The 132,574-nt window shown below is 36.8% G+C and overlaps 1 protein-coding gene and 1 pseudogene across 1 annotated transcript; both read right to left on the reverse strand.

The window, feature by feature from the left end:
- Positions 1-29,325: 29,325 nt before the first annotated feature.
- LOC150095520 (protein argonaute-2 pseudogene) lies at positions 29,326-80,166 on the reverse strand (annotated as a pseudogene).
- Positions 80,167-84,597: 4,431 nt separating this feature from the next.
- On the reverse strand, positions 84,598-112,481 carry LOC150095521 (protein argonaute-2-like). The gene is made up of 2 exons (XM_090410182.1): positions 111,743-112,481; positions 84,598-88,686 (listed from the first exon to the last, which is right to left on the reverse strand). The coding sequence occupies exons 1-2, from the start codon at positions 111,792-111,794 to the stop codon at positions 85,634-85,636; spliced, it is 3,105 nt and encodes a 1,034-aa protein (XP_090266308.1). The 5' UTR covers positions 111,795-112,481; the 3' UTR covers positions 84,598-85,633.
- Between the last annotated feature and the right edge of the window lie 20,093 nt (positions 112,482-132,574).

Below are 132,574 nucleotides of genomic sequence, written 5' to 3' on the forward strand. Positions count from 1 at the left end.
TGTCACATGGTGTTAGTAATAACCAGTCCATGTCCTGAGCAGAAATCCAACAGATATTTGCCATTATTATTAGCTTTGTTCTTTTCTCCAAATTTTCCCAAAAATTGTTGTATGTCTCACAATCATTTCCTACTCTGCTATTTAGATCCCCAACAAGGACCAACTTTTCCTTTTTCATTGTGTCAGTTGCTTTTTCTAAAGCCTCAAAAAATTCCTCCACTTCTACCTTAGTAGAACCTTCTGTGGGACCATAGGCACAAATAAGTCTCATTGTCCAGTTACCCATTCTCATATTTGGCCACATTACTCTACTTGATACTGACTGCCATTCAAGAAGATTAGCCTTGTATTTTGTGTTGAATACTATGGCTACTCCTTCTTTTCCTTGATTGTCATTGCCTGAATATAACATTTTGTATTTATTGCTCAGAAAGATCTCACCAGTTTTTGTCTTTTTTGTTTCAGTCACCCCTATTATGTCGATCTGGTACTTATCTAATTCCTCAGCTAGCTCCATTTCTTTTCCATTCAGGCTTCTTATGTTGATAGTACCGATCTTTAACTCTGGTGATGTTGAGTTGGGGTTTGTTTTCAGATTTGTTCCAGTAGCTGACTTTTCGCTGTTTGCCCTGGTTCCCTGGCAAAAACAACAGGGGCTTTGTTTAACTGGGCGACACCCCAGCCGGCATGAAATTTTGTCATGTAATACCATCATTTTACATATAATTCATAATTCATACATAGTACACAGAACACCAGTGATTTTGTTAAAGATGTTAGGTTGAATTTCTCTCATTATGTCTCTTCAGTTATCTTCCAAAAGCTCTATTAAACAAATATAAAAATTAATTAAATACAAATAACAATTATTCCAGATATGATTTTTTGTGTGACTTTTTACTGGATAATGAGTTATCAACTGCTTGGTATAAAACTGACAATATAATTTTATATTATAATATTAAAATTTTTTCTTCTTCTTTGAGGGTAGTGTGTTATTCATTAACTGCTAAGTGTGAGAAATACAAGTAAACTACACCAAAAGCTTGATGAATTGTTAGTTATTAAAGTCTTAGTTATGAAATCAGTGTTTGACAACTAATTCCAATAAGTCCAAATAGATTTTTTTGTGTATGTGGCGGGGGGGGGGGGAGATGATATCTTTAAATCCTGATGGGAGCAAAACAAAAATAAATTAAATTACTTAAAAACAAAGAATAAAGAATATGTTAAAAGTATTTGGACACCTAGTTGTCAAAAAATGCATTTTAATTATATTTCTAGTACTGCGTGGGACCACCTTGGGCTTGTTGTGGTGTGCTTTCAAACAATTTCTGATATATTGCAACAGAAATATTCCATTCCTCACACAAAACTATCCCTATTGCTGATGATGGCCAGATCGGTTGGAGCAAATTCAACGTTTCTAATTCATCCCAAAGATGCTCATTATGGATAAGATCTGGACTCTGAGCCAGCCAATCCAACACTTCAACATTGATTTTTGGAAACCAGTCTGACATATTCCAAATATGTCAGAGACTGGTTTCCAAGTACGGAATGGAACATTGTCATGCTGAAACGTGCAAGGGTCACTGCCGAAATATTTCCATAGCGTTGGAAGAATAAAGTTGCACTTCCCTCTGGGATCGATTAAAAATTCCACAAATTATAATCGTAAAATTGATCGAGATATGTAATCTTACACCCTCGACCCTGCGAACGCTTTGTCTTTCTTAAAATTTTATTATGGGTTGGCCTGTTGCGGGGTAGCCATAGAACATGTGTTTTATTACTGCAATAAAATACGTGTTCCTGTTTTTGGTTCATCTTTTTGTGATTTGTGAACAGTGATCGGTTATTTTGTCCTGTCTAGTAAGTTACAGAGTGAAGTGTAAATTTATAGTGAAACAAAAAAATAAATAAATTTTTGAAAGGTAAGTGTATGTAATTAATATTATTTTACTTGTTAGTTTTATGATTTTTTTTGTTTTTAAACTGAAATAATTACATTTAGGATTAATTAGTTGATTTTTAATAAAATATGCCGGTCAATTTTTTAACCCCTTAACGTACCAATTAAAAATCAGAAAGCAGTCGTTTTTCTAGCAATTTGTTTGGTGAGGGTGATTTGCTGGATCAAATTTTGTGCAAACGCAAACGAAATAGCCCATACACACCGTTGGTAACTTTTCTCGGCTGAAAGGAAATAGGCACAAGATTGTCTAGCGCCTATATTCGGTTGTATTTATATGTGAAACCAAAGTCAAAATCAATTTCGGTGCAATAAACAAAAGACGTGTCACAGACGTCTTTGTATGTTAAGGAGTTAATATATGAAATTGTGCTAAAAACTATTAATTCTGAATACCGTTTTTTTTTTTTTTTTCAAGAATTAAAGATAATTAAAATCGATGCAAAATGAAAATGTATTTATAGTTGAGATCGACAAATAATTATATAAAAAAAAGCTAAAAGACATTTATTGATGTAATTATTTGTCTCCAAGCTTCCCCCTCCTCGAAAACATGACAGTACACCCAACTGAAATGATCACGCGATGCCACTGGTACATGTGTATGTGTGTGTGTGTGTGTATATATATATATATATATATATATATATATCTGAATATACTCGGAATACACACACACTGCTGGATTAAAAGTGCAGTGTTTTTCAAGAACAAATACAAAAAAAAATTTAGAGAAAAACTGCTTCATTAACATAGCCCAATCCATTAAGGAATAAGGTGACTACTTGATATCCATTGAAATTAAACTAAATATTTAAATATTAAAGAACGATGTTAATTCTTTAATTCTCATGACAGTTATGATACCACATAGCACACGTTTATTATAAAACTTGTGATAAACATACTAAAAATACTGACAAACTAATATTCCATGTCCTTTAGAAATTTTATCATTTTTATTTAAAAATTATTAAAAGGATTTATTAATATAAGTAAACGTTATTGTATTGTATTATGAAATAAAACGCATTTAAAAAAAAAATTACTTTATCACTTTTTTATTAATTAACAGCCTGTGTAGCTCATTGGATGTGGCGTTCACTGCATGAAGGAAGATTTCCAATCTAGTTGGCAACTAGAAGAAATTTCTTTAAGCCTTTTTACGACCGGTTCCTGAGTTAATCAATCTCCGGCACGGGCAAGCGGGTTTTTTTCTCTTGTAAACCCGAGAAAATCGATTGGAGAACCCACATTATTTCAAACATTAAATACGAGTGTTAGGATTAGTGACCACGAGATGGTGGCACTTGTTGAGCCATCTCTCTTCACTGTGTGCTGCTTAATTAGTGATAATAGCCTTGCGGAAGCTATCTCTGGGTACCAGTGGAGATTGAATTGCCTGCTCGGTCTCCAAAAGTGAGGGCTAAAATGGCCTCACCTACCCCCTATATACGAAAATAAAAAGGCAGCTGATTTTTTTTTTTAATTATTTCTGGGAAACTACGTGTGGGTGTATATATATCAGTAGCAAATGATATTTAGTTGTGTTAACGAAACAAAAATTAATATTTCGAGTGAAATTGTATCATGCATTCACAGACTGAGTCAAATCTGGATTTTGTCACTCAGCCTAAGATTTATTTCTTGCTTTTAAATTCTTTGTTTTTTTTTACAAAACTTTATTTGAACTAACAGTAATCATACCCAACATTTCAGAGAGACTTGACACCACTTTAGTTAGTTGTCCGTTTTTAGGTGCTTTCCAAACTATTTTCATCCTCTCAAAAACTATAGTCCATGTCACCCAATGGGGTTTTTCAATTAAAGGAGAGTTAGCTGATCTCCTATGGAGGTAGCAGTTTTTTGTTTTTTTTTTCCTGTCGGAAACTCAGGTTTTTCATCCTGCACACAGACAAATTGGCCTTCAGGACATGCAATTTACAGACAAAATATTAGTGGTGTGCACTAAATGGCATTGGTGTAGATGATGGAGACAGATGAAAAAGTGGTGACGATGGAGAGTAGATGCCTTCAATGAATGGATTCCTTGGATGTGTCACAAAATAATTGCTGTAAAGCACCTCACCTCATGCCATGTCAGCCTTAGAAAATCAGGGGGAGATGGCGTGATTTTCATGCCAGACCGTACCCATATCCACAGCACGTCTCCAAGATTAACAGCCTCTAGTTGATAGAGTAATGGTGGTAAAGGAAGTCGGCAGGATGGATCTGTAACCTCGGGACAATGATTTGCTCTGAGTCTGATGACGGCTGGGGTCTGAAGTACATATGGCCCTGCACCGGGACTGGACAAAACTGTCCAGTAATGAAATAGTTGAGTCCGGACCAGTGTTGGGGCCTTCTCGTAGAATGCCTCATCCGTGTGCTGTGCTGGATAGCCCATCTCGGCCAGCAACCAACAGCCAACTCAGAACTGACAAACCTGGGGAATCCGAATAATGCAGTGGTCTGAATGTTTCAGTGATAGAATAACATTCAAAATCGGGGGGGGGGAGTAAACGTGACTCACTAACGTGGACGATTCGGGAAGAGCTTTGTTCAATGAGCCTTTGGAAATCCTGATGGAATTGAGGGTTCTGCAGAGAATGATGAGTGATACTCTTAGAAACGTGGAGTTGGTTGCCCACATTGGCATACCTGTGTCTATCATGGGAAATTAAGACCTATTTTGAACATGTCACGCTAGACGGGAAGAGATGGGAGTGTCCATAAAGGCTTCCACCTTACCTCTATGCACGTAATCGCAGATTTACTTTCTGACTAGCAATGGTGAACTCGAACTGTATTGGTGGACTAGATGGGGTGAGCCCACCACAAATGAGTTACTCTCAGAATTATAAATTATATATATATATATATATATATACTGGTTCTGATTTGACGATACATTGTGGTTGGTTGGCGAATTTGGTGCTCCTGTGAAATTGGTGATTTTTGTCTGTTTTAATTGTTTCCCCTTAGAAAATTAGTGTTTTGTAGTATACTAGTGTCGACTTTAGTGTATTTAATATTTTATCACATATTTTTATTAGATATTTCAATATTTAGCATATGTTTGAATTTCAAATGTATACTAATATTAATATATACTAATAAACTAACAAAGATATTTCAAACTTTGAAATGCTGTCAAAAAGGGGCAAGAAATGTAATGCTAAACAAAGGACTGCAGGCGAGAACAAGATTATCCCTCTTTAACGGGGTTATTGGGGAGGTTAATGAAAATGAATTAACCTCCAAAATAGCGAACTTGAAGCAGATCATCAGAAAGACGACACCGGGATTGCAAAAAGTCGAGAGAACAGAGGGAGAAAAAGAAAATTAAACAGGAAAATAAGAAACAACAAAGCAAGGAAACAGGTAAGTCAGGAAATAACGGAAATCGGTTAAGTGACGTTAGTAAAAAGAAAGAAGTTATTTGATCTGGTGACTATAATGAAACATGCTATAGATGAGCGAGTTATAACACCAAGTTTTCCTGGGACGAAAATTAAGAATAGAAAGGAAGCAATTCAAAAGCAGAAAAGTAAACGAAATCGTAGTCTTAGCAGATACAATTTAATTTGCGATAAGTTCAGTATGAGGACATGAAAGGATTGTTGAAAGAGGTGAGAGTGAAGAATGAGAAAGTGAAAATCGTTAGTATTTTACCTCGCTATGATAAAAATGAATTAAGAAGGGCTATGATGGCAAAGCGATTCGATGTGTAGGCTATGCAGAAGGAATGGATGTGTGGAGTGAGCTTGAGGGAAGACTGGATTTGTATAAGAGGTATGGCCTACACGTGAATGCGTTTGGTATCAGAAGTTTAGAAAAACTAATAACAGGTATGAGACCTAACACAGAGAGTCATGGGAGGAATGGTGTGAATGTGGGTGTAAGAGCGACAATGTTATATAACTATATTAATGGCGGGAATGGGCTTTGTCATGGAAATGTTGACGAGGAGAGAACGATTTCGGATTTGTGTTCGTTCGATTCGGACCCGACATGTGTGTGCAAAGATATCTACATGTGTAAGGCATTAGAGAATTAACCGAGATCTGCAAGCTGTCTAACTGTGTCAGAAAGACAATACAAAAGAACAAACTGGTAGATTATTATGTCTGTACACGAATGCTAGGAGTATCAGAAACAAAAGAGTAGAGTTCTTGCCTTAGTCAATGTGTTGAGACCTCAGATTGTAGGAATTAGTGAGACCTGGCTATCAGAATCAGACCTACTAACTGGTATCGAGTGTCAAGGGTATTTTTATCAAGGACAGAGAGGATGGGGTGTGCTGCTAATGATATCGGATGACTTGAATCCAGTTGGAATTGAGACCTATCATTGTAGTACTACCAACAATATTTCATGCGGCAGTGAGTTTGGAGCCATCTGGTGCGAAGTGGAATCTAATAAGATCAATTACATAGTGGAGTGTTGTTACAGACCTAGTGGATCGGTTACTAGTGATGAAGATTTGCATCACCAAATAGAAAAGATGAGGTGAAAAGAGTAATCATAATGGCAGACTAACTATCGAAATATGATTGGGTAGCAGTAGAATCGAATGAGAAGAATGAAAATGCATTTATTGAGCTATTGCGAGACAACCTCCTCAAGCAGCATGTGTCAGAACGAACTCGAGGGCAAAGAGTGTTAGATTTGATTATAGTTTCAGAGTGCATTTCAGTTAAAGACATAACTATTCTGCTTCCGGTTAGTGACAGTGATGATGCAGTACTCACTTGGGAAATGACTAAGTTGATGAATGTTCCATTCAAAAAAGGTTACATGTTGAACGACAAAGTAGGGAGTATATTATCATGTACCGAATCATGTTTGGACTTCAGATCAAGGCACCACTTTATACTTCTATTTCTGGATTTTTTCTTGCAGACACAATGCAGAGATCTAACATGAGAAGACATCTTTATTAAAAACAATTATTCTGCATATTGGATGGTATACTGTAGCAGTTCCAATTACTATTGGAATATAATCCTTGGAGATTTTCTAAAATATAATTTTATTAATTTATTTAAATTCATTTAAATTTTGAATTTTGAAATTCCAAACCTAGACTATTCATCTGTTGACTCCATGTCCACGATTCACTCAAGGCAAGTGATCTCATCTGTTCTAAGCAATAAACTGATTGATTATTTGGGAGGAAGGATTACCTATATCAGGGCGAATGCTGGTCTAGAAATTCACGCTTGCTCTTGTTATCGTTCAGGGATTGAGAGGTGTGATTGAAATCTGATTATCGGAATAATGAATTACAGGTAACCCTCGTATAACGCGGATGTTAGGTTCCATAGAAATGCCGCGTTATGTGAGACTCAGATCACATACAAAAAGTAGGATTATGTTCCGAAATCGGTTTAAAAAAAAATTATATAAACAACAATGACATCCAACAAAAATATATTTTTATTTAATTCAGGTAATTCATGTAAGTTAAGAAAACATACAAACTATGACACAAATACATAGTATAAAATTATAAAAATTACAAATTGTAATTAAGCTTCATTGCACGTAATGCAAAAATGTTTTAGGAAAAATAAAAATAAGTGCATATTTTAATCTTTCATAGCACGAGGATTTGAGGATCAGTTAATAAACATTAGGTTTGTCATGTAATCACCTGATACATTACTACAAAACAGTAGAGTAATTCTGTCTTTGGAAACTTTGAATCCAGGAGCTGATCTTTCATTTTTCGAAATATAGTTGCGTTTTGGCATTTTTTCCCCAATATAACCCGGATTCATCAGCATTGAACACCTACTCTGCATTATAAATGTTTATAAACTTTGAGAGTTTTTTGTTTAATAAGATTTCCATCCAAAGGAATTTTCTTTTGAGTGCATCTTCTTTCCAAATCATCAGAGATTTCTTCATTTTTCTCATAGAAAATTGCGTACACGAGCAACGAGCTTTGCACTCACCGTTGATCCAGAAATAAACACTTTCTCGGATTTTATGTTCATTTTGTTTGATTGTTCGAATTGTTGATTCATTTAAATTCAAAGTCCTTACAACAACTAGTTCTTCTCCATTTTTTTATGATTTTAATTTTTTTTTTCTTCGAGAGAAATTTTCTTCGAGAGGAATATTCTTTCCAATATTCATTTTTTCCCTTTCAATGCAATCTGTGGCCATTACTATAAAAATAATTTTTTTACATAAAAAAGCATTACACATTAATTATGTATGTAACTCACCAGAAAATAAAGTGCTCAGCTTGAGATAACACACTTATGATTTTTAATGCGCTTTCTTGGCAGAAAACGAAGACAATTTTCAACAATAAACACTTTTATTATACAATTGACGTACATGCGTGCTAAAGGATATTTTCCCTAATATAAATTCGCTACTTATAATTACCTGCGCGATACGGGCAGACACAAATTTTACGAAGATAAAATTTGATTTTTAATTCTCCCGGTGAAAAATATATGAAAAGATAAAGGGTTACTACAATTTCTAGACTGTATTTTTGTCAAAACCGCGTTGTATAAGTACCGCGTTATACGAGGGTTACCTATGCTGACTATTTAAAACTATATATTTAGAAATTTATGTACATTTAATCATACAAATACAACATTTATTTTACAAATACAACATTTATTTTACAAATACAACATTTATTTTACAAATGATATTCTATCTTTTTCAATTTAGCTACTTTAATACAAATTCTACCCTACGGTTCTTCTTTATGAACTGGTCAATAACATCGTCATAAAAAGTTCGTTGTAACTTAATTTTCCCAAGCAACACGCACACTTGTAAAGGCTGCTGAAACTCACTGGCTAGAGCTACGTTGACTACGTATGGCCTGTGGTTTAAGCAACAGAGTGAGACGACGTGAAATGGATATGCCCGCTCATGAAATCACAGTGCTGCTGCGCAGACCTGTAATCTCCTACAACCGAGCAAGCCAAGGTAGCTTTTGACCAAACGAGCAAGCATCGGCCTTCGATGCACAACGCAAAGCTCAATTATTGCAGCGCAAGCTTAAGACGTCTTCTGTCTACAAAAATAAAAGCCTAAATAGAATGCTTATAAATGCATGTATTTATTAACAAATAAATATTACTTCTTTCTCAATTAAAGAATTCGCCACTAGTGAACTATATAACCTGATTTCTGTCTCTCTGAAAATTTTATAATAAACTGGAGACACATTTTTGATATAATTTTAAAATTTAAGTAGGAGACTAAAGTATTCTGTTTGCCCATCAAAACAAAGAATGTTTCTGTTGTGAAAAAAAAGAAAAAAAAAGTACTTTAAAAAATTCGAGAAGAAATCTGCGCAGGATGTAAAAATGATGTTTCGGTCCTATTTACGCCTGGTTTATATAAAAATCGCTAGAAATTGTCTTTCTTTTGAAATAAATGGTAGTAGATTTTAGGTAGTGGTCAATGAATTTCATCGGACTGTGCTTGACCATCACTTTGCTTATAACCAGAAAGCTTGAAAGAGTGCCATGTTTGGTCTCCAGATGAATTATGTAATCCTTGGACTTTATTAATGATAATGTACTAGGCTTGCAGCTTTTGGTGGGTGGAATTCACATAATTTAAAAAAAAAAAGTCTACGGCATTATTTTTTATAATTGTTTCTCCGAAGTGTCAAGAAAATAATATTAATATGTAATCTCCTCATGTACGTGCATAGAGATCAAAATGGTGACAATTTCCTTCTTAGAGTTGTATTTTTTCCTCATTATTAATTTTTACAAATGAAATGCTTTATGATCCAGAATTTCGTGTTATTTGGAAAAATATGGGGGGGAAGCAAAATGAGTTATTATTTATTTTTTTATTGATTTAAAAAGGAAATGAGAGCCTGTGTACCTCATGGAAGTGGTGTTTGCACTCCTCAGCGCTAAACCTCCCAAAGATAGACTTCGAGTTCAAGTGTAGTCACCGACTACAGGAACTTTTACTAAGCCATTTTTATCCAACACACCACACACACAACGCCATCTACTATCCACTGTAGTTTTGTCTAATGCGTGCATCTCTGGCCGATTTGCCTGTATGTGGATGGAAACTTCACATTTCCGGGACAACAACAGCAACAAAAAACTTCGCCCTCTCGATTTAGTCAATCTCTGACACGGGCAAGCGGAATTTTTTCTCGGGAAAACTCTGGTTTTTCGTCCTGTAAACTCAAGAAATTCGACCGTAGAACCCACACTATTTCAGACATTAAAGATATTGTGTTATGTTTAGGGACCAGTAGATGGCGGCACTTTTCGAGCCGTACCTTCACTGCGGGCTGATTAATCAGCCCGCAGTGAAGATACGGCTCAAAAGACACTGGTAGCCCATCAGAGATAGCTGGCTCAAGTGGAGATTGAACTGCCCACTCAGTCTACAAAAAAAAGCTAGATATGGCTAAAACGCCTCGCCTACTCCCTATACGAGAATAAAAAGACGTTAGCTGATTTGGATTTTTTTGATTAAGTAAATGACTTCCACTTTTCATTCACAATAGTCAGTTCAGATATATACTTTATATTATAATTCAAATAAAAAAAGAAGTGAATCCATATCGTAATTAGAAAGAGGAGGCATTGCGATCTTCTGTTGGGAAGTTAATTTAATTAACAGTTAAAAGGACTCAGGAAAGGTTTAAGTTTCATTGTTGTCAGTGAGAAAGGAATCCTTATATTGATTTTTTCCACTGAAAGCGAGTGAGTGATTTAATCCTACATATAGAGAGAGAGCAAGTTTTTTTGTTCTTTCTTGTTGTCCCTGAAATGTGAAGTTTCCATCTCACATACGGCCAGAGGTACACGCAGTAGACAAAAATACAGTGGATAGTGCATCGTTGTGTGTGTGTGTGTGTGTGTGTGTGTGTGTGTGTGTGTGTGTGTGTGTGTGTGTGTGTGTGTGTGTGTGTGTGTGCGCGTGCGCGTGCGTGCGTGCGTGCGCGCGTGTGCGTGCGTGCGTGCGTGGTGTGCGTGCGTGCGTTGGATAGTGGATTAGAGTAGTGACATAATAATAATAATAATAATTTGTGTTTTCTTTTTTATTTCTGTTATTAACCTTCCAATCCACACGTCCACCAAAATATGGATGTGAAGTATAGAGTCAAAGAAAGGTAGATAAGTGCAATCCATCAGTTATCTTCATTAGAGGTATAATCCTTCATACTAGGTATCTGTAACCCTGTGTGACATGACGTTTTTATCTATAGCGAAATGCCGTCCGGAGAAAGACAAATCTAAGTTCGATTCTAGTCGACGACGGTTCCCGAGTTCGTTGATCTCTGTGCAGCAAGTAGGGGCCGCATCCCCACCGGAAACTTGGGTTTTTCATCAAGGAAATTCAACAAAATGTTGCAGTTGTTTGCTGAACTCTCCTCACTGTATGCCAGTTGAAATCACTGAATAATCTAGGGGGGGGGGTACTTTCTGTGATGGCCATGGATTGAGTTTGGCTACCCACAAAAATTTAATTAACAATTAAAAGGACTCACCTACCCCTTTGAGGAATAAAGGGCGTTAGAGGATTTACTTTTTATTTATCCATCGCACTCAGTGGTACCTTAAAACAGCACTACTGAAAGGACGATATACGTGGGTGGTCTGAAAAGTTCTCGGTCTCACCCATAAATGGCAACACTATCGGCATTTTTTTTTTCTAAGTTGGTACATCTGTCATAAGCATCCATGAGAAATTGCAAATCATTCGATCAAGTAGTTTTTTTATACAGCTGTCGGAAGCCAAAGTGTTGTCTGTATCTCTTGAAATGGATAAAATTGATTCTTTGTAAAAGAAGGTTTAACGCCGAAAGAAATTCATTCGAAGTTCATAAAAGTTTGTGGGTGCTGTTCTCCTTCGTTTTCGACAATTAAGAAACGGGCTGCCAAGAGTTTAAACGCGGCCGTACCACCCTTGAAGATGGTCCGAAAAGTGTAACAACACCAGAAATCATTGATCAAGTGTACGATATGATATTGGATGACTGGCGAGTCAAAGTATGTGAAATTGCTGAGACTATAGGCATTTCAAAAGAACGTGTAGGATATATTTTGCATGAAGAATTGCAAATGATAAAGCTTTGCTCAAGATGGGTGCCATGCAGATCAAAAACGCACTCGCATGAAAATCTATGAACAGTGCTTGGAGCGTTTTAACAAGAATAAAACTGATTTTGTGGATCGATTTATTACTATGGATGAGACTTGGATTTACCATTACCCACCAGAATCCAAACAACAGTCAAAACAATGGACAGAATCCGGTTGTTCAGTGCCAAAAAAAAAAAAAAAAAGAAAAAAAAAAGACAAAGTCGGTTCCATCAGCAGGAAAGGTCATGGCATTGGTGTTTTGGGAAGCTAAAGGCATTTTGATTATTAATTGTCTTGAAAAGGGTAAAACAATAACCGGGGGATATTATTCCGATCTTTTAACCAGACTAGACAAAAAAATTCTTGAGAAAAGACTCGGTTTGCAGAAGAAAAAAATCATCTTTCATCAGGACAATGCACCTGCCCACAAAGGTGTTTTGGCAATGGAAAAATTAAGGGATCTGCACTATGAATTGTTGGAACATCCACCCTATTCCACAGATTTGGCTCCCTCTGACTTCTGTCTCTTCCGAAAACTAAATCTCTTCCTCGCTGGTCAGCATTTTCTTTCGAATCAAGAGGTGATTGCAGCTGTAGAGGAGTATTTTGCAGGTCTTATTGAGATAATGCCGCTGGAGCATCGCTGGAATAAATGTATTAGTCTTAAGGAAGATTATGTTATTTTGGTTCTCGAATAATTGCATATCCGATTATTTTAAAATACTCTGTTTTAGAGTTTCTTTATTGTTTATTCATAAGCTTAGAAATCAAAAGCACTTCACAGAATGAATGCATATTTTCAGCACTTATACCGTTTTTCTTTATAAAACACAAACCTTCACATGCCAATGACATTTATCATGTTATTTGAAGTACTCTGAATTATATCCCAGAATCGCGCAAAATGAACGGAAACAACTAATTATGAAACAAATTATAATCAGATGCCCAAGCTCTCTACGCAGTATTCAACTACAGCAATACTAATAAAGTGGTTCGTATAAATATTTCAATGTTCAGCTGGCGCATAAATAATCTTCCAGAATTAATTTTGAAAGAAAAAAAAAAATGTACGTTTAGGGTAAAATTTGGTCGTGAAAAGGTCAACGTTTTCCATTGTTATCCTGTAACATTTTTGAAGTATCTTTACTTTTACTTTTGTTAAACAACAACAAAGTATAGGTGCATTGCTCCTAAAGTGAACTACGCTGTTAATTTTCTTATGAACAGGTTCGAAAATAAAGTATAATTGCAATAAAATTGAAGCTATGAATTATAAATTAGAAGTTATGTGGTCTTTCAGGTGATTATGCAGAATTAATTTTGACAAAAATACTGTACCCGCCTACCAACAAACGTATAAGCATTTTTGAGTGAATCATCCAAGATGATAACAAAACAAGACATTTCTGAAATGTGCCTGGGGCTCTGTGTGTACGTTCCAGGAAATGTTCTGTGGTTTCTCAACAGTGATGAGTAATCTCAGCTTTTATCCTGGCAGTTACTAGAAAACAGGATTATTAGATAGCATATCTAAGGTAAAACTGATTTCAGAAATGAAAAAACAAAACAAAACAGTAAAATAGGAAATAAAAAAAAAAGTAAATCTATATGTAATTAGAATAATTTAAGTTGTTCGTTATATTCTAAACAAACTGATACTAGGCTAAAGAAATAGAAGGTAGCAACTGGAATAATGAAATTGCGAAGAAATAAGGATTTTAAAAGCACCTGCTTCAGTAGATATGGCCATATTATTATTTTATTTACTATGGATATGATTATGAGCAAGATGATTTCCCGTGTCCCTCCTTGCCTTTGTATATTTTTATGATTGTAGCCGTGTGTGTTCATGGGGCCTATTTCGAGGGATGAAAAACCCAAGCTACAGGGGAAAAACCCTCCATTCCGTATGAGACCGGTTAACTCACCTTTAGTCGAAAGAGAGCAGGTAAAAGTTCTTCCTGTCACTAACGTGAATCGAATCCAGGTCTATCCGACCTGGTCTTCGTCTCTACTGACTGAGCTACGGAGGCTCGAAATATGAAATATTCCCTCTGAAATATTTCAAATCAGGAAATTAAAAATTAGTTAATTCATTCTTGTCGTAGAGGAGAGGGGGCGGTGTTGGAATACTTCAAGTAAACATTCATTTTGAATTAATTTGAATATGATATGCGTCAGACGTTTTGACATCATATATTTACAGCAGAATTCGATACTGTCATTGAAATGTGCATTTTTGAAATAAAAATCTTTTGCATTTTAGGAAAGCAAGTAATATAAATTAACAAATTAACATCTGTACTTCATAAAAGCAAGCCATGCGCTCATGCCTAAAACTCTGGACATGATGACAATCATATAGCCATATTGCAAGACAATAAAAAATCATATTTATTTCAATAAATATTATTTGAAAACATAATTTTTTACAAATATTTTGATGATAATGAAAAAAAAACTGAATAAAATAACGGTTCGTTGCATTGATATATGAAAAGTAAAAAATTGCAAATATTTCCAATAATAAATTTATTGCTTAATAAATAAATAAAAGATTGTTTTATCGTCATATTTCGAAATAGAAGGAATTTATTTATCTTCTTTGACACATATTCAGTTTATTTTTATCTCTTGAAAACAAAATAAAACTGTTAACCAAAAACCTTAAAATATCTAAAGATAATTTCTGATACAGAAAATTCCAAGTTAAACAGTTCGCTTTAAGTCAAGCGGTGTCAAAGGTCGAACTCCTTTGTTACAATTAATCCTTTAATGCCTTGACAACAGTTTGTTCCTTACTGTTAAGGCATTAATGTAATAAATCACAAACACAAACTACACATTTGTAAAAATAATTGTCTACTGCTATGTTAAAATTGTAGACTCATCCATTAACTGTGGAGTAGAGTAATTACAAGATGGCACTACACATCCTTTCATCTTTGAAAATTCATAAGGTGATTCATGTACTGCATTTGATCCACTTCGGATTGTACGGAGATTAGTATAACAATTCGCAATAATTTTGCGCCCTGATTTTTTAATGAATGGATAACAAATGTGGCGTCTGTTGTTCTTCTGCTATACGAAACTCGATTTGGTTAACTCTGACAGACGGTATTTTAGAAATGAAAGCAACATTGACTTTCCTAAATATATCCTTTTGAAAAAAGAAAAAAAAATTGCACAGATCCATTTGCCCAATTCTATTCGTTTTTATGTTCTCGACAACAGCTCAAGTGGTGAAAATTCTACCAAAGTTAAATCATAAAAGAGATTTATCTGGAGATATAGAAAGCTGATACGGTTCAGTGTGTGTGTGTGTGTGTGTGTGGCATTATAACCTATGTGGTTATAATGCCACACACACACACGCACACACACTAGGCACTGTTCCCCACACTATGGTGGTAAAAACATTGTCACTTGCTATGTTAAAACTGTAGACGCATCTACCGAACTTACCAAGAATATTCTACAGTAGAGTATTATTATTATTATTATTATTATTATTATTATTATTATTATGTGACATCCAAGGGGACCAAGGATGTTACACACAACCTACCATCTCCACTACTTAATTTTCCAACTACACAACGGTATGTCCGCGCGGTTAGCCTAGTGGCTATGCGCTTCGCAATCATATGCCTGGGGAAGGAGTGTCCTAGGTTCGATCCTAGGTAAGGATCTTCTTCAGCCATAACCAAGTGAGCTGGTCTTGGGCGTGGACAGCAGGGTTTTTCCCTCTAGTTTATCTGAGTTTTTCATCCCGCAAGCAGGCAAACTGACCCCGTGAACACACATGGATTACAGTCATAAATATCCCAGAGCCTGGATAAAATTGGGGGGTCGGGGAAAGCAATGGTGAAATACCCTGTAAAAATTCTCACCAAGAACACTTTGTGAGCAATGCCTACAAAGTGACCTAGGGTCAGAGAAACGACTGAAATGGAAAAAAGCCAAAACCACACAACACTATATACCGCCGCCACCAATAGTTTTTTTGTCTGTAAATTGCGAGCGTTCTCATGGCCGATTTGACTATGAGGGACGAAAGACCCTAGTTTCCTGGGAAAGGGGGGAAAAAACTGCTATAACTTATAATATATGTAAGATATGCTATAATATATAAGATATGTAAATAATGTTATTTCTTCTCTTTGTAAGCACGTATTTATTCAAATATAGACTAACAAATAGTTCAAGTTATTTATAATAATACTATATTTTTAAATTTCCAAGTTCAACGTTGTACTGTGATCGGCACGACAGGAATAATTGTTTATGCTCTGGCTTTTAGGTAAATAAATCCGCTTTGTAAACAACGACCACAAATGATGGCCGTTGTTTGTTAACTAGTCTAACCTGTGATTGTGTTTTTGTGAAATAAATCATAACGATTTACTTCGTCTATGCGTTTGTGTTGTTAGCCTCAAAATTAATACCAAACATTAAAACTGTTATCTCGCTTAATATACTGCAAGCTTTTCACGACCTTCGACTAATTGATGTAATTCATGTGAAAGAAGCTTTAGTAAATTAAAATTAATGAAAAATCATTTAAAATCGGCTGTCGGACAGAAATGATTAGCCAATCTTTTCCATGAAATGCTGAGTCATGAATTTGCTGAAATGAAAGCAAGGAAAGTGCTAATAAAATAATTATTTTCGTTTAAAAATATTACATATCTTCAATATTAATAAATATATAAAATATTAAAACATATTAATAAACTTCACTGTTATGCCGTATTTATTTTTATTGCTTATTTCCATAAAAAAAATTAAGGGTTCTATCAGTACTATGAGATCCATCAGGCTGACTTTTATCTTTTATTTGTTTATTTATTTATTTATTTTTATGATGGCTGAAGTGACTTAGGTTTGCTTAGATGATCTAAATTTTACCAAGTAGAGGGGGGGGGGCTCTTTAAAGTTATTGCCTAGGGTCAAAAAAACCTTAAATCCAGTCCCGATTCCATGTACTCGCTATGAAAAGAAATGCCCCTTACTCCTCTTTTGTAAAACTCTTTTCCATGAGTGATGGTTCTTTTCCCCCCTTATGCCGTATACTAATAAATCTGTCCTATATCTATTCTATAAATTCCCCTTATCTTTAGCTTTATAAAAGTAAACTATGGAGAAAGTAATGTGAAACAGGGGGAAAAATTGGTGATATAGAGACGAAAGTGCTAACATGAGTAATTCAGTGTAGTTTTTTCTAAATATAAAGTGTGAAGATCCAACAAATTTTTCCTCACATAGCATCGATTTCCTGTAGACTTTTTTTTGGGGGGAGGGGCGTCTATTATGTGGTCACAATTGGAGGCACATTCACCTCCAACCACTGTTGTGTGGTCCTCGCCTTGTGTGCAAGGGCTGAGTCCTGTAGGAAGGTCAATTGCCTACCATGAAGCAAAGTGTTGTTCAAGGGCTGTACCACAGGTTCCCGGACGGTGTCTTGATACACTATGACGGAGGTTTTTATCCCTTTCTCACAGAAATGCAACTTCGATACCCCCCCCCGATACTTCACCCACCCCACCAAACCATCACCGAAATGGGATGGCGATTTCTCTGAATCCAGGGTCAGGGTTCTATGGCACGTGTTGCGCGATCATCCTGACCATATATCCGATTGTTTTAGCGGGTAAACAACTCTTCAGTGGTAAAAATCTCATCTGTGAAGAAGATATCTCTGTGTCTGTTTATCGCGTACCGCCGGTGGGATCTTCCATATAAAATCGAGGTGTGCCAAACCAGATTCCAACATACAGTGGAGGCTATGGCATAAGAACTTGCCAACTCCTCCACAAATTTCAGCTAAGGCAATCGGATCAGTGTCTATTCTGTGAAGTTTCAGGCACCTTGGAACACACACACACACACACACACACACACACACACACACACACACACACACACACACACACACATCTAACCTGTCCTGCAAAACAAAGCGATGATCACCTACGCCCTGAATACAGACTCTAACACCTGTAACTACGCACACAGCCAAGAAGACTACTGGAATTTAGTCCATACAGAAGAGAACAAACACAAAATATGCAATGTCATCTTCATCTGCCAAAGCCGTCATTTACAGTTTCTACCTTAAGCACATAAGAAATAACCAGCACCCATCCATCACTGAATTGGAACAAATCCTCATGTGTAGCCTACGGTGGAAACTACAAAGCAGGCTTTCACTGGAACTTGATTACTACAAAGAAACAGGAACTGTCACAAAATTCATAGAGGAATGGAATCCAACTGGTACCCTTTTCTGGATTGCCAACGACAATACACTTCAGCTGAAGAATAACTAAAAGTAATTCTGAACTGTAATATTGACTCTTACTGAAAAGACACATCCTGCCTAACACTAATGTACTTTTTTTCCTTCATTTCTATTGTATATCTAAAAAGAAAATCCTTTTTTCCTGCAATATACATTCTTATAATATGTAAATAGTCCGTTTTTGTTATCTATCTTCCAATGTATGTTTCATGAAGTTCAATAAAATAAAAAAAATAATATATATATATATCGCGTACCGCCGGGGAAGTGCCTTTGATTTTACACCCTTTTCCGCATAAGTTGTGATGTTAGGAAGTGTCCAGCAGAACGACAATAGTCCAGCCTCTCACTCCTAGATCATCAGTTAGTACACGTGACATCGTTCTCTGCGAAATGTTCATCTGTCGCGACATCACTTTCTGTGCAGCCCTCACAAGCTGTTGCGCAAGTGTTGTTTCACAAGCTGTTGCGATAGTGTTGTTTCACAAGCTGTTGCGCAAGTGTTGTTTCACAAGCAGCTTGCGAGAATTGACCTGTTCTTTGGCATCAGATACATCTTCCGTATCGTTATAATGGTTAATAGTCTGATAACTGTAACCATCCTACTGATCATGAATGTTTTTAACGTGTTGAATAACAGGTGGCTGCATTCCAGCCTCGTGAAATGTTATTACAGCTACACCGTTCTCACAATCTCTCCACTGCATGTTAACCAGCACAGTTAGACAACTCGCTCTCTCTACTGATAAATACGCGAATGTTGACTGCAGCCACTAACGGAACCGGTCTCGCGCAATTCTATGGGTATCGCTGGGGTGTGCTGAAATTGTAATAGTATTTATCGCAAGACTGTGTGTGTATCAGTGGCGGCCCGTACATAAGCACTGCGATGTTTTGACATTGATTTTATGTTTTGACATTGATTGAATAGTTAATAATTGGAATTGTTCGATTAATGCTTTAGATTACGAAACAAATGCACTGCGATCTGACGCCGATATTCGTTTGCTCTTGTCATTGCACGTTACGTCATTCCCAACTGTAACTGTTCAAAGGGCAGTGTATTTTTAGTAACCTTACGCGCCTTATTTCTGTGAGATTTGAAACATTTATTATTGGTGCGTGGTGATTTTTTGTCAATCTTATTTTATTTTGTTAAAATAACATATAATTATTTATTTATTATAGATACAAGGCTGAATTATGACGAGTGTCACTGTTAAAAATATGAAAAGAAATATATTTTTTCAATTATCGTTACACGAAACAAATGCACTGTGATCTAACGCCGATATTCATTTGCACTTGTCATTGCTATTGATATGAATCTTTATTGGTGTTTGTTCGTGGTGAGGATGAAATATTTTTAATAAAGCAATTTTTAATATGTAAATTTATTTATTAATAAATTCGTTACTTGATTAGGGTTTTTTTTTTTTTTTTTTTTTTTTTTTTGTATATGCAGCACCCCCACTTAAAACTTTCACCGACCGCCAATGGTGTGTGTATATATAGTGGAAGATGATTCAGTATATATATTATTTATTTATTTATTTATCTTTCTTCACTACCCAAATATCTTTCAGCGGCTTAAGGCATTATCCACGAAAACTGTTTTAAGCATCTGATAAGTTTCTGTTGCTCTCATGCATAGATTGTTCATTAATTCCACACATCAGGACACTCAAAAAAAAAAAAAAAAAAAAAAAAATTTTTTTTTCATCAAAATGCTGCGGGTAACTGAGGTGGCGCAATGACTTCCGACTTGTTTGGTCATGTTACAACATGTCTGCATACATATCTGCTTACAAAACTATACGTTAGCGTGCTCAATTTCTTCATAATAATCTTAACTAACTTTATAATAACAATTGTCCAGAAGGTTTTTAAACAAATCTCGTATATGAGAGTTTACAAGGCAGTAAATCAGAACTTTTATATTAATTTTAATTAAAAAATAAAAGTAGATTTGCAGTCAAAGGACACGTTCTGATCTATGGTACTCCATATATCATGAATGCTTTGCTTATCTCTTTATATTAATCTTATTAACTGATTTAATCATAAGTTGAGAGAACCACTTCGCTGGATTCGCTAATGCGATTAGAGAATCGCCTTTTTTTTTCGATGTCCCTTTTTCTTTCTTTTTTTTTTTTTTAATATAAAAATGAGTTGTTCCGGTCTCACAGAGGTAGCTGGGTTTTTTATCTCGACAAACAGAACGAACCGAACAGCAGAATGAATGCAATTTAGAGATATAATACACGAGCCTCATAGCTTTAGCTGCTTCAGTCCTAATTCCAACCAACCAACCAATCACGGCAAAAGCCTAACATAGAGTCAGAGAGAAATTTTGAGATAAGAAAAAACGAACACTTAGCGATGTTGTCCATAATAGGAAATAAACGGACCAACCTCACACATTCCTTCCCCTAATCTCAACAGGAAGTGGAATACAGCTGCTATGATCTACTCAGAAGTGAATTTTTATTGCGACATATTAAAGAATCGACCGAAGTGATCCGTTCTCGTTGCCCTCCAGAGAGAAATTTTGCGCAATACATGGAAGTTCTTGACTCATTCTATAAATACCCTGGATGTTAATTATGTCAACTGTTGAATGCGCTATGATAGAACAGATTTTTTTTCTCCAAAAAAAAAAAACACTCAGCTTGCAAAATGTGTCTCCTTCCATATTTTTATAGTGTTAAAGTTTAGCTTAGTTTGGGCTACATTCTTGGTATTGTTTCATAATTCGAAATTCCCTCAAGAAGCTTTTGCTATTCGGTAGCAAAACTCGTCGGTCATCTGGTTATTTTTAATGTTGTGTAGTTTTCTTTTACTGATATGTTCTATGATAAAAACAAATCTTTCACATTGGATCTTTGCGCCTTTTAACTTATTACTAAAGTTTAACCAGAGCACTACTGATACATAGTTGGAAATTAGAAATAAATTGCATTAAAATAAAAAAAAATGTAAAAAATGGTGAAGAACTCAGTTATCGCTTCGTGTTTTTTTTATTATTATTTTTTTTAAAGCTACATAAACAAAACAAACGGAAAGGTATTTGTTACGATGTTCCGAACATTTCTCACGAATCACATAAATAAGTTGCTTTGAACATCATACATAATTCTGTTATTATGAAGTAAATTAATATTTAATTGCATTTTGTATCGATTAGATAACTGTTTTTCAAAAAAAAAAAAAGAGCATATTTCTTTAGTTTTTACTTTTCACTTACGTAATACAGTACAATGTGTCATTATTGTAAGTGCCTCATGTAAAAAAAAAAAAGTGTCGTTCTTTGTGTTGTAAAGCAGCAGCGTGTAGCCTCCAATCAACTGCAGTTAATTTATGTTTGTTTGTTTTTTACTTTTCCTTTTTTTTTTTTAGAGATCAAAAGCAAAAGACCGTCAGTCATTTTCACACGGAGAATGTTTTCGTTTCAATGGCGCACACTGATAGATGAAAATTTTGGAATAACGTACGTAGACACAAGAATAAAATAACTCAATTAAGTATTAAAACTGGACGTTTCGCAAGCTTAAGCAAACATTATCAAAGAAATTTTTAAGATACATTGTTATGCTTCCAGGGCATAACAATGTTTCCAAGGACAGTCATATGCATTGAAAGCGACAGTGGCGTTTTCTACAGTGATGCTTCTTTGTGATTAATGACGGCTGATAGGGCAGTCACCAAAATGCAGAATTACACCATAATTTCTGTTATAGTTAGGTTTTGTAGCAGATGAGCCACTTCTAGGAACAATCTCTATGATTTAAACCAAGATCTATAGAGTATTTTTGCCTTTTTTTCCACCTGATGAAAATGGTCTTCATCTAAGGCTTGTTGGGTTAGTACACTTTTTGATTTCATACCTAATATATTTTTTAATGTTCTTTTCTTCTGTTCGTCGGGACCCCACATTGACAGGAGATACTATAGACATCTGGGAAGGAGAGGGAGAGAGAGATGATCCTGGTTGTCCTTAATTTGTGTGAAGAAACTGGAGACTTTGTGCAGAGGTTTGTAAACTGTTCTGATTTTATGTAGTTTAACGAGTGAGCCCAACTTATCTATCGTATCTTTGATACAAGGTAAGGATAAGGTATATATATATATATATATATATAATATTATAAAATATTATATATTAAAAATATATATATGTTAAAAATACCAAGCAATTTTAAACCTGGTTTTACTCCATTTCCCAAGTAAGCAAACAGACAAATAAGTCAAGTTTGCGCCTGCAAGTGATGCAAGTCTAGCTGATCCTACAGGTAGTGCAAGACCAAGGCAACTCGTGGTAAAGGTGGCATAAGCTCTGATCACTAATCTTAATATTTTCCCTTAATGCCAAAACACATCTCCAAGAAGGGGATGCATGATGTTTTGTATTAAAGGCAAGGGGCCACTACCCAGACCGGACCTCAATAAAGGTCGAAACCGGTCGACCGGTTTCGACCTTTATTGAGCGAAGGCTTGCAGCGAGGCGGTGCTGCTCCTCGTGAGCGGCATCTCTCGGGCCAGATTCTTCCCCCAAATCTTGCTCTTCCCGTGGTTGGCCAGTTCTTTTACTGTTTATATATATATATATATAAAATAAAAATTAAATGAAGTTTTAAAAGAAACTTAGGCATTCTTATTTTCCGAAAAAAAAAAAGAAAAAAAAAATCCGGATTAAGTTTTATACTAAAACAGGTGTTAGAAGATGACCTCCAAAGACACCTGGTCAGTTAAATTGTTAATTTAAAAGTATTTTACGAGCGCATATAAGAAAAGTTTATTTCAAAGTTTATTTTTAGAACAGGTGTAAGGAGATGATGTTTTACAGACCTTTTAGCCACAACCTCTGGGTTATACAGCTAAACGGTTTGACTGAGGCCTCTTTTTACCTACTACTATCCTACTCTACCTTTCTTTAATTTCCCCTATTACTACCTGCTGACCCTCAGCAATCTTTATACTCCAAAGGCCGATGATGAAAGACATTAACTCCCATTCTAGCTCCCACTGACGAGACATCAATCTCCTTACTTGTACTCTGATTCACAGGATCATTTCTGTAGTATGGTTAGCTTAGATAAAGTGTATAGTTTCTGTTCTTAACCGTTAATATCGGTACGAGTCCCTTCGGGTTTCACGATATTTAACTGGAAATTTACAGAACTTCGTAAACCCCGGACTGGGGAAATATCAAACACTTGGTGGTGGGAATAGTTAGGCTCCCCCCATCTGATCATGCCCTCCATTCTGCCGCGTGTGCGTACCCTCGGAATTGAGGTTGACGCCACAATACCGGCAAGGGCGATGGCGAAAGCCATCATAGACTGCGTCGGCGCAGAGAACATTTTTGGATTTACCCCTTATGGGGGAGGAAGATACCAGGTAGTGACTAAAAATATGGAGACCAGAGAAAAGCTTCTCCAAGGGTTTGACTGTGGTAAAGTAAAAGTATCTCCCTTCATGGTTGGGAGCATCCTGAGAACCCTTAAGATACCACGATTTCCCCTAGAATATGCAGAAAAACAACGATATAATTCATAGCGTATTCTCTAAGTGGGGAGTTGTACGGGAAATCCAGGTTCACAATGACGCCGACAATCCTGAGTGGAAGTCAGGGGAGGTAACCATCTCTCTTGAAATGAGGACCGAAGTTCCTAACTTTGTCCTCATAGGATCTGCCCTGGTAATGGTAAATTACCCAGGCGTCAAAAAGCAATGCTTTAGATGTGGTGCCTTCAATCATCTTGGGGCAGACTGCCCTCGCATAAAATGCAAGAACTGCCTAAAAATTGGCCACAACCAAGAAAAATGTGAGGCAGCTTGTTTGAAATGTGCGGTCACTGACCACAGAGTCGACACCTGCCCATCCAGAACCCTCGCAGAGAGGATGGGTGATGCAATCACATCAGCAACAAAACCAGGTAATGAAAAGCTCACAACACATGAAGAGTTTCCACCTCTTGAGGCCACTCCTGATCATGCCGCCATGTCTAAGACAACGAAAAGGTCCCGTAAGGGAGGGAAACCTACCAGAATTGCAAAGACTAGCAATACGATCCCAACAGAAGAGACTGACAATGCAGAAACCATCATGGTAACTCCCACGGACGAAAGTGGAGCTATCACTGTCAATATAGACATCGCCAATTCAGATACAGTAGAAGAAACTGAAGTAGAGATGGAGACGAACACCAAAACTTCTAAACGGCCATTAAGTCCGCAGGAAGAAGAGCTGATAAATCTCAAAACAGCAAAAGTATCTGAAACCGAACACCCAGAAGTCCCTCATGCAAAAGCAGGGGAGACTCTAAAACATCTCCTTAGAGGTATGCCCGGGGTAGCAGAAAAGTTTAAAGAGGCAATAGATAAAGTAGGAGAACCTGAACTCCTCCTCACAGGGAAATATGGACCCGACATCGTCAGTGCAAAATGGGGTGACCTCTTCGTTGATGACATCAGCAAAATCACCCCTGAGCAAGTAGAGGTAGCCCTGGATATAGACGAGGAGGCAACTTCGGCGTTCTACATAGCTCTCTGCAAACTAGACATGGCCAAGGGAAGTGAGGTGGCCAAAAGAATAATAACAGCCCACAACAAAAGAAAGACACAGTAACCACCTTGTGGATTTCTGTACCCAGCTTCACTGGTTTTTAGTTCCCACAGGTGGGGGAGGACCTGAGAACCCGAGCAGCGAAGGCTTACAGAGAGGCGGTGCAGTTCCTTGTGAGCTGCATCACTCGGGCCAGATCCTTCCTCCACCTCTTAGTTTACTTTCCATTCCTTCTCTAGATTTATTCTCTCTTTGTTTTGTTACATGTTTCCTTTTTAGGATTTTTCCTTTTTTTTAAAGTGAAAGATCAACGACCGTTTTAGAAGCGCCCCTGGGGGGCAAACAGCTAAAACAGGTCAACTGAGGCCTCTTTTACCTACCCTACCACTATGCACTCTATCTTTATTTCCTCTCCTACTATCTGCTGACTCTCAGCCTATCTTACTCTACAGGCCAATGATGAAGTTTGTTGAACTCACAAAATATATATAAAGGTCGAAACCGGTCTGGGTAGTCGCCCCTTGCCTTTAATACAAAACATTATGCATCCCCTTCTTGGAGATGTGTTTTGGCATTAAGGGCAAATATTAAGATTAGTGATCAGAGCTTATGCCACTTTTACCACGAGTTGCCTTGGTCTTGCACTATCTGTAGGATCAGCTAGACTTGGATAACTTGCAGGCGCAAACTTGACTTATTTGTCTGTTTGCTTACTTGGGAAATGGAGTAAAACCAGGTTTAAAATTGCTTGGTATTTTTAACATTTATACTACCCAAGGTAAAATACCTTCTATATATATATATATATATATATATATATATAGTCAGGTTGATGTATATGTAATCGTTTTCAGAAGTTTAGTGAGGGCTTTTGTTGTTGCAACGATTCAGTTCAAAATAAAAGCGTAAGTAGAGCCTTTTGTTCCAGGTACATTGTCTGTCCTGAGGACGAAATCGGCCTGGAGACTAAAGTTTTGAATATTCCAATTTTTTGGGAAGGATAGTGATGTGAAGTGCCACGTAAATAGATGCCTATGTGTGAGCTTCCGATAGACAATACGTGAGACACCATCCAAGAATGCTAGAGCTCATTTTTCCTCTTCAACAATAAAAGTGATTCGAAGGTATCTGTTCTTGAGAATTGTAAAAATACTAAATATTTCAGTTTTGTTTTTGCGTAAAATACATAATCTAAAAATAATTTTTGGATAATAATGAATATGGGTAGCGTTGTTTGCATAGATTTAGCTAATACCTGTAATTTAATTAATCTTGTGACATCCTTTCTTGGATTAGGTGTTTCAAGCTTACCGCCTTGCTAAGGTTAAATTAAATGTGCATTAAAGTGAAAAAATAAAGTGAATAAAGAAGAGTTACAACTCCATGTATGCATTCCTTCTTTAGTTTTGTCAATGTTTGTTTGACCTTCCACACCTCAGTTTCGAGCGATTTTTTATTCTCCCTACATATTTTTCTTTGAATTTAATTTCATCAATCAGCAATGAGTTCCGCAATGTCTCTCTAATGTACTTTCTACAGAGTTGCAAGGTAAAAAAAAAAAAAAAAAAAAAAAACGAAAAACAAAAACGGGCAGTTCTGTAGAAGGTACGTTAGAATTAGACAGAGCAGAATGGTAAAATTCTTGGGAACAACACCTCTTGCACCAAATATCGATATGAACCGGCTGAAGTAAGGCCTAGGCCTCTAGTCAGCAACTAGAATCAAATTCTTTAAATCTTTATTCTGTACATCTAGTATTAAGAGAGTTACCACAAGCCTACTACGCAGGTTCGAGATAACTTAAAATATTTCTACTCTTCCTGTTTTACGCTTATGAAGATCCACACCGTACCATACAGGCTCTTTCAAAACCACATCCTAGTGAATATTGGTGATTATTCCTTATTTCCACAGTCTTCTGTGTCTATATATTGCGTGTGTTTCTGGCCGGTTTGCTTGTTTTGCGGAATGAAAAACCCTTGAAAATTCGTGTGAAATGCGCCAATTAAGGTTTTTCGCGTCCTAGACAGAATTCGAGCTCGGGTCCCTTCAAATTAAAGACATTGTTGAAGCTGACTAAGCTACAGAGGCTCCAAAATATTTATATAATGAATTGTAATTTTAGATAATATATTACGTATTTCTTGAAAAACGTAATTATATGATATGTTTGCAAAAAAATATGTAAAGTACAGAATATTGTAACTGTACTTTGAGTAGTATTACCCACTTTCCAAGATCCTATATATATATATATATATATATATATATATGTCTCGTGCCTATTTCTATTACGTGTTCTGTCGTGTGGCTTATGTAACCACGCTACAAGATTTACGTCAATTTGACTGTATGATTGCATTTTTATCGATATATGAAAATAATTAATTAGTCCAATGCGATTAATTGTAGAATAACTTTGAATACTTTAATTTATCAATTCATTGTAACCAAATCTGCGTATAGTGGGGGCAATGTATTAAACACGAATTGTGAAATAGAGAAGTGTCTCATGTACTCAGTTTTTGCATCTTTGTGCCTTTCTCAGTGAATTTGGAAGAGGAGGACGAGGCTTACCTGCCTCCATTGACTAAAATCATACAATCCGCAAAAGCTCTGGCAGAAAACGAGACATTCAGTATATCGTCAACATTGTTTCCCATTGTAAACATGGACAAGAAAGTTATAAATTATTTATAGAAAAGTATATATTAAAAGCTTGTCTATATCGGTGTCGTAAACTTAGAAAACAAAAATAGCAACCCATGACAAATGACAACGTTCATTTGAATTGATTGACACAATAACCAATCACAGCCACTGATTTCTGGATACTATTGTCTCAGCGCACACCCTGCCTCGCCTTCTGGGTGGTTTACCACTGGAACGCTAAGAATTTGACCCGCTGCGTCATTTGTACTTCTGTTCAAAGGGCTCAAAGATGTCCGTATTTATGACCGCAGACCCTGGCTATTAACGCGAATTTGATGAATGTATATTTTTTTCCATTGAAAACTTTTTTTTCAGGGATTATATTTAGATCGAGTTGCGGTGAGTGAAATGTTTAGAATTATCTCGAGAAACAAAGCATGGAACTTTTTCAATCGTCTATCAGTCTATCAAGTAAGATGATACCCTCATGTTTTATTAGTTTTCGATTACTTTATACACGAGAATTTTGGACTAGTACGCAGCAGAAAAGAATTTCTCCACCTTCCCTCTCTGCAATTACCGTTTCGGAAAGGATGAAATGACTGATTGTTCAAGAGATAAAGAAAGTGGGGAAAATATATGATTTTTTAAAAAGTTATTAACTAAATTCAACAGGGACTGTAGTTATGTATATTTGAAAAGATTCACACAAAAAAAAAGAGTGTTATACAAATAGTTTTAGATTTGAAAGTTCGCATCTCGATTAAGCATTCATAGCAGTCTTATTTATTATTGGGGATAATGCATTGCATTGCATGCTTGCAATAGTCAAAGGGAGAATAATATTTATATAATATCCATGGAAACAATGCTTGTGTTTTGATGTGCAAATTATTGCAAACAACGTGTATTCTTTCTTTAATCAGTTGTTGCATTCAAAGATTGCACCGTTCTGTTCATCTCTTTGATTTCACATTGTTAATTATGTGATTTTCCCCTGTAGTAATTCCATACGTTAAAGTTGTTCATTTGCATATTTTTATTTATTTATCATACAGTCATTGTGAGGTACACACAAACAAGTATGGGGATGAAAGGAAGAGGACTTCATAATCACCTGAAGTCCTCCTTATAGTCAGACGAAAATAAAATACCAGAAAACCAGCTAGTAGTCCCTTTACAGAAGTCAGAATATAGACCGTAATATGGTGCCTTTGTTATTGCGCCTTTGTGTCAAAGAGATAATCAAATACCTTATAGATATCAATAACAGTTCACTCGATAATCGCCACATTTTCCATGGCATTTGTGTCGATGTGGGTTTGACTAGATTTGGTTCATTTACTAATATTCTTAACTCTAAGATCAGGAAGGAATGCTGACTTGGATTATACTTCCTTCACAAAGTGCTTTTACACACACACACACGATCTCTTCTTCCCTTTCATGTTAGGATCAATAGCCTGGCTCTTGACATTAAATTTAAGTTTGAAGTGTGTTGAAATCAAATTTTATTCTTCGAGCATAGCTCTTCACAAAGATCTGAAAACACAGCATTCTTTAAAAAATAACATATAATTCGAAAATATTCAAAACTGCAGAAATTATATATAAATTGTAAATCATTAATTCATACAAAGCAAGACATCATAAAAATTACTAAAATAGGAAAACATTATTTTCCTAGACATTTTTACGCATTTTTTTCTTATACAAAAAACATTTTTGTTTCAAAACCAGACACTACTTTTACCAAATTTTCATAATACGATAAGGATCGGGATAATTTAAAAGAATCAGCTGCTAAATACTGCTTGGCTCGAAAGGCTGCAAGATGGGCATAATAAACAGGAACGGGAATAGAAACACTGCGTGCGCATCGCGCGTATGTGAAACACAATGCGTAGCTAAGTTTCTGTAACTGATCGGCAGTGAAATTATTGTCATCGTAAAGCACCATATAATGAGCTGGTCGACTGGTACCTTGAGTTCCCTTATGACTACAGAGGAAGAAATCGAAATACACTGGACTTGTAATGTCTCGATCCACTATTGTTCCTGGTGGTATGTTTTTGGCGTCCCTCAGTCCACCCGAAGAATGCCGTGGAGCAAATCTAGTGTGATGACGTTTTTGTACAGAAATAAAAGTCAGTTGAGGAAGGTAATCGGATTCTATTTCTCGGCATGCTCTTTGAATTTGAACAACTTCCCAATTCCTTACTTGAAGAAACTGTCCTTCACTAATACCATCTCGGTAAAAAATAATTCTTTCTGGTTTCTTATGGGTGTTATGATAAAATGCTATCAAGAGTTCTTTGACCATCCCTTTTATATCTTCGATAATTTCCACTGTTTTGCGAGTTTCGTAACTCGATGGTTGAATTCTCAAGGACACCGCATATCTTGCTGGGTAGCCATCAATGCTTCCAACTGCTGCTGCAATGGATGGCTTCTCTCGCTCTGTGGATGAAGGATGATTCACATCAGCTCCAATAATAATCACAGGTTTCACAAAAATAGGGGGTTTGTCGGGCTTATATAGAACACAGTTCACACCACCCATTTTCATGTTTATCTTTAGACAGAGATTCACTAAATATGAAAAATTACATTTAGAATTCCCAATCATGTCGGCATCTACACATTGTGTTACTAATCCAATTTGCGTTTCTGCAATAAGTTTTATCTTATCATGAAGAGTTTTACAGCATTTCTTTGAAACTACAATTAATGCAAATTTCACGTTTTGTACGTTTTTGATATGTGTTAATATATTAGCGACTTCATTTGAAGAACATTCCTGTTTTGTATAAGAATCAGTGAATTTCAAGCCGATATTTTTACCAGTTTCAATTAGTTTTATGATAAATTTATCCAACGTGCCTGATTTACAGATTGAAGAAGAAAAATTCAACACTATCCAGTTGTTTATTGTAGCACCTCTACATAATGATTTGTTTTGTATATCCCAAGACCCATTCATAGGCATTACTACTGTGGCATTCCCATATGTGATCTTTGGAGGTTTAATGATTCGTCCCTGAACTTCTATAGGATTGACATTTAGCTGAAGCCCAAAAGTTTCTAATGTAGAGGAACAATTTTCACTTACTGCTTTAGCTGATTCGTAAATCTTTTGAAATCTTTCTGCTGGAGTTTTAGCAGCATCCCGAATCATTTTGGCTTTCTGCACATCACTCAAAGCATTCATTGGTTGGCCTTCAACAATTTCGCACACTTCAAAGGGCAAAAACACTTCTCTGTCCCCAGAGCCGGCTTTAATGCAAGGTAAATAGCTGTACTTCAACTTTCTGTATGTCTCCTCAAAATAATCTGCAACTTTTTTCTCTTCAATTATCTGATCTTTTTCTATGAAGAATGTAATTTCGTTGGCTGCCTTTTCAGTTATTCCTACCACACGATAGGTTCTTGCATACGATAGATGAGTCACTCGAACCTTTAATCCATACATTTTTGAAGAAAGCTTGGTAGTTTGCCACTTACATAAACCTGTGCACGCTTTTCTTATATCTGTGCGGAAAATTTCATTAACGAATTGGATAACAGGTCCACTGCGAAAGAAAGCTTTTGCGGTCATATCCACGTTCAGCATGACACCTCTCTGGCAAACGCGTACACTCTGGAAATAACCATACCATATTTCACTAGTGCCATCTAGTGGATGGAGTGCTTGTTCACAAAATGGAAAAAAAGATCTTTTGTACACAGCCTCTGTAACTGGTAATTTCCTTTGCCTGAACAAAACATCCAAAACTGTTATAGTCTCCTGAATAACAGAGACATTGTTTTCATTTGAATTCTTCAGGGATCCAAAGTTAATTATATTACTTGATGATCCCTTGCTAACTGATTTTATTTTTACATTATAATTTTCAGTTTTATATTTTGTAGTTAAACTAACGATAAATAGCGTTCCGCTTTGCAAAGGGAGCGGTTCTGCAGTAAATATGTTGTTCTGGCCATCAAAAGCAAAATTAAGTCCATTGAAGAATTCTGTGTTCAGTTTGTTTACTATTTCATGCTTCTTGTTAGAAGTAACGGTTCTGTAAGGGTTCTTTTCCTCCTTGATTTCGACATTATAATGATAAGCTTGTGCAGCATCAAGAGTAAGCTGGAAATAATTACATATCAAATTGATGCTTTTTCCTTGGTTACCAGAGTCAGGTCTGCTGGGAAAATTTGATTTCTTTCTGTTCCTATTATGTGAATCATTACCAGCGTATGTTATATCTAATTTTCTTTCTTGGCTGTTATTATTTAGTTGGTCATGCATTTCACACGTTCTTGTCGCTGTTTGACATTCAACAGGAGACGAGTGGACATCAATTGAACATGCATCATTATAATTCCTATCATCTATAGCGTTGCTTCTGTCAACATCATTAGACAATCCTCTGAATGATTCTTGCTTCATGTCTGCATTTTCTAAAAATATTAATAAAATACTATATTTGAAAGATAAAATAATTGTGAAGTGTCAGGTTATAGAACTTTACAGAATATTTAAATATAATATTTTTATATTCATATGATATACTGAATGGTCAGTTTATTAAGTTCACCTGCCTAATAGTAAGGAGCTCTCTCTCTCTCTCTCTCTCTCTCTCTCTCTCTCTCTCTCTCTATATATATATATATATATATATAGAGAGAGAGAGAGAGAGAGAGAGAGCTCCTTACTATTAGGCAGGTGGACTTAATAAACTGACCCTGATCTATATATATATATAGATAGATAAAATATATATATATATATATATATATATATATATATATATATATATATATATATATATATATATATATATATATATATATATATATATATATATAGATATAGATTTTTTTTTTTTTATTTAACTTGTTAAAATAAACATTACACGATAGGCAACAATGACTATTTACATATTATAAGTATATATTTACAGAGAAAGAAAAAAACATTTTCCTTTCGGGTGTACAATAGAGATATAAATGAATATTCAAAATTAACAGTTCAGTATCATTCTGAGTTATCATTCAGATGGAGCACATTGTCGTCGTCAATCCAGAAGAGGGTACCAGTTGGATTCCACTCCTCTAGGAATTTCGCGACAGTTCTTGTTTCTTTGAAGTGCTCAAGTTCCAATAGAAGCCTGCTTTTTAGTTTCCGACGGAGGATGTGCATGAGGGTTTGTGCAGCTTCAGTGATCGATGGGTGCTGGTTACTTCTTGTCTGTTTTAGGTAAAAGCTGTAGATGACGGCCTTAGCGCAGATGAAGATGAAATTGCATGTTCTGTGTCTGTTTTCTTCTGTGTGGACTAAATTCCAGTAGTCTTCTTGGCTGTGTGTGTAGTTACAGGTGCTAGAGGCGGTATTCAGGGCATAGGTGATTATCACTTTGTTTGCAGGGCAGGTCAGATATGTGTGTTCCAGGGTGCCTGAAACGTCACAGAATGGACACAGATCCGTTTCTCTTAGCTTAAATTTGTAGAGCTTTGAAGGAGTTGGTAAGATGTTATGCCATAATCTCCACTGTATTTCGGAATCTGGTTTGGCACATTTTGATTTATATGGCAGATCCCACTGAAAACTGTGTGGTATATGCAGCCTTGTAGATGAGAGTGTTAAGGCTGAATATAAGAATGGTGAGGATGGGGACACTGACATGAGGAAGTGGTATATTTTCTTGTAGTTGGAGGGATGAATTGGAAGTGAGGCTTCAGATTGTACAAGATGAAATACTGGCCCCGAGCAGTTTCTAGAAGGAATACGGATTTCCTGAGGTGTAGTGATATCTGGATAGGCTTTTATAATGGAGGCTTGCAACTGTTGATATTGTTTTTCAGTTTTGGGGTTATTCATTGGTAGGCTTGTGAATGCTTTCCACTTTAGGGTGTGGGTTAGGAGGTCTCCTATGACTCTTATTCCTGCCCAGTTCCATGTAGGGAAAAGAAAAGGCTGGCCAGTTGTGAGACTTGTGATGTTTTTGTTTGAAAATAGTGGTTCTGTAAGTACAGCTGACTCTGTTGATCCTGTGAGTGTGTGATGGAGTCCTGTGTTTTTCCATCGCTGTAGAGCATCTTTGTAAAAGGTAGGTAGTTTAGGAGGAGATGGTGCAGGACTGGCCATTCGGAGGATTGTGGAAAGTGTAAGTCCTCTGGTGGATGCTTTCGTGATGTAATCGAAGGTGGTTACATAAGTGTGATTGCATTGAAGTGTCTTTAGGAGGAGGATTATCCTGAAGGATCGAATCTTGTTTTCAAGGGAAATCAGGCCTTGACCTCCCTTGCTGAGTGGCTTGCAGAGTTGAGGGTGTGTTGTCCAGTTAGTTTTGTTCCAGAGGAAACGTTTGATTTCCTTTTGGATGTGGTGGAGAAATTCTTCAGGAGGTGTGAGTACTTTGAGGGTATGCCATAAGACACTAGCAGCCATCTGGTTAACTATTAGTACTCTTCCTCTAAGTGAAGACATGGAACGAACGCTGTTCCATTTACCTAGCACCTGTTTAAAACGATTGTGCAGCTGCGTCCAGTTCAGTGTGTTATATATTTTGGTGTTGCCAAGGTGCACACCTAAGTATCTTTGTCCTTCGCTTGACCAGGTACATTCGATCGGAGAATCATTTCTAGACTTCCATCTGCCTGACCACAAGCCTGTGGTTTTGGCAGAATTTAATTTGGCCCCTGAGGCTTGTGCATATAGTCTGTGTGCTTCCTCGGTTACTGTCATTTCTTCTTCATTTCGTACTATTACAGTGACGTCATCGGCATATGCTGATAAGGTAATTTTTTGATGTGGTTCTATTATTCTGGTTCGTTTGCAGATGATGGTGTCGTGTATTCTTTTTAAGAAGGGTTCTATGGCCAGTGTGTATAATTGACCAGAGAGGGGACATCCTTGCTTGATCCCTCGAGAGTATGACAAACTGCGAGTGAGCCTGTTGTTGATTTTTAAACAGAAGTGTGCATCTCTGTAAAGCAATTGCACTGTTTCAATGATGAGAGGACCATAGCCAAATGCCTTTAGAACTTCATAAAGGTATTCGTGCTCTACCCTGTCAAAAGCCTTCTCCTGATCAAGGCTGACGAGTGCTAGGTCTTCATGTTGGCTATTTGCGATGTGGATGAGGTCTCTTATTAAATGGAGGTTATCATGTATTGATCTTCCTGGGACAGAGTACGTTTGATGTTGGCCAATAACTTCAGGCAGTGTTGGCTTTATTCGGTTTGCTATAACTTTGGAAATTATTTTGCAATCGGTATTAATTAGGGAGAGTGGACGCCAGTTTCGGATATCCGTGTGGTCTCCCTTCTTTGGTATCAATCGTGCTACTGAGGTCGTGACGGATTGTGGGAGGCCATTGATGTAGGCTTCTTGCAGTGTTTCGAGGAGAAGTGGTCCGAGTTGATTCCAGAAGGCTTGGAAAAACTCTGACGTGAGACCATCAAGGCCAGGAGATTTGTTCTTTGGCAAGGACGTGCATGCGGTTTTCAGTTCATGTAGAGTGATTTTCATTTCTAAGTGGTTCCGATCTGTTGCAGAGATTTTTTTTGTTTCTTTCAGTATTTCGTGAATGGCATGATGGGATGTTCCTGCAGTGCTGTATGCTTTCTTGTAGTATTGTAGGATTTCAGAGGTGATTTTTCTTGGATCTTCTGTGATGCTGTCATCTTGAAGTCTGATAGCAGAGATGGAGTTTGCTGCCTGGCATTTTTTTTCCAAAGAGAAAAAATATTTTGTGGGGGCGTCTGAAAGATTTATTTGTGTATGCCGCGATCTAAGTAGGGCACCTTTTGCCGATAATTCTGCCTGTCTTTGCATGGCTTGCAAGGCAGAATGATGTTCAGGGCTTTCTTCTGGGAGATACTTGAGCTGTTCTTCAAGTTGTCTGATTCTAATGTTCTTCTGTTGATTTTTCTGGTGGCTGTAGATCTGCGTAAAGGATTTTATTCGTGATTTTAGGTGGGGCCACCATGTTTTCATTGGTTCTGTATCCACTTTCGAGTGAGTGAGGTTGGTTATTAAAGCCTGAGTGTTTATTATATAATCTGGATCTTTCAGAAGAGTATTGTTGAAGATCCAGTAGGCACTTCCTGATTTGGATGCTTCCAAGGATAATGAAAGTTGCAGCTTGACAAAACAATGATCTGAAATGTAGGAAGGGATGTGTGAGATGTTTCTGACTAGAGGCAAGGTATGTTTGGAAATGTAGTATCTGTCCAGTCGTGCTTGGTAGAGTGGCCTATTTGTCGCTGTGATTGCTGACCTCCATGTGTAGGATTTCTTATCAGGATGTTGATGCCGGAAGACGTCGATGAGTTCATTATCGTTTACCAATGTTTGAAGTTTGTTTATTAATTGGCTACGATGTTCAGCACACTGAAGTCTGTCTTTTTCTTGGTCAAGAGTGCAATTAAAGTCTCCCGCTATTATAACATGTTCTTGGTCTATACTAGACAGATGGTTTTGAACGAAATCCAGGATTTGTGATGCCAGAGCATCCTGCTGTGGTATGTAGATGTTGAACACATGCAGGGTATTATGGTTGGGTGCTATTATGTGAGCATACAAGGCATATCCTGGTATATCAGCAATCACTTTTAGTTTGTAAGGAGATCTATGATGTACACCTAAGCTAACTCCTGCTCCATGATGTTGTTGGGTTGCAGAGTGCTGTAAGTCATATGGCCACTCTGCCCATCTTCTGGATAAATTGGATGAGGAGTTGATGTTTGTTTCTTGCATTAGTATTAGGTCTATATGATATTTTTGTACCTGGTCAAAGACTATTCTGTTGCGTAGAGCAGAGGCACATCCTCTTGCATTGAGAGAGAAAAGGCTTATAGACATTATGATTTATGAAAGTTTGATTGTAAGTTTAATCTAATATTGGTCCTGGTACTGTGTTTGTAGACCATTAATTAGGTAGTAGATTCGCTTACTCCTGTTAACCTCTGCTCTGCTCTTTTTACATTTCAGTTTCGAGTGTAGGTCCTGAAGTTGAGATATTAGTTCTGGGATTCTTGTGGTGTATTTAAGGGCTATAGTTAGTTTGTGAGGAGACCCTCGCACTTTCTGTATGAAGGATGACAGCTGCTTCATGGTTAGGGTACCCTCAGTGTGAGGAAGTTCGCCCTCAGCTTCCTCTTCTTCTAGGTCGTCATGTGGAAATACAGTTTCCTCATCGTCTGGGAACTCTGTTTCTCCTTGGCTGGCTGCAGGTGAAGAAAGGCCATTTTGAGTAGTTTCTTCTATAGGGTGAGGTTTTGAATTAGTGGGAGGCTGAGTTAGTGATTCTGGTTGCTGGGTCTGGGGATTGCTTTTAATTAGTTCGTCCTTGTCATCTCTGTTGGGAGGATCCGTGTTTTCGTGTTGTGAGACTTCGTTTTCTGAGCCTTGGATCTCATTACTTGGCAGGCGTTCAAGAGCTACGTGAGCGTTGTCTTTTTCAGTTCGGGATTTTCTTTCCTCTGAAGTTTGTAATGAGGAGAGGATTTTTGGTTTACTTTTTCCTATGCTTTGATTTTCTTCATGTGCGATGTTATTCTGTTCAACTGGTTTACTATTCTGGGCTGGGATGTTTGTTGATGAACTGTTGGTAATATAGGGGCATTGTTTCCTAATGTGACCATCTTCATGACAGAAGATGCACTGTGATGAGGAAGATAAGTAGAAAGTATAGGTTATTCCGTTTATGTCCGTGTTGATTAATTTTGGGAGGTCGTGCAGTGCGTCGTTGTTTGGAAAATGCATTAATGCCTGCCTTCGAAAGCTTTTGACATGGGCAAATTCGGGCTTCTTCGTGGCTGCTGACAATGTGCGTATTTTTCCTGTGACTGAACCGTATCTTGATAACATGGATCTGATGAGTTGATGAGGAATTTCAGGGGGAACATTTGATACTGTTACTTTTGTTGGGGCCAGTGCTATTGGGGCTGCTTCGAAGTGATAATCGCCAATATCGACTCCTTTTTGCAGTACCGTTTGTGCCCATGAGATATGGCTAAAATATACCTGCACAGTTCCAGCTACGCGGGAAGCGTCAGTAATGTTTTTTGCGGGCACAATTTTGGCGATCGCCGTCAGATAATCTTCTAATGGGATGTTTTCTTTGGTGGCGAAAATAACAATCCCATTTTCTCGGGAAATGACGTTCGTAACAGTGGTAGTTATTTTTGCGTTAATCGGTTTATTGCTGGCTGATGAGGCGTTCGTGTGTGAGATCAGTGTTTTGGGAGACGATAGGATATTTCCATTAGATACAACATTAGCATAAGATTTTGAATTGACTGACCTGTTTTCTGTGTACATAGCTCCGGTGACCTTTGCTCTTCCTTCCGGGTCCGAAGTCGTAGGGGGTCTTTGAATTGCTAAATCCTTGGTAGTACATGAATGTGCCGTTGCCATGGCGGTTAATCCTTCGCCGGCTATAGCCTCAGGTGAGGGGTGCAGGTGTCCGAGAAGGAATTATGGCGTCCAAATTGAAGATATATACGAACTCGTACAGCAGTAGAAGAGAACTGTCATAAATCACTTATCACTACACTTACGCGTACACGACTAGTATGAGTAGATAGCTCTCGGCTTGGAGAATATACCTATATAAAAAAATAAGTCCTTCCTTTCGGATAAACGTATAAAAGGTGGGGGAAGGCAGGAGCGGTATGAACGCACGTGCAACACCTTGGCCAGATAGATAGATAGATAGAGAGAGAGAGTATCGAATACTTGCGACCATCATCTCGGTTAGAGAAATAGTTCGCGACGTCGAAGAAATGTTTCACAGTGATATTACACTACACCATCATGACTCAGTAACTAATGTTTATTCGGTTGGAGGTGTGTCAGTAAAGTAAACAGGCCATTGAAGCATTGTAACGTCACCTCCATCAGCTAAAATCTTCCTTGAATGATTTGTGACTTGCGACATAGTTTATTATCTTGCTATTGCACGATGAACAAAATGTGAACATGAAGAAATGCTCCTGATCGATATCAGTGTTTAAGAAGACTGTGATATTCAGACATCGTTCTAAGAGGATCAGGGCATCTAAGAAGTGCTAATAAAACATTCCACACCAGCACATTGCTGTCACCCAACCAGCAGTGTTGCTCTTTGATAGAATGGAGCTCATGGATTCATGCTTCTTTCACCACAGTGATCCATGCTGATAGCATGCATCATGCCATCTGATAGAAGGGCCACAATTTGATACAACAGCGGTGTGCCAAGGAGCATTATTTGAGACAACTTCACGAAAGGGATATAACGGCAACAGCAGCAGTAAAGGACTTCACTGCGTTGTATCCCTTTCGCGAAGTTGTCTCAACATGCTAATATACTAGTATTAGAACGTAGTGTCTAACATGACAACGAAAAACAGCACTGCAGCATCTAGATGTTCGCTTCACAATATTTCCTTTCCATCGTCTAATTTCAATGCTTCAGGTTTTATATCCGATCCCTGGTTTTAGCATTTTTAAAAACAAAGAATTGTGATTAGTTTTAAAATATCCCTCAACTTTTTTTTCTTACGCTTTTTTGTTCTATTTAATCCCCCCTTCTTGTTCCACAGATCTCGTGTGGCACTTTCGTCAGATGACATGATTTTTGCAACATTTTGTAGCCTCTTCACAACAACGACCCTTCTCTAGTCACATAACCAACAACATCCACTGGCTGGATGTTATTGGTTGGGGAATCATTTATTTCGTTACGAGGGCTAATCTAAAGATTAGCGGTTCCCAAAGAAACGCTGGCACGAAAATTTTGCCATCACTAGTAAAGGAGTGCTGTAAAACCAAAAAGACTCACTCAGACAAAACTACTGGAAGGGATTGTGCAAAAATAAAAACACAAATCTACTTTTTCTGGACCTTGCGAGGCGCTGGTGAATGATGCATTTCACATGATCGCACAAATGCTCGATGGGATTGAGATCAGAATCTGGCGGCCAAGAGAGCCTATGAAATGCTTGGATATCCTCTTCGAACCATGCTTGCACAATGTGGGCCTTATGACATGGGATATTGTCTTGCTGATTCTGATCCATTGGATCATATGTAGGATAATACTTGTTTCAAAACAATCCCCAGATAAGAATTAGCGGTCAAGATATGTTCAGTGGGGATGAGAGGATCCAATGATATCTACGAAAACGATCCCCATACCAGGATACCTCTGCCATCATCCTATTTCCGTCCAACCGTGCAGTCTGGTTGACCACGGCAAGTGGTTGCGTGGTCATAATGTTGTGGCTTATTAAGGTATGTAAATAATTTCTGCAGCAAAATGGCATCATCCACTGCAAAACATCGAATTTACCGTTTCCAATAAATGGGAACAAACAAAAAAGCGTAAGAAAAAGAAGTTGAGGGATATTTTAAAAATAACCACTTTTTTTTTTTTTGTTTGTTTTTGTTTTTGTTTAAGAAATGTTGAAACCAGGGATCGGGTATAAAATCTGAAGCACTGAAATTCGACGATGGAAAGAAAATATTGTGAAGCGACGTCTAGCTGCTGCAGTACTGCGTCGCGTACATTTTATTATTATTATTTTTTTTCTTTTTTTTTAAATTCTAATGAAATTAGAATACAAGTAACAAACATTGAGCCGATCGTCTCTTACGGGAATACGTTGTTCATAAATTATTGTAAAGAAATACCCGAGGAGATTGTATTCATACATTATATTAAAATAACAGTAATGTGTAAGAAGATGCCAGTGGTAAGTGTAAAATTTGTAGTCTTCTTATACGGCGAGTATACCACAATATAAACATTAGGAAGAAAATTTTGGGGGTTCTATAAGCGCTCGCCTTATTCGCCAGCATATACGGTATTTTCTTTCTGATGAAGGTTGATTGCTATAATTCGAACTTTACCAGAAATATAATCATATACCAGAGACGACTCCTAATTTTACGACCTAAATTGATTCCTGGAAAACGAAACAATTCAGAGAGAGAGCAACCGTAATAGAACTCTTATTTATCATAGGCTCACTGTCATGAAATGAAGATAGGTTTCTGAGAATAGTTTGAATCGTATAATGCAATATAATTTTACTGTTTTGTTTGTTTGATTGGTTGGCTGGCTTTAAACGAAATGTGTTCCATTGGCGCAACACAGATGTCAAGTGTGGATTTTTTTTAATTGCTTTAATTTATGTAATAACAAGAAAGTAGCCATTCAAAGCTAAAAATATAAACTCATTAAAAAAAAAGTTATTTTTTTAAGTGAAAAGCTGTTAGCCTGCATGTAGTACCTTAATATAATAAACACCATAGGTGGATGAGCTAAGGATTAGACTATCCAGAAACTTTACTCTAGACACCAAACATTGAACTTTTTCAAGCCATTTTGGATCTTCAATAGCTGGTCTCACACGTTCATGATCTTCACATATATCTAACGTTCAAATTAAGATATTAATAAAAATATGTGAGCATAACTTCTTTTTATATAAACGTTTCCATATTTAACATAGACACAATATTGCTTTATTATTTCAGTAAGGAAATACTATGCCAGTCAGTGTTGTGATGAATAATGCTTTGTGTGTGTGTGTGTGTGTGTGTGTGTGTGTGTGTGTGTGTGTGTGTGTGTGTGTGTGTGTGTGTGTGTGTGTGTGTGTGTGTGTGTGTGTGTGTGTGCGCGCGCGAGCGTGCGAGAGAGAGAGAGAGAGGAATTGTTTCAATAGGGAGAAAAATGATATTATAACATAGAAAGATGGAATGAAGCTGCAATTAGAAAAAAAAAGAAGAAACGAAGTGTACATTTTTAGACTAACATTACTCCCGACCAGAGGCTTGTGTATATGCAAACTAGGAAAAATAGCAATGTATACTTTCTATGTAACGTCTTTTGCTTTCAGGATTGGATGAATCACCACCCTGTAAAATTTCTGATAATGAAAACCCACAGTAATCAAGTAATGCATTGTCAAATGTGCTGACCGCAAGATCCAAGACTATACTGTAGCTATGTCAGATGGCAAGAGCGTGGATAAGGGAAAGGCCTTCGGGAACTTTTGAAACAGATGAGAATCGATATTTTGTCTTTCCTTTCGAGCATGGTACTAACATTCCAAATTATTAGAGAAATAAGGCAAGCAGGTTTTAGAAAAGTAACAACTGTAGATGGACATCAAATGCACTATTCCCAATCTCATGAAAAACATGAAAGAGGAGTGGCACATATACTGAGTGCAGATATAAGTAAAGGCGTCATGTGATTGAAGTCCTGTAAATAATCTGCTAATAATGGCTAGATTAATGAAGAATTTAGTAGACGATGAGAACTTTGTCTATACTATATTTTTCATTTTGAAGCTTGCTTTATTCGTCTGGATCAGTCAATTCGGTATAATGTGAAAATGCGAATGAGTGGGAAATAACGCCAGCTTACTATGTAGGCATTCCTTAACATGTTTAGGGACTGTTGAGTCTCCTCCAGTAATGAAACTTTGATTTTAGGATCTTAAAGGTCTGATTAAATTTAAACTACTTAAATTTAAACTTAGCTTTTTTTAATCACTATATTTTATTATTATGCATTCATTCTTTCCCCCCTCCTCTGGCTCTCTCTCTCTCTCTCTTTCTCTCTCTCTCTCTCTCTCTCTCTCTCTCTCTCTCTCTCTCTCTCTCTCTCTCTCTCTCTCGCGATGGTTCTTTGATCCCAGGAGAGTTAATGTAATAACAATAATAATAATACATTCAAAGACGCAACATTGCATCAAAAGCGGATGGTAGCAAATTTCCGCGGTATTACTACGGAATTTTGATCGGGATAGCGTCGATGCATTGCTTGTTAACATAAAAATCCAAGTTTTCAGGAGTAAAAAACCCTCTCCTACCTTGAATCAAATGAGTTGGGCTATGTTCATAAAGAAAGCTGATTGCGTACATTGCATATTATTATTGTTCTTGTTGTATATATGTTTTGCTATCCCTGATACTTTACTAATGTTCCCATAAATAAGCCGTTTCGTTTTCTTCCTAACCCGTGTTATATGTTATATCTCGTGAGTTTTATTATTATGTAACATATTACTGCATTGATTTTTACACTTGTACTATGTACATTAAAATGTCTATATTTTAATATAAACCAAAAAAGAAAAATAAATTATACATTAGTCAACTAGGCTTCCAGACTGGTTGAAAAAAAAAAAAAAAGTTCCATATTTCGTCTGTAGGGTAGGTTTCTGGACTATGTAAAAAAATAAATAAATAAATAATAATAATAATAATTTAAAAAAGAGGGAAAAAAAAAACTTTGCCTTTGGTTTTAATGACACCATGATATGATATCGCCGTGAATCATAACCGGTGCGCAGTTTTCTGGACTCATGTTTACGACGTCGTTACTTGCTACATCTCTCTCTCTCTCTCTCTTTCTCATTCTTTGTGTGTGTGTGTGTGTGTGTGTGTGTGTGTGTGTGTGTGTGTGTGTGTGTGTGTGTGTGTGTGTTTTAGTGTTTCGCTGTGAATAATACATTTTAGAACTTTCATTTTGTTTTATTGTTGTTAATAATAGCAGATAAAATTCGAAATAATTTTATCTGCTATGATTAAAATTATTAAATTTAGTGATAATGGTGTATCGAACACTGAGATTACCTCGCACTACCGTTGTCATAAACAAAGATAAAGTTTTTAATAAAAGCCGCTCTGGGCATGGATGTTTGTGATTGTCTTACTTAATTTGTGTCACTGCACCACTTATTTTATATTCATCAGTAAACGTGTCAATCTTATTGCCTACATGAAAAAGGCAATTCGGCAAAAAATATTGCGCTGTCATGCAAATACTTGTATAAACAAATATTGCATAACTCGGTATACGACGTTGATCTGTAATCTAACGCGTCCTATGACTCGGTACGTTTGTTTATATATCACGGAACGTTTCAACATGCATTAAACACATATATATCCCCCCTCCCCACCTTTTTTTTTTTCCTTTCGCAATGTTTCTCCTTAACAACAGTGACACTGACATATCTTCAGTTTTCTAAACGGCTGCATATCGTTATGATTAATTCGCAATAGTTGAAAGTCTTGAATGGCATCATTAAAGTCAATTGTAAAATGTTTTTCACATTAAAATCAGCACGTGTGCTAATAGAGTGTTCAGCTGAACTGGCCATTCCTTTGACCAGGCTGTTTAATATGATGCAGGAATGGAAAGAAACTATGGTAATTCCATTGCACAAGGGTGGTGCAAAGACCGATGTATCCAACTATCGACCAATTAGTATCTCAGGAGTGGTGGTGAAGATTTTGGAAAAATTGGTTAGGGCTCGCATTCAGAAATGGGTTGACAGTGAATCTCTGCTTTGCAATGAACAGCATGGGTTTACTAAGGGAAGTTCATGTTTTATCAACTTGCTCACATTCTATAACAATGTTACTATTGAACTAGACAAGGGGAATGGATACACCATTATACTTTTGGATTTTGCTAAGGATTTTGACAGAATACAGCATGGTAGACTGTTGCATAAATTGGAGAAAATGAGTTTGAGTTATACAATATTTACAATATTAGCATGGATAAGAGGATGGCTGACTGACAGATATCAAAAAGAGGTGTACCGGGGATATGAATCTGCAAGATTTAAGGTAACAAGCGTGGCGTACCACAAGGATCAGTGCTTGGTCCACTGTTATTCAATTTGTACATTATTGATATTGGGAAGGATTTGACAAGCGACATACAGCTATTTGCTGATGATGCAAAGATAGGTAGGGTAATCAGGAATGCTGCTGATATGCAGTACTTGCAGAATAATTTGAATAGGCTGCAATTGTGAGCATAGGAAAATAGGTGTCAGTTCAATGTCAGTAAATGTAAAATCATTCACTTCGGCATGATTAGATATCCAATGTTCGTATTATATTGGTAGGATTAGGCTAGAAGAAACTGATGAGGCTGGGGATCTTGGAGTGGAAGTTAGATAGGAAGCTGAAGTTCAGCGGTCATCTGGCAAAATTTGCAAATACAACTCTAAAGATAATTGCAATACTGAAACGAACGGTCACATGTGAAGATAAGGATGTCATTTTGCCTTTTTACAAGGCTTTGATAAGACCTCACTTGGACTATTGTGGGCAGGTCTGGTTTCTGTTGTGATTCTGATATATTGGAGAGAGTACACAGGACAGCAGTGGCGACTCGTGGCTTGAAATCGTGGGGGAGCTGCAACTTTCGAAACATACATACACACTGTAAGTACAGTGTATACGTGTTTGGATAATATATCAAAATTATGGTAAAAATTAAACATGAAAAAATATTCTTTATTATCTATAAAATGATACAGTTTGGTATAATTCAAAATTACTTAAAAATAAAATATATTCTTCTTGTTTTGTTTCATAAAAAAAATATTGTTTATTATCGATAAAATTACACAGTTTAGTATAATTCAAAATTACTTAAAAATAAAATCCATTATCTTATGATAATGGGTAACCCCAATAATATTCTAAAATAAAAACTATAACAAATGTTTTGTCTTTAATTGTAATGTCCAAATATTTAAAGAGACGGAGTAAACACGATAAGCACTACGAACAGTCTACTACTGGCGCAAACTGCATATAAACAACAGTTGAACTGCGCGACGGACAGTGCCGCATTACGCTAATACCTCACATCTCACTGTAAATTGCATATGCTTGAGCGCATAGCAATATGGCACTGTAGTAAACACAGTGCTGCTAGCGTCCTTCGCCCTCCTAAGTGCTACGAGATAGATTTTATTATTTTTTATACAAAATAAGAGAACTGTATAGGATTGTTGATGATAAAATTAAATATTACAAGCAAATATAAATAAATTAATAAATATATTTATGTATCGAGAAAAATTGGGGATGCTGCTGTTCCGCAGTGCCAATGCACGAGCCGCCCCTGAAGGAGAATGTTAAAAATGATATCAGGATTGTGGAATACTGATTATGAAGACACATTTAGAATTTGTAGACTGCAGACACTAGCAAACAGGAGAAAGAGGGGTGATATGATTGAGAAGGTCATACAGGATTTCAGTTGATGGAATTTTTCAATTTATGGAGGGTGGGGCAAGGACGAGAAGGCATCCTTGGAAGCCGAGAATGAAGGCCGCTAAAAAGGGAGTGAGAGCTAGATTTTTCTTTCAGAGGGTGGTGCGTATTGGAATGGATTGCCATTGGATTGTGAGTGCAAGCAGTGTGAATGAATTTAAGAATAAGTATGATAGCTGGTGTGTGTGGTATGGTGTCTTCCTGGAGGTCTCTCTTAATAATAATAATAATTTTTATTTTTTATTTTTTTAAATATATTTTATTGATTGCTAAAATATTTATACATACAATAAACATCTTGTGTGATATTGCACCTTAAAATTTTACAGAGTTCAGCACTAAGTGCTGAAAAATTCCTCTGTAAAATTCCTACATTGGATTTCAATTAAAATTTTTAATAATACTTTTTTGCCTTTATATTATGTATTTACAACACATGTTCTTCTAATATTAACAATGAAGATTATACAGAATTTTTTGTATAATTTTTAATTTTTTTATTTTATTTTTATTTTTTATTTTTTAAGTTTGAGAAAGAGTGATTATACATACAAATTTCTGCATTTACTTATAAGGATTACTTGTAGATGAGTGAGGCAAATAATAATAATAATAATAAAATTTTTGTACCATTTTAGACTCAAACTTATATTAAATTTTATTATATTAAAACTTATGTTAAATGAATAATTTTTTATTCATTTAATATAAGTCGAAAAAACGAGCATTTAGCGTAAACAACGCAGTACTAATCCCTAAGAATGAAGAGGATCTTCAAAATATATTTAATAAACTAACAGAGAGCTGTGATAAGCAGAAAACAAAAACAATGACAATCATAGATAAAGCGATGCATGAAAACCTAAACATAACCTTCAAGGACAGACCACCTCCTTCAGAACTGGTAGTAATAAAAGCCAAAACAGCTTTTCGCAACATGAAAAAAATACTTACCAGTAGAAAACAATAAAAATACAGGAATACGACTGTTGACTTCTCATATATATTTTTCATTATTGCACCTCAGATATGGACTATCCGAAAAAGAAATGGGAAAACAACGATGCCTTTGGAGATGGGGTTATTAAGAATAATGTTTGGGATTAGCTAGATAGAAAAATTACAAGAAACGAGCATTGAAAGAGCAAACGAAAAGATACTGAAATGAAATCAGGAAGTGGAAAATGAAATTCTTAGGGTATGTGCTAAGAGGACTGACCGATATCATCACAGGAAAATTACAGGGTAAAAGAAGAGCGGCCAAGACATCACAGTATGGGCATTGACACTGGAGCTGCAAAAGTATCATTTCGATCTTTAGAGATGTACAAGACAAAAATAAGTGCAGGGCAATGGCTCTCGGGGAAGCATTTGAATGAATGAACCTCTCTTCTGTGGGACTGAGGCAAGAAAAAAAAAAAAATAGCACGGATATTCCTTACACCAGTGCTTCCCAAACTTATGGATGCCTAGGCCCCCCCTTTGGAAAAATAAAATACTTCACGGCCCCCATCGAAAAAAAAAATCGTAATATAGACATATATTATTATAATATTTATTGTATTTATATTCAATAGAATTTATATTCAATATTTTGCGTATGTAATCTTTTTTGTGTAATCTTCTTATCAATACCTTTGAAATGAAACTTATATGAATAAGCATATATTTACTAATATTCATTAATCGCCGAAATACGCAGGAAGCAAAATTTGTGAACCAACACCAATATATGAATCTTTCTATTAAAATATAAAAGACCAAAAAAGAAATAATAAAAATTAAATACGTTTCTTTTAAGATAAAAATAAAATCTACTTAGTCTTAAAGCATTTTAAATTTGTCTTCATTATTTCACGGCCCCCCTCAACAAAACGTACGGCCCCCTTGGTGGGCGCAGCCCAGTGTTTGGGAAGCGCTGCCTTACACGATTCTTACTCAGAATTAAACGCAAATTGTAATTGTAACTTTAATCTGTTCTCTTGTATGGTATCTTAAGAGGTGAAACCGATCATACTGTTCTGGCACCGCAGATTTTCTTATTAATTAATTAACACACACTTTAACAGTCAACAGGTACAAAGTATTTCAGTGAGTAATAATAATAATAATATATATATATATATATATATATATATATATATATATATATATATATATATATATATATATATATATATATATATATATATATATATATATATATATATATACACCTTATTAATTAAAAAAAAAAAAGAATTACTTTCTGTTGCTTTTCCTTAAGTGTGATAGTGATTTAAACAAGATGTAAAACTCTTACATTCAAATAGCGACTGAAGGAAGAAGCCTAATCAGATACTTCCATACTCATCAAGTAAACGAACTGAATACTAAATAACTGACTAATTACCGTTAGTTCTGATTTCGGAGAGAATGGTTAATGTCACTTTCCTCAATCGACATTATAGCACTAAGTGTTTTAAAACTATGCCACAATAAAAATGAATTAATTATATAAATATTTCTTCTTATTTATCAGAACACATCAGCAATACAAACAACGAACAACAATAAGGAATTGAACAAGAAAATAGTAGAGCGCATGCTTAAATACATTCGCGTGTTTATGGATTATTGCTTTTATTATTATTATGTGATACCGCCAGGGAGTCCAAGGACTCCCGAAGGGCACTCTCCGGCAATCGCCGGAGGGCACTCTACTTCGCTAAATGCATTTCATCCTCTCCACTACTACTTAATTCTGCGACTACTACACTATTACCATCTACCGTCCATCATCACCCACAACAGTATTTTTGTTTGTAAATTGCATGTATTCTGAAGGCCGATTTGTCTGTACGCGGGATGAAAAACAAGAGTTTCCGGGAGAATAAACCTGCTACCTCTCGGATTGGCTAACTTACCTTCAATTGAAAAAGCCCATACAAGGATACACCTACTACTAGAATCGCACCTAGGTCTTTTCGAAGGGTGCAATGTTCTGGTGTTCTTCCAATTGCGCTGCGAGATACATTACAATTATTGGGCTGAAAATAATTAAAATTAGTTAATATTTATATGAGATACAATTTATTCAATACAATTTGAGGATACCAATTTCCCACACTTTTGGAATAGTGAGGCAGTCGACACGATTGAGATTAGGTCGATGAGGTGGGGCTTCAGCACCTTCTTTGTATAAACGATGTTTATATATGGATCTATGCAGCAGCTTAGTGTTTTGCAATTGGATCCGGTGGTTAGTGTTTTCAATTCCATTTTTTTTTTTCAATTCCATGTGATTTTGATGTTCAGAGATACGTTTATTTACAGATCTTGTTTGTCCATAGTAAGACAAGTTGCACGGACCTAGTACTTGGTATACGCCAGGTAGCATCCGTGGTGAGAGTTTGTCTTTTGGAGAAGGTAGCAAATTATAAATTTGGTTGGTGGGTTTATAGGTAGCAATGAATTCATATTTTTTCATAATTTTTGCACAACGTTCTAAGATGCTTTTAATATATGATATAGGAGTCCTTTGAGCTTCTTGTCTAAGTTGCTTTATAGGAGAGTGGTTAATTATTTTTGGAGGTTATTATTGGATTATATCCATTTATTAAGGCTGTTTCTTTGAAAACTTCCAATTCTTGTTTTAGAGATTCTTCAGAAGAATAAATCTCCTGTGCTCTGGATACTAGGATTTTATTATGCAATTTTTTGAGATGGATAGGGAGCTGATGTTTACTGGATATAACGACCTGAAAAAAAAAATGGTTTCGGTAGACAGAAGTGGAAATGGATTCATCTTGCGTGCATGCTCTGGATGTGTACATCTAGAAACGAATTGATTTTTGATGATTCTTTTCCTAGTTTGAACTTGATACGAGGATGAAGAGTGTTGATTTTTTGTAGAAATCAGTGGAGTTCTGATTCTGTTCTTCAAACTTCAAAATCGTGAATCCAAGAAGTCATCAATGTACCTCAGCCGAATTGTTAGTTTGCAGTCAAAAGAGAACATTCTTGCTTCGAGATGTTCAAGATAAAAGTTGGCTAAGTTAGGTGATAAGGATCAGCTAATTGCAATTCCTTCCTCTTGTTTATATATTTTATCTTTCCATATGAAGTAACCTGATGTAATTGCAAATTTGAATAATTCCACTATATCCGATGGAAATTTTTCGATAAAAATTGTATAGTCTCTTTGTGAGGGATATTTGTAAAGAAAGAGAGACAAAGTCAAAGTCAAAGCTTACCAACATGTTTGAATTTGCCAGTTTCATATCATTTATACTTGTATGAAATTCTGTGGAATTTTTTATCAAAGCTGCCTGGATATTTTATGCGTGAGACTGCCTATGAAATCCAAAATATATCTAAGTGGAGAGTTACTTTTAAGTAATTTTGGTAAACCATGTATTCTAGGGTCTCGCTGATGTGTTCTGAGTCTTTTGATGGTTCTTGATCTATGGATGTTTTGTCTAATAACTTGTTGAGTTTTTTAGTTGATTTTTGATGGGATCAGTATTGAGCTGGACTTGTGATCAAGAAGAAGTAAATTCATTTTTCGATCGCATGATTTGGCATTTATGACTACAGTAGTATAACCTCTGGTAATAACTGTTATTATTTCGCTTTAAAGTCTTCAGGGCTTTAAATTCTGAACTGAATACCCCACCATTAGAATATCAGAATGGAATATCCCACCATCAGAATTAAAAGCCTTGAATCCTTAAAACGAAATAATAACATAATTATAAGGGCTCGCCATTATCACTAAACTTAGCGAACTTTTATCTTAAACACCTAGAAGAAAAAATTTTCTCTCTTGACCCCAAACCAACAATTTGGCAATGGTACATTGAAGACTATTTTGTAGCTTGGAGTCACACAGAACCAGAACTCCACTGATTTCTACAAAAAAATCAGCACCCTACATCCTCGTATCAAGTTCGAACTAGAAAAAGAATAATAAAAAATAAATTCTTTTCTAGATGTACATATCCAGAGCAAGCAAGATGAACCCATTTCCACTTCTGTCTACCGAAACCAACTTTTTCAAGTCGTTATATCCACAAAACATCAATTCACGATCCATCTCAAAAATATGGTAATAAAATCCCTTGTATCCAGAGCAAACAAGAATTGTTCTTCTGAAGAATCTCTAAAATAAGAATTGGAAATTGTCAAAGAAACAGTCTTAATAAATGGATATAATCCAATAATAACCCCAAAAATAATTAACCACTCTCCTATAAAGCAACATAGACAAGAAGCCCACAGAACTCCTATACCATATATTAAAAGCATCTTAGAACGTGTGGCAAAAATTATGAAAAAATATGAACTCATTGCTACCTATAAACCCACCAACCAAATTTATAATTTGCTACCTTCTCCAAGAGAAACTCTTACCACGGATGCTACCTGGCGTATACCAAGTACTAGGTCCGTGCAACTTGTCTTACTATGGACAAGCAAGATCTGTAAATAAACGTATCTCTGAACATCAAAATCACATCCGTCCTATCTAACCTCATAAATATGGCCTGACAAAAAAAAATGGAATTGAAAACATTAACCACCGGATCCAATTGCAAAACACTAAGCTGCTGCATAGATCCATATATAAACATGAACGTTTATGCAAAGAAAGTGCTGAAGCCCCACTTCATTCACTTAATCTCAATCCTTACGAGAAATCACTATTCCAAAAGTGTAGAAAATTGTTATCCTCAAATTGTATTACATAAATTATATTTCATATATATTAACTAATTTTAATTATTTTCAGCCCAATAGATTTAATCCATGAACACGCGACTTTGTACCTAGAGGGATTCCAATTTAAGCATGCGCTGTACTGTTTTCTTATTTAATTCTTTATTGTTGTTCGCTGTTTATATTGATGCTATTTTATGATAAGCAGGAAGAAAAATATTTACATAATAAATGCGTTTTTATTGTCGCATACGTGTTATTCTATAGTTATGGATACCCCATAGTTTTCACTATACAAGAAAATTAAGTGTTTAAGTATTTCTTGTAGACTTTAAAGAACTCTGAACTGATAAAATTATGAAAGTTAGAGCTGCAATGTTCAAAGCTTGTTTACAAAAGGTAAGGAATAGATCGTTTTTCAAATAATGCAAGAATTGTTTTTTTAATTTGACAACAAAATGAGACTCAACAGTAATAACTGATGTCACTTTGTTTCTGTTTGGGCTCCGAACTTTTTTTTCTTTTTAGAGTGATTTTTGGGTAGCTATTGGGAATTCATTATTAATAGTCATAGATAGTATCTGTGGGTACCATAGGTATGTGGGTATCTGCGAGTATCGACTGTTTATTACATGAAACAAATAGCTTTTGATGTGATCTTTCTCTCTTTTTATTTTCAAACATTAGAGACATTAAAAACACTGCACCACAATTATTAGCGTTTTTTTTATGTATTAACAGGCTCAGAATTAGAATTTGTGGGGGTTCAAGCCAACAGATGGCAAATTGCGTGCGCATAAGTACACACACACACACACAATATGTGTGTGTGTGTGCGTATATATATATATATATATATATATGATGAAATAAAAATGATGAAAAACAAACTTTCGTTTCATAACTACATGTAACCTACACAACTACAACTGACGATTGTGAAGTAGTATTTTCAGGTTTGCTTCAAATTAAAACAAACACAGAAATTGGGTAAATGTGGAAGATGATCTTCGATGCGAACTTACTTCAATAGTTCCCAGGATCAAACGACTAGCCACAGAAAACAAGCTCAGCCTTTCCAATAAATAAGTTCTAAGCAATGAATGAAAACGGAAATGATTCGAAGTCCACTTCGTATTCTTAAAAATATACCTTTGCATTATGGAATACCAAGGCAAATGATGTGAAGTCATCAGCCTGTATATAAAAGTGTGCATGCGCATACTTATACTTGGATGATATATATATATATATATATATATATATATATATATATATATATATATATATATATATATATATATATATATATATATATATATATATATATATATATATATATATATATATATATATATATATATATATATATATATATATATATATATATATATATATATATATATATATATATAGGATGAAACAAGAATGTAATTTTTTCGCAATTAAATTTTTTAAATGTTTTTGATAATGTTTAAAATATACGTTCAAAGTTTTTGTTATTGGACATAACAGATAAACATAATGGCAAGGCCTTGTTCCATAATTCAGTGGAAATTCAATATGAAAAGGAGCAGAAAGTAAAGTCAGAAATTGAAATGACTATTGTTTACTGTTGAGTAACTTATTTGAAGAAAATAAGAAAGAAAGAAACAACCAAACAACAACAAAAAAAGAATCAACGTATTATCCTATTTTTAACTTTAATTTTTATGTATTTAGCTTTATTAATTTTGCTCACTTTAATTTTAGTTGCTTTCTTAATCCTTTCTAATGAAAGAAGGGGCGGGTGCATAGTTGCCCTCTATTTTCTTTCATTATGTAACGCGGAAAGATTTCAAATAGGCAGCCATTCTATCTATTCGAATATTAACATTACGATTTATTTTATTAATTGTAAGTAAATATTGTTAAGTAACTTGAATGTAAAAAAAAATTATGAAAAACAAACTTTCGTTTCATAACTACATGTAACCTACACAACTACAACTGACGATTGTGAAGTAGCATTTTCAGGTTTGCTTCAAATTAAAACAAACACAGAAATTGGGTAAATGTGGAGGATGATCTTCGATGTGAACTTACTTCAATAGTTCCCAGTTCAGCCTTTCCAATAGGTAAGTTCTAAGCAATGAATGAAAACGGAAATGATTCGAAGTTCACTTCGTATTCTTAAAAATAAAATGAGTGTTTCTCAGGTTCTTTGACTTATTAGTAATTCCTTGAATTTCAACAACTACAGTAGAAGAAGACTAAATTTCAATATTGAATATGATTAAAAACTTGTGTTTCAATTATCGAACAATATACTTAAATTTTTACTTTGTGTTTATTACATAAAATCTGAATGCAATCGTGGTGTGTAAATTAAATTCTTTCGTTAAATACGAAGCGGCTAAAATCTCGCTAGTGAATGAGTTTAATCGTTCACTAGGTCATTCACTTTAAAAAATCAATAAGGAACAAAAACGAAAAGCAATTAGTGAACAAACGTTCGGAATGGACTGCTGTCTTTCATTCGTCTGTCATTCGACAAATGATTATGACTGTAGTCAAAGTAAACATTGTCTCTTCGATCCATATCCTTTCGGTTACCTAATTGATCTGTTAGTTCGCAGATCGCAGACAATGGATACATTAATGCTTCACGAAAATAATAATAATAAAGTAATTTTAATTTTTCTCAGTTTTTAGACTATTCTGCTTTCACTTGTTCCAGCTAAATGTCATTTTTTAAATCATTTCTAAACAAATTTAATGAAACACTTCATACTGTTTCATTGAATTTATTGAGAAACAATTTCTTTCTAAACCCTTACTCATGAAGTTCGGAAAGCACTTGCTTTTTCCCCTCCTTATTTTTTGTATTATCTAAAATATGCGCTACAATATTATTAACTGTCATTAACACTGGTAAAAAAAACTTCGTAACCCACGATCTTACTTGCATACTGCTGCAGATTTTGTGTCCTGTAGATATAGATACGTGATTGTTTGCAGCTATTTACTCTACCGATGAACTCGAACTATTTATTTTGCTTGAGCATAATTAGCATTTTGCAAAAGCGATAGGCTATTCTTTATAATAACCTTATAAACACATCCGTTGCTAATTTCCTCCCTTTTTTTTCCTTTTTTAAATTGTTCTTATTGAAACATTCTGAACTAATTTTCTGTTTCTTTCTTTACTAAAATATCCGCAACTGCAGTTAATTTTCGCCCTTTTTCCTTCCCCCCCCCCTCATCCCGTATGTTTTGGTAAAGCATCCGGTAAGAACTCTCTCTCTATTTAAAGCTGATTTCTTTTTAATTATAAAGCAAAACACAAAAAATCAAAAAGTATACATTCACTAATGCACAGGCAAATTGGCTAGAGAACATACTTAATTTACAGACAAAAAATACTATTACTGGTGTAATTGTGAATAGATAGTGCTTTAATGTAATATGGAGGATTAAGTAATGTAGATATTTTGTGTAGAGTAGCGTGCTCTCCAGCGATCAGTTCCTTGGACTCATTCGAGGTGTCATGTAATAATAACAATAATGTACTGCTAAACTAATAATAGTTCATGGACTCTTAACTTTTGCATTATTTCTTTCCAATAATTAGCAACTCATAACAGTAAGGAATAGCTTTCATAAGGATGAGTCGAACAAAAACAAAACAAATCTATTGTATTTTATTTTATTATTTATTTATTTATTTTATTATTATTTTTTTTTTTTGCGTCAACATGTCTTCTATTTAGTCATCTAGAAAATATTTTGGTGGACACTGTAACAGCTTTGTGAAATACCAGAAAACAAGAACGTATAAGTGATGAAAACCCAATGGTTTCATCACTATTTTCTTCACATTTATATTATTAAATTTATTTCATAAAATGAGCTGTCTCATCCGTTAGAAAAGGGTAATTATAGCTGAAAATCATAATTCTGTAAAACTAAACATGATGTGTTAGTTGCGCTTAGGTACATTTCTATGACAGATTGGCCAAATTTATTATTATTATTATTATTATTATTATTATTATTATAACCTGAACAACTTTTAAAAACATAGTATCAACATATTTTTTTGTATTTTAACTCATTTTTATAGTGGAGTTGAAAGGATGGTCTTTTTGCGTGAAATAAGAAAGGATTGTGTTTTGGTTGCATTACAGTTGAGAAGGTTATCCTCACTTCATAAAATATGGCAAGGAAATGAGTAGTGACCAAACATGGAACTTTTTCAAGCTACAATGAACGAGGCGGTGGTTTCTCTCTTCACATCGGACACATCATAACATTTTAACTGCAGGCTATAATATAATAGAGTTTTGGCACACGGTACTACTTATATTGAACATCCCTTAAAATTTAGTGTGGAACCTCCCGCCATTACATTCGAGGGAGATGCCAGGTTAATTATATATATATATATATATTACAATAATTTACGTGCATAAAATTTAGACAACAGTACTGCCTAAAAAATGGATTGTTGTCTAAATTTTATGTATGTAACTATTGTGAGATAAACTTTAAAATAAATAAAAAAATGATTAATTAACCCCATCTTGTCCGCGCGGTTAGCCTGGTGACTGGGCGCTTCGCAACCATATACCTGGGGAAGGAGTGTCCTAGGTTCGATTCCCGTTGGTGAGGTGAGGAGCTGAAGGATCTTCCTCAGCCATAGCTACGTTAGCCGGGCGTGGACAGTAGAGTTTTTTCCCCAGTTTATTCTGGGGGTTTTCATCCCGCAAAGCAGGCAAGCCGGCCTTGAGAACTCAATACTACAGGGCATAGGATACACCGAGGCGTAGGACTGACCACCTTATCCTGCGAACGGTTTGAGGTCCGATGATTATTTAACACTCGACACCGCAAGGTAAAAGAGGGTATAAAGAAAATGAGATGAGAACCCGGCATCCCCTTGAAATGTAATGGCGGGAAGTCCCACACTTTATGGGATGTTCAGTATAAGCAGTACCGTATGCCGACACTTCATTAACGCATGAAGTTAAAATATTATGATACTTCATATCTTATACCAAACCATCATTTACATACTTGAAGAGTTCAGCAATTCATAACTGAAATATTGTTTTACATTTTTGGAGGCAATGCTAATATTATACTTCTAGGACTACTTGTAATACTAAACCCACTAATCCATGGTTAATTTAAAGTGATATCGCTAATAAAAATAAGTAAATAAATAATAAATTTCAGATACGTAAATATTTTCTGTAACGTAATATAATGAATAGTTTTTCATACCTCCATTGTTTGCCTGGTTCATCTTTTTAAAAAAAGGAGGAAATGGATTCTTCTAAGTAGTTTTGAAGGAGTTCAGACTAGAAACTGAATGCACTCTTTTATCAAAACTAAAAGCTTTCAGTCAGGCAAGCCTTCCTTGATTATATATGATTCGGTGTTTACTTTTGTTTTCTCTTGGGTTTGCATTTCGTTTAAAATCAGGCATTTTTAATTGGGTCAGGCAAAGCAGTTCCTTTCAGAAGAATATCACTCAACGAAAGTTAAATGAATAATATATATATATTGGGATAAACTGTTACTAACTAAAAAACTTGTAATAAACAGCAGACAACAAGGCAGAACATTAAATTACTATATATGTTACACGATCGCCAAAAAAGAAGAAAAAGAAATTTCTTGTATTTATTGAAGAATTTTAAATTTAATTACACAAATTAATTTGGTTATCACAAAATTCATCATTTGGAGATTGTTTCAGACTCTTTTAAATTCATCAGGAGTTTGAAATAAAAAATTGTTCCCGTCTTTTATTCCTCATAGGATGTAGACGATGCCATTTAGCACTAACTTTTGGAAATGTGAGGGAAGTAAAAGCTAGCCCCCACTGGTATCTGACGCAAGACTATCGATGATTTTAATATACATCCTTAGGAGAGAGTACGACGCATAAATGACGCCATTCATGTGGTCCCTAATTAGTTAGGGACCTACCTTTAATTCCATCAACCAAATTCGCCAGCTGTTATCCTCTCCAAAAGACACACATCAGTGATGCTACCTCTTTCATACCGGGTACCATATTCTCCACACCAAGTTATTTTACTACGGATAAACTAGAGGATCAGTTGAAAAACGTATTTCTAACATCATTGGGACAACATCAAAGTGTTACACAGATGTATGTATAAATACGGACCTTTATTGAAAATGTGCTGAAGTCCTACTTCATCGATTAACCTTAATCCATAATACTTGCCTTTCAATCCCTAAATCTGGGAAACTGGAACCTTAGCTGTATTTTAGGTTGTTTAGATTGTATTTTAATTCAATTTCAGGTAATTTTACATTTAAACTACTTCATTAATTTAAATGTTAAATTTTCAGTCCAGTAATGTTATCCTAATTAACACTTGACTGCATGTATAGAGGAACTTTAATGTACTGCATGCGCTCTACTGTCTGGTCGAATTCCTCACTGTCGTTCATTGTTCGATACATAAGATGAAATATGCAATTCAAGTGACAATATTATTATTGTCATTGTCACTTGAATTGCACTTGTGCAACCCTTGTGGATCTCAAGGCATGATGCAATACTAACGAATAGAGACTACACAATATGCACATATTTGAATGCACATATTTGAAAACAGTTGAACTCCTCTTTGTACGAGGAAATATTGGAAACACAAAGCTCAGCCTATTGGAATTTTCACTTGCACTCAGGTGTCTTTTAATCTTTTATGTCGTATATCACATTTAAAATTTCGAGGTTGTAGAACAATCACTGATGCTTTTAGTTATGTATGTAGTTCGTTTAGATAGTTCGTTTAGAAGTGTGAAGCGGTGTCACAACAAGCTTGGGCCTCATATCATTACAGGGCCTCCGATAAACTATTCAGTTGACCTAAAATTTACTAATAGAGGTGACCTCTCAGGGAAAATACCAGTTGGAACTTTTGGAATACCCATGATTTGGAAAGAACCAAATGATCGTGTAACTGGTGGTTATTTTTATTTACCTGGATTTTCTGTATATATAATACATAATACATAATACATAATACAAAAATGAAATCTCGTAGCCAAACTTCGAATCTGGTATAAGACCAGTGTTTCATTTTAAAGACTAAGACCTGGTATTACAGTTTTACAGCTTGAGGTCTTTGCACTTTTTCTGTCATCACAAGAACAGCACTGATGGATTATGACTGCTGCTTCCTGTAAATCGAAAGCCACCAGATCATTAAATACCAAGAAATAAACCAACTACAAGGGTGGTCTGAAAAGTTCTCGGCCTCGACCATAGATGGCAACACTATCGGCAAAATTTCTTTTTTATAGGTTGGTACATCTGTCGTAAGCATCCATGTGAAATTGCAAGTCATTCTATCAAGTAGTTTGTTTTATACAGCTGTCTGAAGCAAAAGTGTTGTCTGCATCCATTGAAATGGATAAAATTGAGTATCGTCCGGTTATAAAATTCTTTGTAAAAGAAGGTTTAACGCCAAATAAATTCATTCGAAGTTCATAAAAAAGTTTATGGGCACTCTTCTCCTTCGTTTCGACAATTAGGAAATTTACTGCCGAGTTTAAGCGTGGCCGTTCCAGTCTTGAAGATGATCTACGTTAAGGACGTCCAAAAAGTGTAACAACACCAGAAATCATTGATCAAGTGCACGATATGGTATTGAATGACGATATGGTATTGCATTTCATGCACTTTGACTCACGATATGGTGAGTCAAAGTGCATGAAATTTCTGAGACTATATGCATTTCAAAAGAACGTGTAGGATATATTTTGCATGAAGAATTGCAAATAAAAAAGCTTTGCACAAGATGGGTGCGGTACTTGCTCACAGGATCAAAAACGCACTTGCTTGAAAATCTCTGAACAGTGCTTGGAGCGTTTTAACAACAATAAAACTGATTTTGTGCGTCGATTTATTACTGTGGATGAGACTTGGATTCACACACCAGTTATACACCAGAATCTAAACATCTAAACAGCAGTCAAAAAAGTGGACAGACGCTGATTGTTCGGCGCCAAAGAAGACAAAGTCGGTTTCATCAGCAGGAAAGGTCATGGCAGTGTTTTGGGATGCTAAAGGCATTTTGTTTATTAATTATCTTGAAAAGGGTAAAACAATAACTCGGGAATATTATTCTGATCTTTTAACCAGAATAGACGAAAAAATCATCTTTCATCAGGACAATGCACCTGCCAACAAAAGGTGTTTTGGCAATTTGAAAAATTAAAGGATCTGCACTATGAATTGTTGGAACATCCACCCTATTCCCCAGATTTAGCTCCCTCTGACTTCTATCGCTTCCCAAAACTACAACTCTCCCTCCCTGGTCAGCGTTTTTCTTTGAATAAAGTGATTGCAGCTGTAGAGGGGTATTTTGCAGATCTTACTGAGAACCACTACAGGGTCGGGAAAATGGTGCTGGAGCATTGCTGGAATAAATGCATTAGTCTTAAAGGAGATTATGTTGAAAAATAAAAATAATTTTGAAATTATGAATTCGTTTTTTTCATTGTTAGGCCGAGAATTTTTCAGACCACCCTCGTAATTAAAGATCTGAATGCATCTAAACAACACTCGTATTACCTTCGCGGATGAAACTACCATTTAGAACAGCGCTTCCCAAATTGTGAGCCGCGGCCCGCTTGGGGGCCGTAGGGTTTGTTGAGGGGGCCGTGAAATAATGAAAACAAATTTAAAATCTTTTAAGACTAAGTAGAATTTTTTTTTATCTTAAAAGAAACGTATTTAATTTTTATTATTTATTATTTCTTTTGTTATTTTTTATATTTTAATGGGAAAAAATCACATATTGGTGGGGGAGAGTCACAAATTTTGCTTCCTACGTATTTCGGCAATTAGTGAATATTAGTAAATATATGCTTATTCATATGTTTCATTTCAAAGCAGAAATCTAAGAATTGCAGCAGTTTCAAATATTTCACCTGATATTGGTGTAGCAGTATTGAAACACATCCATCACATTAAATTGTTATTTTCTTTTATGTTTTTAATTCTTTCTTTCTTTATTACTAAACGTTTTACGTTTCATGTGCTTGTACTGCAAATCTACAATAACAATATATCTATCTATATAGATATATTGTATAGATATATTGTTATTGTATATATAATGTGCCATGTCAAATGTATATGTAAGATGCTAAAAATGTAATATTTGCATAATATGTCTATATTACGATTTTTTGAGGGGGGGCGTGAAATATTTTAATTTTTCAAAAGGGGGGCCCTGACATCCAGAAGTTTGGGAAGTACTGATTTAGAACATGAAACGAAATCAGAATTATAAGATTTCTTAATATTTGCGTGCCGAAAAGTAATAGATTCATTTGGAAGAAAAAAACGGTTGACGAGATATTAGTAATTATGTAAAGTTAATCAACTAGTGCTATCATAATATCCTGTACATCTCTTTGAAGGATCATATCAGAAAATTGATTACGATGAACAACAGAAACAAAATTATAGTTTCATGTTTTCAGAGACAGAATAGAAATTGTGACCTTTCATAGAGACATGAGAGAATGAAGTTCATGAATTGATAAATGCACGTCAGTTTGTGGACTTTTCCAAAACAACCCTTAAAGTAGTTTTGCTACGTAAATACACTCAATGGAGACAAAACATTAGAAATAGGTGTGATGGGAAGTTGACACTGGCATCCCCCGCGCAGAGTGAAACGTACCCAATACCCAAGCCGAACGCAGACGGTAAATATGCAATATCGCAATCGACGAACATGGTTAAATGTGACGATCTTATTGACTTTGATCGTGGACGTATCGGCGCAAGACAGATGGGTCAGGTATCTGTGACCAATTCTAAGGCGCAGTTGTGGACAATGCTGCAAGAAACATGGCTGGAAACACCTTCGGGATCAGGTGGGGTCAGTGCCTCAGAGTACTGGTTGTAATTTGCGCTAGAGGAGGACCAATACGCTATTAGGTACTATATCTAATGTTTTCTCCATTGAGTGTATAACGAGAAGTCTTCTGTATACGTAGTATACGTAGTAAGCTATGAATCACAATTGAAAAAATTTACGCAAACGTAAGTTTCTGTGGTTTAGCAGTTCTGTGGGAAGTTTTCGGTATTGAGGCCACATTATGATGTAAATAAAAAGTTTAACAAAAATAAGCAATTAAAACTTAACAAGTCGTAAGACTTACATCATCGGGGATACTGGTTTTAATTGCTTATTTTTATTAAACTCTTTATTTACATCATAATGTGGTCTCAATACCTAAAACTTCCCATAGAATTGAAAATATTGTCAAGATCAAGATAATATTTTGAATGTTTTCCTGTTTTGAGACATTGATGGATACAAGATATGAGGCCTATCCATGGGATACATGTGAGGATTTAAAAGCAACTCAAAATTCCAAAAGAGAGAGAGAAAGAGAGATTGTTTCGGGTCATATAGAAACTACTATACTGTATTCTGTTTGATATACTGTATTCTGTTTGATAATTGACTGTATTTTCCGGCTGAATTGTATGTTTTGAAGAAGGAATAATCCTACTGTTCCGTGTGAGATTAATCACTTCCCATTCACTTGAAAAGTCCTTATAAATACTCCTAGACGGGTTTCAGACACATTCATTTTTAACTAAATATTGTCCTTCTAATTGTGCTGTGGAAGAGACCATTGAAGAAGGGTGATAAAAGTTAATTAAAATTGCTTTCAGTATCCTTACTTTAATGAGTCACTAATTTGTAGAATGCCTGTGATTCAGAAAATTGTTATGGGAAGTTACTATAGATAGAACGTGATCGTGATCATGATTGTTCGAATTGATAATTGTTGAAGATGATTTTAATTTTAATTGCTCCTTTCTCCCCCTATGTTGTAGGGGTTATAATATGGAAGGCCGAAGTTTCACGATGCTTTTTTGACAGAGTGGGGAAGGGTTAAATAAAAAAATAAAGAAGGCAGTGTTATACAGCTTCATAAATCTTATAAAACGGGACAAAAGAAAGAGGATGGAATATATTCATTATGTTTTCTTTCAGGCATCAATCGGAATGGATATTAAAATTGTGTGCATACATAACATACGATGACGGCTCCGAAAATAATAAATCCAAAAAACTGTTCGGTGAATCCGAATCATCAGTTTCACTCCATATGACTAGGGCTAGATATTTTCATCCGACGCAATATCAGATCAGGCAGACAAGTATAAAGTGCTGCTTCTCCTAGCTGCACAGGCTACCGTGTAAGACAACAAGAAAAATAGGATTGTTAAGTTATTCGAAGGCATTGTTATTATTATTATTATTTTACACTGACACCTCCATAGAGCAGGACTCATCGTGGGAGGCCTACTCTCTTTCATGTTTCATCAGATGGAAGAAAGCCGGACTACTTCACAAATCCGGTTTAAATCGGAAAGACTCTTCCTAGAAGCGACCCAAGTTTTACATAAGCCTGGTTAACTGTAACAGAACCGATAGTACGATCTTACGTAGAGTTTGGCGCACCGCTCTCTACGTGTCATTATCAATAACAGAAATCACAAGGGAGGAACACTGCGCCCTCGCTCAGCTTATTTATGTCATAATCAAATGATGACCAAGCTCTCATTCAAATTCTGTGAATGAACTCTGGTCCTTTTCTTCCTACGATGTATTGAAAAATCTGTCCTTAATATCTTATAAAACCCCTTTCGAGCTTTTAATGTCCCTCCGCCTATCTGAAAAACTTGGCAACCCACAATCAGGTTGTTATTATCCTCATATGTGAAGTGAGAGAAAATAATTTATTTAAATGTTGTAAAGCTAACGACCGAATAAAATATATGACAAGCATTACTCTTGAGGTTCTTACACTTAATTCTATGTGAGAAGTTTATAATCTGAGAATAGTTCGAATTTCTTATAGTGAAGAAAATTAATTGCACCAAAACGAAATTTTCTACTAAGACGTGATTGCGCTTTTCCTTTAAGTGTTGCGCAATAAATGCTTAAACATAAAGAAGTGGTTGATTAATTGCTTAGAAGTAAAGCAATATCTTCCTAGATAGGAAGAAATTGATAAATAGTGCTGTTTATATACTTGAATGTTGAATTATTACTATATAAGTTTTTATTTTTAAGTTTGGTTTCATATTGGAATTCCAGTGCGAGGCCTATTTATTAAATTAAGTATGACCCTGAAACTTCAGAGCAAAGAACGAAGTTTCGAGATCCGTATGAATGTTGGCTATGGTTATTATAGCGATAAAGGTCTTCCTGCGCGCGCTATCAAGTCGGCTGCCAGTTACATGGTACCTTGCGAGGCACTACCTTACTCTGTCAGGATAACGAGAGTTTAGGATTCACAATTCAAGGATCTCGAATTTTCACATCTTCCAAATCCAGATCATACTTCCCCATCCCCTCGACTTAGATCACCGATCCCTTAAATAGATCTTAACCAGTACACTGCAGTGAAACCTCTTCATAAGCAACACTTGACTTCGTTGTTCAAAACTAAATTGAACTCTCCGTTTTCAGACATTTTGTCTGTATGCTGAATGAAAATTGCTCATACAGACAAGCCTCGGAGGGAAAATTCTGCGACCAACACCGCATCAGACCGAATCATCACGAATTCACCCGGAATCACTAAGAAGAGCGCCACTGTCCAGGATGGAGAGATGACTCTCGACAAGAGAGGACTATAGACAACATATATAACCCAAAAATGATTCTGACATATCAAGAAATCGTAATTTTTTATTTCTTTTATAATCAGTTATTCATATTTATAAATATCCATATTTATTACTATGATCTGAAATACGACTTAATTAAAATAAGATTTTAATTAAGTTCTATTCCCAAAATAAAAAAAAATAAGTAGATGTGCAGTAATTGTTTTTATCCAAAACTTTAAAAAATCTATTAGTGGCGAATCTTTATTCTTCGTCATTGGCTTTTGAGTTCATTTCCATCGGGCGTTTTAGACATAAGACGAATGACAACAGTTGTCTTAGATATCGTAACATATTTTAGATATTTTAGATATTTTAACATTATTATAATAATGATTCTAAAGGGAAAGGTTTTTTTTTTTGAAGATTCCTTAATAGTAAGTTTGCAATTTGTTATCCTTTAATTTTATCTCATGATTCAAAAGTGTCACATCTATCTGTAATTTCTGTATAATCCAATATCCTTCAGGTCTTTGCAAGAGATCGTTTGCTGATTCACGGAAAATGCATTTAACGTTCTATGTAGCTTCGCCATAAGTGTCATTATACCTGACAGAAATGTATTGCATTATGTGTTGACGAACGACCTTTGTCTTGCTCTGAATTTCAGAGCAAGACAAAGAGTCTAATGTCACTGTTACAAAAACGGATTCAGAGTCTGAATCCTTTTTTGTAACAGTGCCACAGCATTGCCATACAATACGCAAAGGATTCAGGATCTTCTGTGTTAGTGGACCGCCATTCTATTGGCTCTGCAGAACTGTGCATCTGCACTTTGTTATCCAGTTTCTGTATTTTGTATTGGGCGGATGTCGCATACTGTACAGTCGGAATATGGCTCCCGATTCTTTCCATTATTTTTTTTTTTTTTCATGTAGAGAGAGAGAGAGAGATTGGATATGGGATGGTGGTTTTTTGTGTTCTTGTTTTCACTTTCACAAATTTGAGTAATGACAGTTGTTTTTAATTGAAATGGGGAAAATATTTCGAATATTGCATTGATTAAATTGTGAAGAAAGATTTCTTTAGAAAGCCAAAGATGTATCTGATTCCGTCAAATCATGGACACGCTTTTTTTTTTAATTCCTTTTCCTTTGGGGCATTTGAGTTACAGCTATTTTTTATGTGACTAAAGGAAAAGCCATAAAATATTTCTCGATGTGGGAAACAATCTTGCTCAGACTGAAAGGAAAAGATGCGCACAAATCCCGAAGATCATATGTGCGAAATTTATGATATGAGATGAGATCTTACAGTTTTTGTGGATGTTTCACCCACAAAAATTGTAAATAAATAGTGTAATTCAGTAACAAGTGGGACATGAAGACAGTGGTCAAAATGAGATTGTCAAAGGTGGGGGACACATTCCTCAATAAGGAATGTTGTCCCCCCCCCCTAACTCACAGTATTATAGTATTATTATATAGTCAAAACGATGTTTTGTACTGTTTATAATAGCATCTAGGCGCTCTGTTAGTAATAAGAGTCATTGCTCCTGCAAAACTCTCCTAAGTCCTTCAAGGGTTTGTGGGGAAGATTTTCAGAGCGGCAACACGTCTACCTAGTGTACCCTAGACATGCTCAAGGAAATAATATTTCCTATAAGAATATTAGAATTTATTTTCTGTTTTGGTTAAGCATCATTTCAATATTTGATTACCACTCGTTTTATTCTCCAGAGGCCCTAGAGAATGACGGAATAGTTGGAAATGAAGATATCAGCAGTAACAACAAGGAATGGAAAACCGATGGAAATATCATTCATACTTTCGATCAGTTTTCGCTGGTTTCAGAATAGGTTTACGTGGAAATTGAAGTTTCATCTTCAATTTGTCATTTACAGAAAATATTTTTATAGAGTTGCGATGTTAGACCATCCAATCCTTGAGAGTGTTGTTTCATCATCACACTGCCAAACTAAACTCGAGTTCCTAGCTGATGGTGTGTCATCAGTACCGGGCCCTTCGTACAGCTGGTTATCAGTAACAGGCGGGACACTGGCAGTTGACTTCATGCTAATTTCATGCCAGCCAGGCTGGCGGAGTGGTTAGCGTATCCGCTCTCCAGCCAAAGCGTTGCGGGTTCGAATCCCGCCGTGGGCATGGATGTTTGTGATTGTCTGTGGAAACAGTAGTGGTGGTGTAGTTGCAGTCAGTTGGTGGACTGAGTGGTGGAGACAGAGTTGTAGAGCAGGTTCCCTCTCTCGATGAGTCTTTGGACTCCCTGGAGGTGTCTAATAATAAAAATTTTATATAAATAAATAATAAAACAATAAATCAGCTAACGCCTTTTCATTCCCTTATAGGGAGAAGGCGAGGCCTTTATAACCTATCTAGCTTTTAGAGACTGAGTGGGCGTTTCAGTCTCCACCAGTAGCCAATCAGAGATAGCTGGCCCATGTCTATCACTAATTGTAGGCAGTCACTGATGAAGAGACCGGTAAACAAGTACTGCCATCTCTTGGTATCTAACCCTAACAGGATCTGTTACTGTCTGAAATAATGTGGGTACTAAGGTCGATTTTCTTGAGTTTACGGGACGAAAAACCCGAGTTTTCTGAAGGAAAAACGACTTTCCCGTGCCAGAGAGGGACTAACTTAGGAACCAGTCAAAGACAGACAAAAAAAAAGTTCCTTCAGTCGGCGACTAGACTTGAACCTAAGTCTAACTTCGAGTGACCAAGCGCTTCTTTCACTAAGCTACACAGGCCTGTGCATGGGTTGGATATATGTTAGTTTCATAACTAATATATATATCCTTAATTATCTCCCCTGAGAAAATAGCTAATCAAATCGTTAATATGTCAAGGGCACCCAGGGACCATGAACATACCAAGAAAGTTAAGAAAGAACTTACAGCTTTAAAAACAAATGTCCCAGCTTTCTCACAATATGCCTGAATCTTCACTATAGATGAAGTAAAAGCCGTCATAAAAGATATCAAAGCAGGCAAGGCCCCAGGCTTCGACGATGTCCATCCTGAATTTCTGATTAATAGCGGCCCAAATACTATAAAATGGCTCTCTGAATTCTTTTCTGATATATTATTCACTGGCCGACTACCTAGTCAGTTTAGGAAGTCAAAAATAGTTGCTGTTCTTAAACCTGGAAAACCGCCCCAGGAGGCAAAAAGTTATAGACCTAATGCTTTATTGCCTTGCACCTATAAAATGTTAGAACGCCTTCTGTACAACAGATTGTCCATATCGGTCATGCAGCATGTCCCGATTGAATGAGCTGGTTTTTAGAGAAAACGTGGTTACTGTGATCAAGTGCTCACTTTAATATCATACATAGAAGCTGGATTCCAGAAGCAAGAAAAAACATCAGCTGTCTTCTTGGACCTAACAGCAACCTCTGATACAGTATGGCGTGAAGGTCTTATATACCAATTTCTTAGCATTGTCCCATGTAAACGGACAATGTTTACATGGGACAATGCTAAGAAATGTCCCTCTATGCTCACAGAACGTTTCTTTCAAGTTCTATTAGGAAATAAAATAAAATGTCCTGACAACGTAAACTTAATAATGGTCTTCCACAAGGGTCAGTATTGGCGCCCTTATTTTATAACATATACTCATATGACTTTCCCGCTACCATCTCACGCAAATTCTGTTATGCTGATGACACTAATTGCCATTCGACACAAAAACATGAGTCAGGTTGAAGAGGTACTTACAAAAGATCTGAAAGCAATAGGTGAATATTACAAAAAAATGGAGGCTCCAGCTCAATCCAGACAAAACAGAAGTATCAAACTTTCACCTTAATAATCACATGGCAGATCTCACTTTGCATATCTACTTTGAAGGATGTTTACTACGACACAATAAGTTTCCAAAGTAGTTGGGCGTGACCCAGGACCGCACGCTCTCTTACAAGCAACAGCCAACAAACGTTTCTGCTAAGTTAAGAACCATAACATAATATAATACAAAAACTAATAAGCACGTTTTTAAAACTAGTTAAAAGAAGATCTTTCTCTGTTGCCGAATATTGCTCACCAGCGTGGCTAAGTAGCACAGATGTTAGTTGTTGATAACCAACTAAACAATACAATGAAACTGATTTCTGGCACAGCTAAATTAACGCCCACACACTGGCTTCCAGCTCTTATGAACATTATTTCACGAAGTTAAGAACCATAACATAATACAAAAACTAATAAGCATGTTTAAAACTAGTTAAAAGAAGATCTTTCTCTGTTGCCGAATATTGCTCACCAGTGTGGCTAAGTAGCACAGATGTTAAATGTTAAAGTTGTTGATAACCAACTAAACAATACAATGAGACTGATTTCTGGCACATTTGGCACAGCTAAATTAACGCCCACACACTGGCTTCCAGCTCTTATGAACATTATTTCACGAAGTTAAGAACCATAACATAATACAAAAACTAATAAGCACGTTTAAAACTAGTTAAAAGAAGATCTTTCTCTGTTGCCGAATATTGCTCACCAGTGTGGCTAAGTAGCACAGATGTTAAAGTTGTTGATAACCAACTAAACAATACAGTGAGACTGATTTCTGGCACAGCTAAATCAACGCCCACACACTGGCTTCCAGCTCTTATGAACATTATTTCACGAAGTCTGCGCAGGACTAAAGCTCTCTTACAGTTGTTGATAACCAACAGCTCTTATGAACATTATTTCACGAAGTCTGCGCAGGACTAAAGCTCTCTTAAGTTGTTGATAACCAACTAAACAATACAATGAGACTGATTTCTGGCACAGCTAAATCAACGCCCACACACTGGCTTCCAGCTCTTATGAACATTATTTCACGAAGTCTGCGCAGGACTAAAGCTCTCTTACAGTTGTTGATAACCGACCTTAAGAAAATCTTGGAGAACACAGCCCTACCAATACACTTAGATTTCCCAGACTTAAGTGTACGATGACTGAGATTGAGACATCCACCACTACAATTAGCCCAACTACTACTACAATCTAACTTCGACCTGAAGCAAAAATGGAAAGAACAGTGGGAGAGCCAGACAGATGATATCACAAAATTTTCTCTCACCACATTACAAGAAAGTTTTGATGCTTGCTCACACCTCTCACTAAAATCCTGGACTCAGATTAACATTAACAGAATACGAACTGGTCAGGATGTATGTGCGGATATGCTTTCTAAATGGGGTATACGACCATACGACCATCCCCACATTGTGATTGTGGAGCTCAAAGACAAACTGTGTACCATACTGTGACCCAATGTTATCTTAGAGCATATTCAGTATTCAGTAGACAAATTTCTTAGAGCATATTCAGTAGACAAATTGGACTTTTTAAATACTACACCTGAAGCTATGAACTATTTGGCCAATATGGATGTAACCTTTTAATTTTATTGGTTTTTAAAATGAATTTTGATTTTATATGTTTTTAAAATAACAGTGTATTGTGCTGCTTGTTTTGTTATTCATGCCATACGAATAAATAAATAACTATAACTAAATGTTAGTTTCAATGAGATGGGATAATTCCAACTGAGTACGAGTATTGAAGAGATGATAGAGGACATTGAAGAGATGATAGAGGACAGTTAGCTCTGGAACACAACGTTTGAGTACAATAGAAGAGAATAGTACAATAGGTATTCAGTTTGTCTAATATTCTTCTTATGTCTTTCTGCTGAAAGGCCATGAGAACCAACTGACCATCATATGTCATATGTATGTGTCATATGTATGAAGGCATATGATGCTCAGTTGCTGGTATGTTGGAGGTGAATTGCCTTCATTATCTATGCAGGAGTTAGAGGGAAAGAGTGACAAGAGATGCTAAGAGGTCAGCTTTTTCTTTAGATGCTGTAACAGTGGTACCATCTGGATGGGAGAGAGGTGGGAGTGCAGGTGAGAGCAGAAGTTGTGTCCAATGGCTTTTGCGAGGGACCAGAAGGTATGGCTACCGTTTGGACAAGAGAAAAGTTCTCTGCTATTGTCGTTTATGAAGTTGGATTTGCTCATAGCTGATGTACATTTATTGCGTACTTCTGCATAGTCTGAGTATGAAGCTTGGCTCTTGATGCAAGCTACCTGCGGTAAGCTTTTTTTTTTTTTTTTTCAACTGCTTTCATACACTCGAACCAAGGCTTGGAAAGTGGATGTGAATTTTGGATGGAATGAGGAATGAATGTCTTCATGCCACTAAGGATGATTTCTTTGACTTGCTCCATCCATGCGTCTGGGTCAGATGAGCGGAAGTAATAGTCATGTCATGGGAATCATGGGAAAGAAGAATAGTAGTTCCTTAGATCATCCCACTTTGTAATGTTAGAGGACAGGAGGTTGGGTATGGTCAGAGGAGGAACGTTCTGTCAGGCTGGAAACTTCCACTAAATTGTGATCTGAGTTGCTGAGAGGAGAGATAATTTCTACAGTGTGTGTGGAAGGAGAACTAGTTAAAATCTACAGTGTGTGTGGAAGGAGAACTAGTTAAAAGAAGATCAGGGGTATTGAGAGAGGAGGCAGTTATCTTTAATTCGAAAGGTAGCTGCACGATTTGTGTTAATATAGTTGTATATATAGTTGTATATATATATAGTTGTATAGCTAAAAAACTTCCACATCACATCCAATTTAATCTGTAGTGTTGGAGAAGGGGAGCCAGCTTGAGTTGTGGACATTCATGTTGCCTAGGATGATAACTTGGCTGATTGGACAGCTGGATTGTACATGGTCGAGTTTCATGGAGAGGATGGTGAAGAAGTATTTGTGGTTTTCAGAGATTGAAGTGCTGGTAAATGCAGCAGATGAATGTTACTAAGTGGGGAAAGGAAACCTTCAGCCAGGAAGAAGTCAAAAGCAGAGGATTCTAAATTTGTTTGGCATTCTCTGGCAGGCAATGTTAGAACGTACAAAGGCACAGGACGAAATGAGTTATCAAGAGTATAACTTGGGCACTGAAGGTAAAATGTGTGTTAATTTAGCTGTAATTTGGATTTCGGTTAAGAGAAGGTCGGGTTTGGATGTCTGTAAGTGGTGATGAACGTCATTTATGTTGGAATTTATGCCGCGGATGTTTGTGAAGTGGACGTGGAATTTTTTTTCTTTGGTAGGAATCCTGGTAAGTTTAGAATATTGTGTTTGATTTGAATTGTTTTGATGAAATGGTTGACAGTGCCTCCCACATACCACTGCTCGGGTCCCTCACTAGGCCTGGCAGAGTATGTGGGCGCGAATAATGCGCCATTTGACTAGGAAGCATCCTGCCTCATTACCGACCGATTGGGGCCCATAAACCATCTGGCGGCCGCTCTATTTTATCACAGTTTTTCACAGTTTTAACTGCTGCTCTCGAAATGGAGGAAGGGGATCTGGAGTTCAAATATGTTAGTCATGCCCTTGAAGGGTATCGCTCACACTTTTTGGAGACGAGAAGGTGGAGATGATTATAACGTTTTTTAGCAGTCATATATGTGTATGTGCATAAATGAAACATTTAGAATAATTTTCGCAAACGAAAAACTTATTATGGATAGTACGCTATTCAGAGAACATGCCAACCAGTTCGGTCATCACCTACACCATTAAACGTTTTCCCATTTCGGCAATACAATTGCCACGTTCACATATAACCCTGGTAATTACTAGTGTGACACTTTTCACTTTATCTTTTTTTTTTTTAACAACGGTAACAACAGTAATGCGAGGTAAGTGTAGCCTGCGACCTATCTCACATCTCATCACTCGATTTAATCATTTTAACATCTAATGTAATAGATTTATAATAGATAATAGATTTACGCATCTTCTTATTTTCACTGGAAGCAACAGCATCTTTACTTTGGAAATCATCTCCCATTATTAACAACAATAACATAAATAATATAATAATATAATAATATAACATAAATAATAAGTGGTTTATAATTCACATAGAAACATCAAAACACACACCACAGAGAGAGCTAGAGAGAGAGAGAGATGAAGCGAGCAACGACGCCATAAACAAACAGGAAAAGTGAGCATCGGCTGATTCAATGCAGCATCGTATAAGTCATAACTGCATTAAAGTCATGCATTAGTCATAACTGGGAGCCTCCGAAGCGAGGAACCTTTTTCTGATTGCTTTCGACTAAAGGTGACGGAGGGTTTTCCTCCCAGTAATTTGGGTTTTTCATCCCTCAAAACAGACAAATCGGTCCCATGAACACACAGCTACAGTCATAAAATATATACTATACTATACTACAGCAAGGAAGGCAACACGAAACCATCTTGTTCATAATCATCTCCCTAGTATATAGTAGCATACAGCTACCCCCACCAGCCGTATTGCTGAGGGAATAGGATAGGATATAGGATAGGATAGTCGTAACTGGAAAACGTCGTATTAACAGATTCTCCTAAAACTGGGTATTACTGTATTTTGCTCGATCAATTGTACCTGGATAATCCGTTTATCCGTTTAAGTGGTCAGTATTAAATATTAAATAACGCAAATCCTACAGTTGATTGCCGACAATATTTATGTGCATGAAATATAACAATAACCACCGACCAGACTATCTGACATCAACTGAAATACTATAACAATAACCACCGACCAGACTATCTGACATCAACTGAAATACTAGCACCACGATCGGAATGTGAGAGAGCTGGGTTTTTCATCCCTCAAAACAGACAAATCGGTCCCATGAACACAGCTACAGTCATAAAATATACTACAGCAAGGAAGGCAACACGAAACCATCTTGTTCATAATCATCTCCCTAGTATATAGTAGCATACAGCTACCCCCACCAGCCGTATTGCTGAGGGAATAGGATAGGATAGTCGTAACTGGAAAACGTCGTATTAACAGATTCTCCTAAAAGTGGGTATTACTGTATTTTGCTCGATCAATTGTACCTGGATAATCCGTTTAAGTGGTCAGTATTAAATATTAAATAACGCAAATCCTACAGTTGATTGCCGACAATATTTATGTGCATGAAATATAACAATAATCACCGACCAGACTATCTGACATCAACTGAAATACTAGCACCACGATCGGAATGTGAGAGAGCTGGAAATATGCTTGAATAGACTAGCATTCTAGTCTCTCTATCTCTCCCCCATGTGTGTGGGAGATCAAGTACAATAATTTGCGAGTTTTTTTTTTTTTAATTTTTATGCTTATATTTCAACATGGCCTATTGACGTATAAGCTAGACAAGGCACACCTGAAAACCCTTCTTTATAATTTATTAACATTAACATTAACATTTCTGGCTAGATGGGTGAAGCAAAATTGCTTTTCATATTCCCCTTTGTCTTTTAATGGTAGGACTTTAAATGGAATGTTTGTGAGCTTTATGCTCGCCCATTGAGGGCAGTGAAGTTAGTTGTGTTCAGCTGAACTTAAGATAGACTTTGGTCTTTTATATTTGTTGATTTCTTCTTCATTATATTCCGAGGCTTCCTTGATTAAAGGGTTTGGGTGGTTAATTGTCTTGGTAAAGAACTTCTCAGCTAGATTTTTGAGAAGGGAAGAGATATAAGGGATATTAACTTCTCTATGGATCTGGGTGTTTCTTATGTACCAGGGGGCATCCAGAATCATCCTCAGGCTCTTATTCTGTAATCTCTGAAGTTTTAGAATGTTTGAATTTGCGGTGTGGCTCCAAGCTGGGGATGCGTAAGTGATAACCGGTCTAATTGCCATCTTGTAGATTGTTAATTTTGTTTGCATATCCAGTTTACTTTTTCTGTTGATCATAGGGAAGAGCTGTGCTAAGACGTTGGATGTCTTAGAGGTAATGTAACTAATATGTTTGCTGAATAGGAGTTTACTATCAAGAATCACTCCAAGATATTTAACTTCAGTCTGCCATGGAATCTTTACTCCCAATAAATAAATATCCTCCATGGTGTGAATTTTCTTTCTAGTGAACAGTATGGCTGAGCTTTTCTGGGGGTTAACTTGGATCCTCCAGTCTGCCATCCATTTTTCTAAGGTGTGTATGCTATTTTGTAATCTTTTAGTTGCCAGTTTTGGGCTCAGTGATCTTGCCATCAGTGCAGTATCATCTGCATATAATGCAGTGAATGTTGTTCTTGGGTTCAGAGGGATGTCTGCTACATATATTGAAAACAGTAGAGGTGCCAGAAGAGATCCTTGAGGTACGCCTGCCGAGATCCTGCGTCTGGTCGAAACCGTTTCGCCTACCCTGACCTGCATGTATCTGTCTTTCAGGAAAGAATGTATTACCTTTATTAGCCTGACTGGAAAATTAAATTTTATCAGTTTGTAGAGAAGTTTGCAGAGAAGACCTTGATGCCATACTTTATCAAACGCCTTCTCTGCGTCGATGAAGATGGCAACTGTATTGAGTTTCCAGTTGAAACCTTTAGTAATAATTTCTACCAGCCGGTGCACTTGTTGGGATGTACTATGGGCCCTACGGAAGCCGAACTGTTCATTAGGCAAAATTCCTAACTTATCTGTTTCTGCTTGGAATCTTGAGAGGATCACTTTCTCTGTTATCTTTCCGAGGCAGGATAATAGGCTTATGGGTCTGTAGCTTTCAGGTAGGTGAGCATTTTTTCCTGGCTTCTTCAGTGGCATGATTGTGGCTGTTTTCCATGTAGAAGGGAAATGCTGGAATCTAAAGATGGCATTTGTAATGTTAACGAGATGGACTATGGCCTTTCTTGGAAGTAGTTTTATTATTCTATTAGTTATGCCATCCGGTCCTGGGGCTTTTTTATTGTTTAGATGGGAGATGATATTTATCATTTCTGTTGGATTAGTAGGAGTGATAAGTTCTGAGTTGACATTGTTCTGTCTTAAGGTTGACCTAAAATGACGATGAATCTTGTATATAAGGTTGATATTTAAATTAGTATACGATGGGTTGCACTGAGATTCTAGATTATCTACTATTGCCTCGGCTTTCTCTTCAGCTTTGTGAACTGTTCCTTTCTTGGTTTGGATAGGGGGTATGAGTTGTTTTTTGGTGCGGATTGCTTTTAAGAATTTCCATACAGAATGATCATCAATGTTAATGTTGGTCAATTTGGTTTCCCATTGTTGGTTTCTGTGTTTTTGAAGAGCTTCTCGGACCTGCCTGTTTAGATTGTTCAATACTTTTTTATCTTGTGGGGCTCTGGTATTGTGGTATCTCTTCCTTGCTCTATTTTTTGCTCTGATTAGATCCATGATTTCTTCAGGGATTCGGTTAGTTGGGTTGAAGGCAGTGGATTGTCTGACTGATTCAATTGCTTTCTGAATTTGTGTAGTTAAGTTATTTGTTGCTGTGTCAATCTCTTCCTTTTTACTGATATTGGGTACCGGACCAATATGATCAGGAAGAACCTTGGCTAACTTGTCCCATGGTATGAATGTGTGCAGAGGAGAGAATTGATCTGATGAACCTAGATTAAGCACTATTGGACTGTGGTCAGAAGATAATTCGTTGACTGATTCCAATTTGTATTGGTATCTTAAATTTTTAAAGATGACAATGTCCAGCACATCCGAGCCACCCGAAGGGCTGAAATGGGTGGGCTCAGTAGGGCCGGTCACTACAATAGAGTTGAGCATTGCATAGTTGAAAAGTGTGTGACCTTTGGTATTAGTAGATGAGCTGTACCAAGATGTGTTTTGAGTTGAAATCTCCTGCTATTATTATGGAGTCATTTGGACTAAGTATGGAGTCCAGATCTGTTGTCAGCAGAGGAATGCTTGGAGGGTTATATGCAGCGTAGATCTTGAGACTCCCGGCATTGAAGGTATGCACCTCCACACCAGTCACCTCCAGGTTTACTGTTTTGGGCTTGTCTATTGTGTTATGATTTAAATAACTCTTAATATATATGGCTGTGCCTCCGCCTCTTGTGCCAATTCTGTCGTTTCTGTACATAGTATATCCACGGATTTTTGGGTTATTAGTTGGTCTTAGGTGTGTTTCACCAATCAAGATGATATCTGCACTGAGACGAGTTGAAAATTCTTTTAGTTCCAATATCTTGTTCATTAGTCCATTAGCGTTCCATGCTATTATCTTAAGAGCTTTTGGTTTGAATTTATTATTCATGACAGATGGCTGTTATAATATTTTGAGTGCTTTGCAGGAATCTTTTTCTGGAAGATGTTGATGGGCATGTCTTGCTGAATTCTTGCAGCATAGTGGCAAGTGAGGCTGTTAAGACAGATGTTATGTTGGAGCATTCTAGCTCGGGAGATGAAGGAGGCTTAGTTCTTGCAGCTTCAGCATATGTTTTGTCCCTGGTTGTTCCTTCTTGTGAGGTAGAAGGCAAGGTGTTTCGGACTGGAAGACCATTTGTTTGGATGCTTGAAACATTGTTACGTGGCGGAGAAAGATTGACTTTTATTGTTCCTCGGTTTTTTGGATTGGAAAGGCATCCCTTATAGTTGGCGGGGTGAGGTCCTCTGCAGTTTGCACAGCATGCTGGAGTTGTGCGAGGTTTGGTGCAAGAGATGGTCTGGTGTCCCTCGCCGCACTTCAAGCACCTGTAGGCTGCCTTACATAATTTTTGAGCATGTCCAAATCTTTGGCATCTATGACACTGACCTGCAGATGCTCTTTTCCTTAGAGGCTCAGTTGTAATTTTGAGACCGCATACTACAGTCAGTTCATAGATCTGCTTTTGTGTGTTGTTTATTTCTACCAGCACCAAAGGCATTGGTCTTTTGTCTGCTCTGAGCATTCTGCTCACTTTAACTGGGGACAGGCCCTGTCTGGAGAGATCAGTGGACACTTCTTCAGGAGTGATACCTTCAGCTATCCCACGTAGAACAACTTTCAGGTTCTTTTCGCTAGGTAAAGTGAAGGTGTGGTATGGGACGCTAGCATTGTCCATAAATCTGGTCATCTGTCTGTAATCCGAGACAGTAGAGGGTTGTATTTTAACTCCTTCATCTGTATTTTTAGCCCATGAGAATGAGATATTTTGTTCTCTTAGGGCTGATGTGAAAGGGATCCATTTTTCTTTATCCCTTAATATGACTGGTGGTATCTTTTCTTTAGGACCATTGATTACTTCTATCCCTGTTGTTTTGGGTTCTTCCACACTGGTAGAGATTTTCCTCTTCTTTTTCACCAGTTGGAACTCTGTATCAGTTTCCAAGGAATGATAATTACTGTCTTGGGATGTAGCATCTTCCACACTTGGGGAGTGTGCTAAATCTGATTGCGTCTGAGTTGTGGGCTCTTCAGTCATGTCAACCATATTATCCTCTGTGACAGCTGTGGGGGGGAATGTGTCAAAGAGCTTGACTTTTCCTGGCCAATTTTCACTCAGCAGCTTTCCCAGTCTGAGGAATTCAAAATAAACTTCTTCGAATTTGGCCTCATTCAGAAGTTTTGCCATGACAATATTTGGAAATGTGTTAAGTCAAAGATGGAGAAAGAGTAGAGATTGCTCTGGTGTTCCGAGCAGGTAAAAGTAATCCTGTGGACTTTTGAGGGTCCACTAGCAAATCCCGTAGACACCCTAAGGTGTCTACCAGCAATAAGATGTCGCGATATAAAATACAGCAATGGCGATACTAACGGCAGTAGGCCTAGCGTATCGCCCTTATAACTTCAATTGACTTACCTGGATGGAAAATAAATAAAGTGCCTGTTTATGGCAGTAAGCAATTAACTGAAATTACTGATGAATACGCATAAATCACTAAATCATAACCGTCAAATTCACAATTCACCATCAATAATACACGATACTAAACACTACCACGCGAGCCGCCATCTTGAAGTTCTCTCAATTCTCTCAATCCCCTTTATAATTTATAAATATAATTTATAAATATATATAATTTATAAATATATATAATTTATAAATATAATATAATTTATAAATAAATATAATATAATTTATAAATAATGAACACAAAAGAATGAAAATCATTGCTATTACAAACCATTTTTTCCCGTTATTTTTACTTTTCCTTATCTTATCTTAAAAACAATTTATCGCAATAGGCTTTCCCAAATGAAGGTTAGTTAGCCAATCTCATACAGAGATAGCAGGAGTTATGAGAACACACATTTTACAGACAATATATACTAGTACTAGTGATGGTGATAATCAGTAGATGACGCTGTGTGTTGATGATTTTTACTTTTCCTTATCTTATCTTAAATCTTAATCTTAAAAACAATTTATTTATCGCAATAGGCTTTCCCAAATGAAGGTTAGTTAGCCAATCTCATACAGAGGTAGCAGGAGTTATGAGAACACACATTTTACAGACAATATATACTATATACTATACTAGTACTATACTATATATATACTATACTAGTACTAGTGATGGTGATAATCAGTAGATGTCAGTAGATGACGCTGTGTGTTGATGATAGTACTGTAGTGTCGTGTAGTCGAAAGATTAAGTAAGGGAGATAGTTCTGGTGTGCCCTGCCATGTAATAATAATATACTTTTTGATTGCTTTCAAAATAATGTACGAATGTGCCAACGTTAAGAGTCAAATCGGAGATTGTTAATTATAGGAGAAAGCAGGACAAAATTAGGCAGTTAATCTTTTGTTTAGTGCAAGTTTCATGGTTTAGACTCTAAACCAGTGTTTCTCAACCTTCTTTCATGTGTGCCCCATTTTTCAATATTAGTTTTTGTGGCACCCCACCCACCTTTCCCCCTCGCAATTCTTGTGTTGAGACACTGACAAAATTAAAAATTTTAAATATTCATACAAATTTAAATACTTCATCAAATCTTTCGAAAATTGTATAGATCTGGCAACGGGAAGTCTCGAATGTTCTGGAAATGTTTCTGCGAGTATAAATATATATATATATATATATATATATATATATATATATATATATATATATATATATATATATATATATATATATATATATATATATATATATATATATATATTTATTTATTTATTTATTTATTTATTTAGAGATAAAATAAAATTACTGCAGTGCATGGATGCTCATCAGCCAACATATATATATATAACCATCTGTCCAGTATCTGTCCAGTAGCGTGTTGGACCTCTTTCGGCAGATAACCACTTGCCCCCATTTTGGCATTGACTCCACTAGAATGCGGAAGGTATTCCCAGGTATTCTGGAACAACTAGACAGAACAATGCACTGCAGATCAGCAACCTAGAAAGGCCCTGGCAAACGCTGCATTCCACATGATACTACAAATGTTCAATGGGATTCAAATCAGAATAGGATGGCCAGGGGAGAATAGGGATAGGGAATGCTTGAATATACTCTTCAAACCACACGAGCCTTATGACACAGGGTGTTGCTTGCTGGAAGAGTCCAGATTCATCTGGTCACATTGGCATACCTGGTTTGAAACAATCCTCTGGTAAGATTTGATTTGACAGTGAAAGTGTGTTCAATGAGAATGACAGGACTCAGTGATGTTCATGAAAACAATCCTCATACCAAGACACCTCTACCACCATTACCTTGTTACTCGCTAACTGTAGTTGGCCAAAAAACAGGTTAGATGGTTATGTTTTGGCTCATGAGTGTACTCTTGTGGAAACTACTTTCATAATGTAATGCTGAATCATATAATGCTGAATCATAAATAATGCTGAATCATAAAAAGAAAGACCCATAGGTTTATATATATATATATATATATATATATATATATATATATATATATATATATATATATATATATATATATATATATATATATATATATATATATATATTCAGCATTATATGATTCATAAATAATCATAATAATCATAATAATCATAATATAATCATAATAATAATAAAGAATCATAAATAATGCTGAATCATAAAAAGAAAGACCCATAGGTTTATATATATATATATATATATATATATATATATATATATTCAGCATTATATGATTCAGCATTACATTATGAAAGTAGTTTCCACAAGAGTACACTCATGAGCCAAAACATGACCATCTAACCTGTTTTTTGGCCAACTACAGTTAGCGAGTAACAAGGTAATGGTGGTAGAGGTGTCTTGGTATGAGGATTGTTTTCATGAACATCACTGAGTCCTGTCATTCTCATTGAACACACTTTCACTGTCAAATGTGTATATATATATATATATATACAGTCACTGATTAGAGGAATTTTGTCTATGCCTTTTTCAACCAATTTCTGAGTTAGTCAATCATTGCACAGTAATTTGAGCTCTGCATTTCATAGAAATCAACTAACTATAGAACACAAATTTTTTAATGGGAATTCCACCTATAAGTTTGTTCAACTCATCATATATTTAATCTCATAGTTAGCCAAAGGTTAGATAATCTGAAAATCCTACAATAGAGACAAAATATCTGCTGTCTGCTGCCCTGGTTGGTCAAGTGAATAGCATATCAGTTCTTTAATCAACTGGTTATGGGTTTGAATCTGGTATTTGCATGGATGTTTGCAAAAGGCTTTTTTGGGTGGGAGATAGATGTTATCTCCCGGAATAAGACCACTCCAATGCCTACGTATTGGAGGCCATCTTGAAAAAAGTTCCATTTTCTAATTATTTGAATAATCCATCTTTTTGGATTATGTAAAAAATTAATTAGAAATATTTGTAAACGGCAACTGTTAGCCACCCATAGTGCTATGCATTTAGGTTTCGTGGATCATATATTATATTATTAAAAAAATAATAATAAAGAAAGAAATAATGTTTTCAAATAGCTTCATGCCTCCAATAAGAAAGATAGTGGTCTAAAACCAGACATTGAAAATCGCTTGAGGATTCGAACTTATAGTATTTTAGGCAGAGAGTGGAATTCTGTTCACTATACCAACCAGGAAAACATGCTGTGTGTGTGTGTACTTTTTTTTAAATAATTTATATGACTACATATATATACATATACATATACACCCTCTGTCCAAAAAGAAACCGAACTTGTCGAAAATAGAAGAAACTACTGGCGCCACCTGTTGTATCTTTTTGTCGAAAGCGGCAACCTTCATTAGTGTTTTGTCAACTGTTTATGACATTTGTTTCATTAGAAATTGAGTTATTGTGCCAAGAGTGACAGTGTGTTTTAACGAACGATCGGGAAATGAGTTTCAAACAGAGGGCTGCGATTGACTTTTGTTTTAAACTTGGTAAAAGTTTTACTGAAACGCATCAAATGCTTCAAAAAGCTTACGGTGATGAACGCTTATCCTGTACTCAAGTTTACGAGTGGTTTAAGCAATTTCAAAGTGGTCGTGAGACTCTTCAGGACAATGAAAAGCCGGGCCTTCCAAAAACTGGACTGAAGTGAAGTTAACATTCAAAAAGTGCGTGATTTCTTCAAAGAAAACCCGAAATCGTCCGTGAGATTGATTGAAGAAATTGGGAATTCCAAAATCAACTGTGCACAACATTTTGACCCTTCGTAAATTGAATTCGCGATTTGTTCCCCACAAGTTGACTGACGACCAAAAAATGTATCGAATTGAACACCGCAAGGACCTCATTAAAACCGCGCGTAAGAACTCAAAGTTCCTTGAAACGATTGTTACTGTTGACGAAACGTGTTTTAGGTATGAGCCCGAAACAAAGCTCCAGAGTGGTAAGTGGAGACCACCAAAAGAGGGGCATCCGAAAAAAAGTCAATTGGAGAAGTAAAAAGTAAAGACTGCTTATTTGTTTCTACGATTCCAAGGGCATTATCCACAAATAATTCGTTCCGCTGGGCCAAACGTCAATGGTGAGTTTTATCTCGAAGTTTTGAAGCGATATATATATAGCTTCAAAACTTCGAGATATGAAGTTTTGAAGCGATTGATAGCGAAAATTCGTCGGGCACGGCATGAATATCGTGACCACCGACCGTTCATCAAAACACAGTCACTTTTGGCACTATAAACTGGGCTTCTAATGAAACAATTGTCATAAACAGTTGACACAACACCAATGAAGGTCGCCGCTTTGGACAACAAAAAGATACAACAGGTGGCGCCACTAGTTTCTATTTTCGAAACGTTCGGTTTCTTTTTGGACAGAGGGTATATATACAGGGTGTTTGGGATAAATTTGACGTATTTATAATTAATTATATTTTTCCGTAAGTGACATATATTAACACACACTTCTCTTCATTTAAAAGTTTGGACCCTTCTTCATTCATATACAAGATGTCAGAAAGGATGGATAGCTGGAACCCACCTGAATCATGGAAGAGAATAACTTGTATCATGATGATTCGTGCCCGCCATCAAAATAAGGATATTACGACTGCTGCCCAATGCTCCCTGAATACAGTAAAAACAATCAGGCATGAACTAGAGACTTGCAATGGTGACTACGAGGATGTAGCAAGAAGAAAGATCCCTAGCAGACGATCTGATTGCGTTCGTACAGCAGAATTCCTCGCAAATCTGCAGGAACAGGTGTTGAAGAACCCTGGCATTGGAATTCGGGCTTTGTTCGTGGAGTTGCTAACTGTAGTCAAGCCCTGGATAACAAGGGTAGTCAATGGTAGGCCGTATGTATGGCAGCAGGATTCGGCCCCTTGCCACACCTCTGGGAAAAGTCAAAAATGGTTGTCTGAAAATTTCTACGACTTCACCAGTCCAAATGTTTGGCCTCCAAACTCCCCAGACCTTAACCCCATGGATTATTTTGTATGGGGCGCAGTTCAAAAAGACACCAATCGCACTTCCAGTAATACAAAAGCCCAGTTAATGGATAAAATTAAAACAGTTTTTGCGGCCCTTCCCAGGGAGACTGTAGCATCAGCTTGTTCGAGGTTCCGAAGCAGAATTGAAGCTGTGATCGATGCTAATGGTGGTTATTTTGAGTAAATCTTGTTGATAGTATTGTAATTAACTCTGCCGGTAATGTTTTTTTGTCAATTCATTAAATTTAATAGATACAAAGAAGATTTTCTTTTTCCTTACGAAACTGTCAAATTTATCCCGAACACCCTGTATATATATATATATATATATATATATATTCTTTTTTTAAATAACTTGTATGATGACTATATAGCTGTGTGAGAAAATAGAAAAAAAAATATTTATTTCTTCATAATACACAGAAGAGAGAGGGGAAAAAAGGAATGCATGAAAACATTACTTAAATACAACTGCCATATTAAACTACAAAATTGCTGACATTTGAATGAATTCTCGGACTGTCTGATTTGTTGTGTTCGTGAAAGAGGACATGGTTGCACATATATCCCACAGTTGAATAACAAAGAAGTAACAATCAGAATGGTTGCAGCTAAGGTTGACAGGGTTCGGTGCAATTTCTGTTGATTACAAGATTTTTCTTTCGAGTTTATCTATCTCAGTTTACTGAATGTGTAGTGGATTGGACACTGACAGGATCAAAAGAATTAAGAACATGATTGGATAAAGCTGATGTCCTGGTAAGTAAGAACACAAAATGATGGCAGCTGCCTAATTCTCATTATCTGTCACCTATCATAATGTAGGTAAACGAATGTGCACCAATTTTTTTGGGGAAAAAAAAAAGCAGGCTAAAAATGTGAATCCTATCCTGTCAGCTGGACACTTCCTTTTTAGTGAATAAAAAAGAAGTATGTTTTATTTATTTATGAAATTAGTATTTATGAAATTAGTACCATGGCATTTCTTTGAATAGGCAATGCTGCCAGTGTCAGCAGCAGATTACATGACAGGAGTCAGCACATGCATATATATTTATGAGAGCACCCTGAGTGAATCTGTGGGAGAGCTGTTTCAAACAATCACAGAAATGAGTACAGGGAAGGAAGCAGTGGTCTATGGATTTTAGATCGATTTATTATTACTTAAATAACACAATAAAACTTTAAAACATGATACTGACAAACAATATACAATAAGTCACTTAGAGTGAAGGAGGTTGTTTCAAAGAGCAGAGGAAGACAAAAATGAAAGGAGAGAAGTGAAAGACTAGATGAAAAATCGTAATAAAATGGATATGTGTATTCAGAAGTAATTCAGCCCTTGGCATCAATCATTATATATATGGGGTACTTGCAACTGCTAAATCATTGTTATCTTCAATAAATATGTATTGATGATATCTCATTCTACATTTTTATTAAATATTTGTTTTTTGTTTTCCAGCAGTTATAGACTGACCAAGCTTTTCAGTTAATACCCAATCACATATAGTCAATCAAGCAAGAGTATTTCTAGAATAAAACAGCTGGAGATAAGGTATGCCACATGAGAAAGAGAGAACTGTTTTCATGGTTACTACAGATTACACCTCTTAGTTTGAGAAACACTGCAATAGAGGATTATGGCTTATAGATAACACAACCAATATGTAAATAGATCATTTTTTTAAATGTCTGACCCACCCAAGTCTCAAAGAGCTACAGAACACTAGTATGTGTGTGTGTGTGATTAAGAGGATAAGAAAAAAGAATCTGCTGATGCGCTTCTTGAACAGTTGTTCAAGAAGTTTATCATAGGATATCATTTATTTTAGGCATACCACAGGATGATAAATTGAAAGAATGACCAAAACTTATATCATTTTTATTACTTATTTGCATTTAATCTACAATACAAGCATTTTAACAGAAAACATGGTGCTCTGCAATCCTTCTTTAATCAGGCCAACATTATAAAACATACAGTATATGGTAAATGTGCTATTGTATGTACACCAACAATATATATAAACCAAAAGGTGTATTATTTTTATTCATTTTTACATAGTCCAGCTGTAGAACCAATATATATATATACTCTTCATAGAGACTACACATCATCCATTTAAGAACAATCATAAACCTCCATGCCCCTTTCATTTAAAAATATAAAATAGACTATAAAAAAGTTAATTACACATAACAGATGTTATCAGAACTTCATAATTAGCACATACTAGTGAACTGAAAAAAAAAACATTATATTAATTACTCTATACACACTGGAACAATGCTAATTGTTGCTATCACGTTCTGTGGCATGATGAGTGTCATATCCTATGTATGCAGTTGTTAGTTTTTGATGAAAGCATCAAATTTGATGTAGGATTAAAACCATGGTTTTTATTATATTATGTGGGAATATGGAGCATTTCAGAGGCTGCTTTAATCTTGTCATGCCTAACTTTTGTAATTGATGGAGATGTAAAGTGACGTGTAACAATCTTCCAATTGCAGTATACTGAAAGGTACAGTTTTTTGTATACTGAAAAGATCAATTCATTTTCTTCTTTGTTTAATTCTTGAAATAAATGAAAATTAACTGAAAAACTGCTAAAACCACAGAAACCTTCATATTTAAGCTATAGATAATTTTCTTAATAAATAATTTTTTATTGAATCAAGAGTTGAAATTTTTTTCAGAAAAAATCTTGATTGATGAAAAAATATTAAAACTTCATTTAAAGGGAGCATTTCAGAGTTTCAGAAACTCCTTTTTTTTTTAATTCAAAACATTTAAAAATTAGTATGCTCTCAGATGAAAATAATTTCATAAACATACAAGTACGTCATAAAGTATGAACTGTTATGATAGCCTTTTCTACTCCACTGAAGATTAGTTATATGAAAAACATTTCTTTTTCAAAGCCCTCTCTTATCTTTATCAGTTCCTGAAAATATGATAAAGCAGGTGAAATTCTCGTGTTGGAAGGAACTGCCAAATACTCTTTTGCTCGAAAAGCTGCTAGATGAGCATAATAAGTGGGTACTGGAATAGAAACACTACGTGCACATCGTGCATATGCGAAACATAATGCATAAGTAAGTTTGTGCAAGTTATCAGCTGTAAAATTATTGTCATCATAGAGTACTACATAATATGCAGGTCGACTTGTCCCTTGAATTCCTTCATGACTACAGAGAAAGAAATCAAAGAGTACTGGATTAGTTACATCTCTGTCTACTGTTGTTCCAGCTGGTATGTTGTTATTCTTCCCTATTCCTATAGAAGGAGGTCTTGGAGCAAATCTAGTGTGATGACGTTTTTGCACAGAAATAAAAGTTATCTGAGGAAGATAATCACTTTGCATTTCCTTGCAAGCTTGTTGAATTTGAGGTACCTCAATATTCCGTACCTGCATAAATTGACCTTCACTAACCCCATCCCGGTAAAAAATAATTCTTTCTGGCTTTTTTCTTCCAGTTTTACAATAGAATGCCTTTAAAAGTTCCTTCACCATCCCTTTTAAATCTTCTATTATCTCCACCCTTTTACCTGTTTCATAACTTGACTTCTGAACTCTTAAGGATACTGCATACCTGGCTGGAAAACTATCTAGACTTCCTACTGCTGCTGCAATGGATGGCTTGTCTTTTTCATTTGCAGCAGGATGATTCACATCAGCCCCAATAATAATTATAGGTTTTGTTAAAATAGGAGGTTTATCACATGTTTCTAGTATGCAATTCACACCACCCATTTTCATATTTATTTTCTGACACAAATTAACAAAATACTGTAACCCACACTTTTTGGTATTAATAATTCCAGTGTCAACACACTGTGTTATCAAACCAAGTTTAGTTTCTGAAATAAATTTTATTTCATCATGAAGATTTTTGTTACATTTTTTAGAAACTACAATCAGTGCAAACATTGCTTGATCTGTATTTTTAACGTTCTGCAGTATGTTAAAAACATCTTTATCTACACAATTATTTTTAATATGGAGAGGATGGGACAGTTCTAATCCAATATTTTTGCCAGTTCTGATAAGATCACCAACAAATTTCTGTAAACTGTCAGGTTGACAGTGTGAGGGATAAAAATTCAACACTACCCACTTTTCAATTGTTACCGCCCTAAAAAACATTTGATTACTCATATCCCATGCACCATTTGTTGGCATTAAATTTTTATTCCGATATCCAATCTTTGGTGGACTGATTACTCTCACTTGTAACTCCAGTAGATTTATATTTATTTGCAGTCCAAAACTATCCAGTATATGTTTATTGTTATTTATCTCTTTAGTAGAGTTCATGATTTTTTGAAATCTTATCTCTGGTTTTTTAGCTGTTTCCCGAATCATTTTAGCTTTTGAAAATTCATCTAAATTTGGAACTGCTTGTCCTTCCATAATTTTACAAACTTCAAAAGGTAAGAAAATATTTTTACTTTTGGAACCAACTTGAAGACAAGGTAAAAAGTTGTACCTCAGTTTCAAATTATATGTTGTCATGAAATACTCTTCAACAGTCTTTTGTACAGTTCTGTGACCATCTTGCAGTGGAAATGTGAGTTGGGTTGCTGATTTGTTTGATATACCTACAACACGGTACTTTCTTGGATAGGTCATATGGGTTACTTGAACCATTAACCCAGTAATCTTTTCAGACAGTTTATTAATTTGCCATGTTTTCATACCACGTTTATCTCTAGTTATATCAGTTCTCAGAATTTCATTTGCAAATTCAATAACTGGTCCACTCGAATAGAAAGCTTTTGCTGTCATATCAACATTCAGTATTATACCTCTTTGACAGACACGTACACTTTGATAATATCCATACCATATTTCGCTTATTCCATCTAGAGGATGGAGAGTCTGTTCACTATAAGGGAAAAATGATCTTTTGCAAATGACTTCTTGAAATGGCTGTTTCTTCTGTCTCAAGATAACATCAAGAGCTGCAACAGCCTGTGGAACATCTTGTGTAAAAGAAGAATTTTGGCCATTAACATAATTATGCAAAGGCTGAAAATCAATAACATTATCTCCGTGCTCTTTTCTAACTGGCTGTATTTCCACAGTGTAATTTAATATTTTATTATTCTTATTCAAACTAACTGTATATTGTGTTTGTAGAATTATAAGTGGTTCTGCTGTGTAGATATTTTTTTGCCCATCAAAAGCAAATTCAAAATTTCTGAAATCCTTTTTATTAAATATATCTATTATTTGTCGCCTTGTTTGGAGACTAATCCTCTGATCCGATCCATTTTTCTCTTTAATGGTAACATCATAGTGAAATATTTTTTTATTCTTAACAGAAAGCTTGAAGTAATTACATATTAGATGAATAGGTTGACCACATGAGCCAAAATCTGGTCTGTGAGGGAATGAGTTCTTTTCGGAGGAAGTATGTTTTGTGTCAAACGAATGATCGGCAGTCTGTTTACTGCGGACAACATGTTCATTACCTCCATTTTTCATAGAACAGTTTCCTTTATTATTGTGTAAGTGAGATTGTCTTGCACTTAGTTCAGCAGTATAATTATCTTCTGAAAATCGCATATGATGTAAAGGTGAACTTGCATTTTCTTCCTGAGTGTTTTGAGCAATATCAAAATCTCGTCTGGGAGGGAATTTTTGTTTTAGAGGAGTATGTTTTGTATTTATTGGAATATCTGTAGTCTCTTTACTGCAGATGACATGTTCATTACATCCTTTTTTCATATAACCATTTGTTTTTTGATTATTTAGCTGAGACCATCTTGCACTTGGTTCAGCAGCATAATTATCATTCAAAAATCGATTCTGATGGGAATTAGGTGAACATGCATTTTCCTCTTGAATGTTTTGAGCAATATCAAGTCTTGCTTCCTGGTATTTAGTCTGTTTACCATGTGATATATACTTGATGTTTTCACATTCCAGAAATCCACTCCCTATCAAAATACAAACGAAAAAGTTAAAAACCTCACAATAATTACTACATCAATGACATTAAATGAAAAGTGCAAGTGTATATTTGTGTATAATTCAGAACTGTGATAGAGTAATAATAGATGTTTTTATGATATCAAATTCATCCAACGCATTAACTATTGACAGTATTTTTTATGTGAAAATTTTGAAGCAGTATATGATAGCATTGATTCATACGAAATACATTATTATTATTATTATCATCATTATTATTATTGTGACACCTCGGAGTCCAAAAACTCATTGTGGAAGGGCATCCCTGACAAATATCCTTTATCTAACATGCAAAGATAAATGTACTTTATTTATCTCCTATCTAACACTGGAAATTTCTTGTTAACTTCTGATAGAAAACACCACACAACACAAATATATTATATAACAGATATGATGATTTATTATGCTTTCATATTTTACTGGATTTCACATCAGGGGACTTCAGGGTAAAAAACACTTGTCAGAGAACACAAGGAACTATAATCAAGTTCTTCATGTTCTCTGACAATTCTTTTTTTCAATAATTGGAGAAACAGTTAAAAGCATAATGGGAGAAAAGCATTATTACTATTATTAACATTATTATTATTGCCTATGTCATAATAATAATAATTATTATGATGTGGGCTCCATCGAGTGAGGCCCCAACATTATGCCAAGTGCTAAAAAACATTTGCACAATAGCTGTTATACTCTGCTTTGAACTTATTCACTAATATGACAACCTATTCTACTCATTCCACTGTCTAAGCAAACAATCTGGCTCTCACACCTTGCTAATCTTTGCTCAATTTCAGTTCATGAATGAATTGCTCCCACCAGACCTGTACTGCAAAAATTCAGTATCAATCTTCTTCTTCTTCTGTATCAATCCTATACCAAATTACCTTTCCATCCTATACCATATCCTATACCAAATACAAATTACCTTTCAGTAATTTGTATTTTTCTATTATATCATTCCTTTTCCATCTATAAACCAATTTCTGTAACCCACAAATTCTCAACATATCTTCAAAGGAGCATTCCATAGATGCCACGGATCTTGGTCGACCTATGGATTCTCTCCACCTATTCTTCATTCCCAAGAAGATCTGTACAAAATAGTCCAGATGGGTCTATTATAAAGAGATATATAGTAGCTTATCTCTGCTTATCAAAGTGTTCTTCAATAACCAGGTTTTCTATGAGCTGTTTAGCCCCTTCTGTAATAAGCCTTATGAACTTCAAATTCCTATCCACTAACACCACAAAATTCCAGGCTTCATTAATTTCCTTGAGTACATTTTCATCAATATAGTACACACTTGGTGATCTTTCACCCTAAAATGCATCACCTTAAACTTTGTCGAAATAAACTGACGTCCAGTCTCTTTTGCCATTACTGAATCTATTTAAATCATCCTGCAAAATTTCAACATCATCTTTATTATTATTATTATTATTATTATTATTATTATTATTATTAACACTGAGTCTCTGACCTCCATTGAGTCAGAGACTCATTGTGGGAAGTACACACACTATTGCACACAATGCTCATCCAACTGTGCCTTAAACCACTTCAACTTGTTTACATTCACAACATAGTCCTGAGGGGGTGGAAAGAGGGGGAAAATAGTTCCACTGCATAAAGGAGGTTCCAAGACTGCTGTTGTAAATTACTGATCGATCAGCATATCAGGAATCGTTGTCAAGGTCTTGGAGAAAATAGTCAAGGGGAAAATACAGGATTGGATAGATGAAAATGGAATACTGTATGGGGGATAGCATGGTTTTGTGAAGGGTAGATCATGCCTCAGTAACTTTCTCATGTTTTATAACACAGTAACGGCTGAACTGGATAAGGGTAATGGGTTTACATTGATTCTATTGGACCTTGCTAAGGCCTTTGACAGAATACCACATGGAATTCTAATCAGTAAACTGCAGCATATGGGGATAGATATAGGGTTGGTGACATGGATAGGAGGATGGTTGATGGAGAGATATCAGAGAGCGGTTTATTCAGGAGTAGAGTCCAAAAGACGGCCTGTTACTAGTGGTGTGCCGCAGGGGAGGTCTGTTCTTGGACCACTACTGGTCAATTTGTTCGTTAACGATATAGGAAAGGATCTGAGAGGAAGTGTTCATTTGTTTGCAGATGATGGAACGTTGAGTAGAGAAATAGTGAATGCTCAGGATGTCAAAATTTTGCAGGATAGTTTGGAGGACTGGGCTAAGGAGAATGGATGTCAATTTAATGTGGAAAAATGTAAGGTTTTGCATTTTGGGGTGAAAAGATTAGCAGCAGTATATCACATTGGTGGAACTGTACTCCAGGAGATTGACGAGGCCTGGGATTTGAGAGTGTTGGTGGATAGGGAGTTGAAGTTTAGGGGACACATCGCAAAAGTGGCAAAATTGCTCATCTAATCACTCACTTGGTTGCTGAAAAACACTTTAACGAGCAGAGACAAACAGGTTATTGTTCTCTATATCGAGTCTTGATAAGACTCCATCTATACTACTGTGCCCAGATATGGGCGCCAGGGGTTTCTTCTTGATGGGAAGGAGGTGGAGAGGATCCAGAAATGCGTGACCAAGATAAGAGTAGGTCTATGGAATGAGAACAGGTTGAAGATTTGTAGGTGGTAGAAAGTGGTTGATAGGTGGAAAAGGGGTGATATGATTGAGACATTCAAATTACTGAATGGTTTCTATAAGATTAATTCAGAAGATATTTTTGAGAATAGGACTGGTGGTGGGAAGACAAGGGACCATACATGGAAACTAGGCAAGAGTGTTTTTAGAAAGGGTGTTAGAGCTAGTTTTTTTACTTGGAGAGAGTGGTGAATGAGTGGAATAAGCTGCCAGAATCTGTTGTGGGTGCCATGACTGTGAATGAGTTCAAGGCAAGGTATGATAGATACTGTGTGAATGTCAAATAGTTGTTCTTGACATGATGTTATGGCTTCCCTCGATGTGTCTATCAACTCCTTGGAGTTTCCCGTAATAATAATAATAATAATACTCAGGCAATGCATTCCACTAACCACCTACTTAGCATGCAAAGAACCTGCTCCTCACTCCTCTGCTCACACCCTCCTTATACAGTTCTAGCAATGGCACCTTGTTTTTCTATCCCCTCTCCCATTCTATAAAAAATCTCCTCCACATCCTAACCCCTGACTAGCTTATTATATGTCTCAATCATATCCCCCCCCCTTCTATTCAATGGCTTTGCAATTTACAATTTCTCAATTTGTACTCATACTCCACATTCCAAAGACCACTGTTCACCTTAGTGAATCTTCTCTGGGCCCTTTCTAACATATCCTCATCACATGAAAACCCAGTGACCAAATCTGTACATAATATCCATATGAGGCCTGATCAAGGTCTTATACAATGGCATTATAACCTCTTTATTTCTGTATGTCAGGGACCTCTGCAGCATTTCCATTATCCAATGTGACATCTTCACAACTAGTGCAATCAATGTGGCGCTTGAATTTCAGGTCTTTGTCCATCACCACCACTCTCAGATCTCTCATCTCCTCTACCTCCTTTAAAGTTTCCCCAACAAGCGTCTACTTTGCATCCTATTGTTGTTTACCAAATTTCAAAACTTTCCACTTTGCAACATTGAACTGAAAATTTCACTTACCTCCCATTCATGCAATCTATTCAAGTTCTCCTGTAAAGCCATATCTGTTTGTCTCCATTGCTTTTCCCAATCTTACATCATCCAAACAGCTGCATATCACTAGTTAAACCCTTCCAATATCATTAATGTATAAATTGAACAACAATGGTCCCAAAACTGATCTTCCTCTTTCGTGATACTGCACCCCCATAATACAACTTTCTGATACCTGTCTGACAGCCAGTCACTGATCCCATTCAGAACTCTGTTATCCAGTCCCATCCATTTTAGTTTATTTAACTTGTCATGTGGCAGTCTATCAAAAGCTTTTGCAAAATCTAAGGACACCACTGTATATGCATCTTCCCTGTCCAAGCATTTATCACCTTGTTATAGTACATATGTTAGTAGAACATGATCTCCCTTCAACAAACCCATGCTGATAACCATAGAGAATACTGCTGTATACCCATTTCTGTATCCCACTTCTCGCCAATCTCTCTCTCTAGTACCTTCACCACAACTCCTGATTATACAGATTGGCATATAATTTGTAGCCACAGTTTTATGACCACCTTTATGCAGTGGGACAATTTTACCTTCTTTCCACTCCCTTGGAACCTGTGCTGTTGTAAGACTCTTATTAAACAGTCATTGAGATAAAGGATTACACCAAGTATATAATTTCTTGGTATCTTTAATTTATCTTATTAAACAGGCATGTCAATGCTACTGCCAATTCCCTGGAACATTCCCCTTAAGACACGATGTGATATGTCATCGAATCCTATTGTCTTATCTAGGTCAAATACTTATGCCCTTTACACTTAAGTTCCTCATAATTCCACTCTGATGAGAATGAAACATCCTTATAAATTGATCACTGAATACCTCAACAATGTCTTCTGCAGTTACATTTCTTGGTGATGAGGAGGTGGAGAGGATCCAGAGGTGAGTAACCAAGATGGTAGCAGGTCTATAGAATGAACTTAATGAGAATAGGTTGAAGATTTGTGGGTTACAGAAACTGGTTGATAGGCAAAAAAGGGATGATATGATTGAGTCATACAAATTACTGAGGGGGTTGTTTACATGATTAATTCAGAGGAAATTTTTCAGAACAGGTCTGGTGGTGAGAGAACTAGGGGCCATTCATGGAAACTGAGTAAGAGTGTAGTTAGCAAGGGTGTTAGAACTAGGTTTTTTGCTTTGAGAGTAGTAAATGAGTGGAAGAGGTTGCCAGAGTCTGTTGTGAGTACCATGACTGTGAATTAGTTCAAAGCAAAGTATAATAGATACTGTGCAAATGTTGGATAGTTCTTGGCATGATGTTTAGGGCCTCCCTCGATGATTCTAATCTAATGATTCCTTTGAGTAGCCCATAATAATAATAATAATTCTGTGAATATTTTCATCTCATGTGATTGAGTCTTTGGACTTCAATAATAATAATAATAACTGTTTTGCTCACTGATGGTTGAAGCATTCAGTTATCAATATGCCTGATAGTGAAAATGACATCCCATTAGACATGAACCACATTAGAAATTATGAAGTTTGCATCAACTGATGATCTTCAATTTCATTAGAAAAAAAAATGATATGAGGACGACATTCCTGTGCTTGAACAAGCTGGCTACCCATGATGCTAGAAAATTTATTACAATTACAGTTCTATTTCATGCAGGAGGTCAGTATTATACCTACACTGATTTTGTTTAATTGCAGTCAGTCAAAAAAAAAAAAAAAACACTTGATAATTCCTACAATGTAATTAATTGCTAAGAATTGCATGCATGTTTAATACATATACAAATGAAATTATTTTATGGTAAATATGTTACTAAATTTTTATTTTGTCATACATACTGTACATACATCTTTTAAACTTTTGAAGTGCAACTTTGTTTAATTGGGACAGCTGCTTAATTGGGTCAATGTATACTATTCCCCATGTGGCCCGATTAACTGGAATCCACTTGTATCTCTATGTTGATATGAGCTGTACTGCAGTAGAGAAATTCAAGTTGAATAACGTCACTGAACAAGAACTGTTATGTTTAATTTTCTTCCATGAAACAGTACAATCACTTCTGAGTGGACACACATCTCCACATTGCATTCACACTGCAAAAGGGTTTGCAATTGAAAGTTGTGGAAACAGTGCCTCTAGTTTGATGTCATTCTTCAGAAGAATGCTATCAGGACCAGGACATTTTTTGGAAGTTGAATATATATACTGGACAACATTCTTCTTTTTTTTTTTTTTTTTGGTGAAAAGCCCAATTATTGTGAGTCTGGAATATGCTACTTTTGCTGACTTAAGGTTAGAATAGCTTTTGAGGATAGTATATATATATATATATACTGGTGGTTCTTGATACCAGCATTTGTAATGCTTACAAGTTTTTTTTTTATTATTATTATTTTTCATGCCTGAAGCAGTAATATGTTGGTTCTACTGACTTTAAAAAAAGTTAGTTTAGCTTTTGAGGGCCAGAAGTGTTTGATATGTGTATTGTGTTTTTTGATACTAGCATCTTTGGTGGCATGAGTTTTTTCATATCATGAGAATATTACAAAATATAAAAACAGTCACATACATTCCTCTTGATTTTCTAATAGTAGCACATTATTTTCATCCTACAATGTGCTTCTCATTATCGCAACTTTACCTCTGACAAAAAATACCACAAATGAACATTCGCATAACGGTACTAATTCCAAGGGCGAAGCTAATGCTTTTTGTGTTCCCTGATATCTGATAAGGATACAGTGAGGGAAAAAATGTATGAGCTGTTTGCTCGCCCTGAAGGGGCATGGAGATTATGCCTTATTACAGGAAATTAATATGGCTTTGGGCCTTTTGTGTTTGAATAGATCCGTTTCGTCTTAGTTCACAGCTTGCTGAACCAGTTCACTGGGGGGGGGGGTAGACATCTTTAGGAAGAACTTTGTTGCTAGAGATTGAAGAAAAGAGTAGATATAAGGGATATTTTGTTTCGATGAAGTTGAATGTCTCTGACAAACCATTGAGCATTTAGAATCATCCGTAAACATTTGTTTTGCACACGTTGCAGTTTGAGAATATTAGCATTGGAGGTGTGGCTCCAGGCTGGAGAAGCGTAAGTGATTATAGGACGAATCATCAGCTGGTATAGAAGCAGTTTAATTCTGATACCTAACTTGCTGTTCCTGTTAATTAGGGGGTAGAGCTGGGCGATGGCTTTAGATGCCTTTGCACATGAGGTCTTGATATGATGGTTAAAAATCTTTTGTCCAATATTACACTGAGATATTTTGTTTGTCTGCCAAGGACTTTTGGTATTAAACAGGAAGATGTCCCCTGGTGGAGATACCGATCCTCTAGTGAAGAGCATGGCTGTGCTCTATTGGGAGTTTACTTGTAATCTCAATTTGGAGAACCATTTTTCTAGCTTTAGAAGGTTTTCTTGAATTTTTTTGGTAACAAGGTGTGGCTGAAGAGATCTGTCTGGTATTGCTGTGTCGTCTGTGTAGAGGGCCATGATGGATGACATTGGGTTGTGGAATATCTGACATATATATTGAGAATAGGGTCAGAGCTAGTAAGGACCCTTGTGGAACTCCAGCCAAAATACGGTGCTGGGTTGAAGTTGCCCCATTTATCTTGACTTGCATGCATCTATCATGAAGATATGATTTAGCTGAGTGTACCATTTCCAATGATATGCCAGCTGAAATAAGTTTGTGCAGCAATCCAAAGTGCCATATCTTGTCAAATGCTTTTGCTATGTCGAGGAAAACAGCTCTGGTGTATTGATGCCAATTATAGCCAGTGATGATGTACTCGACTAATCTGTGAATTTGTTGGGTAGTGCTATGGGATTGCCGAAAACCAAACTGTTCTTTAGGAAGAATGTTTAGGTTATTTACTGAGGCTTGAAGTCTGGAGAGGATGACTTTCTCCCAATTTTACCCAAGTTAGAGATCAGGATGATGGGATGATAATTTTGAGGTAGGTGTGGGTCTTTTCCTAATTTATGTATTGGGATTATATCTATGAATTTCCACAAGGAAGGAAAATATAGGAACCTGAAGATTTCATTTATTATGCTGGTAAGGTGCACAACAGCTTTGCAGGCCAACAACTTCATGACTGTTTGTGATGCCATCAGGCCCAGGAGCTTTTATGTTCTTTATGATATTGTATATTTCCAGTACCATCCACAGGGTGTAGCATAGAGGCAGCCTGCCTCACAGCGTGGTTAATAAGGGCGCTCGTTCAACCATATTGTGATAGGCATCGTCACTACACTAATAATTCCTATTAGTGTAGCAAGTGCAGAAAGAAGTTTTTCCAAGCTTAAACTGATTAAAAATTATTTGCAAACAGTAATGATCCAAGAAAGATTGGTTGATATAACAGCTATATCCATAGAGACGGACATAGCCTATAATTTAAATTTCAAAGAGCTTATAAACAGTTTTATTGTGCAATATCCCAGTAGAGCAAATGTTTAATTAATATTATCATGTAATTGTTTTGCATTAATGTTTCTCTTGTAATAAAAACAAAACAGCAATTGGAGATTTTCTTATATTTTTGTTTTATAATCCAGGAGCGATATTTAATCGTTTGCCTGAGGACTTGATCTAATCTGGCGATGGCCCTGTGTATTTCTGCCAGTGAAGTAGGTGGGATTTGATTAGTACAGGTATCAGGGAATTTTAACGAGTATCTGACACATCGATGAATTTTGTACAAGTAGTTGAAGTCTAAGTTTTTGTATGCAGGCTTACATTGCCTTTCTAGACCTGATTCTAGTAGTAAGACTTATTACCAGTTAGACATAACTGGTAATTAATTTACGGAATTAACAACGCATATGAAGTATATTAATTAAAGATAACTTTAATGAATCACTTCTATATTTCGGCAATGTCACATTGCCATCTTCAGGAACATAAAGATATGGTATGTGCACTAAGGAACTAACAAAGCAAATGAGGAAGAAAGTAAGAAACTAATTTTGTTCCTAAAGTCCTAATGGTGCCCTCTTGCGGGCTAATTTGGTAGTCTTGGCAGTTGGGCTGAAGTTCTCATAATGAAAGTCTCCCAAATTTGGGGCAGTTTCATGCACCCAAATTTGTTGAGGTTAGGAACGTTTTTTAGAGCTGCTGAAGATTCTTTGAATAATCTTTCGTATTTAAACTTGCTGCGATGGATTGAAGATGGCAATGTGACATTGCCGAAATATAGAAGTGATTCATTAAAGTTATCTTTAATTAATATACTTCATATGCGTTGTTAATTCCGTAAATTAATTACCAGTTATTTCTAGACCTTTTTGCTATGGCTTCCACCTTTTCTGCATCTGTTTGTATGTACAAGGCCCAGGTCTGATTGTAGAGGAGGAAGAGTTTTGCTTCTGTTTCTGATATTCCTCAGTAGTTTCCATATAGAGTGATCAGCAGGTGAGATAGAGGCTAACTTTTCTTCCCACAGTTGATCCCTGTGAGCTTTGAGAGCATCTCTCACCTCACCATTTAGTTTGTTAAGAATTCTTTTGTCTTGTGGTTGCGAGTGTTGTAGTATCTTTTTCTTGCTTTATGTTTTACTCTAATCAAGTTCATAATGTCTTCTGGTAAACGACCAGGCTTGGGGACAGTTGTGGATGAGGTGCCTGCCATTATAGCTGAATTAATTTGTTGGGTGAGACTTTTGACTACTGTTTCAACATCTTCTTTTGATCTTATATGAGGAACAGGGCCAATGTAGTCTGGGAGTGCTTTTGATAATTTTTCCCAGGATATGAAGGAGTGAGAGGGAGGAGACAGATGTTCTTGTTTTCCCAGCTGGAACAGAATTGGGTTATGATCGAATGGCAACTCATTTAATGATTTTAGGCTGCATTGAAATTTAATATTTCGCAGCACTGCTGATATCCAGGATGTCAGCAGTGCTGAACATACTGTGATGAGTTGGTTCAGTGGGGCCTTCCACAACTGCGTAGGTGGAACCTTGAGTAGCTGAAGAGGATATGGTTGTTCTTATTGGTGGTTCTACTGTTCCATGCAGGATGCTTCGAATTTAAGTCCCGAGCTATAATGATTTGTTCTCTAGTGCCCAGGATGGCATTCAGATCTGAATGTAGGAGTTTTTAATGGTGGGTTGTAGACCGCTTAGATTTTTAGTTTTCCGGCTGAAGTTCTGAGTACTTCTATTCCTGTGAGCTCAGGAATAGTGGTTGTAGGGTTGGTTAAAGAATGGTGATTAAAGTAATTTTTAATGAAGATGGTGATGCCACCACCTCTGTAGTTGAGTCTCATTTCTGTAGAAGAGGTATCCTCTAAGTTTGGGGTTATCTGCGGGTCTCAAGTTCGATTCATTTATTAAGATATCTGGATTGTATCTCACAGTGAATTCCTGAAGTTCCAGTACTTTGTTTTTAAGGCCATTCGCGTTCCACGCGATAATCTGTAGAGAATCTGCGGTGAGTTTGTTTCTATGCATTTGTGAGTGCAGCTAAAATGGACTGAGTTTCATGTAAAAATCTTTTTGTGAAGTCCGATGAAGGGTTAGATTTGCTGAAATATTTGTAGCATATTTGTAAGAGAAGCCATGATGGTAGCTGCTAGATTTGCATGTGATTTTGGATGATTCTGATCATGTGTAGCCTTTGTTTAATGGGCCACATCTGCATAAATCCTCGTCTGCCATTGGTAATTTGTTCTGTTAAAGGCCTCAGGCTGTGACAGTTTATTTCTGTCATGTTTTGTTGAACTCTGAGAGACTGTGGAGCTGAAGCTACTGGTATTTGGATACTAGAAGAGGAGGCAGATTGTTTGTTTGACTCCAACCGTCTGTTTTTTGGATGTTGAATACATCCTCTGTAATTTTCTGGGTGTAGGCAGCCACAGTTGGCACATTTAGTCGGGGTGGTTTTCAGCTTTGTGCAGGTGTTAGTTGGGTGGCTCTGCCCCCATTTTAGGCATTTACAGTCTGCCTTACACAATCTCTGAGCATGTCTGAACTTCTGACAATGGTGGCACTGCCCTGATGATGCCCTCTACCTCAAAGGTTCGGGGTCAATTTTGAGCCTGAAAATCGATGTTAGATCATAAATATTTTTATATAATGGATTTCTACCAAGACTAGAGTCATCAGGGTCTTCTTGGCTCTGATCATTCTGCTGAACTTGATAGGTGGCAGGTCCTGAGAGCAGAGATCAGTTGGAATTTCCTCATTGGTAATGTCTCCTCGGAGCACCAACTTCAGATTCTTCTCTGAGACGAGGGAGAAAGTGTTATTGTATACTACTAGAGTCCAATCATTTCGTCAGTATACAATAGTCCATGACAGTGGCAGGGTGGATTTTGATACCCTCATCCACATTCTTAGTTGCTTTGTACTATATCTGAAGTTTGGTCATGGTAGACCTTAAAGATATCCATCTTTGTTTATCTCTGAGAATGATCGGGGCCACCCTCTCTTTGAGGGAGGCAGAGGAGTCAGAAATGGGACCATCTTCTTCCATTCCAGTGTCATTGGGTGGCAGTTGTTTTCTGCTTTTTGCTCGCATGGACTTCTTCGAAGTCTAAGGGAGTGGAGACCACCAAATCCAGCTTCTCTTCTACAGGGTGTCCCAAAATTCATGCAAGATTTAAATTTAACGCCATTTATGAGGTAAAGTGTTGCCAATGAGGAAAAAAAGACAGCATGACAGCTGACAGTTCAGGGTTATTAAAAATGACCACACACAGCGAAGAGAGTTCGTTGAATGGATTCATGAGTTCGTGAGAGTGTTGCCGAGAGTCCAGGAACAACAATTCAGCACCGTGGTCTTGAATTGGGCATTTCGAGAAGCTTTCTACAGCGTATTCTCACGAAAGATTTGCATCTTTATGCTTACAAAGTTCAATTGACTCAAGAACTGAAGCCTACTGACCACACACAGCGAAGAGAGTTCGTTGAATGGATTATGGAACAACAAGTGGATGCTTATTTTTTGAAAAAAATCATCTTCAGCTATGAGGCTCATTTTCATCTTGATGGCTTCGTTAATCGACAAAATTGTCGCATTTGGGGTTCAGAAAATCCACGAGTGATTGTTGAGAAACAAATGCATCCACAACGTGTCACTGTTTGGTGCGGATTTTGGGCTGGAGGCATCATCGGTCCATTCTTCTTCGAAAATGCGGTTGGTAAGCAATAACAGTTAATGGTGCTCGCTATCGCGACATGATAATCCAGTTTTTTGTGCCTAAATTGCAAGATATGGATGTGGACGACATGTGGTTTCAACAAGACGGTGCCGCATGCCATACAGCCTGAGAAACAATTCAATTACGGCATGAATCATTTCCTGGGCGTGTAATTTCCCGTTTTCGTGATCAGAATTGGCCACCCAGATCATGTGACTTAACGCCGTTGGACATTTTTCTTTGGGGTTTTTTGAACTCTGAGGTTTATGCCAACGAGCCCACGCCTTGACAGAGGAAATTGAGCGCTGTATCAACGAAATTCAGCCACATTTATGCAAAACGGTCATGGAAAATTTCGACAAAAGAGTGCGTATGTGCCAGCAAAGCTGTGGAGGCCATTTACCCGATATGCTGTTCCATGCATAACCCTATACTGTATACTTTATGATTCAATAAGAAATTACATTTTTTAATTAAAAACCTGTGTTTTCTATCAAAATTACTTCTTGCGTGAATTTTGGGACACCCTGTATATGGGCATGTCTTCGCCCTCATCATCTTCTCTGGACAAAGAGTATAATAGGAAGCCAGACCACTTGTATTCAAATTTTTTCGAAAGCTTTTTTAAAATGCTGAGTGCCAGCCCTCTGTGGAGCAATTCTATGTAGGTGTCTTCTTCAATCCTGCTCATGGTGGTGGCGGCGTTATTTGTCGCAACTGAAAATCCCACAACTCCAGGGATCAGCCAGCAAAATCCTGTAGACTGGGGGAGTCTACTGGCAGAAGAAAGTGTTGTGCGGGGGGGAGATGATTCCGTGATTTTCACTGGCCCTCAACTCGAGACTTCCACCTCCCTTGAAACCATAAATCCACCAATAGTCCTCGTCACGGGTGGGCCTACACGGCCATTGACCATGCAGAGGGGCGAAAGTAGAAACTCGAGTTGGGATAGACCCTGTACAATGTGAGAACCACGGAACGCCACTGAAATTAAAGGAAACTCGACAAAGATTGATAAAGAATGTCTCGTCTTGAAATTTCAAAATTAGCATGTCATGCAATTTATTACCTTTTAGTGGGAATGGCACAACTTACTAAAATACCGGCTCATTTCAGGTTTGGGAATTAATCCATTTCGAAAATCGGACTCCTTCCCTTCAAACGGTTGGTTCTTTAACATGGTAGCCTATGAGAGACCGCAGCGGACGCACTAATGCGTGAGCGGGTACCTCGTCTTCGTTCGCTACCAGAAGGGGTTACGATACGGTCGCTTGCGTGAATATGCGGTCGAGCAGATGCGGCCTGTTTACCAAGGCTCCGTATCTTGCTTTTTACGGTATGTTCACACGCGGTCCGCGTCTTGTTTAGCGAGTTAGCTACGGTATGGCGGGCGAGGCAGGGGTGTAGTCGGGCTAGGGCGATGCCCAGCTTTCGGTCAAAAAAAGTGATTTTTTTTTTAACTGAAAAAAATTGTGATTTTCGTTTCAGAAAAACGACGTATAGGGAAATAAATTAAAGCATTATATCAATTTCAATTTAGAAAAACTCCGCTCACAACTAACAACACTTACAGCAATTGTGAGGAAAATTCGCAGTACCATTACAATATTTCGAAATGAGTTCACGAGGTTGTATTTTAGAAATAACTGCAAAAAAAATTCAAAGTGCTGCCCCTCCCTAGCTACGCCTCTGCAATGTCCTGAGTCTATGTTCGGTTTCGAAGTTTCAAAACCAAAGAAAATTGACAGTATTGCATCCCCACCCAATGCTGCATCGAGTTGGTCGTTTGTCATCCCTACACCCTTAACAAGTTCAATGGACCTGATAAGTAAAAACGTGTAGTGTGCTCTGTGAAACTGTCCTCGCTGTACTTTGCTATATGGTGTTGGAGAAAGTATTTTAAGAAGAAAAGTGTAATAGTGCATCAGCGATATGAAGAGAACCATTGAAAACAAATTAACCAATTACTTCTCAAAACTTAAAAAGAATGAAAATTCTAGTACGAGTTAGGAATACGATGCCAAATTTCTGCCGCACTTCTTGCTCTGGATTTTTTCCAAGCCCTGGCACTATTTCTTTTAGGACTACACTCCCTGGGCCGAGGTACAAACAAATTGCTTGTATCGATTGGATAATCCAGCAAATGTTGACGAGATTCAGCGAATATTATTCGAGTCCGATGATGAGAATGATAAGAGTCGAATGTGAATTAGAAGATGATGATTATGTGAAAGTTCGTTCAGAAGATTCGGATACCGAACAAGATATGAATTAGACACAAACGAAGAGTATTTTCTTAGAAAGGATAAAGAATCAAAATGGAGGAAAAATCCTATAAGAAGCCAGAATATTTTGTGTCAACTTCCGTTAGTTCAGCCAAACGCAAAAAATGCCAAGGCAGAACCGAATTGCTTTTTCACAGATGATATTTTTGATCTAATCTTATTATATACAAATACATACATTGATTCCATTTCGAAACGGTATTCAAGAGAAAGAGATGTTAAACGAATAGACAACACAAATTTGAAAGCATTTTAGGCCTCTTATATGTAGCTAGTTTACCCCGCAACAATTGGCTAAATTTTTATTCTTATATTGTAAATGAAAATAAATAAACCCTTCTTCTTTTCCTCTTCTTCTGCAGCTTGTCCCACTTAAGTGGGGTCGCTGTTAATGATGAGTCTCCTCCACATCCTCCAGTCTTGGGCTGTCACCACATCCAAGTTCTTCATCCTCAAGTCCTCTTCTACCAGCTCCCTCCATCTCTTCTTCGACCGCCCACGCTTCCTCCTCCCTTGCACATCCATCTGCATGACCTTTCCTCCTAAATATTCGTCCTCCTTCCTCATCACATGACCAAACCATTCAACCTTGTTTCCTGTATCTCCGCTCCTAAGTTCGTAACTTTCACTGTTCCCCTCACATAGTCATTTTTCAGACGAACCTTTCTGGTCACACAGCACATCCACCTAAGCATTCTCATCTCTGCTACTTCGATCCTGCTGATGTTATTTTTCCTCAGGGCCACAGTTTCCATAGCATATGTCATAGCTGGCCTCACTACTGTCCTATAGATTTTGCCTTTCAGATTGATCGACACCCTCTTATCGCATAACACTCCAGCCATCTCTCTCTCTCTCTCTCTCTCTCTCTCCAGTTCCTCCAACCCGCTTGTATCCTGCATCCCACTTCATTCTCAGCCCTTCCATCTTCTTCCACTGTTGAACCTAAGTATCTAAAGTCCCTAACCTTCCTGATGACATTTCCTTCCAGCTCCAGATTTGTCTCCAGGCCGCCGTCCACTTTGCAACACTTATACTCTGTCTTACTTCTGCTCAGTCTCATACCTCTCTCTTCCAGTACTTTTCTCCATCTTTCCAGTTTAGCTGCCACTTCTTCTCTTGAATCTGCACACAACAAGATGTCATCTGCATACAACATTGTCCAAGGCATGTCTTCTCTCACCTCCTTCGTCACCACCTCCATCACAATAATAAACAAAAACGGACTTCATCCCAAGACTTCTAGAGGTTCTTATCTTCGATCTTATTTTAAAGTCTGCGCACAGCAGTCGGTGTTGCTGTGGCACTTGATCTGTTGGAATTACCTTTTCACAACCTTTTCACATTTGTCACAACCTTAAGATATTTTCTTCTAATCAAAATGTAGTCAATTTGTGAACTGTTGTTACCATTTCTAAATGTTCTTCCCTCTTGTAGAAAACGAGTTCACAATTGACAGATCAAACGCTACTGCAAAGTCCACAATCCTCTCTCCTTCCTGGTTCACCATTCCTACTCCATGGCCACCATGCACCCTTTCACAGTCTGTATTCTGTCTCCCTATGTCTCCGTTCAAGTCTCCTCCGACAATCACCATCTCGTTTTCTTCCAGTTCCCTCATTTCTTCATCTAACACGTTCCAGAACTCATCTTTCTCCTCTGCTGTACAGCCGACTTGCGGGGCGTACACCCACACACCCACACACACACACACACACACACACACACACACACACACACACACACACACACACACACATATATATATATATAGAAAGTATTTTACCTTGGGTCACAGACATATTTAATGCGCGAATTCACAATTTCAAATGCAACTGTTAATTAAGCACTTCATAGATTAATTGTATATGTATATAAACCATTATCAGCAGTACCATTATTTGGAGTAGTGGGGAGTCTTCATTTCAGAATTAGAATTAAAAGTATATAAAAATCATGGATTGCAATTTCCAGAAGACGAATAAGTTTCTGCTGAATTATCACCGCATATACACTTTTTATATAAAAGCAAGGCGTACAATCGTAACTTTATTTCCTGTTCATAAAAGTAGAAACACTCGTTTCTAAAACTGAAGCATGACGATCCATATAATGGCATTTTCAAAGGAAGGTAAACAAAAGCTTATACTGTATGTATTATAATGTATTATAATCTGACGATTTTCCAAACAAGTATTTGAAAATTCTGCAGTTATATCTCCAGTAAATGAAAGAAGATAAATGTTTTGTTCTTTTGTACGGATTCGAATAATAAAAGACAACAAATTTAATACTACATTAAATAATTTCATTACGAAGAATAATCTGTTGTCATAACATCGACTGTTTATTTACCAACACATCCAAAATCGTAAAACATACAAAAATGCATATAGACTAGAATTACAAATACATAAGTTGCCGATTACTGGCTATCATAACTAAAGATGCACACACACACTAGAAAAATTGCACAATAACAAGAAACGTTTATTTTGTAATGGAAAAAGAAATGTATGAAAAATTAAATCATTTAACATTTAATTTTTCTTGATTTTTGCTGATTCAAGTATAACATTAAGATTTTCAAATTTCCGATCTCAATTGTTTAGTAGAGTGGATTACATTGTTTAATGCGTTTTGTGATTCAGTTAAATTTCTGTTTGGATTCTGAAGCATTTCACTCACTACATTGATCCTGCATAAAAGATTATAAGTGAACACAAACGTCCACAATCTTTAATTTTCGAAGCTAATGCTTTTGCTTCATATTTTGTATTATTGTCAATTTGAATATTATCATAAATTTCAACAAAAGAATCTAAAACTTCTCCATTTTAATTACAGAGAGACATCTTTTGTACGAACGCAACTGTTAATTACTTCGTAGATAGATGAATGGGGATGTCAGTGGGACAGCGCTAACACACACATTCATCTGCCTGCTCATGGCACTGATATCCCCATTCATCTGCTTATAAAACTAACAATGTTCTAATGTTCCTGAGAACTAACATTTTGCATGTTTTTTCTTAAGAACTTACATGTGAAATGCTGTTGTTGACTAGTAATAATACCACAGTCACCTGCTATTGCTGTACCTTTTTTCGCACGAGAGAGAAAAAAGGACTGATCTGCTCCGCTCCGATTTTGATACCTTAAGTCATAGATGGCCAACAACAGGGCCGCATGCGGCCCGAGGCATGATAAAAACTATATTAACTTATGTGTATTATTAATTTAGCTATTGGTCGAGACCGCAGATTTTCTGATTGATATACTAGTTATATTCATTATTTATGATGACGGAAAAAATTTATATCCTCAACACGGAATCAAAATAGCTTTAAAAGATTACTCAATTTATAAAATCTACTGTTTCTCTGTACGAGTTGTAGTAGTGGGAGTGGTAGATTTCTATGCGCTCCAGAGTAACGCATCATTGAAAGTCACTTGCTCTGCTCACAGAAATATGTAATTAAATTTAATTTAACTACTTATATTTAAATCAATCACGTATGTATTTTATATTGCTCTCCCAGCAGTAAAATAATTTAACAAATATAGTAATTCAATACATATAACTATTGCCTTAAAAAATGCACAGTTTATTTTGTGCGGCCCGTGACGCTACCACTCATCATATATTGGCCTCTTGTATAGAATGAAGTCGGCCACGCCTGCCTTAAGTGATTTGTTCTGATATATATATATATATATATATATAATTCATACTCATATATATGTACACATATAATTCATATATATATATATATTTCATATATATGTATATATATAATTCATCATATATATATATATATATATATATATACAGGGTGTTCGGGATAAATTTGACATATTTATAATTAATTATATTTTTCCGTAAGTTACATGTATTAACACACACTTCTCTTCATTTAAAAGTTTGGACCCTTCTTCATTCATATACAAGATGTCAGAAAGGATGGATAGCTGGAACCCACCTGAATCATGGAAGAGAATAACTTGTATCATGATGATTCGTGCCCGCCATCAAAATAAGGATATTACGACTGCTGCCCAATGCTCCCTGAATACAGTAAAAACAATCAGGCATGAACTAGAGACTTGCAATGGTGACTACGAGGATGTAGCAAGAAGAAAGATCCCTAGCAGACGATCTGATTGCGTTCGTACAGCAGAATTCCTCGCAAATCTGCAGGAACAGGTGTTGAAGAACCCTGGCATTGGAATTCGGGCTTTGTTCGTGGAGTTGCTAACTGTAGTCAAGCCCTGGATAACAAGGGTAGCCAATGGTAGGCCGTATGTATGGCAGCAGGATTCGGCCCCTTGCCACACCTCTGGGAAAAGTCAAAAATGGTTGTCTGAAAATTTCTACGACTTCACCAGTCCAAATGTTTGGCCTCCAAACTCCCCAGACCTTAACCCCATGGATTATTTTGTATGGGGCGCAGTTGAAAAAGACACCAATCGCACTTCCAGTAATACAAAAGCCCAGTTAATGGATAAAATTAAAACAGTTTTTGCGGCCCTTCCCAGGGAGACTGTAGCATCAGCTTGTTCGAGGTTCCGAAGCAGAATTGAAGCTGTGATCGATGCTAATGGTGGTTATTTTGAGTAAATCTTGTTGATAGTATTGTAATTAACTCTGCCTGTAATGTTTTTTTGTCAATTCATTAAACTTAATAGATACAAAGAAGATTTTCTTTTTCCTTACGAAACTGTCAAATTTATCCCGAACACCCTGTATGTATGATGAATTATTGACTCGGTTGAAATACATATTGTGAAAAGAGTTGAATGGTTTAAACCAAGAGTTAGGTAAAAGGGGGGTTTAATAGTAAAACACGACTAGTTTCAGCTTATAACAGCCTTTATCAGGTGACATTATAAAAGAAAAAACACTAAACACTGAAGGTTAAAAAAAATTGTGATTGTGATATTCCTTATTTTGGCCAGACAGACAAATCTATTGAATTACGCATGGAGGAACACTGCTTACAATAGACAGTGAGCCAGTGCCTTATCAAGCCATATCCTTTCCTCGGGCTAATCCTAATGATGAAACGCCAAGTCATACAGTCCGCTGGGACAGATCTACGAATATCTTTCATTGCCATGATGAATTGGAGAGAAAAATCGTAGAATCTAGGGAAATCATCCTCAACCCTGAACATCTAAATAATAACTTGAGCTACAGCCTCCCAGATAGTCATTCAATACAACAAACGAAAGAACAGCTTTAAAGACAACTACAACATCTGCATACTAATTATGTATACAGACTCTCTCTATGTTGTTCATAGTTTTTTTCAATGTTTAGTGTTTTTTCTTTTGTAATGTCACCTGATGAAGGCTGTTCTAAGCCGAAACTAGTCGTGAGTTTTACTATTAACCCCCTTTTACCTAACTCTCGGTTTAAGTCATTCAACTCTTTTCACAATGTGTTGTGTGTGTGTGTGTGTGTGTGTGTGTGTGTGTGTGTGTGTGTGTGTGTGTGTGTTAAAAATACCAAGCTATTTTAAATATAAACCTGGTTTTAATCCATTTCCCAAGTAAGCAAACAGACAAGTAAGTGAAGTTTGCGCCTGCAAGTAGTGCAAGTTTAGGCAACTCGTGGTAAAGGTTACTTGGCAAATGGATTAAAACTAGGTTTAAAATAGCTTGGTATCTTTAACATATATTATATATATATATGTTAAAAACACCAAGCAATTTTAAACCTGGTTTTACTCCATTTCCCAAGTAAGCAAACAGACTAACAAGTCAAGTTTGCGCCTGCAAGTGTTGCAAGTCTAGCTGATCCTACAGGTAGTGCAAGACCAAGGCAACTCGTGGTAAAGGTGGCATAAGCTCTGATCACTAATCTTAATATTTACCCTTAATGCCAAGACACATCTCCTAGAGGAGATGTATGATGTTTTGTATTAAAGGCAAGGGGGCCACTACCCAGACCGGTTTCGACCTTTATTTAGGTGTATTTAAGTAAAGACCTCTCTAAAAATTAGGACGATCCCTAGACCACTCCATAGTGGCCCAAAGACCGTCCAACTCAGCGTTGTTCCACTCAATGACAGGCTCACCCCATCACCGAGAAGAACTTCTCAGCGTTGGCTCTACCCAGTGGCAGGCTCATCCCACCACCAGCCAGAACCATAATCTCAGCAGTGGCCCAACTCAGAGACAGGCAAAAACCTATCCCCAAGCAGATCCTCTCAAAGCCAGCCCCCATCAGTGGGAGCCAGGCTAGAAATACCAAGATTTTAGTAATACAGAGCTTATAAGTATTTTACCAGAACAAGTTACCATAAGGTGTTTTAACCTTATTAAATAAAAATCTCAGGAGATATAAATGTAGAAAGTATTTTACCTTGGGTATAATAAATGTTAAAAATACCAAGCAATTTTAAACCTGGTTTTACTCCATTTCCCAAGTAAGCAAACAGACAAACAAGTCAAGTTTGCGCCTGCAAGTGTTGCAAGTCTAAAGTCGAAAGGTTTTAAACGTCGAAACTGGTCTGGGTAGTGGCCCCCTTGCCTTTAATACAAAACATCATACATCTCCGCTAGGAGATGTGTCTTGGCATTAAGGGTAAATATTAAGATTAGTGATCAGAGCTTATGCCACCTTTACCACGTTGTATTTTAATAGTTGCCTTGGTCTTGCACTACCTGTAGGATCAGCTAGACTTGCAACACTTGCAGGCACAAACTTGACTTGTTTGTCTGTTTGCTTACTTGGGAAATGGAGTAAAACTAGGTTTAAAATTGCTTAGTATTTTTGTATTTTTAACATTTTTATATATATGCTTGTATTTTTAACATTTATTATACCCAAGGTAAAATACTTTCTATATATATACACACAGAACGATCCCTGAAATATTTAATACACAAATTCACAATTTCAAATGCAGCTGTTCATTAAGCACCTCGTAGATTAAAATGTGATATTAACACTATCTCTTGTGCAGCGCTCTGTAAATGCTGCTCTACAATCGCCCGCGAAAACGTTGACCCAAAGCGCCATCTTACCACAACTGTTATATTTACTGGCCATCTTCATCCATGTGGTTGCCGTTCGTGATATGTGCGCATTCGTTTTGGGAAAAAATCTAACTTTGTCCTCTCTTACTTAGTATGTGCTGCTTGTATTGGTTACCTTTGGATCTGTATGTTTTTTGGAATTGTCCATTGTATGGAAACCGACGCTACCATACAGCCCACGACATCCAGCAATCGTACCGACGTTGTCTGCGTATGGCGGATACGATGTTCAGTTGCATTTTCCTGCCAACAATAGCAAACACGAAACGAATACCCAAAATTTTACTTCATTTCTGGTATGGTGGTTTTATTTATATCGTCCTGATTTATATCGTGCTTGTGTTTGTTAAGTGTTTTATTGATGGTATCGACTACTATACAACCGACAACACCGCATCGTGCATAGGATATATTTAGTTCCGACGCACATGCCCGTAATATTACGAAAGATACGTGAGCTTCACTAACAGGTTTCATATGTGGTGACATCCAGCAAAAATGCTTCTTATTTGTGTTATAGCCGTTTTCTTTATATCCTACGTAAGTTCAGTTCCTCTGGTAAAGAAATGTCCATTTCAAAATCGGCGGGCACAATTATCCCACTAGCGAGACGATATCCTCCTCTACAGATCGGTGCGTCACTGTGACATCTGGCTGATATAACATCCGCTTCATCCCCTTTCCGGTGACGTCACTTTCGCTTGCGAACGAGGACGAAGTGCTTGCTAACGCATCACGACGTGCACAGCGGTCTCGCATAGACTTCAATGTTAAAGCAAAGACCGTTGAAAAGGAAAGAGTTTCCTCTAAAAAAATGGATTGAATCAAAAACTAAGGATTATCCGTATTTCCAGTTGGTTGCGCTGACATTCCACAGGTAAGGGATTGTGTGTCATGCAATTTTGAAATTTTCCAAAGGAGCGCAATTGCCTATCAGAAAGAAGTAAGCACGTCCGTCCTCTTCAAACGTCCAAGCGAAAAACCGTCATCACAATGACTCTCAATCAAATGAACATGTCACATTTTATGTGATCTTGGACAGTCAACCTTTCGACCTTCCTCTTACGTCACTGCTTCCGGTCTCGTTATGAAACATCTGTAAGTCGAAATATTTTTTAATACTGCTTTTTTGGGGAGAATTTACGACTGTTCTTTGTTTCTGCCTCTTTCTTAGGGATTTTTATTTCCTACTTAACAAAAATGAACAAAGAAATACTAATTTTTCGCCACTTTTTCTCTCTTCCTCTTTAGAATACGGGGAAACTGAATCTATGTTTTTCAAGTGAAGGTGATCTCATCGCACTTGTTTGTTCAATCTGTTGCTGGAACAAGTACAGCTACGAGCCTTGTGTATAATGTCTATTAACTGTGAGTTCTTCTGGCCAGTGAGCCTATTTCACTGGATGAACAAAAAAAAAGTTCTCACACGAAGCGGCAGAGCTGAATACCCCTGAAGGAAACTGTTTTTTTTTTTTTTTTTTCAACTCGACAAGCTGATCGGAGAGCACACGTAATTAAAAATAAGTCAACCGCATAGACTTAGATGCATTCGATCTTCTCTCACTTGGCCCTCCCATTTAATTTCTCTCGGACATAATAATATAACGTGCAGTTCAGCATTTCAAACAGTTTTTCTGAAACGTGTGGTATGTTTTCTAAAACATACTACATGTCTCTATACATTTTATGGCAATTCATACAACTGTTCTCAAAAACCACTTCAACTGTAAATACCTTATATTATGATAAAACTCACCTAAACTCTACGTAAGGCGAAGATTTAGTTATTAATAAAATTATCATAGAAATTCTGAATAAATGGGCACAAATTAGACTTATGGTATGGTATTATTATTAGCGTTAATCATTTACCTTTATCCCTTCTTCTTCTTCCTTTACTCCTGCAGTTGTTTCCGGTTGACATACTTAACACAATTAGGACGAATTACAACCCCACTGAAATAAATCCAACGACTGTTTACACCGAGCGCTTTCGATATCCGATATTCAGATCACAAAGTCTTCAGCTATACGTCTCTGCGGCCACGTACGTAGGAACTTTGTCTCTGTTAGTATCAACCTAAAACCGAAACTCTGTGGGGTTAGCCAGAGTCGCAGTACGCATCACCTCGGAAATACAGTGATCTGCTGACTGCATAATCAGACAATCACTTACCAACACGGCAATCTGAAACAAATTTATTTACTTTCGAGTGTAACGTCATAGTATAGGAGCTTTCCCTTACACCAAATGTGCGCGAAAGCAAATTTTAGTTTTGGTTTCGATTTTGTGCATGTTGTGAAATCAAATTTTAATTTGCTTTCGATTCGTGCAGTTCTCCTTACTTTTGGTTTTGATTATGTGTGTGAGAGAGAGCGAGAGAATTTTAAAATATTTTTAGAATCCTGGTTGGCCAAGTGGTTGGCGTATTTGGTCTCCATTCAAAAGGCTGCGGGGTCGAATTCCGCCGTGGGCATAGATATTTATGATTGTCTGTGAAAAACTTGTGGTGGTGATTGGCGGTAGATGGCGTCGGTGTAGTTGCAGTTCGTTGTAGTTGGTGAATTGAGTGGTGGAACGAGAGTTGTAGAGTAGTTGCCCTCCCTCAATGAATGGATTCCCTGGAGGTGTCATGTAATAATAATAATATATAAAATGGTGTGGCATTGTTTTTGGATTAGATGATATATCTTCTCATCTACATCAACTGTTTTACCCGTATGCCTCTGACAATTTCGGTGGAAATCATTCTGTCGTTCTGACAGAAACATAAAAACAAATAATAAAATAAAATAAAAACTGAAAACCCTAATACACACTCCTCAGAAATGAACCCACAAAAAATGCTAAAACTGAGTGAATGTACCGTTCTTTAAATTAATCGAAATTCGATAACAGATTGCTCAGAACCAAAACCAAAACTAAATAAAAGTAAGCGTGTGGTAAGAATCGAAACCAGAACTAAAATTTTATTTTATTTTTTTAGAATCATATATAAGATGGTACTACATGTAGCAATGCAGATTTGGATGATACAATATTCATAGGCCTGATTTCCACCAAAATTGTGAGAGACATGTTTCTGACATATGGGTAAAACAGTTCCTGTATATGAGAAGATATATCATCTGATCCTACAACAATGCCACACGAAGTACCATTATATATATATATATATATATATATATATATATATATATATATATATATATATATATATATATAATGGTACTTATATAGAGTTTTAAAATAATTTTAGAATCATATATATATATATATATATAATATATATATATATATGATTCTAAAATTATTTTAAAACTCTCTCTCTCTCTCTCTCTCTCACACACACACACACACACACACACAAAATCAAAACTGAAACTAAGAAGAATTGTGCGTGACACGAATCGAAACCAAAATTAAAATTTGCTCTCACGCACATTTATTAAGGAAAGCTCCTATACTCTCCGATTAACACCAAAATCATTCCGTCGTCTCAACAGAAAGATAAAAACAAATAATAAAATTAAACAGAAAAACTCTAAAAACCATAATACACACTCTTTGAATTTCTACTTTGAATATTTTCGTGGTTTTCTGAAATACTGCGTTGTTAGTGCCATTAAAGCATCATTATTCTCGGCTAAAAAATGGACACATAATACTTAAGTATAAAGAGCTAATAAGCTTCATTTCGGCAATGAAAACATTACTTAAATTAAGGGGATATTAAATCCCACATAGTTTTAAAACCGAATAAGAAACTCGAAGATCGGAATCAGAGAGTTTCTTGCCGAATATAGTAAACTATAAAGTATCGGCGACACTAGCGTTAGCCAATGCAAGTGATCCTAGTACGTAGTACAATACCGGGCAACTCGTTGCAAAGGTGGGGGAAGTCCAGATCGCTATTCTTAGGTATTTTCCATAATGTAAAAACACATTTCCTAGGAAATGTATGCTGTTATTACATTATGGAGGGAGGTCACTACCCAGACCGGTTTCAGCCTTTTTTGAGGCTTCATCAGTGAGTAGAATGGGAGTTAATGTCTTTCATCATCGGCCTTTGGAGTATAAAGATTGCTGAGGGTCAGCAGGTAGTAATAGGGGAGATTAAAGAAAGGTAGAGTAGGATAGTAGTAGGTAAAAAGAGGCCTCAGTCAAACCGTTTAGCTGTATAACCCAGAGATTGTGGCTAAAAGGTCTGTAAAACATCATCTCCTTACACCTGTTCTAAAAAAAAATCTTTGAAATAAACTTTTCTTATATGCGCTCGTAAAATACTTTTAAATTAACAATTTAACTGATCAGGTGTCTTTGGAGGTCATCTTCTAACACCTGTTTTAGTATAAAACTTAAATCGGATTTTTTTTTTTTTTAAATATATATATATATATATATATAAACAGTAAGAGAACTGGCCAACCTTACACCACGGGAAGAGCAATATTTGGGGGAAGAATCTGGCCCGAGAGATGCCGCTCACAAGGAGCAGCACCGCCTCGCTGTAAGCCTTCGCAGCCCGGGTTCTCAGATCTGCCCCCTCCTATATGAACTGTAAGAACTCATGAAGAGAGAAAAAGAGAAGGAAAAAAACAAACAAACAAAAAGATATTTCTTTTTAAAGGAAGAGACACGGTATGATTAAGCCCTGTCTCAGGACACAGAGGATAGGAGGTTGGCATAATGGTATTATCCATTATGCCAACAACTTAAATTTTTTAAGTTGTTGGCATAATGGATAATACCATTCTGGCACACCCTCTGCGATGGGGTCAGCATGTCCCGTGGTCCCGAAGTAGGGGAGAAAATGCCCTAGAAAATATTTAATTAGGGATCCTGAAATATGGTTAGATTTTAAAGCTTTCCCTATGGTTTTGAGAGTGTTTGCATAGAATAGGCAGTTTAATTTCGGAAGTGAGAAACCCCCTTGATTGATTTTGAGTTTTAAATATTCTTTTTTCACTTCATGTTTTCTTCCTTTCCAAAAAAAATCTATTAGTATTTTGTAAAGTTGACCTTCTTGGGTTTTTTTTATATTAGTAATATTTATTGTATGCATTAGCATGGGGATTATTACTGTTTTTATTATTACTGTTCTTCCGTAGAAGGAGAAATAATTGGGTTTAAAACGTTTTATTTTCTTTTCGCACTCTTCCGGCAATTTCTTAACAGGCAGTACTGGGCTCGCCGTGAATGGGACGCCTAGTACTGTTAGGGGCTGAGTTTGCGGGACTAAACCACAAGGAAGGTTATTTCTATGGAAATTTCCAAAAATTTTAATTTTAGTCTTCGAAGTATTAACGCGAAGACCACTGGCCATGCTGAATTTTTGCAAAATGCCGAAATAAATGTAGATGGACTCAGAATCTCTGAGCGTCGCAACTACATCATCGGCATATGCTACAATTTTGCTCTGTCTGGAGACTAGGGGTAACGGTATTCCTCTGACTGCAGGGGAGTTATCTATTCTTCTTATGAGGGGTTCTAACGCGAGTAAGAAGAGGAGAGGGCTTAGTGGGCAGCCCTGTCTTACCCCCTTTTTAATAGGAACTGGTTCCGAGAGGAACCCATTGATAGCTATTTGGGTAGAGGCCTTTGCGTAGATGTTTTTGATTGTTTGCCTAAGCCTCCAGCCCACACCTATTTTCTGAAGGATGTCCTGCAAGTACGTGTGTCTGACGCTGTCGAACGCCTTTTCCAGATCCGTAGAGAGAAGTGCCAAAGGGTAATTTTTATTTTTGGCAAGACGGATTAGATCTCGTAAGAAAAATAGATTTAATTCCATCGATCTACCCGGTATTCCGTAAACCTGGGTGCTTGTTATGATTTTTTCTATACCGCATTTGATGCGGCTGCAGATCATTTTTGCAAATATTTTGTAATCCGAATTTGTTAGGGAGATCGGTCGCCAGCTATCTGCCAAGGTGCGATCTCGATCTTTCTTTGGGATAAAAATTGTGTAGCTTTTAACGAATTCCTCGGGGATATTTCCCGAAGTGAGGAATTCGTTAAATATTTTTACTAAAACTGGTAGTGTGTAGTCCCAGATAGATCGGTAGAATTCTATCCCTAACCCATCTAACCCTGGGGTTTTTCTTGCTTTCATTATTTTGCAAGCTGTTTTTATTTCCTCAGCAGTTATCGGCCTGTCATGCAGAGCGGTAAGATGCTCGGGAAGACGTGTGATGTCCCACTCATTGAAAACATCTGCGCTCTGCTGATCAGAAAAGGCGCCGAGGTACTGCTGATGGAAGATGCGAAGTATTTCAGAGGTTGATTTTATCAGTTTGCCATTCTCTTGAATCTGGTAAACCGTTCGCTCATCATTTGCCGCCATCCGTTGTTGATTGTAGAAAGCGGCGGAAGGTGTTTCCAAATATCTGAGATAGAGTCTCGCTCGAAAATCGAGGTCCTCGACTCTACTCTGCCGCTCTTGATGTAGCTCGATTTCTACCTGTCTGATAAGATCGCTACAGGGAATTCCTCTCCGCTCGTTGGTGCGGTACCAGCCCAGCTCCCTATAGAGATCCCTCAGACGTTGTCTCTGTTGGTGTGCCCTTTCACGCCCACACCGCTGAAAGAATTCCCTTGCCTGCGACTTGAACTGTAGCCAGGTTTCCCAGTCCCAGTTAGTGTCTCTCCATTCGTTACAGAGGTTCTGTAGCTTATCGCTAAAAAGACTGGGGAAATTGGGAGTGAGCCTCCAAGGACCTCTGGCTGTTTCTATTATTTCTGGTATCCTTATTTTTAATAGTACCATTTTGTGGTCTGTTAGCAGACCTCTCGCAGCGATATGACGTACCCCAAGAACATGTGGTTCTAAAAACTGGGATACATAGAACCTGTCGAGCCTTGTTGATATCCGACCACGGCACCACGTTGTTCCGACTTTCAGTGGATTCTGCCGTCTCCAGATATCGACAAGGTCGAAGTTTTCGCAGCAACGTTTCAGTGCTGCAAAACCGCCAGTTCCGCTGTTAGCATTCCCGCCTATTTTGTCATATCGTGCATCTTCTATACAGTTCCAGTCGCCCACCACGATTAGGTGTTGCGCACCAAGAAAATAGTTTTCCAGTGTGGCAAAGAAACCGTCTCGTTGGTGGGGGTTATTCGGATCGTAGACAGCCACAAACCGGGTGTTACGGCCACCGTACTTCCAGTCCACGGACAAAAAACGTCCCGCAGCGTCTTTCTGGACATTGAAGAACCCCCCCGCGATTGGGGGGCGAATTAGAATCCCCACCCCTCGCGAGTGAGCTTCCCCGAAGAACCAGTAGCTGGTAACCGGGTAGCTTCTCGAAAAGTTCTCCACGTCCCAGTGTTTGTAAAAGTGGGTTTCTTGTAAGAATAAAATGTTGATATTATGCATTAGCATCAGTCTCCAGACAGCGCTTTGCGCCTGAGGATTGCGCAGACCGCTTACGTTTAATGTTGCGATTTTTAAACTTTGGTTCATTTTAGAAGTTGGGGGAGGTGTTACTTCGTTTACGAACTTCCTGGATTTCTGGGGGGGGGGGGGCAGGGGGGCTGTTGTATTGTTATCCTCCATGTTGCTGTCTTAGAATTTCATATCGTCGTCAGAGTCGTCTTTACCGGAGATCTGGGATTCCAGTTCCCCTGGTTCCCCCGTTGTTAGATTTTCCTTTGCTGGGGTTGGGGTTTCACTATTATTTTCTGTTGGATTTGGGCTGCTGGCTTTTGTCCTTTTATTTTCTTCCGTGTCCGAGTCTCTCGTGCGTTTTGCGGCACTGTTTGCTTCCATTTTTTCTTCTCTTGTTTCTGTTTTGCTAATAGGGGTTTCTACCTTTGAGGAGCGCTGCTTATTCTTTTCTGGTTTTCTTGGTGTGGTTTGTTTCAACACTTTAGGATCTACTATCAACATTGTGTCAGGTGTTGGCTGTACGGATGGAGCTGCTTCTTGCTCTGCAATCGCAGGGTTTTCTGTAGGTACTGCGCAGTCAGGGGTTATATTACCTCCTGTGATTTCCGGCTGTTCTACGCCGGCATGCATTTACTTTGTGTTTTGTGTCCCCGCATTTTAAACATGCTTGATCGCATTTATCCAGGCCATGACCTGCTCTCAAGCAGTTTTGGCATTTGCCTTTGGGGCAGTCTACCCCATATGTTCGAAGGATCCACATCTGAAGCACTGCTTCTTGACACCAGGGTAATTGATCATTACCCTGGCTGAACCGATAAAGACGAAGTTAGGAACTGGTGTTTTCATAGCTAGACCTAATAGACTTATAGACTTAATACCAAAGTGTATAGCGAAAAGGACTTATGTACTCTGCGAACGAGTTTTCCAAACAGGTGCAACCATTAAGTTACTTAGGTATAAAGAGCTAATAAGCTTCATTTCGGCAATGAAAACATTACTTAAATTAAGGGGATATTAAATCCCACATAGTTTTAAAACCGAATAAGAAACTCGAAGATCGGAATCAGAGAGTTTCTTGCCGAATATAGTAAACTATAAAGTATCGGCGACACTAGCGTTAGCCAATGCAAGTGATCCTAGTACGTAGTACAATACCGGGCAACTCGTTGCAAAGGTGGGGGAAGTCCAGATCGTATTCTTAGGTATTTTCCATAATGTAAAAACACATTTCCTAGGAAATGTATGCTATTATTACATTATGGAGGGAGGTCACTACCCAGACCGGTTTCAGCCTTTTTTGAGGCTTCATCAGTGAGTAGCTAGACCTAATACCAAAGTGTATAGCGAAAAGGACTTATGTACTCTGCGAACGAGTTTTCCAAACAGGTGCAACCATTAAGTTACTTAAGTATAAAGAGCAAATAAGCTTCATTTCGGCAATGAAAACATTACTTAAATTAAAACTCGTTTGGAAAACTCGTTCGCAGAGTACATAAGTCCTTTTCGCTATACACTTTGGTATTAGGTCTAGCTACTCACTGATGAAGCCTCAAAAAAGGCTGAAACCGGTCTGGGTAGTGACCTCCCTCCATAATGTAATAACAGCATACATTTCCTAGGAAATGTGTTTTTACATTATGGAAAATACCTAAGAATAGCGATCTGGACTTCCCCCACCTTTGCAACGAGGTGCCCGGTATTGTACTACGTACTAGGATCACTTGCATTGGCTAACGCTAGTGTCGCCGATACTTTATAGTTTACTATATTCGGCAAGAAACTCTCTGATTCCGATCTTTGAGTTTCTTATTCGGTTTTAAAACTATGTGGGATTTAATATCCCCTTAATTTAAGTAAAGGACAGATAATACTGTTCGTTTATGAAAATCACGGCAATGTTCTTTATCGTCTTTGTTGATATTGTTCACTGGTCAAAGCAGATCTTGTTGAAGATTGGTTGGGAAACATGTAATAGAAGTAAAAATAAATAAAAATAATAAATAAAAAACATTCTGTTTGTGAATGCATATGTATAAAATTATAATTTTTCATAAAAATAAATAAATTTCTTAATTAAAAAGAAATGTTTCATGACTTGTATACATTGGTGTTCATTTGATTTCAAGAAAAAATGCTAATTATCAATGATAACAATTGCGGACCCTGCAACGGAAGCGGGAAAAACGCGTAGAGGAAGAAGAAGATTGTGTATGATTTTTCTTGGTTTTAAAAAAGGGAAAAATGTAAAATAATAAATTAAAATATGTGTAGTTTTTAGATTAAGCATATCATTCCACAGAGCAATGAACTTGGAATCTCCCAATCACGATGTACTTTGGCTGAAAATCTGTTTCCAGTCTTCCAAATTCATATGCTGTATATACTGATCTCCCAATGCCACCAACCACTCTGAACTGTTTGATTTCCTCTTCTTGAAAGTCGATATCCTTCAGTCCAACTTTTCAAGCAGAGAGGCCATTTTCCATGGTGATTTTAATGTGTACTACAGAAACTGACTTTCCTTATCGAACTGTACAGACCAAACAATTAGAGATGCTGAGACATTTGTCATCACAAATGACCTTACGCACGCATATACAGTGGTATCTCGCTAATCCGAACTAATAAAAACCGTGCTCGTTCGTATTAGCGAAGTTTCCCCCAAGAGACAACAATAATTAGCGTTTAAGATAAAAATATTCAGATTCTAATGGTACATCAATTTAATTATGTAAATAAATGAAGTAACTGGTAGAAAAAAAAGCTACTGTACTGTAATGTAAAACTTAAAAAATAATACAGTATTTTAATTAGCGTATAATTAGCGTTTAAGATAAAATTATTCAGATTCTAATGGTACATCAATTTAATTATGTAAATAAATGAAGTAACTGGTAGAAAAAAAAGCTACTGTACTGTAATGTAAAACTTAAAAAATAATACAGTACACAAGCTTATTTTAGTAAAACATTTAGTTTGTATGTACCTGTATTGTTGAGGATTCTGATTTAATAAAATTGCATAGTTCAGTACCTAACTTAATTTGCGTAAAAAAATATCACTTTCTTGTACACAACAAAAAAAGTTTCCCAAAATAACACACAAAAAAGTTTTTTTATTTCTTTGTAAAAAATTCACGGATTTTCTTTTGCTTCTTGGAAGCTAAACTTTTTTCGAATGCTTCTTCTCGGAGCTGCATTAACAATAAAATTTTGTGGAATGGCGTATCATTCTGCTTAGCCCATTCTATACACATATTAAAACTGTCAACTGCCTCTCCATGTTTTACTTTTTTTTTTCTTCGAGTTCATCGTCTTCTAATGCATTCTCTAGTGTCATATTTATAATTTCAGCATCTGATTTGATTTCGAATTCACTTTCGGTTCTACCTGTAATCCATTCCGTAACATCTGTTTGTGAAATTTCAACATCTGGATTTATATTTTTAACCAAATTATGCACGTTTTGAATTTCCTCTTTTTGTGGATCACCGTAGTTATCTTGGTAAATTCTAGAAGGCCACAGTTTTTTCCATGACGCTAGAATTGCTTCACGTTCGACGGCTTCCCAAGCAGCAGCAACTGAGAATGCTAAATCCTTCAAATTTATATTTTTTATTGATGTGGTAACGTCATAATTTTGGGAAATTACATTTAAAAGCAGGTCTTTACGATATTTTAATTTAATGGATTGTATTATGTTCTGATCTATTGGTTACAACAATGGAGTACAATTTGGAGGCAAAAACATAGCCGTAAAATTTCCGTCCTCACTAATTAATTCATCTGCTGGAGGATGTCCAGGATAGTTATCCAGTAATAAAAGTGCTTTCTGTTCTAAATTCTGGGATTTTTAAAAAAGCAAACGTGAACACACAATAAATCAAAATTGGCCTACAGTATAGCCACACAATCGACAGTCTGAAAAAAAAATATTGTGCTGTAATAATAATTAAATAAATAATAATTATTAAATAAAAATAATAGTACACAAAATAAAAATACCTAATAAATAAAGCTATTTTTTTCTTTCAAACCGCAGTTTGGATTACTGGAGGGTTCGGATTAGCGAGATACCACTGTAGTTGACAAACCCAGCAGAGCAGCAGATAACCTCAACCACTCTCTAAACGCTCTGGACCTCTTCCTTACTAGTGATTCTTCCAAATATACTGTACTGTGAAGTTGTATCCCACTTAGATAATTCAGACCACATCCATGTGCTTCTCTTCCCCCACCGGGCAACGCCCTCAAAGCTATTCTCAATCAACAGTCGTCCGTTATTGTAAGAATACCAAGTGGGATGATGTCCCAGATTTCTGAGCCTCATTCACATGGTTGGATTATAGCATTCGGCCTTCTAACCCAAGCATATGCACTGAACACATCACTGAAGTAATCCTCTCTGGAATGGAAGCAATATATACCCCATTCTATGCTAAAATTCCATCCCTTAAGTAAGCCCTGATTCTCCAAAGATGAGCCAAGGTTCTACAAATGAAGATTCAAGTATACACTGGCTACCATCAAAAACTCTGCCTTCTCTCACTGATCAAACAAAACCGAAATAGCTGCAAGAAAAGCATCATTGCATCAAGCACTGGTTTACAAAGAGCCAAAAGTAGGAAACTTACATCGTGCAAAAATGGCAACCCCGCATTTTCGACTCTGCCTAAAGCAGTTGGCCATAACTTTTGCCCCAAACTACTCTCACCGTTACTACACCCAGATTGGTCTATTGCATCGTCACCCACAGAGAAAGCTAATCTCTTGACATCATACTTTTCCTTAAATGCCTGCATAGATGATTTTGGTAAATGTCCTCAAATTGCCTTTTCTGATCTTTCACCAGGTAGTGATCGAAAAATCCTATCTGAATTAGATTACAAAAATTCTCTTGATCCTGACAGCATTCATCTAATTGTCTTGAAGATTTGCACTGGAGTGTTGTTGCCTCTTTATGCTCCCTTTACTCGCTGCCATCTACTCTATAACCTAAAAATTAGCCCATGTCCAACCTATACCAAAGAAGAGTGACAGATCCTTGCCATCAAACGATCTCCTAATCTCTCTCTCTCTCACCTGCCCTTCCCAAAGTAATGGAGAGAATCATCAACACCCAACTCCTACACTACCTTTAAAGTAATCAACTAATAAACGACCGACAGTCTTTAGCTTCCGTTCAGCAGGGGATCCGCTCACCTATGTCACCCAACTCTGATTAAGTATCATGAAAAATTTGTCGAAGTCGAATCCCAAGGCTTTCGATCCCAGTTCTTGCACAAGGGCATTAACATGCCCTTGTGCAAGAACTATGCATTCTGGGTGTGCTAACTTCTGCAACTGGGTTGCCAGTTTTTTCAGTGGATGCACATTGCACGTGATGGATGGCCAACTAACTTCTAATGGGGATTCCCAAGGTTCTGTACTCTTACCCACCCACTCTTTTTGAACAGGTCATTGATACATCAATGACCTGTTCCAGTTGACCACCAATCCAATACGCAGCTTTGCCGACATCGATACACTACATTCCTCCTCACAACACACAGAGCAACGTCTGCAAGCAAGCCTAAATTATTCAAACCATCCTTCGATGACGCACGTATAACCTTGTTAATTTTAACGCCTTCAAAGCACAGGCCTGTCTTATTTCCCACACTAAGAATAAAAGAATAACAATAAAATATTCTCCCCGCCTTAATTCTATCAACACACACACATCTCTAGGCAAGATGATCTCTCTCCCTCCCTCCTTGGGATTACTTTGACGTCAAGACTCTCTTGGCACAAATACGTTACAACCATTGCCTCCTCAGCATTCAAAAGATTAGGATTCCTCTTTTGCTCATTACCGAACCGCTATTAACCCTGTACAACTCACAAATCCTCCCATCCATCGATTACTGCTCACACACCTGATGAGGTGTCCCCAAGAGCTCCCTAAAAATATTCGACTCAATACAGAAGAGAGTAATTAGACTAACAACTCATCCCTTTCCACTTTCGCACGGGTGTCTGCTGCCTGCATCTACTATAAATATTTCCATAGCAAATGGAAATCATCAATAAACCCCATCTCTCTGCCAAAATCCTTTAAACATGGGTAATTACAACCCATCATCCCTTCACAGCTCAATTCCATATTCAGAGAACAAGTTTCTCTTCCTCCTCCTTCATCCTACTGCTTATGTATTTTGAAATTGCCTTCCTTCCCCCTCCCCTCAGTTCCCAAGGAATACAATGCACAGACATTCAAATCTGATGTGAACAGATTCCTCCTTTCCCAATTTTCTTCCTATATCCTAATGTACTATGGATTGACCAGCCAGCCTCTCATGTAATGAGCTCAAATAATAATAATAATAAAATAAAAATATAAATTAATTTTTATTGCAACAATTACCGTCTTTAATATTCATCTATATAAAATTACATCTTCGTTCCAAAAGAAATAATCTAATATTTGATTACATGTGGGGAATATATATTATACTAGGGAGGATACTCCCCCCCCCCCACACACACACACCGTGTTCCAGACTGGTAGGCCGGTTCTCCTTGAATTCTGATGACCCGAATTTTGAAGACTCGACACTCAGGGTAGCCCGTGAGTTTCAAAACGTTTCAAAAAACGTGACATAAAAAGGCTTATCATTTTTTATATATATGGGGTAGATTATACCAGAAACTATTATGGCGAATGTGAAAAGAGGTTCCACACCACTGAAAATAAAATTTAATTGTATTGAAAGTTAAAAATAATTTGAAAAAGAAATTTGAGGTATAAAAAAAATTTTTAATCATTTTTCATATACAGGGTGTTCGGGATAAATTTGACAGTTTCGTAAGGAAAAAGAAAATCTTCTTTGTATCTATTAAATTTAATGAATTGACAAAAAAACATTACAGGCAGAGTTAATTACAATACTATCAACAAGATTTACTCAAAATAACCACCATTAGCATCGATCACAGCTTCAATTCTGCTTCGGAACCTCGAACAAGCTGATGCTACAGTCTCCCTGGGAAGGGCCGCAAAAACTGTTTTAATTTTATCCATTAACTGGGCTTTTGTATTACTGGAAGTGCGATTGGTGTCTTTTTCAACTGCGCCCCATACAAAATAATCCATGGGGTTAAGGTCTGGGGAGTTTGGAGGCCAAACATTTGGACTGGTGAAGTCGTAGAAATTTTCAGACAACCATTTTTGACTTTTCCCAGAGGTGTGGCAAGGGGCCGAATCCTGCTGCCATACATACGGCCTACCATTGGCTACCCTTGTTATCCAGGGCTTGACTACAGTTAGCAACTCCACGAACAAAGCCCGAATTCCAATGCCAGGGTTCTTCAACACCTGTTCCTGCAGATTTGCGAGGAATTCTGCTGTACGAACGCAATCAGATCGTCTGCTAGGGATCTTTCTTCTTGCTACATCCTCGTAGTCACCATTGCAAGTCTCTAGTTCATGCCTGATTGTTTTTACTGTATTCAGGGAGCATTGGGCAGCAGTCGTAATATCCTTATTTTGATGGCGGGCACGAATCATCATGATACAAGTTATTCTCTTCCATGATTCAGGTGGGTTCCAGCTATCCATCCTTTCTGACATCTTGTATATGAATGAAGAAGGGTCCAAACTTTTAAATGAAGAGAAGTGTGTGTTAATACATGTAACTTACGGAAAAATATAATTAATTATAAATATGCCAAATTTATCCCGAACACCCTGTATATCTTTCTTCTTTCTCGCGTTATATCCCACTTAGTGCAGGGTAGTACCGCTGTTTTACATGATGAGACTTTAAGCGATCCCAACTGGTTTGTCGCAGAGCCTGATGTTGGGGGAAAACTCATGTATTTATGTCTATAGATGTGCGCGTTCACGGGGGAGGTTTGCCTGTTTCGAAGGATGAAAATCGGGAGAAAAAACCTAACCCTGACCGGCTAACTCACCTTTAGTCAAAAGTGACCAGATAAAGGTTCCACCTGTCATGGACGGGAAAAGAACCCATGTCTTTTCCACCAAGGGGCTTCGTCTGTACCGACTGAGCTAGTTATATATGTTCTAAAAAGTGACAATTTTAACAACTCTTTTAATTTGGGTATCGTGCATTTGCTTTACTTGCCTCCGTCAGCTGAGGCCGACCTAATTGGCCGAGTGGTTAGCGTATCCGCTCTCCAGCCAAGAGGCTGCGGGTTCAAATCCCGCCAAGTGCATGGATATTATTGATTGTCCTACTGACCAATTACCATATATGCTGTGACCTGGCACAGTATGACCCTTGATGTCTTTGTACCATAAAAAAAAAAAAATCTTTCAGCTGGCAATTTGTGACTATAATACAGCGCCATGCGATTTCATTCTTGACAATTACAATGTTTTTCGCATTCTTATTTAAAAGGTATGTATTTCAGATATTTGCTAGTTCAATTGTACCTGGATAATCAGCTTAAGTATTCAATAGTATATTATATAACGCAAATTCTCAGTTGGTTTTCGACAATATTCATGCGTATGAAATAATCACTGAATAAATTCCAAATGATCCCAAGTGAAATACGAGAACCACAATCGGAATGTGAAAGAGCGGGGAGCATGCTTGAACAGACTAGCATTCCAATCTCTTTCTCTCCTTCCTCAGTATATAATAAATAATAATATATTATTATATTATATATTATATAATATATAATATAATATATAATAAATGAGTGTACGGATTTGCTCGTAAAATCAGGTACAATAATTTGCGACATTTCCCCCCTTAATATTTCGACATGGCCGTATTTACACATAAGCTAGACAAGGAACAACTCAAGGCCTCTCGTTATGATTTATTTATAATTTATAAATAATGAACATCGATGTGCAATATAATGAAAATTATTTCTGTTCTATTCTAGACCATTTATGATTAATTTTTACTTTAACTTATTGTAATATATAGAAAGTTTTTTACCTTGGGTATAATATATGTTAAAGATACCAAGCTATTTTAAACCTGGTTTTTACTCCATTTCCCAAGTAAGCAAATAGACAAATAATTCAAGTTTCCGCCTGCACGTCATGCAAGTCTAAGTAACCCGTAAAGTAGTACAAGTCAAAGCAACTCGTTGGTAAAGTTGGAATAAGCTCTGATCACTATTCTTAATATATTTACACTTAATGCAAAGCCTATCTCTTTGAGGAGATGTATGATGCTTTGTATTAAAGGCAAGGGGCCACTACCCATGCCGGTTTCGATCTTTATTGAGGTCTCATCAGTGGGAGCCAGGCTTAGAAATACGAAGGTTAAGTAATACAGAGCTTATAAGTATTTTACCGAAACAAGTTACCAAAAGGTGCTTTGACCTTATTAAATAAAAATCTCAGGATGAGAGATAGATGTAGAAGTTTTTGCCTTGGGTATAATATATGTTAAAAATACCAAGCTATTTTAAACCTGGTTTTTATTCAATTTCCCAAGTAAGCAAACAGACAAAAGTCTTTAACATATATTATACCCAAGGTAAAAAACTTTCTACATCTATCTCTCATCCTGAGATTTTATGTGATTGTGGAAAGCCATACTACGGCCAAACTGCTAAATCCATCCTTTTACGTTTGGAAGCACACCGTAGAGATATTTCCTACAACAGGACTAGAGTCAGCGCTCTCTCTGGCCACGTTCTTTCTCTGTTAACTCAGATGAAGACCGCCAACACATTGTGGACTGGACACAAATTTCTAATATCCATGTGTGCTCTGATGAACTTGAAAGATTGTCGAATCTTGAGAAATTACCTCAGATTCTTCCCATATCAACAACAGCCTAAGTTTAAATCTCTCTGACGCACACATTGCCTCTGTTCAATACTGGTGCACTCGTTACAGCACGTAGTCAACTTTTATTTGGAACTCAAGCTCGCATTACTGTTTTCAAATGTACTACTTACTGTCTGTTGTACTAGTACTGTTAATGCAGTTTTTAAGTCTCTGTTATTTTTTGTATATTTCTTTGATTGTGATACCTGAAGAAGTTGATCCATTCAACGAAACTAGTAGTATCTTTTTAAATAAACCATGTCATCTCTCGGTATCAGTCATTTAAACTAATTTATATATATATTGCAATATTCTTTATTATTGTATTTACAACGTGCGCCTATTCTTCATAATTTTCGTGGATTTAGGCCTACAATGGCCGTTCCAGCCTCAGAAGTCTTCATTGAATCTTTTGAGAGATCGTGGTTTTCTTTTTCATAATGATTTGTAATTTAATACTTGTTTTGGTAATCTTTCTGTTTTCATTTTTTCGAGGTGTTCCATCGATTTATGTTTATATTTCTTTATTTTTGTCTATTACTGATTCTTGTTCTTGGAATCAATAAATTACTAATGAGCCAACTTTAAGCATGAAATTGGAGATTGTTACTTATAAGGGAAAGTGGAACAAAACCAGGTTTTTTCAAATTTAAATATTAAAAAATTGCTTTAGTAAAAATATTTCACCCTCACCATGAACACACACCAATAATAGAAGTTTCGTACACAGAAATAACGCGCGCAAGTATACACTTTATCTGTAGCGACACTGCTCAAACGAGCAGTGTCAGATTCACTTGTGACGTGCCGTGACAAGTGCAAATGGATATTGCCGAGTCTAGCTGCAATTGGCCGAAAGTGTATTTATTTTGTAATCTATAGCGTTAGTCGTACAATTCCAGTTAATGGTACCTCGAAATATGAACCGTGATGCTTTTCTTTTCAAATGAACTAAAGCCTGTTTTACATTATACTTTTTTTAAAACATTTTATGCGCGTTTAGCTGAGCGCACGCTAACTGTCTCTAGTGTAACAATTGTTGTTAGAACGCTGAACACTGCACAACATTACTTGTTTGATGGGTGAAGCACTAATGCTTTTCATATTCCCCTTTGTCTGTGAGGGAAATTCTTTTTGTGGAATGTTATTGAGTTCTAGGCTCTCCCTGTGAGGGCACTGAGATTAGCTGTGTTCAGCTAAGCATCAGATAGATTTGGGTCTTTATATTGATAGTATTCTGTTTCATTGTAGTCCGAAGCTTGTTTGATCAGCGGGATTGGATGATTAATTGCCTTGATCAAGAACTTTTCTGCTAGATCATGGAGCAGGGGGGAGATATAGGGAATGTTAACTTCTCTGTGACTGGGAATTTCTTATAAACCATGGGGCCTCCAGAATCATCCTCAGGCATTTGTTCTGTATCCTCTGCAGTTTTTGAATATTTGTATTCGAATTATGACTCCATGCAGGAGATGCATAAGTGATGACTGGGCATATTATCATCTTATATATAAGTAGTTTGTTACGCATATCCAGTTGCTCCTGCTGTTGATCATGGGGTAGAGTTGCGCGATTGCTTTAGATGTCTTCGATCTTCGAGCCTCTGTGTTTTATGTGATTGCTGAATTGCAATTTTTGTCAAGCAGCACCTCCGAGATATTTAATATCTGTCTACCAATGAATCTTGACTCCTAATAGGTGTGCGTCCTTCTCGCTGTGGACCTTCTTTTTGGAAAACATAGCTGAACCTTTTTGGGGGTTTACTTGAATCTTCCAGTACATCAGCCACTTTCTAGTATATGAATACTGCTTTGATGTCTTCTGATTGCCAGTTGCGGGCTGAGAGATTTTGCTTGTAGAGTGGTATCACCTGCATATAATGCAGTGATGGTTGTACTAGGGTTTTGGGGGATGTCAGCTATGTAGAATGAAAATAAAAGGGGTAGGCCAACAGAGAGCCCTGAGGCACACCAGCCAAAATTTTGCATTTGGTTGATGTAATTTCATTTATTTTGACTTGCATATATCTGTCTTTGAGGTATGCATCAATTTTTATTAGCTTGATTGGTAGGTTGAATTCTGAGTTTATAAAGCAGGCCCTGATGTTGCAAAGACCTTTGCAATATCTGTGAAGACTGCAGCTGTATGGAGGTTCCAGTTGTAGCCTTTTGTGATTGCATAACCAGTCTGCGTATCTGTTGTACAGTATGATGGTCTTTATCTTTTCTTTACGGAATGCAATGCAATATCTGTGAAGACTGCAGCTGTATGAAGGTTCCAGTTGTAGCCTTTTGTGATTGCATAACCAGTCTGCGTATCTGTTGTACAGTATGATGGTCTTTATCTTTTCTTTACGGAATGCAAATTGTGATTCCGTTTCAGATTGAAGCCTGAGAATACCTTTTTCAGAAACCTTACCAAGACAAGGTTAAAGACTGATAGGTCTGTAGCTTTCTGGGAGTTGGGGGTTCTTTCCAGTCTTTTTGATAGGAATGATGTCAGCAGTCTTTCAGATTTTGGGAAAGTGCTGAAATCTAAGAGTAGCATTGATTATGTTGACTAAATGAATTATAGCTTTTCTGGGTAGTAATTTGATTAATTTGTTGATGATGCCATCTGTCCCTGGAGCCTTTTTGTTGTTCAGGTGGGTTATAATATAATACTTATTTCTGCTGGAGAAGTAGGTGTGATTGGTTCTGAATTATCCTTTTGTTGTCTTAAGGCTTGCTTGACACGTCGGTGAATTTTGTAGATAAGGTTTGTTTAAATTTTCGTACGAGGGGGTTACATTGTGTTTCCAACTTATCTATTAGAGCTTCAGCTTTTCCTTTGTCTGTGTGTGGGGGGGCGGGGCTGTTCCCTTTTTCGTCTATATTGGGGAATAAGTTGCCTTATAGTGCAAAGGGATCTCAAGAATTTCCAGATGGAGTTGTCCTCTGGGTTTAAATTATTAGTCAATTTGGTTTCCCAGTCTTGGTTTCAGTGTTCTTGAAGAGCTTCACGGACTTGTCGGTTTAATCTATCCAGTATTGTTTTGTCTTGTGGGGCTCTTGTGTAGTGGTATCTCTTTCGGGCTTTTTTTTTTTTTGCTATTGATTTCCTCGGGATCCGGCTAATCGGATGAAAGACTATGGTTTGGGTAACTGATTTTATTGTTTTTTTGATTTGGCTGGTTAGATTGTTTACAACAATGTCTATCTCTTCTTTATTGTGAATCACAGGGGTTGAGCTGATGTGCTCTGGGAGAATTCTAGAGTTTGTCCCAAGGTATAAATAAAGGAGTGCAGAGGAGTGAGTTGCTCTAGCGTACCGAGCTTAAGCAGGTGGGTTGTGGTCAGAAGACAGCGCGTTTAGTTTCCAGCTGATACTATCTAATGTTTGTGAGGATGACTATGTCAAGTACATCTGAGCTTCCAACTGGACTGTGATGGGTGGGCTCTGTAGGTCCTGCTATAATTATAGTTTTTTGTTGAATAATTGCTTAATGTATGACCTTTATTGTTGATTGCGGAGCTAAACGAAGCTGTATGTTTGGCGTTGAAATCTCCAGCCATAATAATGGGGTCCGTAGAGCCGTGAATGGAATCCAAATTAGATGCCAACAATGGGATGGTAGGTGGGTTGTATGCAGTGTAGATTTTGATGCTGCCGGTATTGTTAGTATGAATTTAAATACCTGTTATCTCGAGGTTTTGGTTTAATGAATACAGCTGTGCCTTCTCCACTGGCGGTGAGTCTATCTGTTTTGTACAACACGTAGCCCCGTAATTTAGAGCTATTAGCTAGCCTGAGATGTGTTTCATTTACTAAGACTATATCAGGTTTGTATCTGTGAGTGAACTTGCAGTTCCAGGATTTTGTTGCTCAGTCCATTTACGTTCCACGCAGTGATGATGAGGGAGTTAGGCTTATATTCATGATTGAGGGCTGTCAGAATTGAATGGGTGCCTTGCAGGAATCTTTTCGTGGACGATGGCGAAGGATTTGCCATACTGAATTCCTGTAACATGGTAGCTAGTGAGGTAGTTAATACTGACGTTAGATTATGCTTATTTGTTCATAGGATGGAATAGCTTTAGTTCGTACAGCCTCGGCATGTTTTGGTCACTGCTGCAGTTTGTTTCCTTCCTGAGGTGTCGAATTAGAGATTATTTGGACTGAGGGGCGATCTGCACAGCTGCCTTGAGTGTCGCTGTAGGGGGGAAGAAGGGCAGGTTTTGTGATCCCCAGTTCTTTGGGTGTGAAATGCACTCCCTTGTAGTTGGTGCATTTAGCTGGCGTGGATCGTTGTTTGGTGCATGTGGTGGTCTGGTGGCCCTCACCACATTTTAGACACCTGATGTTGGCCTTATTTTTGGGCATGACCAAACCTGTGGCATTGCCCAGCTGACGACTTTTTCCTTAGCAGCTCAGTAGAAATTCTAAAGTCACAGATAGCAGTCAGTTCGTATATCTCTTTCTCTTTCTGCATCTTGTCAATCTCTACCAGCACCAGTGGGTGGCATAGGCCGCTTATCTGACCTGAGCATCCTGCTCACTTTGACTGGGGTCAGGCCATGACATAAGGTCAGCAGTGATTTATTCAGAGGCGACCCCACGAAGTACCACCTTCAAATTCTTTTCATTGGGTAAAGCAAATGTATGGTAAGGAAGACTTTTGTTGTCCATTAGCTTGGTCATTTGTCTACAGTCAGTTACTGAGGCTGGCTGGATTTTGATTCTGTCATCTAGGTTTTTTGGACCAGGAATATGAGATGTTATGTTCACTAAGGGCTGATGAGACAATGGTCCATTTATCCTTGTCACTTAATATAATAGGGAGAACCTTTTCAGTATTCCTCGGGACATCCAGTGTTGGTGAGTCTTCATCCATCTGGTCTTCTGTAGTTCTGCATCTTTTGTTTGAATGCTTCCCCCCCCCCTGTGAGTTGTTTTGGCGTAGGGATTTTGATGGCAGAACAGTAATGAATTCTCATGTTACCTCATCCTCTTCTCCATCCTGATCATTAGTTTGAGTGTACTGCCTTATAAAACCCGGCCAGTCGGATTCAAGCTTGTCCATTACGAATTTCTGTACCCCTAGTGACTGCTCCTTATTAAGGATCCGGATCTGCTCTTTGATATGTTCCATATCAAGGTGACATCTCCTGCCGGCTGGAGCTGTTTGAGAGCAGTAAAGAATGTGAGTCTTTACAGTGAAGTAAGCCTGTTGGCCTACAAATATAATCCCAAAGGGCTAGGGGCCTGCCAGCAAAAAATCCTGTAGACTGAGGTGGTGTACTATCAATATTTAAGTATGTAATGCCCTACTAAATGGGGAAAGGAGTGTCAAGAACTCACTTGGCCACAGAGTGAAACCTACCTCCCTAAAATAAAATACCATACATTCACCACTGGTCCTCATAGCGGCCATCAGACCTCTTGCATGTTTCATGCGAAAGGGAAGACAGTAGGAATCAAACTGTTAGCGCTGTTAGTTTTGTTGTGCAGTGTGAGTTTCCCGAAATAC

This window comes from Typopeltis vanoorti, chromosome 20 (genome assembly GCF_054136105.1).
Source record: "Typopeltis vanoorti isolate ZY-2024b chromosome 20, IOZ_Tvanoo_1.0, whole genome shotgun sequence".
In the NCBI taxonomy this organism is placed as follows: Eukaryota; Metazoa; Arthropoda; class Arachnida; order Uropygi; family Thelyphonidae; genus Typopeltis; species Typopeltis vanoorti.

What these genes read in the sequence shown, in the direction of transcription:
- LOC150095521 (XM_090410182.1), bottom strand. Translation starts at nt 111,794, where the DNA reads ATGTCAACCGGAAACAACTGCAGGAGTAAAGGAAGAAGAAGAAGGGAT. An exon ending in AAGAAGAAGAAGGGATAAAG is followed by an intron (nt 88,687 to 111,742) that starts GTAAATGATTAA and finishes GTATTTTGATAG; the next exon opens with GGAGTGGATTTCTGGAATGT.